The 109,491-nt window shown below is 37.7% G+C and overlaps 2 protein-coding genes across 3 annotated transcripts; both read right to left on the bottom strand.

The window, feature by feature from the left end:
* Positions 1-4,676: 4,676 nt before the first annotated feature.
* Positions 4,677-33,472, bottom strand: LOC116782024 (macrophage mannose receptor 1-like). The gene is made up of 30 exons (XM_032678030.1): positions 33,122-33,472; positions 31,048-31,446; positions 29,618-29,791; positions 28,644-28,808; positions 28,229-28,345; positions 27,097-27,240; positions 25,779-25,961; positions 25,436-25,590; positions 24,500-24,613; positions 23,681-23,796; positions 22,808-22,956; positions 22,182-22,384; positions 21,672-21,793; positions 20,859-20,946; positions 20,017-20,161; positions 19,525-19,560; positions 19,267-19,436; positions 18,349-18,416; positions 17,583-17,683; positions 16,720-16,862; positions 15,082-15,196; positions 13,711-13,859; positions 12,440-12,542; positions 11,398-11,630; positions 9,730-9,895; positions 8,553-8,705; positions 8,202-8,318; positions 7,318-7,485; positions 6,635-6,676; positions 4,677-6,226 (listed from the first exon to the last, which is right to left on the bottom strand). Exons 1-30 carry the CDS (start codon positions 33,180-33,182, stop codon positions 5,988-5,990), a joined length of 4,338 nt encoding a protein of 1,445 aa, XP_032533921.1. The 5' UTR covers positions 33,183-33,472; the 3' UTR covers positions 4,677-5,987.
* A 4,730-nt stretch (positions 33,473-38,202) lies between these two features.
* On the bottom strand, positions 38,203-94,131 carry MRC1 (mannose receptor C-type 1). Of its 2 annotated transcripts, none has more exons than XM_032705463.1 (30): positions 93,530-94,131; positions 89,368-89,769; positions 87,834-88,007; positions 83,952-84,113; positions 81,017-81,130; positions 78,518-78,664; positions 73,856-74,038; positions 69,891-70,048; positions 66,070-66,183; positions 64,605-64,720; positions 63,130-63,278; positions 61,375-61,574; positions 60,773-60,897; positions 59,560-59,647; positions 58,508-58,652; positions 57,080-57,121; positions 56,793-56,956; positions 55,590-55,657; positions 54,222-54,322; positions 53,538-53,680; positions 52,703-52,817; positions 50,816-50,985; positions 48,783-48,885; positions 47,691-47,920; positions 45,995-46,160; positions 45,518-45,670; positions 44,528-44,644; positions 42,476-42,643; positions 39,159-39,218; positions 38,203-38,781 (listed from the first exon to the last, which is right to left on the bottom strand). In XM_032705463.1, exons 1-30 carry the CDS (start codon positions 93,588-93,590, stop codon positions 38,531-38,533), a joined length of 4,389 nt encoding a protein of 1,462 aa, XP_032561354.1. In that variant the 5' UTR covers positions 93,591-94,131; the 3' UTR covers positions 38,203-38,530. The 2 variants fall into 2 exon arrangements, with proteins under 2 accessions (XP_032561354.1, XP_032561364.1); XM_032705473.1 differs by having other exon boundaries at positions 89,655-89,769; positions 93,530-94,129.
* Positions 94,132-109,491: the final 15,360 nt, after the last annotated feature.

Here is a 109,491-nt window from a genome sequence, read left to right as displayed (position 1 = left end):
CCTCAAAAATATATAATCTTTCAAAGGTTGCTCAGGACTTTTTCCAGATGGGTTTTGAGTATTTCCACAACCAAGACTGACATTTCCACAGAAAAATGTATCTATGTTGACACACTAAGTCTGAGAGCAGGTGGAAACCGTTTACAAAATTCACTCTGACATTGAACTATCAAACATCATATGAATAACTGAGGAAAAAAACACCTTATGAATATTTGAAGTTATGAGAAAATGTTAAACTTCTGGAATTTGAATGATACTGGCATTAAGTGCAATTTTGATCGAACTATAGAAGTGCACAAGAAGCAATGGAAAATTCTTAAAGGAAGAAAATTCATAGAATGTGCTTTTCTCTTGTGGTTCTCCAGGTGAATGCAAATGGCTTTCACACAGAATTCAAGGATTTCCTTCCTTTTTATCTTATTTCTTGCTTCCTCATTTATTTAAAATCCCTTCCCTATTTTGTGTCACTCTGCTATGTTTCTATATCATGGAATATCACATATTCAGTAAAGTAAATAAAATGTAGCCAGTTTTTTGGCATAACCAATTCCATTTCCTTTGTAAACCAACTAAGAATGAACAGTTTTACTGTTATGTGCACTAAATGTACCTGCCTTGACAAACAGCCAAGAAGAGAAATGGTCTCTTCTTTCCCAGACTTTCGTTATCTTTGCAACATGTGGAGATTGCATATTTCTAATTTCCCATTTTCTGTTGAAGTCTTTTTGTAAACAGATTTAACTCTAAATAGATCCTAAATTGTGTGTGCTTTTAAATACATCATTAAGTCAAAGAACACAGCAAACTGTGCCTTTGGTGGAAGCTTACTTTCAAAAAGCAGCCTAACAACCTAACACCCTAATATTTCAGAGCTACCATCTCATGTGGTAGCTCTGAAATGAAAAGTGTTATCACCAGGAGAAAAGGCTGCTGTTCCCAATGCCCAGGAATGGAAAAACATTTTCTTACAACAGGAAGTGTAGAAGAAATCTTTGGGCAAATGGGAGATGTGTAACCAAGCCTTACTACTATTCCACCTCCCTTTTGACAGATGATTCATCCCTTTCTCTCCCGCCGCTAATTACAGGCTGATATACCTTTCCTTCTGCCTGTTGCTCTTGCTTCCCATCACCCACTGAGAGTGGACCTCAAGCTGGACAGATCCAGGAGATTGAATTATCAGCCCCTTTTCTTCAAGCAGAGGGGGGTTTGTTCTCTAATAGGTTGTTTAAAAACAAATGTTTCCACTTTCCGTAGTATCTTTGCAGAGAAAGTGCTTGCCTGTAAGCTTTCTTTCAGTGGCTTCTTGGATTGCAAAACAGCCCACACAGTTCCTCTGCAGCTCTCTAGGAGAAACCTCTTCCTTTCCATTGCCCCAGAGGCTTCCCCACAGGTCCACTTTCTGTTCCTCTTAGGAAAACCCCAGGTTTCCTCCCATCCTCTGCACGCACTCCAGTAAGATGATCTGAAACATCCCCCGCACCCTGTTCACACTCACAACTCTCAAGGAAGAAACTATCTCCTCATCTTTCTAGATGGCTTTGCCCTGTGAAAGACATCGGGATTCAGGGCAAGGTGGAGAGGCAGCCTGCCTTCTTCCCCGATCCACAGCTGTGGTCTTTCCAAAGAACACAAGAGGTACCCTGGCAAATAGGAACAAACATACCAATATCTTACACCTTCCAGCCCTTCGCCATCCACACCCCCCCCCCCCCTTTCCTGGTCTGAATGGTGCAGCTGGGCTCCTGGGCCAACAGTTCACTTCGGATAGTTTTTTTCCTTCACTTTCTTATATGTAAAGTATGTTCAACCCTCTATGGCTTTCCCACAACTGGGAGTCCTATCCTCTTGCACTTCTCCCAGCAGTGTCTGCATTTCCCAGACCTCTGCCTTGCCAAGCCCAGCCTTGCCTGGCTCTCCAAGGGACAATCAGCACTTCTGGCCCAATTCAAACTCCTTCATTTCTACTTTGGCCTTTCCCTTCAACTTCCTTTATTTGGACATCTTGCACTGCATTTTTTACCATTCTCTTACCAACCTCAGTTTGTGTTTGTCACTGCACAAGCCCTTATTCCTCCAGTTGCAGAATATTATTCCCTCCTCTCTCTAGAACCTCTGTGCCATCATTAGCCTCTTCTGGTGGACCACTGCACAACTGCAAGTCGCGCATATATATTCCTGATTATCCACTATAAAGAAAAATTGTGTCAATCAGTTCTAAAAGTAGGTGTGATGAATTTCATTTAGCTGTCTAGATCAAGGGTCTGGTTAAAAAGCCAGTATAATTACTGGACTGTGTGTGTTCTCCTGAAATGAGAGTAAATATTTCCTCAAAGGAACCATAAGCACTAACCACATCCTTAAAACACAAACCAAATCCTTAAAAAGTTAACAGATAACAAATAGTTGTACACAGTAAAACCTCGTGCTCTGCAGAATGTGACAGAAGAAATCTGGATACCTCAGATAAGGACACAACTGAGAAGAGACAAAATGAACACTAACTGTTCCTCTGTCCGGATAAGGTGACATCAGGACAACTTTATGCTTATGGAGCAGTTCAAACCTTTCCTATTGACCCCGGAAAATCTGGCTCTTGCCCATTGGAATCTGGCCTGAAGATTTCATTTCACGGCTATCTATCTATTCTGTTTTTATTTATAGAACTTCCTTACATTTTGCTCCAAGTTACTCTTCACTTCCTTTTTCAGTCCCCTAATTTCAGAAACTTAAATGAGAGAAGTAAAGACTTGTAGTTCATAAACTTCTTTTTATATTACTGTTTTGCTCATTAGCCACCAGCGTGCTTGTAACAAACGTAACAAATGTGGATAGAGCCTTCCTAAGTCTTCGTTTGTGAAGTCTAGCCATGATGATATTACTATTTTGCCAGAGTACTGAAGCTAATATTTTCTTTTCTGTTTCAAGTGATTCTGAAAGTACTGAAAATATCAAGATACTCATATTAGCAAATACTTTCTCTGTAAATTGGTATTCTTTTGGAAGGCAGGAAATTCTCTGTAAAATACTACTTAATGTAAAGAAAACAAAGGCAAGAAACCAAGAAAGTAGGTCTCCACATCTTGCTTATGTGGAAAGGTATTTTGTAAATGCTATTTTATTGCATGTAAGACCAAATCCAAAAATCTATGTGGAAGTAGGACAAATTGACAAATTGTCATCCGCCCCAATTGACAAATTGTGGCCCCCACTTCTGCCTACAGCAGCTTAACCCTGAAGGTTCCTAGTCCTAGTAAAAAACTTGGTTTTGCCACTAAATTCTAGGTCTCCAAGCACCTTGATGAGCACTTGTATCTTACCTCCACATCAATAGTGTCTTTAAACTAGGTACTAGGTCTGTATTGTCTGACAAGCATTCTTGGAGCTGTTCTATTAGCTAGGATGGCAGTGGTAACCACAGCTTTCCTGCAGAAATCTAGCTATAGGGAAGGAATTTGGGACCAAAAGCCTGAAAGTAACCATAACTTTGTGAAGAAAATCCATCATACTAGGATGTACAAAAGAAAGTTTCTGGTGAATTCCCTTTTCACTGATTGGGATGAAATGCAGATCATAAGCAGAGTTTCTTAAAACAAGGTGTTCTCTTTGGTGGTTTGAGTTGGGCTTTTTTAATAAGCTGTTATTTTTCTAATAGAAAGAAGCTATTATAACAAATAGGAAATAAATATTCACATGGCACATTCACTTTTTCACTCGTAGAGTTCACTCACAGACAATCACTCAAGTTCCCTGGTTGGACCAATATTTAGAAACCAATCTCAGCTGTGCACTCACTTGCAGAGAGCTATATTGGCACTCCAGGCAATTCTCAAGACATGTCTGGAAAGTTCCTCAGGGGGTCTTACTCTTCATTACCAGACATCAGTCACTGCTGTCTTGGATGTGGTCTAAGTTACATAACCCTCTGCTGATGCTTGTGGGCACTAATAATCTTGTACAGTCCAAGCAAACTCTTGGTTCAGTTCTCACAGATGCAACAGGACTGCTAAAGCTCATCAGTCCTTGGAAACTTTCACAAACTAACTTCTCATTAGGCAACTTTCCTGTCTCAGGCCTATTGTTTTCTGGCAGCCATTTATTAATCCAAACCTATACATCCTGTAGAACCAATTCAGACAATTCAGACAGAAGGGTCCTTTTTGGAAAGTGTTACAAGGGTGGATTAAATCTTTCTAATGTGCTCATTGTTGTTAGGATGTCACCTGAAACACCTTATCTACTGTTGCACTGGTACTGTCAGAAGGAGCTATATACAACAGTGCAGGGTCTAGTAGAGAACAGCAGAAAGGATTAAGGATCTAGAAGATGTAGCCAATGAAATGAAAAGGGAAGAACTACTGTTGCTATCAGCAAATATTGAGAGGAGACAAGACAATAAGAATATATAAGAATCTGTCTCAGAAACTCCTAAAGAAGAATGACATGTAAGTCTTAAATTCCAACACTTTCATTAGACATTTATTAGGGTAAATTTTCAAATGTTAGAGATAAAGAGGCAGTGAGACACACAGTTTCACAGACTGGTAAAGACCATTTTAGAACACACTAGACTAGGAAAAATGGATGTTCATTTGTGTATGAGAATTTGAGTATTCCATCCTTCCTTACTGTTTTTCCTGTTATAAGTTGTTCTGTTTAAGAAGACACACACACTTTTACTTAGAATCAGCCTTTTAATTCCCATTTAGCAAACCAACATAGAATAAAAACTTATTTACATGTATTTCATACACACACAAAATATTTTAACTTAAACAAAATTAAAATCTGTCAAAAGATTAATATATCAAAAAGTATCAAATTAAATAAGGGCATACCCTAGACTAAGAGTTTTGAGTCATATGGTTGTTTACATTTGCCATAAAATACACTGGGAAAGTTAAAAAAAACCCCTCTATGTAAGCCTATTTTTAGGGTTTATGAAGTCAGAGAATATACCAGCAGACAAGTATGACATGTAATGCCATCAGTTCCATCATGATGGAAGTCTGGAATGATATTCAAAGATTTAAAACAGACTTGGACAGGGAAAATCTGATTAGAAATTAGAAAAGACTGTCTAATGGTAAGTTTCATTAGGTCATTTTGAAAAAATGACCTAAAAAGGAATGAAATCCTCACTGGTTTTGGAGATATCAAGAATATATTTTTATGCAGTTTTTCAGGTGTGAATTAAATATAAATTCTCCTGCCTATTTCCATCCTTTTGCAACATCCTTTGAGATCCCTATTTGACTGTTTAAATGATAAAGCATTACTACTCACAATACATTCCAACCTCTTATAATAGTTGATCTTTCATTGTGTATGTTACAGAATTATAGCAGAAGAAATACAATTTCCATTTGCCTTCCTATGAGTCATATACAGAGGAGCAAATTATGTTAATTCAGATATTATGGGCAAGACAAAGGGTTTCTGTGGTACCTCATTAGCAAAAAAAAGACACGGATCCACAGTGCTGGAGCAGGCTGCCTGGCTGAGCCAGGGAGCTGGTCCTGCTTCAAACAGGGATCTGCCCCAGCTGACCTTGGAGGTTGGTCCAGCCTGTGTAATTCTGCCAGTCTCCACTGGAGATTGAGGAGGCATTTTTCAGGATATCTGGATATACTTTTTGGAGCATGCTAAGGTGCATATTCTCGAATTGTCTGTGATGAGCATGGTTCTTGTGCCTAAAGATGATACTGGACCCATGCAGAGACTTGAGCTGCCTGAGTGTTCACTTACAGAACACAGCTGCAGGTCTGTATGTAAGCTCAACAATCCTCCCAGGTACTACAGTTTGTGAGCAGATCTCTGGATCTGCCTTGCAAGATTGCTTGTTCCTGCTAGTACAGAAAGCAAGGAGCACCCTGTGCAAAATTAGCTAGAATTTCCATAAGAGAGAATTGCTTTGCCTTAAGAAGTCTCATATGCTAGCATTTTAATTCTTTTCAAAATCAGGCCCAAGATTATCCAGCCTATTAAACTGTTGCCCGCTCATTTTCTTCAATATTGGTCACAAGACAATTTGATTCAAGAGTTCCAGGGTCACCACGGTATATGGCATTTTCAAAACTTGCTGTAAACATTTGTTGACCACGTCTTTTTTTATAGAAATAATACAGTGTAAGGCCAGTTCCAGCTAGCAGAAGGACGATCAGTATAAAAATTATCCCACCTAAACCATTTGTTGATGAAGCAGCAGCTTCTTTTTTTGATGCTGTGAAAGACAAAACAGAACAATCACTACAAATGCCCAGAGACTGCTATTGCATATAACAAATATCTCCCTAAGTAACCAAGTGAAAGTAAAAGTACTGAGCAATCATAACAGCAGTTAAAATTAATGCATGTTACAGATGGGCAATGCAAAACTGAGCTTAATCTCTTTTATGTTCCCTTTAAAAGGAGCGTTATATTGTACTACATATACCATTTTTCATTTAAAAAAAGTAAGATATCCAGTTTGAGGGAAGAGCTCTCATTTTAAACAGATTTAAAATAAAATAATCTGTAACAGATGGTTATTTAAATGAAACATTTCTGGAGGTAATTTTACTTACAAGTAATAAATGCCTATGAACTTACTGAAATTTCTGTTTAGTGGGCTTGTAAGAAACCAACTTACCGTTATTGAGAGGTGAATCATCGGTTGGCTCAGCTTCAGCAACTTTAAAATTAAAAAGTATATATATCATACAGTTTGAAAGCAACTGTTCAAAGATTAAATTAATACTACATACATAATTTTTGCTTTATGTTCCTATCAAATCTTAGATAATTATAGAATCATATAATGGTTTGGGTTGGAAGGGACCTTAAAGATCATCTGCTTCTAACCCCCTGCCATGACCAGGGACACCTTCCACTAGACCAGGTTGCTCAAAGCCCCATACAATCTAGTCTTGAACACTTCCAGGGATGAGGCAGCCATAGCTTCTCTAGACAACCTGTTCCACTGTCTCACCACCCTCACAGTAAATAATTTTTTTCCTAATATCCAATCTAAACCTACTCAATTTCATTTTGAAGCCATTTCCCCTTGTCTTGTCACTACATGCCCTTGGAAAAAGTCTCTCTCCAGCTCTCTCATGAGCCCCCTTTAGCTAGTGGAAAGTGCTATAAGGCCTCGCTGGAGCCTTCTCTTCTCCAAATTAAACAATTCCAACTCTACAAGGCTGTCCTCCTAAGGACGGTGCTCCAGCCCTCTGATCACCTTCATAGTTCTCCTCTGGACCCTGCTGAGTAGGTCCATGTCTTTCTTATGCTGCAGGCCTCAGAGCTGAACATAGCACATGGACATGAACTTACTTTTAGGGATTTTGCAAATAAAGTTCTGGTCAACAGAGCAGTAATAGGTCCTCCAGGTTCCACTTGAGACATCCATATCAACACAGTGTTCATCAAAAACTGCTGTAGGCTCTCCTTTCTCCCAGTTGACATATTCTACTGCACTTCTGTCCAACCATATCCATTCTCCTAAAATGAAAAGTACTGCCTAGTGAGTGAATTAAGTGAGGAAAAAATAAGTCTGCTGGGCACAATGACATCAGGCACAGAATTTTTTAGTTGATTAAACTGGCATCACAGAGGGCTTATTTCTCACTCTTTTAACAGTCAGAGCTTTTCAGGTGGGAATGTACCAAATATAAATGCTCAAAAAGTTAACTCCGTTAGCCTTCAGCGCCGTGGTTGTCAGAGATGTAAGGAAAACATGCTCAGGCTACTTGAGGACCTTTAGCTGAAGCCTGTGCCCAGAACTGTGCCTGGGAGCCTCAAGGAAAGCAGAATACCCGCGTAAGCCAGTCTCAGCAGTGCAAGCACACAGAAGGTCCAAATGTATCTAAGATCAACATTTTCTTAAAAGACTGCAGTGGTTAAATGTCAAGTACTTTGAGTTAAAAAAGGAATAGGAAACATTTTAATCAACTAGTGCAGTGCAAAGCTAGAACTTTCTACAGACTGAAATATATTCTAATTTCAGCAAAGATACAGAAAGCGTAGACCTCTTTATGATTTATGTTTTAGATATCTTAGCAGAAAAGCTATTAAACGTTTATTAGTTGATTTTTATCTGATTATTTATTTAATATTTATCATATTGGCACTATTATATAGTATGTTAGCGCTAATCAGTATTCATCCTTTTTGTTTAGTATTTATTTTCATCTCAGTATGTATGGTGAAATAATTACCGTCAATATTTTTGAACAATCCTATCCAAAACTTTCTGACGTCGCTTGCAAGTGGAGACAAATAAAGTAAGAGAAAGTTCATTTCAGCTGAATCTTCTATGGAAACCAGAGAAGCACCTAAAAATATCGATTAAATATTACATATAATTTCAGCAAGATTTTTCATTATAAAGTAATTATGTCAGTAAACAATGTTTAGTGATCAGCATTTTCATACAGTAGAAATGCTTGATAATAAATTTAAATTAGGTGTAGCTTACAACTGATGTACTCATACACACATCTGTGTGTACTGGATTAAAAAGTCAAACACACAATCTGTAAAATATCCTAAGAAAAAAGGCTACTTACCCATTTGAATACACATCATGGAAGCATCAGGCCAGCTTTCCTCAGAAGAGGTGTGAACATAGTAACAATGACCACGGAAGGGAATCCAAGATCTACCATGCTTTGGTTCAGGGCACTTCCCAGGAAGCTGTGGTGGCTCAGTAGGGATTAACTCTATTAAGAAGACCCACAGGTTTCAGTGGAGTCTTAAAAGCCAAGGGAAATACGTACTCCTACACCACACACCAGCCCTATAATTTTACATTGATTCCAGGAAAAGGAATATTCTGTAGACTTAACAAATGATAAAAAATTCATCTGAACATGGCAAACTAGTAATAAACTATGCTGGTTAGAGCTGGTTCTCCAATCTGCTAAAGAAAGCTTACACCAGTCTAACTGCAACTGTCTTCAGCAAGACAATTTTTTCTTGAAATTTGTGAAACAGAATGAGGAATGAGTCATAAACATAAAGAATCTCAACACCATCACCACAAGTCAGTGGTTTGTGTCTAGACAATGTGTAGAAATGACGGTCAGAGAAGCTGTCTGTACCTGTCCTTGTACATCATACATCCTAAACAATATAAAAGCAGAATTTATAACCTGATTATAGAATTTATAACCTGTATCACCTGATTAAAGCCAAAGCAGAGACTAAATGAATACAAACTTTGCTGTAAAGTATGATGCAAAGATCATAAATTTAATATATAATTTAAAACATATTTGAAAATTACATGCAATATTTGAGTGAAGTATTTGAGCAGCAGCAACAAACAAATTAATTGATTCAGCTGCTACACTGACAGAAGTTTCTCAACTCATATTATTTCAAAAGATACTTTTAAGCGTAAAAGTATATTATTAATGTATTTATAGTTAGGCTAAACTTGATCAATTCTGTTCTTGACAAACAGTTCTTGACAAAGGATGCATAAAAAAATGATGGCATGTGGTATGAAATATTGCAATTGTCTTTATGATGTGCACATGTTGACTGGCCTGTCAAATGAAATGCCTGCAAATCACTCAAGACAGACTGGATCTGAGAGTTCTTCCTTTAAAAAGTAATAGTTTTTCACAAGGCATACACTATCTATTACAATCTTTGCATACGTAGCAAAGTTAAATTCAAATAAAGCCATTAATTTAAATTCCAGCCTCCCAAATCACATTTCTGCTATTCAGAACTTACCATTGGATTGTTTACAGAGAGATGAAAATGTTTCATTGCAAGATGCTGTCTTCCAAAACCCATCCAAATCTAAATAGACACAGGCTGTGTTTTTATTTGGTTCTCCACTGGCCCAGTTAAGATACCTGCTCCTCCTTCTATCTGACCATACGTATTGGCCACCATTCTAAAAGCAAATGTGAATAAAGATTATGTCACATATAAGAATTAGAAGGAAAGAATACTAAGATTATACTTGAATGTATGTATAAATTGGGAAAAATCATGGTTTCTTGCACAAAATTAATTCATCCTCTGTCATGAATACATAACAAACTGGTCCAGACTCCACTCTCCACAGCAGTTAGGGCAGTAGTCCTACAGATGTTTATTTAGCATGCAAACCTACGTTATTCAATTCACACCGTCTGTCTCATGCACTAAATGGGCAAAGGGCCTCATGGTAACAAATGTGAATGTATAGCTGAAGGTTTTATCAAATGAGTCCACATTTACACACAAATCAAATAAAGATTGCAGAGAAACTATTGTCAGCACTCCTCTAACACAGGCTTCTCTATATATTTAGGAAGCAAATAGAAAAAGCAGAAGTTTCACTGGACAGAGAAAAACTGCTGAGGCTTTCCATGGGGCAGGCACCACAGAACCCTGCCACCCATGTTAACAGGGCCTGTAATATGTTTCTGGGTCTTGCAAGGACCAGCTACTACAGATGAGACAAGCGCTATTTTGTCAGTGATTTTCACCACTATTTGCAGAGGATGACTGACATTAGTCACATCCATGGCTTCTGTCACTCCATCCTGTGCAACCTAGCTCCATCCTCCTGTGATCTTTGGAGGCAGGCTCCCATCCTGCTCTTTGTGCCATTTCCTTTCTTGTCTCCTTTCCTTTGAAACCCTTGGCTATCTGTCATTCCAGATTCCTCCCTAATCCTGGTTTCACAGTGACTGCTCCCACTGAGGTGTGGCTCTGGTTCCTCTCACCTTAACACCTGTGCCCTCTCTCAGTACTGTGTCTCATGAAGATCTTCCTCTACCTCTCTCTATTGATTTCCCCACAACTTCAGTTCCAGAAATATCCAGCTACATCATATTTATCCATGTTCTTTTTTACATGCCTCTGTTAGCAGCTTCCCATTTCAGACTTTTCCACTCTTAGCTGAGTTTGTCAGCAGCTTTACACAAGGCACTGACTTCAGCTCCAGAAGCCAGCCTAAGGTTTCCCCATCGTCAGAGCTCTGCTCCTCCCAGCTCTTTCCCCTATTGCCCAGCACAAGCTCTTGTGAATTTAAACAAAAACTTAAAATAAATTCACAAAGAAAGGACTATTTTTAACCCAGTTTTTTCTGTGGTATGCTCAATGATGTACCTTCAGAAATGACAACACCCCCCCATATGAGTATGTGGTAGACCATAGTGTAGGAAGTGGGAAGTCCACAGCTATTTCACCACTGAAGCCACTGTCTGCAGCAGCTACATCCTTGGTGACCTTCAAGCGTGGGTTGTGGCAGTTTTCGCTTACACTGTGGACAAACGCTTAAACATGTAAATGCCCTGAAGTGAAGTCAGTATCCCCCAAAAGGTTTTGACTTCTGCCACACATTTTTGGATCTGACCAATAACTCATCTAAGATAGTGGTATGACTGTCGCATTTGGTAGACTCACTGTGTTGCTGTTAAGGCCAATCCACACAGGCTGCCCATGTTTTACTATTTGTAACCACACGTAAGATTCAGCATAAGGATCCAAGACACTGGCGAGTTCTGCGGACTGGTCCCTGCACTCCTTCTCTGCTTTTTCCCAGCTCATTTTTTCCTTGACGACTGCATAGCGGTCATCACCAAAATTGTTAAAGCCAAGCACCGGAACTGTGGGTTGGGAGTTGTGAACTTTGGGGTCTGTAACAAGCAAAAAAAACCAAAAGAAAAGTCAAACTTTATATTGCCTCAGACATAGAACACTGAGAAAAAATCTAGTGTCCTGGAGTAGTCAAGCAATTAAGAGAGACTGCAATAACAAATCAAGATATGCCCAAACTATTGCTGCAGTGATGAATGCCACATTTTCATGTACTGTGACAAAATTTTCTAATACTTGTCAGAATGACTTTTTAGCATAAATATCTGTATCATCTCCAGGAACACACCTTGTAAGCACCAGACCTACCCAAAGCATATTGTGCCAATGTAGGGCATTAATGGGAACAACTCCTTCACTTTTTCCATTATATACTAGCACTGGTTGTATTTCTGATAAGGAACAGGGTATGATAAGTACACTGTGAGCAAGCAGAGGGATATAACTGCTGCTACTGAAATTGCCTGAGAAAGAATGTAAGGGAAATTAAGCAGGGCAGTTTCAGAAAATAAAGAGGTTGCAGTGCTTTGAAGTATAATAGTAGAATTCCAGATTTGAATAATTTACCCATATAAAGACAAAGCACTTGCTCATATGATTGTCAAAAGTAGTAAAACACATGATGATCCATAGATTTTTTTAATTTACAGGTCTAGCCCTTTAAAATAGGATAGGTTAGATTCTCTCAAAAAAAAGCGTGACCATTTTATTAAAATGGTCCATAGTGCATGTGATACTGTCATTCATTTCAGTTAAGCCAGGGTGGAATTACAGGAAAGTCACTTTTAACATGAGTTTGAAATAACCACAATAAATCAGCTGTACTAGAAAGTGGTGAAAGGAAACTCACCTGAATTTTTCTGACATATGTAACTTTTGCTTGTTTTACATCCTTCATCCTTCCATTTCCCTGCCTGTTCAATAGGGTTCTTCATCAAAAAGACACAATCATCCTACAAGAAAAATGAGATTAACCAGAAAACCATGTGGACAGGTAGGACAGATTCAGGACTCACAGACTCACCTATCATATACAGGTACATAGAAATGAATAATATGAAGGTCAGATATATGTACATATGGACTCACACAAACAATGGTCAGGCACAGTAATATGACAATAAGCATTTGCAATTCAGTCCTAGAAAATTTTGCACTTGGATGACAAAGGGAGTTGCAAAGCACAGTACAGGGGCAGGAAGAAGTGTCTGGAACTATCTGTGTGTACATACCCTCTATGCATGACTGTGGATGTGTGTGCGTGAGTGCAGGTGTGGACCACAGATTTGCTGTTGTGTTCCTGGAGGTTACGGGAATCTCTCCTCAGCACTGAAGCTTGCCTGGAGAGCTGAATTCCTCTTCTTGCCCCAGTTCAGCACTGGTCCAAAGTGGTCACCGCAGTGTTGGAGAGGTGGTTTGTCAGAAACAACATTTTGTAGGGGACACCTCCTGAAACCCTTTCCACTGTACTGTGGACCTTCCTCATTTTCCACTCACAGCATGGGAAGCCGCTGCTTGGCTTTCTGCAGCAGGAGACAGCAGCTTTTCCCACCTCACATTGGTATAGCCTCATGCTATCTCCAAACCCCCTCAGGTCACACTAGCCCAGGTCTTGTCTGCAAGTGAAAGAAGTTGTATGTGGAACAACTTCTGGAGGGAAATGGTCACAGCCTTCTGCAGAAATTCAGCAATGCAGCCTTCTGTATGTGTGAGATGGCGAAGTCGTGGAGATCCTAAAACCCAGCTCAAGCCTGATGGCAGTAGTTATCTGAGTATTTTCATCAAATCTAAATAATGTTCACTGCATCCCAAAATTATATAGTTTATGCTATTATTTATTTGAATCTCTTCATGAGTCACAGTAAAGTGAGGGAAATGCCTCACTTGTCTGTGCTTTGCATAAGACTTCCAAACCTTTGTCTGGACTCATACAGAACCATGACAAAACACAGAAGTTGAAAAAAAAGTATGTAGATATCTCACATAGTCACTCTGCTTTTAAAAAGCAACAAGATTACTGGAAGTCTTCATAAAGGAAAAAAAACCCAAACAGAAAATACCATCATACATTTTAGCCATCTACCAAAGTTATAATGTGTAAGTGATAAAATTGATGTTTACCATACTATAGTAACTCCGTGAACCTTTTGCCCAATTTGTATAGTCTACTGGACTTCCCTCTGTCCACAAGTACATGTGCTCCTGATTTATGTCATTCAGTCCAATCCAAGCATCAGTAGCAGCTTCTTTTAAGAGGGACATAAGGAAAGCTGAAGGAAAAAAAAAAAAGAAATATTATGTAAGAGAGGGAATTGAACCTTCCCCAACACTGGAGACTTTAGAGTGCTTGGAATCAGGATGATGAGTTTTCATTTTCTCTTTATAATAAGGCAGTAGTCCTATGATAAAAATAAAATTAATAGATGAACATTCATCTGATATTAAAATCAGAAAAGGTCTTTACAAACTCAATGATATGCAAATTTTTAATAAAATGGTAATTTATGTGTGCACTCTTCCATATTGTTCATCATCTGAGGAAGCATGGAAAATGTTTTAATGTATTACAGAAATTAACATGAGCACATAAACTTTGGCACATAGAAAATGAGTCTACAGAGTCTGCATTCCCTTTTCTTCTTTGGCAACTTCTTTGCTAACCTGGCTTAATAATTTCATTTCTAAATAGGCATAACACAAATAAAACTACTTGATAGCCATGTATGTACGAACTGTGATCTCAGCTTTGTGAAATACCAGATGCTGTTTCTCTTAGCTCCTGCTTAAACTGACTCTCCACTAAGATAATGTCCTTCCTTTGCTACAGAAAAAAAAGTATAAACCACTATCACTGATGGAGGGAGCTGGGAGACGATTTGTGTGTTGGCCTCATAACCTGAGGCAGCGCAAATCCTGAAGTAACATGAGGCCTCATAAAAAGCCTGCAAGATGATGAACAACAAGACCAGCAGGCTGAAGTCCAGCAGAGCAAGAGGATCGGGGCAAGCTGGGACTCTGGCACTGGAATCTTCTGCTGCCTGAGGATGTGTTCACCACTGACATCCACACTACTTAGCTCAGCAGCTGGGTGCACAGTGATTTGGTTTTGGATATTACTCCCTTTGTGTGCTTTTTTACATAGAATCATAGAATGGCCTGGGTTGGAAGGGACCTCACAGATTATCTGCTTCCTTAAAACGAAAGAAAATGTGGAGATTTTATTATACTACTAGCCTCTAATATAATATTTTAATATTTGAATATTTGAACAGTACCTCCCATATTTACCCCAAAACTCTGATTTTCAAAGTTAATCAAGACACTAAAACCTATGCAAGAATTTTTTTCCAAAGACTCAATTAATTTCTCATTCAATATATTAATATGGAATAAATAATAGCATATATTGCAGAAGCTATAACATCTGTTTTACTCTTTTTATCAGAAATTACATGGTGTCTCATCCAGTATCAAAACATTGGTACTTTATACCTTGCTCTTCTTTTTTTGATATAGTAGCCAGGTTTCCTCCAAAATCAATGCAATTGTTCCGTGCAGCGTGCCAGGTCAATGTATCATTTTCATCAAGACCGAAGACTTTAAAACACTGAAAAAGAGAAGTGTGCCAGTTCTGTAATTGGATGGTGTTTTAATTTCTGGTGAAAGCACCTCTGTTTGTAACAAACAAGATAAGCTGAATATTTTAAGTAAAAAGGGAGTTTAACTGATTTAAGAGTACTTTCTATCTTGTCTTTAGGTTTTAGTGACAGAGAAGATCTGTACTAGAAAATTAGCATAAAGCCCAATATTTTAGCATACTCTTAGAAGAAAGTATATGTCAGTCTATTGATCTCAGCAAAAATTGCATTAAGTTTATGAGCATAGTTCTAAAGTGTAAATTTTTGAGAGACATGCTGAAGAAGACAAGGATAAGATATGTTTTCGAATCAAAATATCTCAGCTCTTGTTGCCCTGTTTGTCAAATTAGGTTTGGTTCTCCCAGAATAATCACAGAAAGATAATGATTTTGATATTATTAAGAAAACTATGAATTTACTATTTCTTGTAATATGATCTTATGAGATTTAACTCAGACATCATCAGACAGCTTTGTAAAAGTCAAGCAACGTAAATGTGCTAACTAAAGCATGTAACTGAAAAGTTAAGCAGCCAATTTGGGGAAAAGCTGAGCAAAAAAGGAAGGTAGAGACACGATGGCCGGAAGCAGTGTATAAACACTTTGGGAGGAGTCAAGGGAGGAGCCTTTGGAAGCTCCTCTTCCAGGATGTGAGGAAGAGAGAGACATTTTGAGAGAGAACCTTGAAATTGAATATGCAGAGTTTGTGACTTTTCCCCAGGACCGAGGGAGGGAAGGAAAAAGGAGACAACAGCCAGTGGATCTCAAACAAAGTATCTCTATCAAACTGAAATATTTTAGCTCAACCAAAGGAAAGACAAACAGAGCTAGACAAAGTAATGCAATTCAGAATTATCTTCATTGTTAGGTGTATTCTAGTACTAGTATTGTAGTGTCCGACATTGTTTTATACCTTTTATAGCTTCATTGATAAAAATCTATGGATGTTTAATATGTACAGTCTCTTATCCTGAAGTTTTGCCTTTTAGAAGGTTAAGAGTGATTGTACATAATAAAGTGCAGTGAATCTTATAACTGCATTACTTAAAAAGCTTAACAGGTGTTTGGTTATAGAAAAAAAAAAAGATAAATTTGCTCAAGGGAAGATGTCGTAGTGGAGAGCCAGTGCATAGTAGGCAAGGTATAAGTAGGTGTCCAGGCAATATGTGAGAGCCAGATAATCTCAGCAGAGCAAACAAGAACATACAACAGCTCCATACAGGGAAGGTTGTTCAGCCATCTTTGGCAACACAAAACACTAGCAAAAATGTAAGATGAAGCTTTCTTCTTGTGTGTCTCATGACCTCCCTAATAACTGCTGTGAACCCAGTAGAGGCTGTAATCTGTGGTTTAGGATTTGTATTTTAAAGTCTCTAAATACACACGAACAGAAGATTCTTTGTGACAACTGAAAACCCTGCTACAACTGAAAAACTGATTGTTTTTTATTCTGCTTCTTTTAAAATACAATATACTGACATTTCATACTGCACCTTGTTATCAAAGAGAAGCCAGTCTTCCAGACACCCACCCTTTGGTGGTGGTGAAGTGGGAGCAACAGCTGGACGAACAGTGTCATTAAGCCTTTCACAGATGAATAATTCAACACTACCACAGTTGAGATCATTCCATGTACCTGAAAGCAAATTAGAATTTAAAAAAAAAGACAAAATGCAACTGAGACTGAGATAAAAAGTGTGCAACTGAGACTGAGATAAAAAGTGTCCTTTCCTAGAGAAAATCTATTATGGGAAGTAGAACTGATTACATTATTTGTATTTCTCTCCCCCAGAAATAATAATATATAATTCTTATGTCTCTTTCTTAGAAATGCTCAGGTTTCCAGCAAAATTTAGAATATGAATCATTTGTCTAAACCCAGAGATACTTCAATATTGCAAAACCATAGCATCGTCAAAGGAGAGATTTAGTTTAAATGATTAATTCTCTAAGATCTGTAAGATCTCTATCATCAGCCTGCTGGTACAAGGCACTCAGTCCTTGTTATCTTACTACCCAAGCTTCTCACAGCTCTATAGTTGTCTGAGTATCTTTTGAGGAAAAACAATACTGAGTCTGCAAATGACCTGATGCTTAACTGATTTGTTCACATTGAAATTTTCTGACAAAATTAGGAATCAAATCACAGATGCAATCCAATGTGTTAGCTACATAGAATTCAATTTTTAAAAAGTGCATAAATGAAAGAAGAGAATACAATTTATTTTCCTTTGCTTTTTGAATACTCTAGGCAAAATCAGCATGCTCAGTACTATAACTCACCCAGCCTTGTCTGTGCAGCCCTCCCAAGCCTATGTCACACCCCTCAGATTGAATGTTGCTACAGTATACTCACCTGTGTGGGTATACATGACCACACAGTTTTCATCATTATTTGCAAAATTGGGTTCATTTGGAGACCAGGCAACATAGTTCACTGGGGTTCCATCCATCCACCTGAAAGAAGTAATTTGAGGAAATAATAATTCTTAGTTGAATTAGTTAATATTTCTTTGCAAAGGAAGTATTTGAGCTTTGTATTCTAAGTTTCCTGTATCCTAGCTTACAGACACATGTTGTTCTCTGCTAAAATAAAACCAGGACCTTTCACCGGAATTATTAAAAAATATCTTTATATCAACTACCTACCTGTCTAGGTCCAACTAATCATCTTAACTGGTGGTTCCAGCCTTTCTTTGTCTCTGAACACTGATAGTGTGCAGGAAATGCACCAGTCTAGCACTGGACCTGGCTTTATCTGGAGCACAGAAACAGGTAACTGAGCCTATTTTAGCAATTTCCTGGATATAAAAGCAATAATATAAGATCTTGTAGGGTAACAAAGAGTCTTGAACCAGGTACTGAGAAGCACTAAAAAACATTTTGTTAAGCAAAAGAAATCTTTAATATTATAAACCTATTAGTTACTTGGGGTGGGTTTTTTTTCACTTATGCAACAATAATTTCCTAGTTTGGTGATTCACAAATTTATTCTCAAAAAGTAGTCAAGGACATGGCTGTAGACAGGTTGTGTCAGTCATTGAATTTCAATAGTCTCCTAAAGCCAACCATGCCAAATACTCACATAATGAGTCTGACAAAATTAATTTGTTTTTACTTACCGGAATGTTTTGTCAAGGCTCACACTTAAGCCAATATAGAAGCTATTTCCCCAGTCTTTATAGAAAACCTAAAACAAAACAAAAAAAACCACAATTTGAATGATCTATAATAAAAGAGATTTCAAATAAAACAAACAAACTCTCAAAAAATGCTGTAGTTTCATTTGTACAATTGCATAGTATACAATGTACAGGAAATTACTGGAATTATGTGCCTGAACTGCAAAATGCAAAATTTTAAATTTTCCTCCAATTTCAAGTATATAATTTTTTTAAAAAAAGCAGAATGGGCTGAAAAAGAAATTGAGCAAAAAGCTATGTTAAGAAGGTAAGAACAATCTCTTAAGCAGGCTAATAACAATATTTTTTTAAGAGTTTTAGGGAGGCATAGTGAGAATTTGCTGAAAGGCTACGAGTAAATGGTGGGGTTTAGTCGTTAGTCATGGAGGAGGAATGAATGGAATCAAATTTGGTTTTAACACTATAAAACTATTATCAAAACAGTAAATCATCATCAGGTCATTCTCTTACCATTAGAAAATATTGTATCTTAAACCTTTTACTTAAAATATGAGATCTGTTTTGACAAAAATCTTTTATTGAATTCTGTGAAAAGAATGAGTTAGAAAGTAAAACATAATCATTAATTGCAGCTTTCAGCTAAACAGAGCAAGGTCTTTGAAAGCTGCACCCTGAGAGTATTCTTCAAAGGAAGCTGGAAATTTTTCTACATTTAGCAATTTATCAAAATAATGATTATGGTAAAGCATCTAACTAGATAAGCCCATGAAAAGATAAATGATGGCACTGATTTCTTTTATGGTGGGGACCATTTTTTAATATTTCACAAGCCATTTAAAAAAAGGTGCATCAGTTCAAGACAAAATTGTGCATATTTGAAGCAAATATGTTTCTTACATATTTCCAAAGAAAAGTTTTTTCACTTTCACTCTCAATGACAGCAAGGTCACCACCATTCTTCTTGCAAAAGTCTCTGGCTTTTTGCATAGGCATTGCTTCTTTGCTGAAATAGTATTCCTTGTGATTATATTTTACCCAGCCATCTTCACCAGCAACATATTCATAATCTGCAAATTAAAACATTAAGCAGTCTATAGTAGAAATTAACATCATTATATGTTAATTTATTTTTTTTATTGGAAATACAAGACTTACGGAATGTAGAATTAGGCTCTGGTTTCAGTGACGCTCCTGCAATATAAATCAATATCTGTATATATTATGTTTCTGGGACATCTCTCAATTAAATACACTCATACAGTAATTATCATTTTAACTCCAAGTAATAGTCATAAGGGTTATTCAGTATGCTTATTTTTGTTACAGAATTTCTCAGAGTATCTGAAAAAAAGTGCTACACTCAGCAAAATAGCATGGTAGTGCTGATCACAAGTTAAGCTACAGAAACTATGTCCAACTTTAGGCTGTTGCATTACACTTCCCCAACATACTGTACATACGTCCAAAACTTGCCTGTGTATCTCACGGATTAATTAGTAGTTTTCAACAGCTTTTACTTAAATGTATAAAATATTTCATTGTGATTGATGGCCCAGCTGCCTCTAATACATGCAGATCATGTGATCTGACCTGTAAAGGATGTTCTAATCTACTCTAAAAGTTGCTAAAGGAAAAAAGTTATCTTACCTTTTTTGATTTGGCAAATATAGTCCAGCATGTGTTCACAAAATAAATCATTCCAGTTCATATTGAGGTAGCCAGTAAACACACCACATTTTTCATTCCCATCATAATTGTTTGGTTCTCCATGTGACCATTTTTCAAAATTTACCTGGAGAAACATAGCTTTGTTACTATTTTGCTTTTAAAATGAAACAATTGTCATTTATCATCCTGTTAAAGAAGAATGTACTTCCATTTGATTTCATGGTCCATCTTATTCTTTACACCAGACCTTTTAAGAAGTTCATGACCTCTGAATAGCATAATGATTCATCTGTGTGTTTATAAGCCATGTTAGTAAGCCAAGAAGTTCTTGCCCTGTTTTTTATCAGGAAAGACAATGTTCCCCTATCGAGCTCTAAAAAGATGTTCTCTGATCCCTGGGTTGTTTATCCTGCTCAGATGTTTCAGCCCAAGACAATCCATCAGTGCTGCCATATGGACTTGGACCTTGCAGATCTTGATTTACTTAAGGCAACAAAAGCAGCAAAGTCTAGTTTGTATAGATGTAAAAAATTATTTCTTACAGCAAATGATGAATGGGAATATAGAGATTAGCACAATCAGATTTGCTTAGATTGGGTGCAATATTCCATCACTTTTGGTGTTATTCATTACTTGAAATGCCATATTGTCATCTATAGCTATGAACTACCAAAAGATTAAAACTAATTTCTAGACAAGAATCAGGTTGTAAAGACTTAAGGTCACTTGCAGCTTGTAGAGGAGGAGTTCTGAGAGCTACCTGCCAAGATATACATGAAAAAAATAGTAAAAAACTCTGGAATAATAAATTATTTACTCACTGGTGAGCCATCACTCCATGTAAATCCACTGTCAGTGTCCAAGGCACTTAAACCCATCCAGTAAGAATAATGAATATAATCTCTCTCTCTGAATGATTACAAACACAGACAATCAGATACAGCATGAAAAAGAGGAGAATGTATAGCATTACATTATTTTCAGTGTTTTAATACTTGAAATATCACTTGAGACAGTCATATAAAGTGATTGTTCAATTGTCATGTGGAGAAAAACACCCTGGCAAAGCATGTGGCAGGAAGCAGTGAAACACAGAACTTCATGGAAACGATAATAGATGTCATGAGTTTACAAATACTGAGTTAAATGAAAATATATTTTAAGGTCCTGGTTCCACCAAGTAGCTTAGGCATCCAAATTCAGACACCTCTGCACTCATAGGTTTGATTTAAACATTTATACAAGCACATCAACCGGTCAGGCTTTTCTTGATCTCCCAGGTTTTCCCCCTAATTAAGGTAGGAAACCAGCATGAAATATTCCTTTAATCATGAGTACTTTACCTACTGATCAACTACAAATTAACTAAATTCAGTTGAAACCAACTTTGATGATACTTCTCTCAGTTTGTTTATGTTCAGGCTGCTTCAATGCATGACACCACCTTCCCAGAGGCCTGTCAAGAAAACCTTTTCTCACTTCTTTTTACTTATTTCCTTCTGTCACTTTGAAGGGATATACACCATCATTGTAAAGTAGAAATTGATCACTAGAAATTGTTTATGTCTTTCGGAAAGGTAATTTGTAATTTTTTTTCTTATATTTGAATATAAGAAATATTTGCAGATACTTACAATCTAGTAATCAGGTTTTGTTCTTCTTCACTGTGGATACATGCCAAATCTCCTCCGATGGCTCTGCAAAAATCTTTTGCATCAAACCATGTTTTCATTTTCTCCCTTCCTCCCTGAAAAATCTATAAAAAGTGGTCAACTAAATACTTTGCAGAGTATTACAGATATCTAGAAACAGAAATTAGGGCTTCTGTCTTTGTTCTAGTCTTCTGGTCTAGTTTTATTCCTTAATATTTAATTGTGCAACCATAAGCCTGGAATCATCTATCAAATTTGATTATTGTGACTTTGCTTTTCTTATCACCTCAGAGCCCCTGTGCTGCAAACTTTAGATCAACACACATACAGCTTTGTCCAGCACTTCCCAGCCACACCACCTGCGGATGGCTGGAGACATGTTACCACAGGCTGCCTATCAGGTAGGCAGGGTAAAATCAACCTTCCATGGACACACAGAACATATTCTTATTTTAATTGACAAGTTTTTACATTCAGAAATTAAACACCTACTTTGAAGCAGAAGCTGCTCTGAGGAATGGATTGCCATCCCTCTGGGCACAGCAGAAGATGGGATATCGTTGGAGGAGGAGGAGGGGGAGTCACTCCCTCCACCAGCTGCTTGCAGAGAAACATATTTGTTTCTTCACAGTTCACAATATCCCACAATCCAGCTGAAGTTCCTGTTGTCATGGCCACGCAGCCTGACTCCCCTCCTTCATGAAACATAAAATTGTTAAATCTTATTGATGACTGCACGTTTTCAAAGTATATGCTGCTTACTTACGAGTAACCTGTTCCCACTCTGAAATATCAATAGCTCACGATAGCTCATGTGCATTTCTATTCAATCATAAAAAGAAATTTTAGCAAATTCCTTTGACATTATACTAGGAATCACTTAACAAAACTACCAGACAACAAAGAGCAAAGGATACCAAAAGACATATGCAGTCCCAGGTGACCTTCTGGAAGGCGTTACCACAACCCCTGATTTAATCCCCTTAGCAAAAATGGAAAGTTGCATTGTCCTTTCTGCTGCTTGATGCCAGAAGAGTTTCTAAACAATTTTTTTAGCTTTTAAATCCCCACTTTTTGGTTCCTCAGAGCAGAAACTCAGTGGCCCCCATGGTACATACCAGGCATTCCCACGTTCCAGTGAGTGAAGGTGACCGGATCTCCACTGGCCCAGCTGAACGTCCCCTGCTCCTCTATGTCTGAAAGACCAATCCAGAAGTATTTTGCTGGATTGAATCCAGTTATGGAGGTCAAAAAAGCTTGTTCATATCTGTGAAGAATAAGCATCAAAATGATGTATCACATTTTATCATAACTTGTACATTTCTTCAAAGTTCATTGTAGCAAATCTGGTAAATTTAAGGTGATTTTTCAGTATGTATGAAATGAAACAAGGGTAATCATCTTGCTTTCATAGTTCTAATTATCATAAAAAGTAATTTTTATTTTACTTTTTGTTACTGTGAATCATGTCTGGAATTTAGAGTGATTCTATTCCCCTTTTGTACTGCACAATGAACAACGCAAACCCCACAGTATTGTGTTAATGCATATATGTTACTCATTCCGTATAACTATAAAAGCTACTATGCTTTTATTCTAAAAAGGGTAAGGTTCCTGCCTGTTGAAAAAACAAACAAACAAACACTAAAACCCTAGAATCTAGAAGAAATATTTCCATGCTTATCTGTTTATTTTTAGTTCAAGAAGTTTTAAAACAATCTGTCAATCTGGGGTTGTTGGGGAGGTGATCCAGTCTTTTAATTCCTGAAGGCAACAACAGTGTGTGTAGTAGCGCTGGCCTGAATGTTTTGATGCCCTACAAGCCCCTGATCTATAGTGCAATACTTCATCAGTTCTACCATAAATTTTCCTGCAAATAAGAGTGGTGTCACACTAGACAGACACTATGAATAACTGCTGAGTAAGAAGAAATTTCTCTTCCCTTCCATCCTGGTTACACACATCAAAGGACAAGAATTATGTCTCCATACCTGTCTCTCACAGTAGCCAAGTAACCTTTGTTTTCTTCACAGATTTTTTTTGCGTCTGAAAATGTTGCTGGTAGCTGCCCCACGGAGTAACAGTAAAAGCCGTGCTTCATCCAGCCCTGTCAGTGTCAACAGCAGAGATGTACAGAGGGGCTGTCAGATTGCACAGCTTTGTGCACCTCCAAAAGCCACACCCAAACTCCAGTTATCACATCCGAAGTCAAAATTGCTCTCAGGAACCATGTGAAGAAACCAAGAGGATAATCAAACACAGCTTTTGTAACCATAACTCTTGAAAAAGGACACACAAATGGGCTTTGCGAACAGTGAGCCATGGTTGTGCCTTTGGGCTGGTAACCAAATGCAGCTCCTTGTGTAAAGCTTGCTCTGGCTTCTCATTGCGTAAGGATAGCTGTTGCAAGAGGTTACGAGCAATCTGCAAAACAGTGGACTCATACTCCTGATTCCTGTGGCAGATTGATTGAACTGAGAAGGCTGTGTGCAACCCATGACCAGTGAGTTACAGCCTGAAAAAGTGCTGACATGTTTTGCAGAGAGTTGCTTTTATGGGGGCAGTGACCAGTTCTGCAGTAGGAGAGAGATGAGTCAAGTACGCTTGTAAAGAAATAAAAAGGTCTATCTACATTTCAGTTAAATAAAGAGGTAAATTCCCTTTTAGTCTAAGAAGTATCAATACATCTGAAATTAACAGCTTTCAAGGCTCCACCAAGAACAGTCAAAATAATTTACTTCTATGTCAATTATCATCATAGCAGTGAAAGTCATATGCAGCACCTTCTGCTGCTTTTGTTTTACACTCACTTTCTGGCAGCCTGGGTAAGTAACCTCGACTTCCCCTGATTCTTCAGCCAAGGGTTTCCTTTTACAGATGTAGCCAAATTTCATTTCACAGGCACTGTTAGCCCAGGATCCATCCTGAGTATGGTAAGAATAAACAAGAGAGAAGTGAAAGCTAAAGAAAATTCAGATCCAACAAGAATATTCATCAGCCTCAGAAAGAACCCTTCTCTTTTCATGTGTGTGAGACTGTTTCAGGTCTCTTCCTTGCCTTCCTTTTTCTCCAAAATTCCCAAATAAAGACAGTGAGGGTCACATTTCCTCAGAGGTGTGAAAATGAGGGTTGGATGTATTAAAGATTCAGTGACTGATGAGAGCAGGAAGGAAACATGCTGTTCCACACTCTTCTCACCAGCATAGTATCTATTATGTTCATATAACCAGATGACAATAGCAAGGAAATGCTGGATAAACTAAACATAAAATATAAAAAAAGTCTTTTTCCACTGCATTATATGTCTTTTTATGCTGAGTATAAAACAAGAGAGATTTTCTTTAACTGATTTTGTGCCTCTATTAATATGAGCCTACAAAGTAGCTCTAAAAGCATATATTTTAGTGCTTTTAGAGGAAAAATGAAAAATTCCCTGCTTCAAGACTCTATGCTGCTATGATCAGTTATGTTAAATGTGGATGATGAGTTATTTCAACCAATTTCAGATGGAAACTGTTGCAGAGAAGACCAAGTCTCCATGCAGTGACCTGCTTCTGGTGCTCCATCATACACTCTCCTGGATTCGGTCTCGAGTCTCCCTCCACACTAAGATATCTTGAATTAAACCAAGTTCATAAATACTTTTAAAACCATAACCCTTTTTTTTTCTTTTTAATCAAGGGTGTTTTCTTTTTGGGGGGCTCAAAGGACAGAAGAAAGCATAAGAGTGGGGGAGGGATTTTTACCTCTCCCTTCATACGGATGCAGTCTGCCTTATTCCATGTGTGAGTTGGCTCTCCATGATGCCATTTGGTATAAGTCACAGGTGTGCCATCACTCCATTCAAAATACATTTGAACTCTGAAGTCGTTTAGACCAATCCACAGCTCATCATCTGACTCTGGGAACACAAAGTTAATTGTAGGTATGGGGATTTCTTAAAACAGAACAATCACAACTCACACTCCTTTTTGACTGAAGAACTTTTTTATTAAAAAAAAATTAAGATCCCGGTTATAATGATTAAATGAATGATAGCAAACAAGATAATTTCAGATTAAGAAAAAAGTGACCTGCAGGAATACTCACTGTACCCAAGCTGTGACACTGTAAAACTGTACTCTTCAATATTATGAATACTCGCCAGATCTCCTTCTTCTTTTCTACAGGAAGACTGAGCTTCTTTCCATATTTTTGGTCTTCTATAAATTCTGTAGCAATGACCTGCATAGGGTACCCATTCCCTGGGGCACTTAAAAGGCTTTAAGTCACCTAAAAAAATTGATGTCAAACAATTAATGAGCTGTTCAGTGCTTTATTTTCATCAAAAAGAAAATTACCTGTACGGACATGAATTTGAAATACTGAAGCACATACTGGCAGAGGAGAGAAGCCAAAGTCTGAGGGTTGCAAAGATTACAAAACAAATTTTTCTCTCCCAGTTGTGCTGGAAGCTACCAAAAAAACCTTTTTTACAGGATTAAATAAGTACTGAGTAATTTAGCATGCAAATTTGCAGGGCACAAATCCATGTTAAATCCCCCTCAGTGAGGCTCTGGGTACAGCCATGTTTTACACAAAATGGCCTCTTTTCCTACTCAGGAACTCAATCTTGTTGAATTTGTAGATTTTGTATATTTTTTTTTCTGGAAACAGCAGCGGGTCAGGAGCTCCTGCATAGCCCAAATCATACATAAGCTAGTCCATATGCCATACTAGACATGTCAGAAACCCCAGCTGCACAGAAATGCTACACACTTTGTTCAGCACTTCTTTCTTGGTGTGAATTCAGTATGGGCAACCACCTTCCACTGCTTGGAAAGTTCACATGATCTGCACCTACACAGTAAACTGAAGAGGGGAGGATATGTGCCCAACACTGATGTGTGATCAACCACTTGATCCAACGCTCCCTGAACATGGTTTTGAGCTGGGCAAACTTGTATTCCCCTAAACAACATTCAGGCTTGGTTTGAAGGCTAACATGGGTCAGAAATCATTCCAAGTGTGGCCAAAATGTGCGGGATATATATGGGCCATGCATCCCCCTGATTTTTTCCTGAACAGAACAAAAAGCATCAGAGACAGAAGGGGAGCATGAACTCAAGCAGAACATATCTTAGAAGTATATTTTAGAGCACAGGATATTCAACAGTATTTCATGGTCTGGATAACGTGACTAAACACCTAATCCTGCCTTCTTTAGTACTCTGGAATCTTTTCAAAATGGTGAACAACATTTGGGCATCATCTTTAAAATGAGCCAGAAAGTTAGTCTTCTCAGTATTTGACCCAGGTCATCAAGTATGATCCTTTTGTTTTAACAATACGTTGTCATTTCACATACGGCATCCTCCCAATGTTTCTCGCTGAACGCAAAAGTAGCCTTAGGTTTTGACCAACATACCTGGGGCAAGCGTGGAAGGATCCAAGGAGTTGTTTCTCTTTTGGCAGATATATCCCAGTTTCCGATCACACACCTGGTTTTCCCATTTGCCATTCCTACCTTGGAAGGTCCCACATATTTTTCCAGATTCTGCAGAGGGGTTTCCTTTAAAAAAGAGGCACAGAATCCTTCTGTTAACACTGAAAATTTTCACCTCTTAACAGGAGGGAATGTACAAGACTTTTGCAGCTGTAAAGCCACTGGAGTATTAATCTTCAGAGTAATAATTTCCAAGAGAGGTGACAAGGGAGCATCACTGGGATGGCCAAGAGGGCTGACACTTCAAATGTGAGATTTGACCCTCTTCTCTTATGTGCTGCTGAAGAAGAAATTCAGCGTATCTGAAGAACAGCAGCATATAGAAAAAAAAGTTTTATAAAAGTTCATCTAAGAATTCCTTATGGAATTATAGTATTGCAAACAACTCAAGATCCTTTACTGTTGAATACTGGACTTGAATTATGTATTTAATGCCACGAGAGTGCTCGCCCTTTGGATTTCCTTGTAGTCAGAAGTGCTATTATGAAAACAGGTAACATGACAACATGCGAGATGGTGACTTAGGTCCTGAGAAAAGAGTGGAAACTTACTAAGATAAAGTACATCAAATAAATGTCATAAACATCAACTGAGAAGAATAGAAAATATTTTATGCTGTTTCTCTTTATTTATTTTCTCTCTTCTTTACATTCTGTTTATGTCATTTGTCATGAGGTGTTTTTATTTGAATTGAATAATACTCCTGAAGAGAAAATTGTAGATGGAAAAAATAGAATGAGGTATAGATATTTATTTTCAACTGTTTTCTTGGATAAGCTATCTGCTTTTTCTGGGAAATTCAGAATTAATAACAACCTATCTCTGGTATGACTTCTATTACTGTAATATCCTACCTTTCCCATAATTCCCTGTAACTTGTGAAAATTCTATGAAACCAAAGAAATTAGCTAACAAGAATTTGGTGAAGGGGAGGGGAGGAGAGGGGAGGCGAGCAGAGGGGAGGGGAGGAAAAGGAAGAGGAAGGAGAGAGGAGGGGAGGGAAAGAGAAATTTTGGTCCAGATGCTGTTCATCATTTAATAACAGTGCAATTACCTGGAGCCCAGTTCAGGTATCTGAAAGGACTGCCCCCAGTCCACTGCCAGCCACTCTCAAGGGCACTGTAAAGACCAGTCCAGAGCTTTGCATTGATGCCCAGGTCACTAGTGAGCCCTAACAGCCAAAAGAAACAATCAGTCAAGTTACTCAGTACCTCAGATTTTGTAAGCTACTCAAGAAAACTGAAAATAATATTTAAAGCATGAGGGCAAAAGTGTCATAGGAAGTATCTATTTTTTGTAATACAGATTAGATTATTTCCATTATTTTAATATCTTTTTTGTGAGAAAAGGACAAGTTCTTTTAAGAATGTTACCTATTTTCACAAGGCAAATATAAATATTCACGTTAAAGCTGTTGGAACTGACCTACATTTTAAATAAAGCATTATTTTTATTTTTTTTTAATTTACCTAATAAATACATTTCTTCACGAAGGTCTGTGATACTTAATAATTCTGCATTCTGCTGCTGGCAACTTTTTCTTGCTTGGTGCCATGTCAAAAGTGACTCCGAGTTTATCTGATAGCGGGTTGCTGTCACAGGATTTGTTTTCCAAAGATTATTGTGGGTGGTGTCTATAAAAAATGATATCAGCAATTTGACAAGATAGTTGTATTTGCTAACTCAGGAAATAAAACCTTTTTTTCAGAATAAAACTATATAACCATATGATTTGATAATTTTTAACATACATTTTTCCTCACTTAAATTTGCTTTTTCTGTTAAATATTAATAATATATTAATCACATAAGGACTTATGTCACCTTACAAACAAGAGTCTTACCTTCAGACTCTTCTTATGCTCTCCCAGAACTCCCAACATGACAGAAATGATCATTTCCAAACAATAAGGTATGAAGTGAGGATGAAGGAGTAGAGAATTTGTACTAGGGTTATTGGAAAGCTGTGTTGGATGATTTGTAAGTATATGGAGCACTGGAGCACTGAAAGCAGGTGAAAGTCACTGCCTGTGTCCTGCACCCTTCCATTCACTACAGCTCTCCTGTTCTCTCCTCCATCCTATGATGCACTACTGTGTCGTGCTTCCCTATGTCTCGCCTTCCTCATCCATTGCACTACTTTCTGCCTTTCATTTGTCCTGACTTTCTTCTCACCTACTCCTAGGAATTTCCTCTTCCTTTTTCCATCAGCCCCAGTCACCACCCTCAGAATATTCCCCATATATAGCAGTCTTAGGAGCACTGCAGGGCAGTGAGACTGAAGAGCAGATACTTCACTTATCATTGCATACCTCACCAGTGAACTAGGCTAGACCAAATTCAGTTTGTTGTCCAATGCTACTTCCATATCCCAAGAAGATTTTAACCATGTCGGTGGAGGAAACTTTTGCTTAACACCTTTCCCGAAATTTTCATAAATTACCTTTTAGTGGACAATTTCCAAACAAGTGGTCCTTATCAAAATCTGAAGAAGTTGCACACCAGAGAGACTCTGCATCATCACTGCGAGGGATGCACTCAGCATACCATTTACCCTTGAGCTTAAAAGGGAACACACAAGGTGCACCAAAGGCATTTCCTCCCAGTGTATAGATATCTATGGAGAAAAGTATAAATCAGTACTTCGAGTTGGTATCAGATGTTCACCCGAGTGACACTCATAGGCAGCTCTCCACAGACACAGCTGAGTTGTGCAGAGCTCAACATATCAGTACTTTGTTACCCCAAACCTTTACAAGGCTGTTGTGCCAATCAGATATGACTATGACAAAGTATTCAGAATTAAAACTCTCAAACAACACTTAATTGGGCCTCAGACTAATTTCTGTCTAACTTTCTCATGTCACTGCTTTCTGGACTACTGTGTCAGAGGACCCTGTGACTCAGCTTCTCCTGTCACATACATACTTCTGTCCTTGAATGGTGTCCACATTCTTTTTTTTTTTCTTTTTCCTTGTATGGGGGAAAAGATGTTGAAAGGAGATATCACAATATTTTTATTAGTCTTTGTGAGAGGGAGTTACATCTTAAATTTGCAAGTGACTCTGCTAGGAAGTGACCCTGCCATCGCTCTGCAATCTAATTTGCTGTTATCTGTACAAAATTATGATAAACTTCATTCCTGATGGAACAGTCATAGGGTACTACAAAAATTTAATCCCTCGTTATTTAACTTCCCAACCTACCAGTGTCACAAAAAAAAAGCAGTTTGATCACTTGAACCTTGATGTCCACTCTATATAGCTCAAGATCCATAAAAATGTAGGAAATGGAGATCTGACTCTCCAGTGGTTCTTTGTCATTGTTAAGACTTATTGCATCTTAAACTACTAGGCACTGTTTCTCCTTTTGCTTTTCCTACTTGTTCTTTTTACTGGGCCTAGGAAACACTAGGTAAATGTTGTTAATGGTGGATTACGTCTATGTTAAGTAGAAATTAACTTCTTAGAGATAGCACATGATCAAATCGAGTAATAGCAACAATAAAAAGTAATACAACACAATCATCTCTTCTACAAATTGATCAGACATATTTTGAAACAGTCATAGATTTCCTATTGCTGTTGTTTTACAAACAGAATTCCCATTCTTCCTTATGATTACATCATAGGCCTTTGTAATTTTAGTCTATCATTTGAAAGAATTGCACTTAACAAGTTATGCAGAAATGTGCAGTTATGTTGGCCAAAAAGTATCCAGTTGTATTTGCCTTTCATTTCTACACCATGTTTGTACCTATCTCGTCTTCTGATATCACTGTAAGAAAATGGAGCTGTCAAGCAGGCAGCAGAACACTCTGCAGATAGGGGCAGTCAAGTTACCTCGAAATAGAGACGAATTTTCAGTACTCACCCTCATAGCGCTGAGAGCACAAGCTGTCTGCAGTTCCATAGATTTTCCACCTGCTCCCTTTGCCTGATCCTTTGGACAGCCTGATTTTCTTCCCCTTCCCTTTGCCATAGTTGAGAAATAAATCCTTGCCATAGCTTGCAACTGTCTCATTTCTACATTCCCACCACTGGAGTTCATTTGTCCTGTTACAGGATTCCAAGGTGATGGCAGCCTCATCTTCCTTCATGAACACTCCCAGGCACAGCTTGAGTGCCATGCTCAGTAGCTGTTTGGCAGAGACCCACTTGAACTTCTGAAACTCATCATGCTCATCACAGGTGGTAGTTATGACTGAGCTAGAGTTCTGGGCTTGGGCACAGAGCTTGCTATCTTCATTATAGATTGAAAATATTCCGCTACCTATAAAATAAAATGATAATGCAAACATCTGAAGAGAGCTTTCTTAGGAGATAAAGTTAGTTAATATCTATGTGACACTCTGCTACCAAAAAAAAATATATATATACTTCATGGAGAAAGAAATCAAGGGAGGTTAATCATCAGTGGAAAGGATATTCATGAAAATAGTCTTAAAATGAAAACAATACCAAAGATGAAAATACAGCTCTTTGAAGAAAAATTACTTTTCTTCATATTCCTCCTTAAAGCAGAGTGGTCTAAAAATGCATATCAAAAATGACCTTTATTAAATTTCATAACTTCTTCAAAGTTCCACCACAGCATATTAAACAGCCTTTAATTCTTTAAATAAGAGGACTTTTTGCTTTAAAGCTATTAAAAATGGTTTACATAACTCAAAATTAAACCATTTTTATATTTGGGCCAGAATGACATAGTGGTTTTCAACTCATCAAGAAAGTGGGGTATTTTTCATTTTTGGTTAATTATCTTGGAAATTTTTGGCAGCTGTGCAAAAAGTCATTTCTTCACAGAGTTTTATTTGTAAGTTTCTTGGGAGGGAACCCACAACTTGCAGCATCATCAGTTCTGGGCACAGTTAAGCTAAGTAAGTATCCTAAGTGCCATTAATAGCTACACTTGTAAATAGAAATGGGAGACTGCACAGCAGGGTTTTGTTTCTTAAGACCAGCTTCAAAAAAAGGGTCACAACTTCAGCCTCCTCCAAATCTTGACTATTTTTGCAGCTCACCTTGCACCCCTTCACTCCTTTCTAAGTGACAGGCAACATCATCCAACTCACTCTGCAGTGCCATTGAGCTTTACCCAAGATTTCTTAATGGAATACTTAAATGGGGCTTCATAACCCTTCCCATCTGGGATCTGCCAGGGAGTGTTGTTGCTCTGAAAGTCTACAGACCAGAACAAGCTAGATGGCATTTCCCCTGGCACAGCTCTCCTGCTGCAGTGGTTCTTCAGAAGGCTAGCAGAGGATGGGTTAGAGCCAGCTTGGTCTCACCCAAAAGCGTGCGCAGAAGAAATTGTCCTGTAGTGGATTAGGTTGGCATTCAAGCTGCTGCCATCCAAGCAATAGCATTGAACTCCCAGATTTCTCTAGCTGGGAGCTTCCCAGAGGAAAGGGGAAAGACACAGCATCATCTGTTTTACTGTCAGCAGTAGGAGTGTGTGAAATCTGATGGACAAAAGTTTTTAAGGTCCTTCCTAAAGCTGTCAGCTTGGAAACGAAATTTCAATATGCAGTGATCAGTATGCTGTGGTCTATATGAGATGTCTGAGAAACTTAAAGTACGCATCAGCCAGTAGTTCTGTGCATGCTGAGAGTCCATGCCCTGTACTTCTGAGCTGTTCTAGCCCCCAACAGAGTAAACCAAGATCAGCTTTTGCCTGCATTCAGCTGGCTCACTTTCAAGAATGAGCACTGCCTAGGTTATGTCCACATCTGTAGGCATATTCCTGTCACTCATACATCACCTTGAACACTGGGTTAAGGAAAGAGAATGCCTATGCAGATAACACCAAATTGCAGAGCTGAAGGAAATTATTTCAAATTATATTCTGTGACTAGATTTAAATTCACTGCCCACCAAGAGGGATATTAACAACCCATAAAGACGAACTTGAAAACCTCCACTCTCAGCAGAATATCAAGACTCACCAGACGTTTGAAGAGATGTACTAATGGACAGAAGGAAAATCAGGGTCAAGTAGACAGACATGGTCAAATATTTCAATCTTTTCTGCCCTTCACCTCGAATTGATGCTGAAGACCAAATCAGTGCCTTGCAAGAAAACCCCTCTGCACTGAAGTGGATTAACAACCCCTTTTTAAGACCCAACAGATACAGGGAAGTTCTGAGCTTCAAATAAGGAACTGCGTCATGTCACATGAGTAATTTTGAAATAATATATTAATGATAAACTTTTCTTTCTAATCTAGTTTCTCTGTTATATAAAATTTTGCCACAGAAATATGAGATCTAACAGGTAACATTTTAGTGTGGATTTTTTGAGACATAACATAAGTCAGAATCATTATTTTTATAAAAAGGTGACATTAACATCTCTTTTCCAGAAATAAATGAAAGAAGTAAAAAAGGAAAGAAAGATTTGTCTATATCAAAAAAAAAAAAAGAAAAAGAAAAAGAAAAAGCCAGAGTGCAATACAGTACTGTGAAAAATTGGCTGGGACACCATGCAAATCAAGTAACTATGACATTGGAGTCAAAGTGAACCAGAATTTCCTGTGTCTATAATTCCACAGAAAAGAGAAAAACTGTAGAAAATAGGATCTGTGCTCTTCAGGAGGCAGCTGTTCCTTCTTTGGCTCCATTTCTGACTCTATGCAGGAGTAATGTACCCAACTGACAGCAATGATTGAAGAAATTTGGAAAAGAAACCATACAATTCTAGGAAGAAGAGAACCTGAAACTGGAAAAGACTGGATTTTCAATTATTGTTAGTGAGGAAAACTAAACTGATAAGGAATACTGCCAGATTTTTGTCCTACTGGTCTCTGAAAGTTTGCACCTCCTAAACTGCATACCCTTCAGGCATTCTGACAAAATTCTGAGGTTTGCTTTGAAAAAGGTCTCTCCGTGATAGATAAAAGAGCTAGAAAAACAGGGTATAAGGAAGAGAAAAGGCTGTGGAAGCTTTGCATCCATTTTTGCTTATGGACTTCAAAGAATTTCATTTCCCCTATCTTTAGGAGAGGTTGGTGTTGATACCTTCCCCAAAATTGTATTTGCAGCAAAATTGCTGCTGTTGCAGGCAAGGAAAACCCTGGACACCCACATGAAGATGTGGGATCTTGCTTCTATTACTTTAACTCAGATGCAGATGAATGACCCACTGGGTTTAAAAAGGTACACAGGGAGTTACAGCAGAACAAAACTATAACAGGGAGAGAGAATAGTGGGAGCCAGCAGGCACAGCTAGGCAAAAGGCATTCAAAGAATGGGAATCTGAGAAAGATACTGAGACCTGAGGAAAGTGGGAGAAAAGAGAGGGCTGCTTTGAAAGCAGCAGGTGGTCAGTTACTCAGTAAGTTATAATGCACATGCAAGGATGGCTGCACTGAGTCTGAAGTCAAGCATTCTGGTACTCCCCGACACAGGAGTGCTCTACAACCTCAATTTTCCAACTTTCCTTGCTTCGTTGTTCAGGAAGTCCAGATGTGCAGATGGAAAAAAATACTCAGATTTATTATTTAGACAGGAGAAATGTGTCTTGTGGTTCTGCTGTATACAACATCTCAGGATCTCCAAAGCTACTGGGCATCAAGTAGTACAATTACAACAGGGAAAAATAAACTATTTGTGTTCTGAAGAAAGATCAGTGTTTGGTGAAGTACTGGTATTGACAATCTGTTGAGAGAAGCTGAGAAAGAATGAAACGTACTACAGGCAGCTTTATCTCAGTGTTTGCAGATTGCATCACAGCCCACAAAGTAGAAAAGAAAATCAGAGGACTGCAAAGATGCACTCCAGGATCTACCCCTTGGCAAGACAGCCTGACATTTTAGAAGTGGCAAGGAACAAAGACTGCTGGGTTTTGTGTTGAGTCAGCATTGTTCCTTTGACAATCTCTGCTCCCGGGCAGGAAGTTACATTCACAGTGTGCAAATTCACCACCTTTCTTCTGAAGTTCTAACTTTTTTGGAGAAAAGGGGAAACGAGAATTAAACATAAGGATATCAAGAAACACAGCAATGTGCAAAGAGACAAAATTTTACACACTACTGAATATTGCCATCAAGTCATTCCTCAGCTGCCACAGAAATGCATGACTGAGTCCATCCAGGTTCATAACTCATTTTCAAAAACACTTATATTAAAATCCGAAAGTAATTTTGTGATCAATTAGCCTGCTATAACCTGATATAAAGATTTCAATCTGAAATCCCCACATGTAGCAAAATCAGTTTGCAACATGATGTAAAGATTTAAAAAGAAAAACCAAACAAACATACTCTAAACTTCTTTAGAAACATTCTAGGCTAAAAAAAACCTCAGAGAGTGAGCAACCTTTCCATTTCTCTAGGCAGACTCAAAACACACTGAGAGAAACACAAAGCACCTTGCACTTTCACATTATATTTTCATGCTACATAATCAACATTTTTTTTGCTTTCCTTTACCTAAACTGCCTGATCAAACATAAGAAATATTGGCAGCATCTGATTATGCATATGAATTATTAACGATCAGTTAAAAATTTCATTTGTTTTTCTATCAATCACTTATGCTTTATCTTGTTTATCAAGGAATTATTTTCCTTGTTTTTACAGCAAGAATATTTCAGAAAAGTGAGAACCCAATTCCTTTGTCAATGTATATGGATGCAACATAGAGCCTGAAAATTCCCCTAAGTAGTGGTGTCTACTCAGGAGAAAAAATAAGAGATCACAATAAAAACACCTCGGTTCTAAGGCAATGGATTGATCCCACTAGGAATAGCAGTCAGTAGCAGAAAATGGTTGAAAGAGTTGGTGAAGGGTCAGAATATATAAAGTATCAAATTATATTGCATCCACAAATCATATCCAATAAGACACATTTCTTTTTTTCAGTCAAATAGAGCAACATAATTTCCCCATCTCAGCTACCAGGTAAAAGCCTTCCATGTAATCTTATATTAATTAGATGTTGGTTAAAGTGTTCAAGCTTGTTTGTTTCTCTACCTTCCATTCAAAAGTTTTTATAAGGGTTTCTGTGTAAAATGCTCATCTTCTGCTTACTACATGGAACTGTAGTGATTTCCTGTACTGTAAATGCCACTGCTTCCATGCTTTATCTTTTTACTGGGAAATTTGCTTCAATTCCATTGTATTGAAATAGGAGGGACAGTAAGCCATGCAGCTTAAATTTTCTCCTCTTCTGAAAATCTTTGTGGTCTTTTTCACTCACACTCTTTCTAAGTAGTTCCATCTTCACAGTAGAGCTTTTTATTTGCAATCTCCTCTATTTTTTCTCTACCTATTTGGACAGGAGAACAGGACTGACACAGCATTTCACGGAAGCAGCTATACCTACTGCCAGCTACTAACTACCTAGCATGGCATTTTTAATTCTCTTCAACTCAAAGATGATGGTGGATTTCAGACAGTATAAAGGGGTGAATGAGCTCAGAATTTTCCAGGCTCCAGTAGCTGGATTCTCTCCCTGATGCTTTTTAGCAATGTGTCTGGTAAGTATGGCAAAGAACTAGAAATGAGACATCCCCTCAAATTTTATCTTCTTTTCAACCAAACCTTTGCATATATACATGGAATAAAATGTTACCTGGAAGAATGTTACCTGCACTGGTGTGCAGTCCCAGAACAGGACTAAACTTCTTTTGGGTAGAGACTGCATTTTTTGCTCAACAGCCAGCACAGGGAGGTTGGCATTCTAGTCAGGGTCTCTCAGCCTTTCATTCTCCCTTTCACATATCATTCTACCTGGCACTACCTCCCCATATAACTGAAACAACATTACCCTTAACATTATTAATCAGTCAGGAGCTTTCTGGCACACAAGCCACATCAGATAGTGTGAAGAACCATGAGAGGTACCATGCTCCTTGAGAAGACATGCTTAAAAAACTGTGCATTGAAAATGGAAACAGCAATAGGAACAGATCAAGGAAGTAACCAGGAGAAAGGGAGCAGAGCCAGAGAAAAGGAGTTCCAAGACAAATTGTCCCATCTTACCTACACATGTATGTAACTTGAGATTTTTTACTTAATCACTCAACTCACATTTTTGTTTTAGCTTTAAGCAGATAATCCTGGGAAAGATTCAGGAAAATATGGTTAATATAATACTTGGTCACAAGTTTTGGTGGAATGTCTCCACAGTGGTATCTTCTTTTTCACTTTTTCCTCTTACAGTGTCTTATACAGACAAAACTATAAAATGAAAAACTATTTAAAAATGAAAGCTAGTTGGTCTTTATTTCACAGAACAAAACCTGAAGCCACAAAATCAAACCTTGCAAACCTTTGTAGGCAAGTGAGGAATCATGCATGATTAACATTTTACAGGATTTACAAAAATTAAGAATATAAACTCCACTCTGGGGAATCTCAAGACTTCCATAAATAGTAGCTGACCTAGCCATTTTTGAGTAAATAAAATCAGTAGTAACTATTACATAAGTAAAGCTAAATTGTTCTTGACTTGCTTGTTCTTGCAGCACACACCCCATAAACCTACACTGCTTGAGAAGACATAGGAGAGCAGTACCAAATACCATCACCACAACAGCTACCCAGTGCTCCAAGAAACCCTGAGAATACATATAGGCAACATTCTTCCCCCTCCTCAGTAACTGTTGTGCTCATTAGAAGGAATTTTTGCCATGACCTTCATCACCTGTCACCAGCAAAACCCACTTATGGGCAGCCAAAACTCAGGCAGTTAACATCAACCACACTTTTCCGTTCCAGAGGCCTGCCCCCAGATTTTACCTGATTAAATCCTAGAATACATAAACTACGAGAACTACATACGTAGTTCTCTGTGTTGTGTGAAACTGTAGGAACTGAAATATCATAAAGGGTTTTTTTCCCCGCATAGTTCAAAGAGGATGTGCCCAAATACAGACTTGCCATCTAGTAACTATGCCTGTAGTTAAATCCTTAGGAATACCTGAAGATGGTAGAATTAGAGAAATAGAGAGGTGTTTGCTGAACAGCACTGAGCATCTGCTCATTAGCATAGTTTGAAATAAATCTGATGCAAAAATTTCAAATCTTGTCAGCATTCCTCAACCAGAAGTTTTACTTCCTTTATTGCATCCATTTGTATTGTTCCATTTAATAATTAGTCAACATTATCTCTTTTCTTAAGACAGACACTCACCAGTGTGATCATCAAATCCTGAGATATGAAATCTTACGCCTTATACAATATCTAAAAGAAAGTAATTCCTTACATGGCATCATACACACACTAAAACAGGCTACTACAGCAATTGCACATGAGAAATACCTTTGGCTTAATTCTAATTGCATAATTTAAGTAAAACAAGGCACATTTTATTTTATTACATTACATTTTATATTACACATTACATTACATTACAGTGTTGCATGTTCATTTTGTTCTATGTTAGTCACAAGATCCTTTGTGTCACCAGTTCCAGGAAATCTATCACTATTAAAATACAAATTGTTCTCAAAGCTGTCATTTGTTGGCAAGCAATTCTTTCTTCTTTTGTAGAAGAGATAGCCTGCAAGGCCACTTCCAGCTAGGAGGAGGAGAACAGCAATAACTACAGCGCCTGTTTTACCATGGTTCAGGGTAAGAGCCTTCTTATCTGTTGTCATTGCTGAAAACAAATACAAAGAAATCAAGAGGATGATACATACTCTTTATCTGATTACTGGAAACAATTTCTTTAGAATGCATGACATTTTAAGCAAAAGCATTTCGTTTCAAAATAAAAAGAGACAAAGACAGCAGCATAAAATAAATTGATTTTAAGTTGCCAATATCTCATGTTTTATCACAAATTACTATTTTTTAAATCTGCATTTCCCACCAAATGGAATATATTGTATAGTAGTATATACCACTAGGAAACAATATACTTCTAGGAATCAAGTATATCAGAAAACGTAAAAGACATAATACAGGATAGGATTTGTTCTGTTCGTGATTTTACGTGGGACTAGTTTTTGTCTACTTGAATGATAATATTCTTACCCATTGTAGGTATTTCTGCTGCTGACATTTCAGTTGCTGGCAGCATTTCAGTTGCTGGCACTTGAAAATATTGAAAAAGCATTATCTTTTTATATTATTAGGTTATTTATTTCTACATTATTTTTTTTTCTATATTTGAAACATACTAAAAATAATGTTCAGATAAATATATAGTAATACAAGGCACTAAATACTTAAAACACTTTGGGTTACTTCACACGAAGTTATATAAACCTAAGGCCTAGCACAATGGTCTAGTGTATTCTGGTCTCATATGTAGTTATTTACGTGTACTAGCAGAAAAGAAGAAACATCAAAAACTCCATGGAGACTGATCCAGACATCAGGGTAAAACCACAAGAAAATCTATACAGCATCTTCAGGATAAACATGGTCAAATACAATCCTCAACATAATTACAAATTCTTGCAGTATTTGTGACCTAAACATAGCAAGTGTAACAAATTTGGTTTGCCAAGAGACCTAAATGGCTCCACCTACATAGACATTTGAAATCACTCATGAACTTCAGTGTCCTAGCAGACAACTAAACATCCAAAGTAAAATGTTTGCAGCTCATTTAAAATTTCATTTTCTGGACCAAAAAAATCTGGCTTGCTGGGAAAACTGAACCACTGTTTAAAATTAAGATATGCATTTTCCCATGTGGGCATAAAATTAGTCTATAGCTAAATGTTCAATCAATGCATCATGTTTCATTCTGAAAAAGGTGAGCTCAGGAATTGAAATTATTTTTACCACTGAAATCTTCTCTGCAGTGCTGCCCAGTGACTGAACAGAGGCAGTGGGCATCAACTGAAACACAGGATGTGCCCTCTGAACATCAGGAAATGCCTTTTCATAACAAGGGTGACTGAACACTGGCGCAGACTGCCCAGGGAGGCTGTGAATTTCTATCCTTGGGTATATTCAAAACCCATCTGAACATAGTCCTGAGCCACTGGCTTTAGGTGTCCCTCTTTGAGAAGGGGGTTGGACCAGATGACCTCCAGAAGTCCCTTCCAGCCTTAGCTGTTTTGTGGTTCTGAGATTTTGTGAAGATACCTTATGTCCAAAAGCACAGTGTAAAAACAGTCTCAGAAATGCAAGAAGGAATAGGAGGGAAAAACTGACGTTAGGTAAACTTCGGTTGCATTGCTTCATTTGATTGGACAATTTTTGGAATATAATAACATAGACACTTCTTCCTTGTTCTTCACCAAGAACTGTTGATTGACCAAGTTTGGTACAGCACTGCTAATGTACAGTATGCACATTGTTCTTGAATTTGATATGAGGTGACTGCTTGCTAAACCTACCTACATGTTAAACAAGCAGCATATTAAGGGATATGAATCTGCCATTCCCAAAAAATGAGAGTGAGATATCATGAACACAACAAAGAATCATAGAATGGTTTAGGTTGGAAAGGACCTTGGAGATCTAGTTCTAAACCTCCTGCCATGGACAGGAACACCTTTCATTAGGCAAGGTTACTCAAAGCCCCATCCAAACCGGCCTTGAACGCTTCCAGGGATGGGGCATCCACAACTTATCTAGACAGCCTGTTCCAGTGTCTCACCACCCTCAAAGTGAAGAATTTCTTCCTAATATCTGATGTAAAGCCATTATCCCTTGTCCTGTTGATACAGACCCTTGTAAAAGTCCCTCTCCAGTTCTCTTGTGGACCCCCTTTGGGTACTGGGAAGTGCTATAAGGTCTCCCCAGAGCCTTCTCTTCTCCAGGCTGAATAACTCCTCACTTACAAATAAAAACAGATAGTTTATGGAATAAACCTGCTACAGAATTTCAAATTACTCTGGTAAAAATTATCTCAAGACATGGAACAGAAAATAGCATCTATTCAATGGGAATACTTCAGTCCTTATTTTGTGCTTCAGTCTCTTCAGAAAACAGCAAACATAACCAGCCACAGCAAGGGCAGCTCAGTAAAACCATGCTTCTAACATCCCATAGTCTATAGTTATTAAATAATTTGTTTAAATTCTGCAAAGATAACATTGTCACAGTTCTGCAAAACTGTGCCAAGAAAAGCTGCATATATGTGACAATGTAGGACTAGATTGTGGCCTGTTCTTGAGTGAATGACTATATAGTCCTTGCAGTGACACTGGCATTTGGCTGAATCCATGACATTCCAGATAGTAAGCTAGACTAGTTGAAGCTAATTCTAGAAAAAAATAACTAGCTTTCATCTGCTTCAGTATGAAATGGCTCAGTATCAAAACTGGTAAATGCCAGTACCAGCACAAACAGATGAATTAAATGGTGAAAAAGGAATAGTGGCCATTGATTTTAACACTGGTTACCTACATCTATGAATATTCTGGATAGAGAAAGAAAATAAAGTGCCTGGGTTTTGTCAATCACAGTGCAAAAAGACAGATAAGTAGACTCTGAATGGGTGGTTATATCGGATAGTTTGCAGTATTTCCTGTAGAAGATATAGTCATCATTACAAGCATTTGAGTAAGTAAGAATAATTTTAGCACATTTGTAGAAAGGATAGCAGAATTTCTCTCAATTTTAGTACTGTAGAGGAAGTGGGTGTATTTCAGCTACTACATGCATTTCACTCTTCCCAATAAACATTGATAAGAGATTTTGATATTGCAATATATGCTGAAAGGAACTATTATGATGCCTTTTAGGAACACAGATGCGCTAGCTGTCAAATTTGCACATTCAGTTATTTCAGGACATTTTCAGTTTAGCACTCAAACTACGTTGCTTGCTTTGTGTTCTCCTGTTGTGAAAAGACGAATGAATGAAAAGCAGAGACAAAAGACCCCAAACTGTTAATTAATTCGCAGTTCATAATTATTCAATTCACAGAAACAGTACTTCATACTCAGAAAATGCATACATATGAGAGTGCATGCCAGAGGGAAATAAGCAAAATGTACTTCCTGAGTGGAGCAGAGGGGATATCCTGAGGAATGTATTTTCATATAGATGAAACAAATTTGTGTATGCAAGGCACAGTACTTACACTGTGATTACTCAACCATTAGCCATAAAGAACATGCAAACTCATTAAGTGCATACACTAGGTACAGTTAAAATACAAATGCGTTCCTTTAAAAGTAATTCTAGAGGGACTTGAGCACTGGTCAGAACTTCAACTTACTGACAGAAGTTACTCTTTTTTTTGGCATGCAAATGTGCATCATTTGGCACTTAAAAAAACTCAAACCAGCCATCTAAAATGCATTGTGTGTAATGACCATGTATTAATACTAATGTACAAGGACCATACTCCATACATAAAACAAATTCATAAATGCAGTACTTACTTTTTGGCTTTTTACAAACATAGCCTTTGTAGGAAGAGCAATAGATATTATTCCAGTACCCCGAGTCTGCGTACATTTCTACACAGTGCTCGTTTTCTTGAGGAGAAGGTTCTCCTACATTCCAGTTGACAAAATTCACTGCAGTGTTGTCTAGCCACAGCCATTCTCCTAATTAAAAAATATGGGGAAAAAAGATAATATCAATTTCCATATTGACATCTTCACATTCTCCACATTTATTGCCTTCCTAAGAAGTTTACCTGTTGCTACTATTGGAGACAAGCCACTAGACCATTTACATTCTTGTTCTGACACATGTTGCCGCTAAGTTTTTATGCAAATTTTTTGAAAATAGCAGACTAATCTGTCTTATGATGTTACAAAGGCAAAGCAGTTTAAAGAAGTATCTCCCACAATTGATTGCAATGGTGTGAAGTAAATTATTTACTCAGTTTATAGAAACAACTGATATCAAAATATAACTTCACCAGAATTTTCTTTATTTCAGTAATTTGTAGGGAAGTTTTGTGTTACTCTTTTCAAAACCTACACTGAAATCTTTCTACGCCCAATTTTATTCCATTTTCTTTTCAGTTTCTGCTCCTTCCTACAAGCTTTACACATACAATTTTCCTTTTTATAGATCTGCCTCAAAAATCTTGTGATCAGCTATGCTGGGACTTTCTGTCTCTTCCTTCCTGTTCCTTTTTTCTTTCTTTCTTTTAATAGGGATATTTATTTAGAATAAATGTGCCCCTTGTGACTCCGAGTTGTACTCATGCAAATTCTTAGACTCAGCATGAAAGCTGTATTCTGTTTTCTTACAAGATTCTACATATTTTGTGTTTATTTGTTTGTTTTTAAGTTCCTGCCACTCTTTGTGTCATAATATGACATCTAGATACAATCTGGATACACACACGAAGATATGAAATTTAGTTATGCAGTTATGCTGAAATCACTCTAATCATTATCTAGTGATATAATGCAGAGCTAAAGCAGCTCTTGTGTTTATGATTACTCTAAGAACTGTATTGTTCCACACAGCTCTAGAAGCACTTTAAAAAACCTGTTTTGTGTCAATTAACCACGTGAGTTAACCCCAGCTTTTCTTTGTGTGTTATGCTATAAATCACTACTTTCAAATTCTTTCTTCTACTGAAAACTTCCACTTTTCCTGGTTAAGATTCATTTAATGTAACTGAATACTTGTCTTCTCCCTAAGCAGTTTGTCATTGAAGTGCTTGAGTAGACAGTTGTTAAAATCCCCTCCAAAACTCAAGAAAACCCCACCTCAAGTCACCTGAACTATTCTGCAGCCCTACCTCTGACAGTTATACTGGAAATTTTAACCTGAACATTGCAAGACAGAAGCAACTTTAAGTCTACCATAAAGACAGAAATATCTATTTAATTGAATACTAATTGTATTAATGAAAATGCAATAATCAGTAAATGTAAGGTTTAATTAAAACAGCCTGTTTTCTATTCTGTCTTGCTTTGCCTTCCCTAAAGAGAGGCAGAAAATAGAAAAACTTGTGATACACAATTCCAAAGACCTGAACATTTCCATCTTTGAAGTGAAGCTGTTCTGAGGGCCAGCTGTAACTAAAGTGAGAGACTAGTCATTCCAGGATGGCGATTCCAAAGACTAGAGGTGAAGTTAGCTCCATTATTCTGTAGCTCAAAAAATGAAGTACCTCAATGAAAAGCACATGAGTCCAGGGCCTCTTCATGTTTGAGAGGAACTATGGCTCGACTCCCAGTATGGTCCTGTCTGTACTCTGCTATATGCTCCTTTGTGCCTTACTTTGTTATGAATTACTTTTCTTCCTCTAAAATGAAGTTTCGGTGCCTGGTCTTTCTGTTCTATATTATTGGTTACCACTTGACTGAAATGGACCAGCTTCTCCTGTGAGGATAATATATTACCTTTTCTAATTTCACTGTTTAAATATTACAGAAGTATAATCTGAAATTTTCAACACTTATGTCAAAAAGCTTGTGGCAATTATTCACTAAACAAAAAGATGTCAAAATGAAAGAAATTACCATCCACATTTCTGTACATTCCTGTCCAAAACGTTGAAGTTTTCCCTTCAAGGGGTTCAATACTGTAGGTCAGAAAGTTGGCTTCAGCTGAATCTTCAACTGAGACCAAAGAGGCACCTGGGAGACACAGGGGAAGAAAAATCTCTTAGAGATATCAGTTTCACAGTGAAAAGGATTCTTATTGTCCTGTCAATATATGAGCTCATGAGAACCCAGGAATGAACCTGAGTACCAGCAGAGAGAGGGAGAGTCTTCTTATCCAGATCTATGTGCCTATATTTGACATGGGTTTCACTGGCAGGTTTATTATCTGCAAAGGCCTAGGGTGCAATTCATCTGATTTATGTCAAGATATACTTCCAGTGAAGATAAATCTATATTCTGTTCCACTGGCAAAGTGAACAAGATCTTTGCATAATCTAATGGAAGGTCAGACACCAAAGTCACGTTGCCACCAATGCTATGGGCAACAATGCTACAGACATATGAAGCCCAGCATAATGAAATTTGCATCCCTTTACCAGAGAAAAAGGTTGAGAGAATGAAACTGTATAACAACCCTAGTTCACTAATAGAGAACTCTCTCCAGCCTAGAGAGCTATAGCTTTCATTACAGTGGCATAAAACTGAAATAATCAAGAGGGAAATTAGATCAAGAATAAAAAAAGATATAAAATTCCATTAAAATAAGCACTAGTGACTGCTGTGAATGAGGCTGTCTACCTCCTATCAGGGTCAAAGTACGAATTTTCCACTTTCATGATCTCCACTCCAGGCCACAAAGTTCCTCATGTGCCTGGTCCCATACACGTGTCTTTGGCAGACCACTATTTTCCATTACCTCCCAAATTAAGGCAATAATTGGATGCAACTTTCTTCTCCAACACTTGGACCATCCTTGAAATCACAAAAACCACATATCACATGTTCAGCTTCCCATAGATAGAAAAAACAAGTCAGAAAGATGTGCTGGTTAAGGAGGATACTCACCTAGTCGAAGACATTCTAAAGATGCCTGGGCCCAGTTTCTTGTAGATGAAGATTCAATGTAGTAGCAATGACCTCGGAAAGGGACCCAAGACCTGTGTCCTTCTGATTCAGGGCATTTTCCTGGAAGTTGAGGGGGCTCGGTGGGAGCTTGGACTGTTTAAAAAAAGTTTAAAAAACATATGACTAGTCCCTAACATTCATTGCCTCTTGACTTTTGAGGGGTTTTATTGGCATGCTTACTCAATAGAATGACAGGACATTATCTTTGAAAATTATATCTAGCATTATTGTTGGCAAGTGATAGCTATTCACAGTCCCACTAGGCCTTTCTTAGTATGTGTTTGCCCTCATTTTAGGGTAGTCTGCCCCATTCAATCTAAGTACATTTTAATGATTTCTATTTGACTCTTGAAATAAAACCCGCCATACCTGAAGAGATACTGATTGCAATTGCAAAGATCAGATTGAAGTTCTTACCGTCAGATTTTTTGCAAATAGAGAAGTAACTTTCATTGCAGAATCCTGTCTTCCAGGCTCCAGAAATGTCTAGATAGACACAGCCTATTTTCTGCTTTGGCTCCCCTTCAGCCCATTTGGTATACTTCATTCTCCAGTTATCAATCCACTCATAACTCCCGTCGGTCTAAGAACAAAACACATTAACTGGAATGATTAAACTCTAAGCATTAACCATTCTTTCATCAGTCAAATGTCTGTCTATGTAGTACCTTGTGCCAGAAGATTGGGGGTTTTTTTAGAAATCAAGAACAAATACTAATGGCTCCATCTTTGAAACTTTTGTTGTGACAAGTAGCTATTCATTGAGAAATATAGCAGTGCAACAAACGCTTTTCAGCAAAAGGAAATGCAGAGTAGGTGACACTGAGTTGATTCTGAACTTTTAACGTGGAACTAATAAGAATTTAATTTAAAATAATTTGTTGGAGCGAAATTCGAATTACTAGTTTATGCACTATCTGTTTCCCCGCAAATTTCAAGACATAGATTATTTTAACTTGAAGTGCATTTGAAACTGTAATCATTTTCCACCAATGCTGGTAAATTCAGTGATTCATCCTGTTGATTAATGTTAGGGGAATCTTTTGGGTTTTAGGAAGTGGTGTGTTATGCTCAATCATTTGTTTTTTTCATGTACTCAGCCAAATGGAGTGAGTGTGAGACAAGTGTCTGTGCCAAGAACAAAAAACGTTGCATTTTAACATGCAGGAAGTATCAAAATATCGAACAACTGGGAGAGGGGAGACAAACAAAATTAAACTAAGTAAACCAATTAATTATTTTGCTAACTATCCTCAAAAATGTTTAAATAGTCATAGTAAGAGCACCTTATTATATTTCTGAAAATTAGGTATTTTATTTAGAATAAATGTTTTCCTGTGTACATCTTAAAACATGTGGATTTTATATCAAATAGACCATATATGCAAAGAGATATTTCAAGATCATAGCCTAAAATATCTTATTTCGAAGTGCACATAGTGGAATATTACAGAAATAGCGTGGAAAGCATGTGTAATATATACAATTTAATCATATTAATAGAAGAGGCTGGTGAGGCCACCCCTGGAGTACTGTGTCCAGTTCTGGGCCCCTCAGTTCAGGAAGGATATTGAGGTGCTGGAGCAGGTCCAGAGAAGAGCAACAAGGTTGGTGAAGGGACTCGAGCACAAGTCCTTTGAGGAGAGGCTGAGGGAGCTGGGGTTGTTCAGCCTGGAGAAGAGGAGGCTCAGGGGAGACCTCATCACTCTCTAAAACTCCCTGAAAGGAGGTTGTAGCCAGGTGGGGGTTGGTCTCTTCTCCCAGGCAGCTATCAGTAAGACAAGATGGCATGGGCTTAAGCTGTGCCAGGGGAGGTTTAGGTTGGATATTAGGAAGAAATTCTTTACAGAGAGGGTAATCAGACATTGGAATGGGCTGTCCAGGGAAGTGGTGGATTCTCTGTCCCTGGAGGTTTTTAAGATGAGAGTGGATGTGGCACTTAGTGCCGTGGTATAGTAATCACGGCAGAAATGGATCAAGGGTTGGACTTGATGATCTCAGAGGTCCCTTCCAACCCAGTTGATTCTATGATTCTATGATTCTATGAATTCTGATCTATAATACACAAAAGTATTTTGGACCAATATGTAAACAATTAGTTTAATGTTCTTACCACATTACTGTTTAGACCAATCCACATAGGCACCCCATATTTTAATATCTTCAGCCACAGGAACGAATTACTGTAGGGGTCTAAGATGCTAGAAAGGTCAAACTGATCATGTTTGCAGTTTTTCTGAGCATCTTCCCATGTCATTTTGGTAAGGATGAAGATATAACTGCTGTTACCATAACGGACAAGGTTGGATGGAGATGAACTTGTAGAAGGCAGAAAGTCAGCATCTGTAAAATAAAGGATAAAAAAAGACCCATATACTTGTTCAAAAGGGGATTATGATTTTGAGTGGTTTCAAATAAAATTAAACAAAGACCTTTCTTGATTTCATATTCCCTGACTTATAATCAGCATGGATTAGATGCACTGTTCTTTAAGCCACCAATAGTAGTAAAAATCAATTACAAAGCTGTAGAAAGGAAAAGAGCTGCTTAAAGCAACCACTTATAAGCAGTAAAGGAGCATTCTATACAGTTCTCAAGAACAGGATTGCTGAAATTATTCACAATTAGTTCATAATTTCTTTAAAAAGTATTTTTCATCAAATGAAAGGTTTTGCAGAAACTGTGTTGTTTCCCAGATATTTTTTTTATGCCCAAGAAATTAAAAACTTCACAATAGACCAGTTCTTAAAAATCAATCATATACTTAGAGGTTTTCAGTGCTTTATGGTCTCTTTTTTTGGAGGTGATTTCACTCAACTTCAGTGCAGATGAGTTACGGTGTCACTCCAGACAGTTCATGCTACATGTACAAACAAGTATTTTCCAAAACATGTTTTGAAAGCCAGTATATTCAGAAAATGACAAAATCATGGAACAAAAGTCATACCAAGGGTCATACTAAACATGAAGATGCAGATACAAATTCCAGCTCAGGAAGATAGCAACACAGCAGTTACTGGGAAGGGTCAGGTGAGAGTAATGACTAACTGGACCTCTGACACATATGACCCTCGTGTTCCTGCCTGAAGAACAACTTGTGCATTTATCTTTATTGGAAGTGAAATTATGTTGAAATTCAGACAGCTAAGCAATTCCTTGAAAAAAACACGAGGCGTGACTGTGTTTTAACTAAAGTGACAAGTACCTGCATCAATTTGGCATATATATCCTCTGCTGTTATCACAACTCAGATCAGCCCACTTTCCTGCTTCCTTAATAGGATTGTTTCTCATGACAACACAATCAGCCTCGAAGCAAAAAGATATAAAATCAGTTACAAATAGCTAGAAAAAGCAAATACAAAACTTTTGTCTCCTTTTTACATCTTCAGACACAAATAAGACTGTAATTTTATTTTCATATCTTTGTAACATGTAAGAACATAAGTTTTATGATGTGGAAGTTCTATTCCTCTTACACTTCACAGATTGCTTAATGTTGCTTTCTCTTGCACAACATTGGGGTGAGTAAGCAGACCAGAGAAACTGCAGTATTCTCAATCTCCAGGCATATAGCATGGAGAGGAGTCACAGATAATTTAAAGAGAAATGAGATCAATTATTATAGAAAAGACTGATTAACTTTGCCCCAGAAAAAAACTTGGACCCTCAATGAACAATGCATCATTTCAGACATATCAGCCTCTTCGAATTTATTGTTGCAAGCTGTAATAGTACACACAGCAGTTAGGATGGCTCCTGCCCAAAGGCAGCCATTTAATTGTCAGTACCATCCTCACAAGGATATTGCAACTTCAGAACCTCAGAACCAAGCTTAGCACGTATTAAACAAATACTGATGAATGCAAAAGCCTGCATGGGTACAATGAAGCATACATATGGTTTTGTGCAATGAAGCATACATATTTATTCTATTTACTTGTTTGCTTTTTTCTGTCCAGGAGGAGATGCACAGATAAATACTTCACTTGCAAGTGAAAAGCATTGAGATTTAAATCTTTCAAACTGAACAGTTGCATAGTATTTTGTTAACTATAATAACATTTTGTGCTAAGATCAAGCAAACTTAAAAATAAATCTGAAATTTATAAAATAGGGACTTAATAAGATTTCATGTAAGACTTCATAGAAATCCTACTGCTTTACATAAAAAGAGAAAAACATACATTTTTCTTTTCAGAAGTGACATTTTAAAGATATTTTCTTTTAAACTCCAAATTTTCCCTGATTTTCTCCTTCCCTTAGAGATCAGAAGTTCATAGGTGATACTTTCAAAAACAAGAAAAAGGACATTATACATCAAAATAAGATTTCTACATTGAAAATTGTAGACAACAGAAATAGAGCTAGTACTGTAATGTTCTGTAGTTCCAGAGTAGAGAACTATCTAAACATGTAAGATCAGAGATAGGAATTCTGTGACCTATCAGATCAGTTTGTTTGACAGGGAAATAGGGGAAGTGACTTTCTACTGGTTTTGTTTTTCTTTTTTTTCTTGTAACAACTGAATGGCTGTCTTTTTATAGACTCGTGCCCTTCCTGCAAATGTGACTGACAGAATGTGCCTATTTGCTTCTATGTAAGACACCCCTCTTTGAGAGAAAAGTCTGTAAATGCTGCCTTGCAAGTTACACACCTGCTGATAAACCTGCAAAGTTCAGGCACAACTGTAGCCTTCATGGACACAGAGAATTGAAAACTGAAGCAAGTCTTGTATAAGCACTCCACAGATCCTGTCACCACCTGATACAGCAACTTCACAAGGGCTCAAAACCACTCACTCTGCTTGGATTTATGTCTGACGTATAAAAGTATGAAAGTAGTGAGACAAGCAGGAGCATGTTTGAAATCACAAAAAATGCATAACAGTAATCTGAAGCAAGATGGATGTTGGTCTCTTCTCTCCAGTAACAAGTGATAGGACAAGAGGAAATGGCCTCAAGTTGTGCAAAGGGATTGGCACAACTAGATTGGATATTAGGAAAAATTTCATTGTCAAAGCAGTTGTCAAGCACTGGAACAGGCTGCCCAGGGAAAAGGGGTTGAGTCACCATCCCTGGAGATATTTAAAAGATGTGTATATGTGGCACTTAAAGGCATGGTTTGGTGGTGCTGGGTTAACAGTTGGACTCAATGATCTTAGCAGTTTTACAAATCTAAGTGATTCTGTGATTCTGTAAAACCAAATTTCAGTGAACAATTTGTAATTGTTATTTACCTGGCCGTCATATGAGTATGAATTGCTGTGTCCTGATGGGAAGCCTTTGGCCCAGTTTGTAAAGTAAACTCCTGTTCCATCTGTCCAGAGGAACCTCATTTCATGATTTATATCATTTAATCCAATCCATGTATCCATATCAAAGTCTTTCATATGAAAGGTGAGGAAAGCTAGAGTAGAAAAAAAAGGCAAAGAAAAAGAGGAATCATTTTAATGAAGGACAATTTAAATATTTGGCCTCAGTGAGATCAGTGATATTGAATGCGTTTTCTGAAATACACAACATGTCATTGTTCTCAACACAAGAAGGTAAGATGAAAAGGAGGTGTCTTTTGAGTTCGATGAACAGGAAAACAGATATATAACTGTGGCTTTGGGCAAAATACTTCAGCTAAGTACCTAAACCAGTACTGGGACGAATCCCAAAAGCATGACAGAAGTGTTTTTTATAATGTTACAAGGCACTTTTGAATCCTGTTCCCACAACTGACTTAGAAATATACAGCCATGGGGATCACATACATTTGTTATAGTCCCATCTGAGTGGTTGCCGCGCAATGACACCAAACAGCGCCACTGAGCACCTCCATTTGTGTATCTGCCCAAGTAGTGCTGTTCTAGAACAGCAAGGGTGTTTCCTCCCTCCCTGGATGCCTGGGCAATAGCCTGCACTGCCTTAGCAGGGAACCGAATCACAAGTGACAGGCTTCAGATGAGTCCCAACAAAACAAGCAAATCAATTACCACAGCTTTGCACAGTCCAGGAGGGTGCTTATGTGTCTTAGCTTACATGGCTAGCTCACAAATAGAGCAGGCTAGGTCAGCTGGCATTCAGCAACCCACTAATCCACAACACATCAAACATTTTGATAAAGTGAATATACCATGGCTTATGCCAACTGCTACAGTCATTGCTATGAGGTTTTTTCCCTCTGCAAAGAATAGATGAATTTCTATCTGCTCTGTTAATCGTTCACCTTCCCTCAGTATTTTTAAATGTATGCAACTTACTCTTCCAGGAATGAAGCCTGTAGATTTCTTTGCCATTGCTGTTCTGTCAGAAACTGTATGAGGAACTCAAGCCTTTATGCCTTCACTTCCAACAGTGACAATAGTTTTGTGCTAATATCTTTATTGCTTATTTCTCTTTTACATAGAATTCAGGTCCTGTGCATGAACTAAGCACCCGAAATCTGTACTGCTGAAATTATTTTGGATAATAATTTAAATATGTTTGAAAAATGAAAGTTTGATTCTTCTCATCTTCACAAGTGGAAAACATAACTAGTACTAAGTTCATGACAGCCATTTAAATTTAAACTGTTTAATTGCTCAGATTACAACACAGACTTGCACACACAACACTAGCTCCTCTAGTGAAAAGAGTGGCACATCTATGTCCTGAGTTCTGGGTAGGTGTATGAGCAGTCAAACCTGTTCCAAGTGCCCAGAGACAAATCCTGATCTAAAGGTGTTCTGCTTGATTTAATAGAAAAGCCATGCAGGGAGTTAATGTCACCTAGTGAAACCACAGTGTTTGCAATGGAAATTACTAAGTCTAGTTAGCATCACGTGTAAGCAGAAAAAAACTCACTACTTTCACTGTCAGGACAATACACATACACATGTATGTATGTGTGTAGAATATATATGTGTGTATGTATATATATATATGTGTGTGTGTGTATATATATATAAAAGCCAACATTAAAATTTGATAGATTCAGATGAAGACTTCATTGCAAATTTCTAAAAATTATATGTTTTGGAACAGAAGTCAGGTGTGCAATCATTATTTAGACCAGTTCATATTCACTCAAATACAACAGCCAACCTATAAAGATTAAATATCATCTCATTTAGTTGCTACAAAACTGTACACAGTACCTTGCACTTGTTCATTAGGGACAGTGGCCAGGTTTCCTCCTAAATTCATGCAAGCTGTTCGTGCAGCATGCCAAGTGACACGTTCCTCTTCTGTAGATCCAAATATCTTGTAACACTAAAATATGAACAAATTCTTTATATATTATCTTTATTATAATATCACTCACAATTGAAACCACTGCCTTAAACAAAGCAGGACGGAGAAAAAGCAGTAAAGAAATCCATTTATCTGAAAAAACATATTTAACTTAAAATGAGCTTTTTGTGCTGGTCCTGGTTCTTTATAAAATTAGAGGTCTCAATAAAGTCTTTTGCTCAACAAGACACACGCTAGATTTGACCTGAAATCCCCAGAAAATAAGTAAAACTTGACTTTTTTTATAAACAGTCAGCTAATAGTGCTGTTATGCATGACTGATATTAGTCTGCCTGATTATTAATTTGACTCTACAAAGCATAGCATGTAAGTAAAGGTAAGGAAGACAAAATTTAGTCAATAAAAAGCATTATCATTTGATTAAAACCCATCAAGATCAAGGCATCAATATGTCAGGAATTCTAACTAAACTCTTTAGGAAATGCACATCAAAACATTTGAAGAGCTGACTAGAGAATATCTTTTATCGACTGCAATTGAATATCCTTCATTAGAAGCATCAAAAAAGCATCTTTCCTGCAAAACAGTGGGCAAAGAAAGAAAAGCATGTGTCAACCAGCTCTCTGCAAATATTAATAATATTTTACTCTAATAAGAAACAATATCATTAAATAATTCCCTTCTTTTCTATTTAATGTTTTGCCAAACATCCAGCATGCACTCTATTTGTTATGGTACCTTATTATGAAAGGAAAGCCAAGTTGGATGACATCCTCTTGGAGTTGAAAATGTTGTTGGAGGAACAGTTGAATTAATGGAACTGTTATGCCTTTCACATATGTAGGGATGTGGATAACCACAGTTTATATCATTCCAATATCCTGAGTGCAAGATAAATGGGGAACTGTATGACACCACATAGCTGCTTAAATGGAAATCAATTTCACTGATTCTCACACAAAGTGCTTTTAGTTGAAAGATAAGATCAAATCTGAATCTCTCAGTTTATTATCATTTGATATTAGTGTCTAGGAAAAATATGTCACTTTATACCCACTGTAATTACAGAATGTTAAAAGCTTTGCAGAATCAGGTACTAGAAATAAAAATTTTATAGTGGCCCATTAGATCAATTTTAATAAAAAATTAGGTCAATTTTAATAAAAATATATTTTAAATAAAAATTATCACAAAATCAATCACAACTGCAGACCTCTATCAGAGCTTCTCCATGCCAGGCTTAAGGCAAGCACAAGAGTGCAAGACTAATAAGTCCTGAAAGTAATACTATGGTGTGCTGCTATAACTTATTGCAGAAGAGCAAAAAAAAAGTGGGGGGAAGGGGGGCCTCTCAAATGAAAAAAATTTGTTGTGACACAAACACACAAATAATGAAATTCATAAAAAACATACAAAACTCACCTAAATTCTTGTACATAACTACACAGTTTTCATCATTATTTGCAAAGTTAGGCTCATGTGGTGCCCATGCCAAATAATTCACTGGAGTGCCATCCATCCAGCTTAAGAAAAACAATCCAACAAAACGCTTCTTTAACATACAAACAGAATTTCTCCCATGCTACAAAAACTAATTTTGCAATATGCTTAATATAGCTGTTCACAGTTTAAAGTGTACAAGGTTTTCTGACCAACTTGCCTCTTTGCTAATCGCACGAAACCCGCTCTCTGCACAAAGACATGGGTGTGTGTGTTTGCTCATTCTGCATTTAAGCAATATGCTGATGCTGTTACAACTGATAGGACAATGCTCAAAATAACCACCTGGGCCAATACCATTTCAGCATGAGAAAGCCCAGATGCTCACCATATCTCCCAAGGCATACATTCCCTGTGCCCATTGCAGAGATAAAAGTTACTATTTGTAACACCTGTGAAATGTTTGACCATTCCCCCATGCAGGGCAAAAGGGCATGACAAACCACCTGTGGGGAAATTCTTGTGACAATGTCCTCACCTCAAGGTAAAATACAAACACTGACAAAGCTGTACATCCGTGCAGATTAAGCAATGAAGAACAAAATCATAGCCAGGTAAATTATTAGGAGACATATTTCTATTGGTCTGCAAGTGACAGAAGTGCCCAGGTTCATCTTTCAGGCACATACACAAGCTACTTAAAAGAATATTCACATGAGGGCCCCTACAAAACCAATAGAAAGGCAGAGATTCCTCATTTTTAAAGGGTCACCTGGCTCACCTAACATCCTAATTATCCTCTGGAGGTTCCTCATTGTCACTGTGGACTATAAGGAGAACCAAAAACTACTAGGCATCTATCCAGGCATTTCAAAACACAGGCTGAACTGAATCCAGGCCTGAATAAACATCACGTGTAAAAATCAAAGTGGTGCTGCACACTGACATTCAGAAAGGCTTGCTGAAAACCTACTGACCGTCACAGTGCAACAGCTATCTTTGTTCTAGAAAAAGTATATAATTTGCATTTGTTCCTTTATTACAGTCTGTTGTCAACAGTTAAGGATGGGTGAAAGGAACATTTTTAGCTCCTAGAAGTCTTATATATGTACAGTTGGGGCATCTATTGATATTTTCAATATAAATCACAGAATAAAGGAAAGAAATTCCTGAATAAAAATTCAAAATACATTAACTGCTGTGTAATTTTTCTGCTAGCTTTGGGTGAACTCTGTTTAGGAAACACGCAGCGTTTCTCCTGGATAATCTAGAGCTAAATTAACATGGAATTAAACCTCTTGAGAATACAATAATTTTTAAATTAAGATTCAAAACTTAGATCATACCTACCTTGTACGTTGGTCAATACTCAGTTGTAAACCAATGAAATATGCATCTTTTCTGCTATTTCTCAATAGCTAGAATGCAAAGATTAAAATTGTATAAATGTCCTCTTTTGTGACAGAAATCTATTATGTTAATAATTAGTAACATACCTCTAACTTACAAAGGATATAAACTTCTATATTCTCTAGCTACAACATTTAAGTTAAAGCAGCTCAGCTGACAGTCCACAGTCAGACTTCACCATAGGCCAAAAGGTGTGGTCATTGTATCAAACACTTCTCACAGTTTTACTTGAAAGCCGCTGAAATCAGCGTGTCTTGCAACGTTTCTGCAGTGGAAATCATCTGACAAATTTCTTCCAAGGGATAAGCCTTCCTAAATTTGGATATGAATTGATATAGATCCTTGTGTCATCTTGCTGTCACTCTTCAGTGAGCTCTGCAAATGTTCTATGTAGCTCGAATATGACTTTTAAGCACATTTCTGATTAAAAAGAAGGTAGCTCAGGACAGTATAATAGGCAACCAACCCCAGAGATATAGGAAATACAGTTTCAAAGCTCTTTCTCATACCATAATCAGTGCCTCGTTTTGTTCTTTCTATACAATTATATTCTCCGAACAAGAAGGTGGTGGCAAAGGAGCAAACTTGAGGGCCAAAAAGAGGCTGCTGGACAGACTAAATCCCAGACACACAGACAAGACCTAAAGTCAATGTTCTGAGTGCTGAATGTCAGTCAGTTGCTGGTTTGATTCAGTACTTACAATATCTTGTGTTTATCTGTTGATAAACTTTACCCCTAACTAACTCACCCACCTTATAGAATCATAGCTCACCAGGGCAATACTTTTTGCTGAAATGAAGCCACAGATCCCTTAAAAGTAAGCATTAGTGTTTACCTCAGCACATTAAGAGCTGCAGTAGACATAAGGTGGTGTAATCACTACACTGAATACGGAAAGCAGATGATGATGATTTGTTTAATGCTTACTGTGATCATTTCTATAAAAAAAAAACCAAACCAAAACTGTCCTCATCTCAGCTATGAAAAATTTGACTTGAGTTTGTTCTTCATACTAATCTGGTTTGGTGTTACCGAAATTTCACTATCAAAACTTGTAGGGAGAACACCATGGTGAAAAGGATTTCTGCCCATGCTCACTTTTTTTTGGTGGTTTATTTCATAGTATTAATGATTTTTCTTACATATCGCCAGAGGAACTTTCTTTCGCTTTCAGTCTCAATGACAGCGAGGTCTCCAAAGCTCTTTTTGCAGAACTCCCGACCTTTTTCCATAGGAACAATATCAATGCTGAAGTAGTATTGTTTATCTTCATGTAAAATCCATCCATCCTCAGTAGTCTGGTATGCTGTAAGATAATTGCCAAGCTAACTATATTGTTCCTGAGATACAAGACATACTCCTTAGTAAAATTTTTAAAGTACTTTTAAACATACACACACACACAAATAGCAATACCAGTAACACCTACTGAGTGAAGGAGGTTCTGTTGGTTCAGGCTTTACGCTTGCCCCTATAAGAAAAAAATATTTATTATGATTGTATAATTTCTGCTGTAAGAGAAAATACGTACTATGACAGATAGGCATGTTTCAATACATTTAATTGATTTTTATGGTTAGCAATGCATTTAACATCCTTAAGACAGTTGTATCTCCTGATTCTTGTATCTCCCTCTCTCTCCTTTCCCAAGGTCACCAATGAATTGTGGCTTAAACCAGAGGCAGCAGGAATGCAGGCTGGGTTATCATCTGATGTGGTGCCCTAGCTACTACGGAGTGAGGTTCTTTCCATTTTTCTCTTGTCGAGAGTAACTTCTACCTGGATCTAAAAAATTTCCCTAGACAATATCTCACTGGAAAAGATCCCAAGAAATTAACTGGTCTTTTCTGAAAAGACAGCTTCAGGCCAAAGAATTCCACTATTTGTTCTTGCTGTGGCTTCGTGGAGCTGGCTTCCGGGATGGTAACTTTAGCATCTCAGGAAAACGGTTTGTAATACAGGAAATCTCTGTGGGTTTTGGTTTACCAATTTATTTTGTGCTAAAATATAATCTCACAGATAATGACATTTAATAAGAAACCCTCTGCCTAAGAAATTCCTTTACCAATATAAAGTAGAGCTGGTGCCTTATTGTCAATAATCTAATGGAGCATCTTTATTTTGCCCCCCCCTTCCCAACACAGGAATGCAGTAAAACATTTAAATGTGCACTTTCTAAAGTGCTCAAACTTAGGTAGATGCACTGCTAGGGCAACTCAAGATTTCCTTGAATTATAAACTTTGTCTTGATGTCTTCACTAAATAAAAAGCATCCAAACTCACATCTCAAGAGAATTTAGCAATTAAATATATATATATATACGTAAATAAATAAAGTATCTCGAAACCAGGCTCCATGCTGCAACTGCACACTTTTAGCTGAAAAAAACAGCACTTGAGCCAAGTAAAGGAAGGAGTTTTCACACATAAAATATTGAGTATGTGAAGTGATTTGCAAACTATTTTCTAAAAACTTGAAACTCAACTAAGAAAAAAAATTCCATAATAGGATTTGTTGGAGAAGGCATGAACTTCTCTAAATGAAATATCAAATATGAATGTGAATATTCAAAGTAACATTCCTTATTTTTGGAGTATCATGTTACTCTTTCTGAAATCATAGAGAAAATTCAGAGAGCAGTCCCTGCAGGCACCAAAGGCTCTCCATCTTTAAATGCCTCAAAGACATGAAAATCCTTATACCACTTTGATATTTCACATTCCACAGAAGAGAATTCTTATATAGAGAATTTATAAGAGAACCTTATGAAAATTTCTTTGAAGATTTTTATTTCTTAAAGTTAGGGGGAAAAAATCAACTGAGAATCTCTTTTTATTACACAGAAGTAAACTGTACCTTTTCTTATCTGGCAAATCCATCCATACAGATAATCGCAGTGCCTGTCATTCCAACGCATGCTGGAATCACCACTGATCTCTGTACAAAGTTCAATTCCCTGATAATTATTGGGTTCTCCAAAGCCCCAGTTTTCATACCTCACCTATGACAGAAAAAGTTCTGTGAAGATTATGTTATATGGAAATAAAATAATAGACAGAGGAGACAGCATCAAACCACAGACCTACAACTTGTTCCTACTGTCAGTTTAAAGATAGGCAAGAGGAAATCAGTCTCCCTGTGCAAATGCTAACATTTCAAACTTTTTTTGAGGTTGCAACTGGACTGCAGCTTAGATAACAGTTGTTTCTGTTCTCACTTGGAAGAATATTGACATTTTTTTGGGGACCTAAATTCTGTAAAATTTATTTAATAACAATGATGGGGCACGCTATATGTAGATATTAAATTAACTAAATATGTATTAAGAATAAAATAATAAGATAGTATTCAGACACGACAAAAATGTTAGCATTTTTCTCGGAAGAGTATTACTGCTCTTCTAATTCTCTATGTAAAATCCAATTCCAGTTTTCTGTATTGTAAATTTCCATCAATGTCTCTTGACCAGCCCTGCATGAAGTACACCCACATCTCCAAAATCACTTTAGTTTCAACAGTTTTGTATCTTAGTTTAAAGTGCAATAAGTCACACTGGCATTAAAAAACTGTGTTAAGCTTCGTGGATTGTAGGTTATTTCAGATAATTAGCAAAGAAAAGAAATACTAAAGATGGACTATTCTACTCAAAAAATCCTTGCATTTATAAGAACATCCTTTTAGTTTACGTATATTTAGTTTTCTTGTTGATTCAATGCATATTTTCTTATCAAAAATTTTAGCCAAAAAAATCAAGCCATGAAATTGCTATTCAGTAGCTTTCCTAAAGAGAGCACAATACAGTAGAGGGTCATGATTAAGCATAAAATTACGCAGAAATGTATATACCACACACAACTGAGAAGCTTAGGGAATGCAAAATAACAGCTGTGGAAAATTAAATTACTCACTGGAGATCCATCACTCCAAGCAAAACCATCATCAGGATTCAAGTAATATAAACCTATCCAGAAAGTCTGGTGGTAATAATTATTTTTCCTTAAAAAAAAACACATCATAGTAATAAATGTCCCATTTTTAAGAAGTTTAAGCATAAACACAATACTTATCAGGGCATTACAGTATTTTTAATAATCTATAATTTGCAACAGTTAAGAGAGCTTCTCTAAAAATAGTCCTTAAGGCTGTTAGAAACAATAACAACCAGGGTGAAAATACATTAAAATGCAACTACTTCTAGAAGTTATTTTTATACATTTACTCAGACAGATTGAAATATGGATCAAGAAAATTATCAGATCCAACCCAACTCCTGTAAATAAGGTGGCTTAATACTTTTTCACAATGGTTTATTTCCTACTGTTGCTCCATTGATCAACTCTCCATTTTCTCTGTAAAGGCGCTTAAGAGTTTTCAAACACTAAGTTACTTGTTGCAGCTGAATCACATTTAAAAAATAGCACCTAGAGCTAATTCTTGTCTGCAAGCAGACACACTTTACTGATTTATCTGAATATACTGAGTCAATTTGTGATAATGAAACATCTGAGACTTCTTCCTTACTCTAAGTACAAAGCTGGGATTCTGGAATGGTCACAGCATTTTGCAGGGCCACCACTTTTCAGGCTTGCTTCCATTAGTCAGGGATGTACAAAATCATTGAGCCTGGTCTGTTCAGATCATACTGCAAGTGTTAGCTTTTTAGGAGGATTTAATCTCATTCAGAAATCTCACACCCGCTTTTTGTAGTTTAGGGTCTTATTAACCCTATTTGCATTCCCTATGTAGGAAAAAAAATTATTTGAAGTTGCTTCTGCTTCCTGATTAGTTCATAAAAATGACCAGAAATCTACATATTGTCCATATTTATATTATGACTACTACCATATTTGTACACTTATTTACATGAAAACAACTGGTATCTGTGTTAATTTTATAATTAACTCTGCAGTTTTATTAATAATTTTATTTCAGATGATAAATTTTGCCTCAAATAGATGTCTTCTCAATCTCATTTCAGCATTAGCTTTTGAGGTGATTGTCACTAGTCATACAAGTCCCGGTATTTCATCAGCTCTGCTTTTTTGCTATGCATTTGATACAGATACAGATAATGAATCCAGACTGGCTTATACTGAAGTAAAAACATATACAGATACTCACACAATAGAAAGCCGTATCACATACTGCTCTTCTTTACCATTAATGGTGGCCAGATCTCCTCCTAGAGCTCGACAAAACTCTTGTGATTCAAGCCATGTTTTTCTTTGCTCTGCTCTTAGAAAAGGCTAAAGAGAGCATTTTGCAGTCAGACAAAATAGACCATATAGATCAAAAGATCAAGCAATATCAGCTACACAAAAAGAATTGATTTACAATTACCTTGTTCTGTGGGGATTACAGAAACTTTGAATATAGGGTTTAGGAGTGTTCAACTTTGTGAAACACAGGCTTAGAATGACTGTCTTTAAGCCAAGTTAGCAAACTGCATTGCTGAGAGGAATATCTGCTGCAAGACAACAACTAGGAGAAAGGTACTTTTAATCTTAAAAGAATGGAAAAATAAGAACAGAAGTTCAAATCTGAAGTTAGGTCTTTAACAGAATAAACAAAAACATGAACACTTCAGTAGAAAGGAAGAAGGCTTCTACATGTAATCTGTAAATAAGGTTACAAAACAATAGGACATACGTATACCAATTTTTATTGCACGTATGTGCAGCAAATAGAAACTACCTTAACGAAGAAGTAATCAACACACTTACTTTGAAACAAAAGCTAATGCGATTGTTTGTGTCCCAACCTTCTGGACATCGGGGAATAGGAGTTGTTGTAGGAACAGGGGGTGGCGTCACTCCTTCTGCCCACACTTTACATAGGAACTTTGCCTTTTCTTCACATTTTATTACATCCCATAATCCACCTGCGATTCCAGTCCTCATAGCAACGCAACCTGGTTTTCTTCCTGGTTGTAAACAAGAATACACAACACTAACATTTAGGTGGTCATAAGAATTTAGAAAATTTCATATTCTGTTCTGAAAGACGTAAAGTCTTTGTACAGAGTTAAAAATGTTTTTTATTTTAGAACAGGTCCACAGGAGGGTCACAAAAATCATCAGAGGGCTAGAACACCTCTCCTATGAGGAGAGGTTTAAGGAGTGGGGTTGTTCAGCCTAGAGAAGAAAAGGCTCCAGGGAGACATTACCATGGTTCCTCAGTATCTAATGGGGGTTTATAAGATGAAGAGAAACTTTTTACCAGAGCCTGTAGTGACAGAACAAGGGGCAACGATTTTAAAATGAAAGAGGGTAGGTTTAGATTGGCCATAATGAAGGAATTTTTTATTATGAATGTGGTGAGACACTGGAATATTTTGCCCAGAGCTGTGGATGCCCCATCCCTGGAAGTATCAAGGCCAGGTTGAACAAGGCTTTGAGCAACCTGGTCTAGTGGAAGGTGTCCCTGACAAGGAGTGGGGACTAGGTGATCTTTAAATGTTCCTTCCAACACAAACCATTCTATGACTCTAATTAATAAAGAAAAAAAATGGCAAAAAAATATGTAATTCAACCATGTCTGAGATACAGGATTGTACCTCACATCAAATCACCTCCAGGGGCTGACTCTAGAAACCCCTGAGATTAGCTCAGTTGGTTAGAGCATGGTGTTAATAACACAAAGTTTGTGGGTTTGATCGCTGTGTGGGCCATTCACTTAAGAGCCAAACTTGACAATCCTGGTGGGCCCCTTCCAACTCAGAATATTCTGTGAAACCTGTGAAACACCATAACCTTAGATCCAACAAATTCTCCCCTAAAACTGAAGATGTGGTTAGAGCTAGTTTCTCAAATTTGTCTGATTTGATCTATGATTTTCAAAAATGAACTTGCTGTATATAAGCTTTACAGCTCAGACAGACACATTCAAGTTAGCAGTTAGGCACCGAAATTAAACAGAATCAGTAGATCTCCTGAAAGGCAAATGCAACATGCCAGAACTTTGGACGCTAACAACCATCACCCTTCTGATGTGATCACGTCAGAGATTAAATGCTCTCTCATCCCTATATTTCAATCCTCTTGTATTTCCCTACAGTCCCATTTTCTCTAGGACCAGAGATACTTCATGCATGCTGTTATCTCACACACCTCAGAATATTCAGTGAGCAAATGTTCTATGAGATATGGCTGAACAGGCAGGATTTGTAAGCAGGGTGAAATATGCATGCAGAGCTTGTTTTTCCTGAGTAGTACAGACACAGACTTTCCCAGAACAGTTGCAAATGAGAAACCTGATTTCAATTAAAAGTTTCTTCCCAAGCTCATATTAAAAACTCATTTCAGCACCAAGCAGGAACTTGGCAACAACATTGGATTCTTGGAGAAAGCAACCGGACATATTTGAAAACAATTATTCATTATGCCAGCAAGAGGGCTAAGAATGAAGTAAAAAAATTCAAATAGTGAGCAATGTGTTACGGGCACAGGACTCATTAAACAATATAGAGCCATACCTACCAGGCATTTCAGAATTCCAGTGTGTAAATAAGACAGATTCACCATTAGTCCACTTGAATGTTCCTTTTTCTTCTACATCTGAAAGTCCAATCCAAAAGTATCTTTCTGTTCTCAGCCCAACCAGGCTAGTCAGATAGGCTTGCTCATATCTGTTAAAAAGAAAACAATCGTTAAATTGATTTTATTAAGTTTATTTTTAGAAGTTGTGAAAGGCTTGTTTTTTCTCAGGATTACTTCTGTACCTTTTTGAAAGCATAGCTTGGATGGATTTACTTGAGCAAAGCGTATAACAAAAACATTACACAGTAGATATTTTGTCAGCTTCAATACCAATGTTCTGCCTTCTCTTTGGATGTCCAGTGAAGAATGTGGTATAATAATGGACTGACATGAAATTAGTGGGAAAGAAGAAACCTGACATGACTTATGTGTTATGACTTATGTATTTTTTGAGTTTCTAGTTTCTAGTACTCTTGTATTTTAACAACTTCTTGCTTCAGGCAAATCCATAACTGGAAAAGGAATCTTGGCATTAATGAAGAAAGTAGAGTAGTATGATACTAAATTATCAAACTAAGGAACACCGTAAATTAAATCCAATAATCACACAAGAAAGGTTACATTTGGGCAACAAACCTATGGAGAGGTAAAGCCTGTCATAATTCATTATGGTGCTTAAACAAACAACTCTTAAGAAATCAAAGCAAATGAAAGTCTCTCCTTAACAAGGTGTAGTCTGAAAACCACATTACTGTCAAACCATTTTTATGGAAGCTGCAGTGCTACCTACATTTAGAGAATTGTCATTCGTGACAGCTGGAGCTTTCACACTAGAACATACTTATTTAGACTATATAGAAACAAATAAGGGAATGCGTGAAGCATCAAGTCATCTGCAAGCAAAATAAGCTCTTGCTTAACCCTTTCATTTTTCCAGTATTCCACACTCAATAATATGCACCAATTGTTCAGAAATTCAGCACATACTGAGCCCTGGCCAAATTGTGATGAATTTTCAGGTACCAGGCACTTCTATCATCGTTTGGTTTCTCATTTAATTGTTAAAATTAGTTCAATTTTGAGAAGACCAGATAGTTAAAAATTATATCCTCTTGCTCATTTGAACTACCTTTTGAACGGAATTCAAAGCCATGTCTCTTCATTTAATAATCAAAATTGGATTCTGTATCACTCAAGTAAGCCACTGCAATTAAGGAAGTAGAAAACATAATTCTATTTTTTTCCTTGACATTACCATCTGCATCAATGCTGATTTCACAGCTATGACCTACTTGACTATAAACTGGATTTCTGGATTTGAATATACATGCAAAAACTGTGAGAAGTTCTGTATCTACAGATAGCTGTCCTCTTAAACTAGATTTTTGTCCAGATCAGTCTTTATTTTGATATGCAGGTGATGCTAGATGTTGAATTCTCATGTGATCCCCTCATACAAATAGTCTTTTACATACCTGTCTTCAATAGTTACTAAAAAAGCCTGATGCCTTCCACAGGTTTGATTTGCTTGAGAAAATGATACAAATGTATTTCCAATGAAGTAACAATAAAAACCATGTCTTTTCCAGCCCTGTCAAAATAAATGTGAAGTGATCACGCACGCTGCAGTGAAAGCAAAGGAAAGGGGAAAGGAAACAAAGAAATGAAACCAACAAAGTTAAAAACTGATTCATACCACTGTTAGCTAACCACTAGACAAAGGAAAAATGGAACTGAAAAAATCAGAGTGGAAACAGTCAGGATCAAAGCTTTTTAAAATTTTGTTTCAAACAAGTTTTCACATCTAATGAATCAGTACATTCCACTCACAAAGGCATGAGAGGCGTGGCTGTGCACCTTTCGTGCTCAGTGTAGGATTGTAACTAGCACACAGGCATTGCGCAATCATAAGCATAGTCTTGAGAAGCAAATTTCAGCTTGGTTTTTCAGAAAGAGAATGACACCTCAAACAAGTTTTTTTATTGTTAACTAACATTAACACTCTCTCCTAATGTTTTGTCATTCAAATGTCATTTACTCAGGAACATGCTTTTAGAAAAGGAATTTGCTGTGACCAGCCACGATTCACACAAATATTCTTCTGATGGTTTTCAGCTTCTCACTCATGAGAGACTTTTTTCTAAGAGTATGGACATAGTTCTGTAGGCAAGGATAACATCCATAAGCATTAGGAACCCTTTATTTTCTCCAACATTTGAATATTTGTAAGGATTCCAGGTACTCTTTTACAAATACTGGGAATAATTCGTCAAAGACTTCCTCTGCAACTATATAAAACAGAATTGGGAGAAAGGGCAATTTCTTCAAGGAAGACAAAAACTCAGTAATATTTCCTATTACATAACAAATTACAGTACCTTTTTTAGAATTACTGAGTGTTATGTCACCAAAAGGCAAGCATTGCCAAGTAAACAATAGATCTGTTGGCAGTTCAGAAGGAGCACAAGAGATTCATTTTACTTGGGAACTGCTAACAAATTCTCCGAAGTAGAGAGCACTGCCAGAGACCACAGTAAAGCCTTGAGAACAGTATCTAGACAAGGACACTCTTCCTGCTGTGAATAATTTTATAGAAAATTGTAGGCAGAGCTGAAGAGCAACTGCTGGTACAGGAAAACTCCTTAGGAAAGCTTGAATGCCAACCAAGGAATAATGGTCTGGTGCAGGGACAACAGGTTGGAGATTTGGCTTAAGTTCTGGAAAATGAAAAGGAGTATCAAGAGCCAAATGACAGTCATTGACTAGGTTTAGTCATATGTATCACCTAAGCCATCTGCCAAAAAAATGAGAAGACAAACTCTTAGGATGATGACTACACAGAACCCATTTTTCCTGTTTTATCTGTCACCTAGGTGACAGTTTCTCCTCTTTATCATTCCTAGCAGCATATTCAAATCAGGTAGCTTTTTCTTCACTTACTCTCTGGCAGCCCATGTCAATGATTTCCTCTTCTGAAGGACCATCTGACATAGGTTTCCTCTTACAGATGTAGCCAATTTTTTTTTCACAAGAATAGTCTGCCCAAAATCCATCCTGTATGTAAGAACAGAACACCACAGTCAAGTGACATTTACTCTTTAAAAAAGGTGCTTTATGCTTTTAAGTATTTAGTTCTTTTGATACCTTTAAAAAAAGCAAAAACTACATTTAAGTTCAGTTCTTAATTTCAACCTCATTTCAATCTCACTTCTGGAGCTGACTCACCACTGACTTACATCTTTTTTATTATTTACCCCTTTGAAAAGTGAACCCTTGAAGGTGACAGCAATATACCATCTTTACAAAGACTACTGATTCAATAAGCATGCAGGAAGAAAGGGAGATATCATCTCTCTCCATAGAAATACAGCTGCAATAGAAAAAAAAAACAAAACCAAAAAAACCAGAAGACTACATTCCTTAGCTAATACTTACATAAAACTGCAGATGTAAAAAGTTTTTGTCAAAGTTAGAATTAACATTGTTACTCCTCGCAGTAGAAACTCTCAGAAGAAAAAAATGGCATTCAGTGCGAGCTGTACAAAAACTAAGAAACCTCACATTGTGTTCCTAGTATGTTTTACATATATTTTGATTGAACAGAGGAACTAAGGTACTGGGAGAGGAAGAGAAACCTGTGTGCAAAAGACTCTTTCCCCTGTGCCTTAAAGACTTCACTTTTGTAAAGGTAAAATCATAGCAGTTGGTCGCAATTTCTTACCCCCCTGCCCCCCCCCCAAAATGTAAAATGATCATCATGGTAACACAGAGACACTTGTGCCACAATATACTAAGTCCTCAAGAGCCTCAACAAACCCCACTTGTGGTAAAAACCCTCCCAAAGCTCAACACTACTGCCTACAACGACAACAACAAAGCCTTGGATGTTCAGATGGTGCTTGTGTCTGTCCTGTGCTGACTGTAAGGTAAGTCCATTGGTGGTCATCTCATCATCCCCCACCATGTCTTTCTGTTTCATTAGGTAGTAGGAACTTCAAATAACCTCCCAAAACTCTGACCTTCTCAGACTGAGAGAAATCAGAAAAACTTTCAAAACCTTTAGGCCTCTTCAACAGAGGAGAATCTACTCTGAAGTTTGGAGTCTCTAATTGCAGCAATATCCTTTGCTGCCTTTCCATAACTGCATCTTCAGTGGGAAATCCATGCAGTAATTTCTAGATACTTCTTACCAGGTCTTATGAGCCTTTTGCAAATATATCTCTGTTCCCTTACTTCCTCATCAACTAAACCCAAACACTTCCTTTAAAAAGAAGGTGGTGTCATAGACAGGGGCAGGCTTTGTTCCATAAAAATAAGTGATGGTTTCAGATTGCTTCAGCCAAAGAGTCATCAATCAAAAGATATCAGGAATGGAACATATGTACTTAGATAGAAAAACCTCAACAAAAAACAGGGAAGGTCAACTTATAGTTATGCATTGTTTGGTCAGCTGACAGCTGATTCCAAGAGATAATGACCTAATACAACTTCCATGGAATTTCTTAAGCCAAAACCTACGTCATGGTTTCTGTATTCTTTTGAGTGCTGATGCAAGTGAAAGGATGACAGCTCTTCTAAAGCAGCAGAATGGAAGAGCAGGCTGCTACTTTTATTTATAGCTACAGCCACAAATATATCTATTGTTGGTAGAATTAAAAGGGCCTCTGAGGTTTTGATACAAGTCTTAATATACATTCAGTGCTGCAGGACCCCAAGATCCTTCAATAGTGACTGGTACTGTGTTAGGCAAAGGAAGAGAAGGCTTGGTCTAACAGAGGATAGAGTCCTGCCTTCCCAAAGTCAAGGTCCAGCATCCTGAACCTGTATTTTCAGGTGGTTGTTGATCATAATATTAAGCATGTCAGCCTGCCATCAAGAAACTCTGCTTCTGAGCAATGGTCCTGGGTTATCTGGTTGCACTTTTAGCACTTTTAGTACGGCACATGGGATATGACCAGTAAGCTCAAATTTTAACACTTTGAGACCCTGGTCACTGAATTAATTAATTAATGCCTCTAACTTTCTCTCATACTTCCTGTACCAATACTTTCATGTATAATATCATAAACCCTAAAGTTCACACCAACAGTTGAAGGTAGCTAAAGGGCACAGGATGGTAGATGAGACAAAACCTCAAGTAGGTACTCCTAGCTATTCACTGCCCACATGTACCAAGGCCAGCTACCTTACAAACCTCCCATGTCTGAGCAAGTTCCCCAGCCTTGACGAGTATAGAAGTCCTTGGAGCAACTACCATTTACAACCTTAGTTCACTGACCCTCATAGTTGAGCACTCAGCTTCTTTTCATAGTGTGACTCTACTCTGTTAGACAAAACATCTACTACATTCTCAACCACCACTGCCATAGCACAAACAACAGAGCACAAAAATCCTCCCACCCTTAAAAGACTGTTAGTTCAATTACCATGTGCACCATGGCCTGGTTGTCATGGAAAAAATATACATTTATGCTCTTCTTGCCAGAGCACCCCCACTAATACAATGGAGAAGAATTGTTAACAGATTCTAATTTTAGTCATGCTTCTGATCAGTACAAAATTTTTTCACTAAAATATGTATCAAATTCTAGCATTCGAGACATCATAGCGCACGTGAAGTTACTTCTCCCTGCTAAATTCATATAGTAATAAAACTGTAGATCTGAACTTTGGTCCAGTCAGAGAACACCTCACAAATACAGATAGCTCTGCTCAATTTTTGGAGATTAATATGCTGTACCCTACACAGGCTTGCTTCTTCCATGGATACTACTGCGGTTTTGCCCTCCCAAGGTTGCTGTTCTAGTTCTCTTCCTCATTCCTTCCTGGAACTGATGGTGTGGTCCCTTTTTCTTCTAGTCCTGTGCCTGTTACCTCTTCTATGTCTCCTGCAACTTCCTCTTGTCTTCAATTTATAAGTGCACTCACCAAAAGTGTAGCAAGAGAACAGCTGTCAAGTTTCAATTTTTCAAAATAAGAAAATACCTTTGGTATGAGTATATACTTTTTCCCCTCCTGATAAAATAGGTAAACCTGAATGAGGTGTTAAGTTCAATATTTTTAATTATCACAAAAAGGAAAAATGCCATTTTGTAACATCAGGCAGACTGAGTTTTATACCATGTATTATCTCAGTTTCTGTAATGTCCCTAGGTCATCGATCATTCACGGATACAGTCACTCAGGAAAGGCCTTCACTAATGCCACTGCTAACTACTCTTCTCACAGTTCTTCACATCCAGTGCAGGTACAAGCGTAACAACTAAACCACCTAGATCCAAGATTTATGACTTTGCCTAAAAAAAAATTAAACAAGGGTTTCTGTGTTCTTCTAAAGACAGGTTTTTTTAGCATCAACAATGTTAGTGTCATTTTTTAAGGTAAATCTCATATTCAGCCAAAGGAGAAAAAATCCAAACATATCCAAAATACCTTTGTAGCTTCCTGAAGAAAATCATTTACATGTTCATGTACTTCACAGTGTAATTAAAAGTTTCTTTAAAAAGCCCACATACACAAACTGAAATCCAGAAATAGGGATCTTGGGGGAATTTGCCACCACCTGCCTGCTTCTCACAGAAGGCAATGAAATTTTCTGTCAACCTTGAACAAGGATCCTTTTTTGAAAAAGTAACACCTTTAAGACTCTAAAATAGCTGCTTCAAGCAGTAATATTCCTATTTTTGTACACTTACATAGGAAAAAGCCCAGATGATAAATGAAACTATAAGCCAATTAAGCAAATAACTATATGACTTTACCTTTCCCTTCATAATGACACAGTCCTCTTGCCTCTGGTTTGCATGAGTGGGTTCTCCATGAAGCCACTTGGTGTAGGTGACAGGTGTCCCATCACTCCATTCAAAGTACATCTGAACCTTGAGGTCATTCAACCCAATCCACAGCTCATCAGCTGGTTCTAAAACATACAATTAACAAGGCTGATGACAGTTCTTCTTTATGATATGAACTTTCACCTTCATGGAAGAGAAAATAATGTATTCTCAGGAAGTTTAAAAGGTAGTCACAGGAATTTAAGGCTCTTAGTTTCATAAAGATGTCAAACTGTTCCTCATATACTTACTCCAGTCATCAGCAAAGACCACTCGCCAGAGTGGCAGGACAATAACAGTTTTTAACTTTGCATAAAACAACCAAAATACTCTCTTTGTTGAATTATATGGCAACACAACTAGGTTAATTTTTTTTTCCAACTGAAAAATCTTGTAACAAGATATGAATAAACACCTAAATAAAATTTTACCTCCCTTTTTCCTCCTGCTTCTAGTGTAGTGAAGAAAGAAGAGTCCTATTTTCTAATGCTCAGACACCCAGCATTGTCTTTTAGAGCTGACAATCAGAGTACTTGCAAATATTCCTATTATGTGTTCCTATATCTTATCTCATTTCAGAGCAAAATGAAATTCATGTAGTTGTTGCACTTTTTTCACTTTACAGTTAAAGGAGTTAGCTGCTGTTTTTTGTCCAGAAGGAAAGTGCAGGACTGATCAAGAATGTTATTTCACAGTAGCTGTTTCTTAGAGGTTTATTTGTCTGTGTTTAAAATCCTCCTCTCTAACATATTGCTACTGTAATGTTCATACCTAGTTTTGTTCTGAATAAACTATTTGAATAAGGAGGATTAAAAATCGGACAATTATAATCGGTCTGAACTCCATCATCATCAAAGGGTATTCCTGTCTAGAAAAGATTTTATTCAGCACAATTGGCACTTTTTAAAATATCATTTTATTATTTATTTGTAGTCTGTTATCCAGCTTATACTAAAGGCAGCAGCTGTTTCCTTTTGTTCACAGCACTATGATTTGGACCACACTGAGCAACTACATGCACAGTCCTTTCCCTAGATAGCAGTCCTTCCAAGAAAAATATTAATTACTTGGTTGCTAGAACTTATTATTATAAGTATTTTTCATAAAGGATATGGAGACTACTTCTTAAGAGTTTTTTCCATTGCTTGTGACCTTGCATTTCTACAACTCATCTACAGCACTTGGAGTTTTTTCCTATTCGGTTTGTTATCAAAGTTCTTGCATTCTTGCATACATCTTCCTCTAATGCACTCTATCCAGACTGACCACAATCAACCTGACAACGAAATCAGCCACAAAAATTAAAAACAGAAGCCCACTCAAAAGTCATCAGTTGCAGGAGCAGGTCTCTCAATGGAACTGCAATCACTTCTTTTCTGTTGCTGCTGTCCCTAGCAACAGAAGTGTCAGTAAAAAAGGTAAAAGTCATTGTCCCCAAGGCAATCCTTTCTGATTAACACATTTCAGATTGAGGTTTCCCTAGATACCCCCATAACCTAAAACTGTCCTTTGATTTCTCCCATCTGCTAGTTCTGGAACATGAAGACTTCCCATTTTGATGAACCAAGCTGATGCAAAAATCACCCTCCCACCTTGTCACTTTAAGGACAGAGTCAACTCTCCTTTCTCTTTCTCTCCCTTGCCTCTCCTGTCTTTATTATATCTAAGTATGATCAGCATTCATAGCTCATCCATAATGTTCTTACCATCTATCATACAGTAAGGAACACTCAGATTCACAGGACATCAGGCTCCATTTTCAAACAAGCCCCTTTGTCTCTTCTTCCAGACTGCTCTTCATGTTCAGAAGTCCCCCAAAATTAAATCTTAGTACCCCCTTTAAACTCTCCTCTGCTAACACAACTGAAAATTGTTCCAATTCCACTGTCCACCATGCTCTCAGTCCCTCCTTGGCTACTGCCATCCAAGTTCTCTAATTTATTTTTTGTTTAGTTATCTCTTAAAATCTTTCTGTCTGTATTTATTGAGCACTTAGCACAGCAGAGGCCTCATCAATGCCCAGAACTCCTACTGTGGTGGGCTCACACCAGGTAATACAAACAATACACAGCATTCTTTAACGAAATAACTACATCAAAGTCATCTGAATAAGTCATGCAAATCTGTGGTGTCTTTTCCTACAAAGCACTAGAAGAACTGCTGGTTTTTTGCAATCATCTCTACAGCTGGCTGGCTAAACACCAAGATTCTTTTTTTCCAGCCATTTGTAAAGCTGCTTCCCATTCTCAGTCATGCACTTCGCCACATTGTGCCATATCACATGCTGGACTTCCGTGTAAACATCCAGAATGCACTTCTTTATTCTTCATGTTCCTCTCTAAAGTTCTCCTTTGTGGGTGATGACAACAAAAGCTCAGCTACCATGACAATACTCATCTCACTGTACCCATTCTTCCTTTGTTTTATGATGGGACTGTGAACTGTTTGGCACAAAGATAGATTTCTGTTCTTTCTGTACAGCACTTATTGCAGCAGAGTTCTGATGCAGACAAGATTTTCCAGGCACTGCATTATGTGGTGTTCTCCTCTCACTGGTGAACAAGGGTAATCTGATACAGTCATAAACTACTGTAAAAGGCTTCTTTAGTTGTTCCAGTTTTACTCCTCTGAAAAGAATGCTTTCAAAATAGTCTGTTGCAGCTAGTGTGCCATATGTGAGAAGCCTGGTTTCCTTCAGGACTATTTGCCTTTCAGAAACACCTACTTCTACAAAAGCAGTGCAGCATAGTCAGTTCAGGAAAGGTCTTTGTAGAAGGCATTAAACTATGAAATAACCTACTACCAAGATGTAATGTGAAAATACAACTAACTTCTTTCAAATGTCCTAATGTCTCATTAAGAGGCCACACCTTTCCTAATAATTTCTTTTGAAAGAAAGTTTCATGTTGTTCATGAAAGAACAACAAAGCACTCTTTCAGGAATATGAAGCTAAGCACAAGTTGCCATGGAGTTGGCTACGATACAAAGGTAAAGCATATCAGCTATTTTATGATTGTCACTCCAAGACTGCTGTCACACTGGAGCTCAAAGCAGATTGTTGCACCTTCAGCGAAAGATAAACTAAGTCACTCTTACCTGGCACTAAAAGCACACATAGGATCAGTTATTGCAGAGAAGCATACAAAGGCGTGAACAGGCTCCTCCCATCAAAAACCAGTAACTGACCCTACATGCAAAAGCAGGTTCATGTGAAGCAATAGCAACCATTAAACTGTCTCTGTGTCAGCATGGTTGCATTTTCCCTAATGAACACATGGCATCTGCAGTCTAACTTGCCTTGCAACAGCTCGAATGTGTGCTCAGAAAGCAAGCACCTAAGTACTATATTTAAAGTGGGGCACATCTGAAAACATGTGCTGGGACACAGAGCTTCCATTCTCAGAAGAAACACAAGCAGTGTGACTTGAAAACTAAGGACATGGCAGTGCTGGTAATAGGACCCTCTTCTTCCCAAACTGTCTTTGACCAGGAGACTTTGCTTCCCCTCATTTATTTTTGCAGATCAATAGTAAAAATCCTTTCAGCTTCTGAAAAAGTTGAAATTTTTTTTAATCTGTACAAAGAGAGGCAGAACCAGGCACTAAGAAATAGGCATTTGGGGATTATGCAGTTCACATCGTTGACCACAGCTTTTCTGTGATTGTAAAGTCTGTTTGGGTTTTGTGCTCTTATTGTGTGTTTTTTCTTACAATGATTTTTTAAACTTAACTCCTTCTGCACCCTGTGATCAGGACAATTATTTTTTTTGAACAGTTGCTTCATTTTAATAACAGGTAAGACATATTCAAAACACTTTCTTTACTTAGTATAAATATATATATATATTTTTGTGTGTGTTTGTGTGTGTATGTTATTATGAAAAAATACTCACGGTACCCAAGCTGAGAAATAACAAAGCTGTATTCTTCAACATTATGGATGCTCGCCAGATCTCCATCCTCTTTCCTGCAAGATGTTAAGGCATCTTTCCATATTTTGGGGTCCCTATGAATTATGTAACAGTTACCAGCATATGACATCCATTGATCAGGACACCTAATAGGCACATTAGTCTCTGAAAAGAAAAATTGCCATGAAGGATTTCAGAATTCTATTCTTAACGCAAGACTAAACATCATGTAAGGAAATATTTAACAAAAAAAATTTATCATATATTTTATTCATGAACAACAGCAGAGACAACAAATATGTGCAGGGATAATAATCTGCATGGATAATTAAAAGTTGAAAGTTCCAGATTGTTTTTAAAGAATGCTACAGTTGCAAACAAGTGCTTGTAACTTGCAAAAAGATAGTTAGAACCGTTTTGACTTTTATATGCATGCCTATATACATACTAAAATGTAAGGTCTGAAGAGCAGTGCTTTATAATTTTCCTACACTCATGTCACCATCTCTCTTCAACCTCTGTGCTGTAAGTTATCTGTTAAGAACCTGGTTTTACAATGCATATTTTTGAGGGTAATTTTTTTCCCCAAAACTAATGCATTTTAATGATTAGCCCCATTTGCTAGACTAGGAAACAAGAAATAACTAATTCTGCAGAATCACAAGAGAACCCAAATAAGAATACTACTTTTAGAAATCCTTTACAGAAGCTTCATTGAGAAAATTATACTGTCAAAGTAAATTATTTATGCTTAAAATTTGCTTTTAGAAGTTCAGCAGAACAGCACTAGAGTATTGCCAACAAGCACATGCTCTTCAGTAAACAATTCAGCCTTAGGAGGAATGCCACCAGAACATATAATAAACAGAGTATTGCTGTTGTAGAAACAAATTCTGAATCTTGCATCTCTTTATTTATAATCAGCAGATGGGTTTAGCAAACACCAACATATAGAGTAGAACAAGGACAGCAGATTTTCAAAAATTCTGCTGTCCAAAAACTTATGTCAGAAGGAGAAGCAATGTGTTTGTGTATAATAGGGGGGGTATATTCTGTAGAAATATTTAAATAGGCATCCAAAGTCATGACCAGTCAGGTCTAGGTTACACTTACATGTCCTGTTCCAACTGGAACATGATGATGATTAATAGATACTTAGCGTCACAACACACATTTCTAATAGAAACTCTGTCTGCTGTTTCACACCTGCCTCTAAAAAAATGCTGGTATGTTCTCACAAAATTTAAGTAAAACCAAACTTTTTGTCCCCCAGGACAAGGGGCTCAGAGCTCTAGTCAGAGCCCTCAATTCTGCCAAAAGAGAGAAAGAACTGGAACAGAGCGCGAAGGTACCCCAGAAAAACGAACTGGATGTATACGGTGATGTCGGGAAAAACAAGAGAGCACAGAGGTGGCAAATGCTGCTGTAGAGGTTAGTCTACCTAATTAGGTTAGCTGCCTAATTTGTCCTATACCTGGTCTCAGCTCTGAGTATAAGCATTTTATAGCGCTTCGCTATAAGTCAGAGAGTATGCACCTCCAACACACTCGGCACACCCTTCTGCAACCGGCAAACGCTGGATAGAACAAAAATCAGTGCTTCAGACATGGCTACAGAGAGTCACAGAGGTATTTATTCCTCAGGGATTCCAGAGTGTCTCTTTTTCAAGTCAGTGGAGACTCCAAGAGTATTCCTGTAAACACCAAAGCAGCTATGGAAGGGTAGGAAAAATCTTTTCTTGTAGACCCAGTAACACCAGGGAATTGGTTGCAGGCCACAAAACAAGAAAAGCAGTTGATGGTCTCGTTTCTTCGGTGTAAGTCTTATAGAATTACATTGCTGGGGATTTCTTAGTAAGAGAAACTCTTCAGTTCTCCATTTCCGCTACTCAGCAAAAATTAACTTTGTTCTTCCCCATTCTACTTTTAAAGAAAATACATGACATCTCAAAGTCATACAGTCTACTTTTTCATCCTAATGCAAACAAGTATTACTTCCTGAACCTCATTTGACTTAAGCAAAAGAAGGAATGCAAACTACAACAAATAAGATGTAACAAATTAAATCACATTAATGTGTAAAAAATATTATTCCAAATGTCAAGCTGATGAATTTACTGGTCCATAAGTGTAGAATGGTTATTCCTCAAATAGAGAGCAAATACTTTTGTAAAGTACAAGCTCGACTTTCTGAGGTTTGAAAATCTCAGTGATTGACCTGAGTGACTAAGGGTGAAAGCACCAGCTGAAGTTTGTCTCATGATTCAGACATTCAAACTTCTTTCTCAGACCCATCCTCTGTGGTCTGATAAGAGAGAGCTCACACAGGAGTCACAAAAGTAACAGTAAGAGAATTTATTTCCACTAATTGAATGTTTAATTAAACATTTGGAAACAGTATTTTAAGATCAGTACACCTTGTTGGCTTGGAATGAAATCTATTTTGGCAGTCACATGATGGAAGTAGACAGACAGAAAGCCTTTCCTTAGAAAATAAAGTTTAAAAATAAGCACATTTTGCAGCTGAAATTACCATTTAATAGTATTAATACTATTATTAGTTCCTATCAATATATTTTTTTGTGTTACAGGGCAAATGCTCTGTAGCCCTAAGACTCTATATCACTTTGATGTATAAAATGATGTGGCCCCCTGCTGGAAAAAACACTTTTGCTGCAAAGTAAAAAAAAAAAAAAAAAAAAAAGCCCTGAAGCTGTTCACTTTGTGAAAATACTTCTATAATGAAAAAAAATGTTCTGTAAAAATTTTTCTCGATTTTTTTTCTAACATAAGCAAAATTATATTCTGTTGTAAAGTGTTTCTTTGTCCCACAGACCTCATATTGTAACTTCTGTTAGACTCAATTGTAGCTTCTAGGGTTAAAATTTCAAAGGATTGCCTCTGTGTTTATTGTCAAGTGAATAACTAAGCATGTGTGAATTTGCAATTAATTCATTTCCTGACTCAGGAGTCCTAGTCAGGAAAATATAACCTGACATGGGTTTTCCTTTATGCTTTTAGAAATTAAGGGCACTTAACATCTTGCATGATCCCATGCTTACTCCTTTTATGACTTCCCCCCATGGGACATTCTGGAAAATATTTTATGAAGTGGTTAATCTGTCACCATGTTTACTCAGCAATTTCTGTTCAACTGAAAATTTCTGTCTCTTCCTCCAAATTACTGGTAAACTGTAGGGCAGACAGGGGGGAGAATCAAAAGCCAGTGTAAAAGAAAGTAATGGCCATTAGACCCCCTCTAAAACTAAATTTAAATCTAAATAACATAGCAGCCAGTATTGAATTGATAGCATATTTATAGGCATCAGTGTTTAAGAACTGATGTATGAAACCTGAAAAGACAAGCAGTAACAAATTGAATGACCTAATACAACCTATATAAATTGAACTATTTGAGTATCACCTGTATACAAATACTATACTGAACTTTACACCTTAATTTCAAAAATAATAAATATGCATTGAAGTCTTTCTCAGTTAAGGCAAAAAATATGCTTAATTTCAATACTGAAGTATTAATTTAATTAAATATTAAATAGTTATTTCAATATTTAATTAACAAGACACTAGCTCAATCTTGTTGGTTTTTCTCTTAGCAATAAAGTAAAACAAATTAGGCCAAATCCTCTTTCCTAATTGTTTTTGACTGGACTGATTCTATATTGGCAAAAGCAGGAAAAATGTTAAAAAAACCCAACTCTTTTTAAGCCAAATGTCAAATACTGATTTTGCAAAACATCTGTTTTGCCAGCAATGATGCATATTAATAAATGAACTGGAAATCTAGTAGCAGTTTAGCTTTCTGCTTCTAAAACCTAGCAAAATAATATCAGTGGATTTAAGAGAGACAGGTATGTCCCAGAAAAAGAAAGAAACTTGTAAAGAGAAGAAAGAAGGAGTGATGAAACCAAAAATAAGCTACAAGGTGTCTATAGTACACAAAGAGATAATAAGGAAACAGGGATAAATAAATCTTATCCCTGTTCTCTCTTTCTTACGTACATTAGGCATGTGTCAGAATTATGTTTCTTCTGAAAAACTGTCTGTACATAAACCATTTAAATAATTTCATAAAGAATTTAAAAAAAATTATATGTGTAAATAAATATTTCTATATAAATGTTTCTCTCTATATCTATTTATAAGATACATAAATATATTAAAAACATCTAACTCTCAAAAGAATTTTAAAGAATTCCTCTAGTCCACTACTGGCTTGCACTGACAAACTTACTCACTTTCATAAATAGTAAAAATTAGAGGAAGAAGAAATGGATTTGTTTCATTGTGTACATTTGGCTTCAGATAGTTTCACTGCCTTTAAAACTATTATTTTTTTTTAATGTATACACAAAACCTGACAGTTCTGCTTCATTTTGGAAAAGAGAATTCCACAGTTTTGCAATTTAGAACTCAAGACTTCTGAAGAAAGATTATTACCCAGGAAATAGGGAGGTCACAGTGAAAAGAAAGTACAGGCTGTTCACTTTTACAGAAAATTTTGATCAAACCACAGTCCACAGAGTCCTTTGCTTAGTTTACCACATGCAAAAACACCTATTCAGATTACAGATAAAAAACACTGGTCATTAATTATTTGTTGATAGTTTATTATCAAACCTACCTGTAGGAATAATGAAAGACTCTAAAGTAGCATTTCCTCGTTTACAAATATAGCCAAGTTTCCGATCACATTCCCAGTTCTCCCACTTAGCACCTTTGCCAGGATTTAATGCACCACAGATTCTTCCAGGTTCTAGAGAAGGATGGCCTTAAAAAAAAAAAAAAAAACCCAAAACAAACAAACACAAATCTCAATAACAACAACAAAGTATAAGCAAAACACAGTTACCCTCCCAACTCTCACATTTATTCTGGTCCATGCTTTAAGTATAAGATACATTAACATACAGGCAATTGTGATTCTCCAGAGTCCTTTAGACCGAAGGGGGAAGTTCATTCCCTTAAGAGATTTTTTCAGAGCGACCACAAGCTGCAAATTCACATTTTAACAGCTTCTTCACATGTCTAAAGCCTTGATGGAAGGTATTACTGTGCATGGATTTATTTTCTTTGGGTCTTTTTCCATGGAGAATGCCTAAACTCCAGAGAACAGTCTTTAGGTGAAAAAACTGTTCAGTAAGCTAGTCATATTATGCACTTGGTATAAGAAAAATAATAAGTAATTTTTTATGTGAACTTCTTGTCCACTAATGTGAACTTCTTGTCCACTTGTCTAAACAATTTGACAATGGTAGGATATTTGGATATTTTCAGTTGAAGATTAGCATTAGCACTAACACAAACATCTCAAAGAAAAGTAGAACCTGTAGAACAGAATAAATTTCTGCAATAAATCGGATAAACTTTTCAAGATCTGACCTAATATTATTAAACGTAACATGTTTTTTCTTTAATTTCTGAACACTTGCCACTATACTACATAAAAAAAGATCAGAACAACTCAGAAATAAACACAGTAAAACAATATTTTTAGTGTGGAAGATTGTTCACTGAAAATTTTGTTATATCATTATAATTTCATTACCTTAGATTACAGTTAGTCTTATATTTGCAGTCATGTTATACCTTCTTCCCACAGGAGAAAAAGATATGCTTACTTCCAAAATACAAATTTAAATTGTTTTCATGCACAAAAGAAGTTCATCTGTTGGCATGGTAGCTCTCCCAGATTTCTAAGCAGAATAATTTTAATTTAAACATTGATTACATTTCCCGGTTTTTTCCTGTTATTTATTTAGGGCTAGTGAGATGGAAAAATATGAAGTTTCCATATATTACATTAAAGTTCTTGAATATCCAGCGTAACAGGATGAGACAGAGGTAGGCTATATAGACCAATGTAAATTCATGAAGGAGATAGCAGAAATATAAAACAGGATATATGAATATAAGAGTAGAGTATTATCTCAGAATGAAATTAGGGAACATAAAAAATTAAAGACAAATTGAGTCCATTTTTGCTGCACCAAAACCCATCTGATTCTTTACAGGACAGCTGAGAGTCTGCAGTTTTAACAGCCATGAACAGCTCCCCTTGCTGCTTCAGCTCCATCTCACAGTCAGTTGTCCCCCACTCCTCATTACGCACAGATTATCAGTGCATTTGGATGACAGACCTACAAATACCTCCACAGCAACTTGCAGTTCAGCCCATCTGTTTGCCGTGCGTGCTCACCCCAGTGGAGAGCTATTTATAAAGTAGTTGAATTCACTCCTCAAAGCTTACCTACTCAGGAAGTTTGTCCACCTAGAATGTGCTTTTGGCCTTTCCTGCGCAAGGAAGGCACTGGGCGATACAATGCAGTGTGCATTTATAGTTACTGATAGTTAAATACATGTGATGAAGATAAAGAGAATTTATACTGCATAACTTCGGACTGCTGCTTTTAATCAGTCTCCAAAAGCTTCCTGAATAGCCAGCGCAAAGGAACATGGCAAGAGTCCTCCAAAAAGACACCTTAACACAGACACTCTGAACACCAAACCAGAGATACAGCTCTTCTTCATTGTGTGAGCAGATAGTAAAGCTCATCTGAACTCTGTAATAATGGCATTAGAGTTCAGCATTGCAGCTACAGGTCTGAAGTACCTTGCCTTCCTTCAAATTAGACTCATCTAACATGTTTGGTTTGATATGTGTTAGTGCTGGAGGTAGGTTAATCCCAAATGAAAACGAAAATCTATTCTTTAAGCAAATAACCAAAACAAATTGGAAAAGAATTTAAAGAAAACCAACCAACCAACCAAAAACCACTACTGATCAGTCTAGTCTCATGAATGAAGACATCTCTAGCACCAGATTTGTTCGGTATTTGTACAGAAATACAGTAAATTAAGAAGATATACAAATGAAGTGTCAATAGGTGACTTTTAAAATTTTCCTCTGGATTATGAGGATGACATTTCCATTATGAACAACAAATTAAGCCCAGTGCACATCCCTAGAATAAGGGCCATTACTCACAGTGTTTATACTCACAGTCAGGATCTTTCAACATCAAAACAAGCTCAATAATTACAGGGGAATAGAGTGCTAGAAAAGAAATATGGTACAAAATGGCCAAATTTTTAAACCGAGTAACAACATACTTAACCTTACCTGGAACCCAATTTAAGTATCGAAAAGGAGCACCACCAACCCATTGCCATCCACTGTTGAAATTCAAACTGTTAAGACCAAACCAGAGAGCTGAACTCAGTGTGAGAGTCAAACCTAAGTAACAGAGACAGAGAGAGATACTGGAAGTCCACAGCAGGAGTAAACACTTTCTCAATATTTGAGAGCTGAATTTTAGTTAAACCATCTGCTTCTACTCTTCTCCAGTACAAGTTTTAACAACTTTTACCATTTTAGTCAAGGTGGCTTTGCCAAATCTGTAAAACATGTCAGCTTACAAGGGTCACTTTTGTTTTAGAGTTTTCACATTTTGAAGTTTGGAGAATTTTATTACGACAGAAAACAAAATAACTCTTCTACATGTTCCTTTCAAAATTAATGATCACAAACATGAAAAAATTTTTTCCAGAATTATAGAATATTAAATTGATAACATTGCACAAAAGGTCACAAAACCAAAAATGAGTTTTTTAAAATGAAATGTGAAGTTTCCCAGTGTGTATTTTCTCTCCCATAAAATTAGCAAGTGTGAGTTTCAAATGTACGAAATACTGCAAAAAACCTGTTCTCATTTTATCAAAAAACATTAAAATGCAATCATTGCAAATATCATCCTTTTAACAGCATATCTTGTGTACTTTTCAGACTGATCTCATTTCAGTTCTAGACAGTAATAAGTAACAAGTCAGGCTTCAAAAACCAGTTCAAACTTTTTGCTGTAGTTTTGAAAAGCATATAGAAATATCATGGTTATGTATGGCCCTGCTGAATTCTCTAGCATTATTGATAGTCATTATTATTCAATTGTCTATCTCCGTCTTTCATCTAAGACTTGGAAGCCCAATTGGTGGACTGCTGGCGGCATCATGCCAAGATGTTGCAATTCTTAGTTGTCTTTGACACTATGATTGTGGGCAGCACTTGAAGCCTGGTAAACTTATAAGGAGAGGTAGTTAAGTACCAGAAAGCACTGGAATGTCATACTAAAGCCTGGTTTGGTGCCAACACATTAACATGTTCTAGTAGTTCTGTACAAATAAGTTGTGGTTAAGACAATCAAGAACTGAGCATGACAGGAAATCCTGCTACTACCAGGGTAGTTGCATAATGAAAAACTAATCTCCACATACATTTGGCAGCCATATCTATTAGTTTGCACTTAAAACACACCTACTATTAACGCACTCCTGTGTTAGTGCCAGTTTGTTCCCTTGAGAGTTAATTTCAACAATTTCATCACACTCAGTTAAAAAAAAAGACCCACGTTTTGACCAAATCCTTAAATTTAAAAGAAAAGTTTAGACAGAACAGACTGTTCATAGCAATAAAAGCACATTTATCATTCCTCCAAATTGGAGAAATATGGATTTTGTTGATGGAATTGGCTGGATGTTTGCATCCAAAAAGTTACTGTCAGTGGCCGACTGTCCAGATGGAAAATAGTAACAACTGATCTGTATGGGGACAGATATTATTGAATATCTTCATCAGTCACATAGACAGTGGGATTGGGTGCACCCTTGGCAAGTCTGCAGATGACACCAAGCTGAGTGGTGCATTTGATTCACTTGAGGGAATGGGTGGCAACCAGAGTGTGTCCGACAGGCTTGAGGAGTGAGCACATGTGAACTTCAATTTCAACAAGGCCAAGCACCTGGTCCTCTACCTGGGTCATAAAAATTCACAACATCAATATGAACTAAGGAGAACAGCCCTGCAGAGAAGGACTTGGGACTACTGGTGGATGAAAAGCTGAACATGATCCTACAATGTGCACTCACAGCCCAGAAGGAGGCACGAAAATTCATCAGAGGGCTGGAACATCCCTGTGAAGAATGGCTGAGAGGACTGGGACTGTTCTGCTGGGAGAAGAGAAGGCTCTGGAGAGACCTTATCAAAGCCTTTCGATATATAAAAATTAGAGGAAGACTTTTAATCAGGGTGTGTAGTGACAGGACAAGGGAAAATGGTTTAAAAATGAAAGAGAATAGATTTACATGGGACATAATGAAGAAACTTTTTACAATTAGGATGGTGAGGCACTGGAAGAGATTACCCAGGGGAACTGTTGATCCCAATCACTAGAAGTGTTCAAGCTCAGGTTAGAGGGGGCTTTGAGCAGCCTAGTCTAATACATGATGTCCCATTCCATGGCAGGGATGCTGGACTAGATGTTCTTGAACTGGTCCTTCAAACCCAAATCATTCTCTAATCCTCTGACATAAATTTACAGAGAAGAACATGGCATAGAATGGTTGGGTTTTTTCAACTGATGTAATATATTCAAAATATTTTATACTCTATTTAATAGATTAATTAGTAGGCTATTTTATGTGTGTGCAGAGGTAATAAAGAGGAGACTCATTGTGAAATGTAAATATATTCAAGTACAAATTCAGAATTTTCTCACAGGACAAGTTGGGAAATTACTTCAGAAAACACTGAAGAAGATTGAAACTAGACGAGACTATTTGTGAGTCCTTGTGTTTATTAGTTCTTTTTCCTTTCTTTTCATATTTTAGCACATACTGATGATGCAATGCCTTTAGCGAGATAGTCCAAAAGTGCTGATTAGTACACACAACAAAAAGAATGCAAAAAGGATACAGTCTTGGTATGTGCATTTTTGGTTCACAAACTATTTTGCATTTTTCTGCATTCCAACATTCATTCTTTATGGCTTGCATTACTTAATTATTGTATTTTTTTATGTTACTGTAAGTTTATGGTAATATTTAATCAAGACAAAATAAATATTTTCTGTCCTATATTCCCAGCTGAATCATTCAAGATAACAGTTTATAGCTACTAATTACCAGAATTGAACAAACATAAATTTTCAAGATGGAACACACTATATGTGGCACTGTTGCAATAATACACTTCTTTAAAAAACTGCTGGATAATATTACCCTACCTGTCAAGTATGTTTGTTCATGTAATTCTGTGATGCTTAATAACTCTGCCTTCTGTTGTCGACAGCTTTTTCTTGCCTGGTGCCATGTCAGAGCTGCGTCAGAGTTTACCTGGTACTGGACATTTGTTAAAGAATCTGTGTTCCACAAACTCATGCTATTAACTGTAGGGAGAAAAAGAAATGCTGTAACTCACCATGAAGATGAAGCCTCCTGATACAATACAGGAAAAATTGCATAGCAAAAATACGCAAAACATAAACACTGCCATAGACAACTGATTTGAAAGGAATCCTGAGGCTCTCTCAGCTGTTAGTAGACCCAGAGCTAAACCATGGCAGCAATGTTGGGCAGGACACAGGGAATGAAACAAGGTCACCATTTTCTCTGCTATAACAAAGCTGCTGCTTAAGGTAAACAAGTGGCTGACATCATGCTAAAATAATTGATTTGTCAATGTGGAGAAAAAGACTGATGCTTGATAAAGTGTATTTCAAGCCAGCCACTTTTCTGAGAAAAGAAACCCCAATCTTTTTTTACTAATTTGGGGTACTATGTAACATGGCTATGGATTTTCTTACTGTGATAGAGATGATCAGACCAAGCACTGAATGCAAAGCTGACATTATCAGCATCCATTTCACACGTCTCTGCAATTCCTGATTTCTTATGCATGTGCCTGACATACCATGACTTTCTTCTCTGCCACGTAGCCTGATGGTGACCTCCCTGAATACTTGCACTTGGCACATTCGGTAAAGCCAAAGCAGTGAAAGCTTTTAGATGAAAGTCATCCAAAAGGGCCCAACACTATACTTGGCCCCAGAAGGTACCACACTCCTTACACTGCTGCGGTCTCTCTTGGCTCATCTCAATTGAATCTCCACAACCAAGCAACAGAAAAGAGCATGACCTTGCTCTGCCAAAAATGGAATCTACAGGAGGCCTGAACACTGAGCTAAATATCACATAAAGAGAATAATGTTGCATGACAAAAGCAGCAGAGGTCACTGTATGTCTGACGACAATGAGAAAACAACTGAAATTCCTGCAGCCTCTATCAGTTTCTCGAGTTGCAATCTGTGAAAAATTTGAGAGAAAGAGGTCTTTTCCTTTTCTGATTCAGAGTGCTCAGAAAACTTAAGTGTGCAAGTAGAGGGAAACAGTACAATAAACAAAATTCAAGACAAAGGATTATATATGTTAAATGTCAGCAGGTCAGTAACCAGTTCCACTTTTTCCTGTATTAAATCCGATAGTCTATAGGTAATATGAAGTGCTTCTTTTAAATTATCTTTCTTAAGGAAAAAATCAAATATAACCTACTGTAGTAATGACATTTCACTAAAAATGGAAACTTTCATCCTATTATCACTATCCACAAACCAACTCCAGTCTAAAATATTTTATGACTACCAAAATCAGAACTTCTTTGCCACATTATATTCTACAAGACCATAAATCCCTGTGCACAAGCACAAGCCTGGAACAAAATTAATATTGCAAAAATAGTAAAATCTATAAATCAATAAAGAAAACTGGCTCTGACTTGATAGAAAGGGCTTTATAAATCCTGTACTATTATTACAGAGGAAGAGGTAAACAAGTCTTGGGCATTTATTCAACTTTCCAACTCACTCACCCAATCTCATAATTTACAGCTGATTTTCATATGGTGCTCTCCTGTAGAACTTTTGTATTTCATAAAAATAAAACTAATTTCCGAACCTTGGAAAATTCATTTTTAAGCCGTTTGAGTTTTGAGACTTCAAATACCTTTGTAGAGCAGGGTTTTGGAAAATCCTTATGCTATTTTTTAAAGTTTAGTACCCCCAGAGAAACCAAAAGATTAATCACTTTTCTGAAATAATGTAGTTTAGCATCTAAGTTAAATTAATGTTAAACCACACCTGTCCTTAGTACATAAGCAGAAAATTAGTAAAAAAAAACCTAACTCTACCCCTACACAGATAAATTCAGCATGCATTTTTACTCTGGACTTTTTGTTTCTGCCCTAGTCATCTGCAAGTTTTATGCATCAGACTTTCTAAATCCTTCAATAGATACTAGCTCTCTAATCTGTCAAGAAAGAGGCCTCAATGGACTTTTGTCCACTGGAATACAGCTCTAGGGACACATTGACTCACGCTCCTGATGATCTTACACTGTGCAACCTGTTTTCTTCCCCAACACCTACTTCGTAGTGCAACACACAGCTCAAAAAAAACATAGTGTAACCTATAAAGAAGCGGCATTTCCTAGGGTACTAAAAATTGTTTGCTGTAACAACATTTCTCAGTTCCTTTCTCTGGGATTTAAGTTTCTACTGCCACTGTATCAGCACCTCTTTCTAAATCCTCAAATAGTGGGTCATACTTACTATTATGTCACTTCGATCAAATTTCTACTCCTCTATTGAGTATAATAAGTGTTATAACTATGGTCTTATGCCCTCTTCATTTTGGAGAACACTTAGCTGGTTTAGTTCACAGTGAAAAGTGACTGGTTCAGTCACAGTAATATCTCTGTAAGTCCAGACCCTAATATGAACAGCTGGAATGGTTTGCATCACGTTTTCATATTGGCCCCTTTGCTCCCCTGGACAGTTTACCAAACAATAAACACTTTAATCTTATTAAATAAAATTTAACATACACAGAGTTAAACATTCTACTTCTAAAGACATTCTTGAAAGTTATTAACTTATTACTCATATCTCACTCATTCCTCTTTCATAGGGATAATTCAAACTTCTGTTACCATGGCCTGTCTCTCATTAAAATATATGACTCAAACATGAATATTTTATAGTCAGTACTGAGGAATCAGGAAGGAAACATGCAAGCAATCAGCATAAAGCAGCTTTTTCCAAAAACAATCACAGCCTTCAGAATGGATTTCCTTGAATTATGCCAAAGAATTAAACAAAAGTTTAATGATGCCTCCTATTCGCTGTACTCAAATAATGCTAGACAGGTAGCATTCTTAAGTCAATCTTGCTTTATTAATGGGATTGATATTCCCAACATATTTTTATTATCTTGAAAATAATACTGGCATAGGAAAAAAGGTGTAATATTTATTTATCTGAGTTGTTGACTGCAACATTCACGGAAATCAGGCAAGCACACTAATACTTCATCATCAAACCGCTTAAGATCAACCCAAACTGTCTTCTTCACATGAAAGGAAAGGCACATTTTTCCCTTTAGCTCTGACTCAGTCAGCTGGAGCTTTACAGCAAAACACAATAATAAAGAAGAAGGGAAGGAGAAGTACTACCCTTGCATGACAGAAGAAGCAGCTTGTGGGCAAAATGTGTATTACATATTTTACAGAAGTTCAGAGAAACTTCATTTAAATTTAAAAGAATTCAAATAGATGCAGGCATAAATTACTCCAATTTACTGAAAGTATAATCAACATTTCTAAGTTCTGTATATTCATAATACTGCATTTTAAACTCTAAATATACTCAAACCAGAGAATTTAGATTAATAAATACTTCTAATTGAGTTAAAACAGAGAACTACAACATAGCAAACAGTTTTGGGAAACACTGGGATGTAGTAAAAAGTTCATGTGAGCTCCTTCATGTCTAAAAGACAGCTCATCATACAAAGTAATTTTCATTTTCAATTATGCTGTATTCTATCTTCCAGTTCCACTTCACAAATTTCTACATGGCCATTGGCGTATACTATACATGCTAATGTAACATTTTTATATCTAATTAACTTTCTATTGAAGTAAATTATGTATGTACAAATTCCAGCATATGATTAACACACTTCCACCTGGATGTAATTGGTCAATGTTTTTTTATGCTGGGCCCTATATTTGCATATTTAGGTAGTTCCTAAAAGGATAGCATAAAAGCTTACATTTCATTGGGCAAAATCCATACTTCTTGTCGACATCATAGTCTGAAGTGGTTCCACACCAGAACCAGCCATCTGACCTGCCAGCATCTGTGCAGTCAGCATACCATTTACCACCGTACTTAAAAGGGAATACACAAGGTGCTCCATTGTCATTTCCTTTCACCGTGTAGGTATCTAAGGAGACACAACAATTTAAAAATGTATAAACATTAATAAGCATGGGGAAATATATAAATTTATCTTTATGATCCTATTATAGAATGTTATAGCAAGGATAGCTTGATAGCTTAGCATACAAACTATACTAGAAATGAGACAAATTTTTGTTGCTTAAGGAGACCATAACTAACTGAGTCAAGACATGCTAAAGTTTACATGCATAACAATCAAAAGTATAAAATCCACGCAGTTAGGCAATTTTCTTTTTAAATGCAAACAACTTTAGACTCTTTTGTCAATAACCCACTCAATTGCTGATCATTTTAGACAGGGACATGTACATATAAACTTGAAAGATACATGCCATGGAGTGACACCACTATACTGTGTCCAAATAAGATTTCCATTTGCATCTAAAGATAATTTTTATTTCATCAGAAATCTGACTCAATGAAACTTATCAAAGTAACTAAAGCAGCTTTCTGTGTGTGCACGTATAATATACACACATTGATGGGAGGACATACAGAGGAACAGTACTTGAAGGGACTGCTAGAGAGGTGACATACCAAGGTCACTGTCTCACAGAGCTGCTAGAAAACAAAGGAGGAAGGAATAACAGGACATCATTCTGTCTCCTCCTGCCTCCTTTCACATAATTTGCTTTGCTAGTGTTCTTCTATTCTGACTTTAGGCCAGGGACTAGTATTGTAATCGGCCATGGTGCAAACCACAGAAACTGCATCCATACCTCCCTTTTTGACCATTTCTGTTTATCAAAGAATACTAAATGGGAAGTCAAACATGTTCCCAGATACTTATCATGAATATATGCATATGTGTATTATACATAACTTTTTCAAATTTATATAAAATATCTTATTTCTTTGTCTAACATTTCAGCACCAATTTGAGACTCCCTTCAAAGACTAGGAAGACATCTTCAGTATATTGGAGCTAAAGAGTTAACTAATTCCTCACAGTATACTTAATATTTGCTTCCCAAAGAAAAAAAACTATAACCAGCAGACTATACACTTACACTACACCTTTTTGTGCATGTGCAAATAGTAAAAGCCATCATCAACTGTGGTGTAATAGATATACACTTTTTGAACAACCATAGAATTTTTTCTCCTCTCCAAATGAATCCCTACCATGCATGGATAATCATCTATCAGAACTTTGACAAGTTTGACAAAGAAGCAAAATGAACTCCTCAAAAAACACACACTCAAGTATTGCTGATTTCACCAGAAGTCACACTCACTGATCATTAATGAGAGGAAGGAAATTCTCATACACTTATAAATATTTTAATTAGCTACACATAAAAATAAGTTTGACATACAGAAATTAATTTACAGAACTTTACCTTCATAGCCTCGAGAACACAGATCATCTGTGGTTCCGTAGACTTTCCACCTACTCCATAAACCAGATCCCTTGTACAGCATAATATTCCTTTCCTGTCTGTTTCCATAGTTGAAAAACAAATCTTCCCCTTGGATTGCAAAGAGAGTCTCATTTCTGCATTCCCATCGCTGAAGTTCACTAGCCTTGTCACAAGGATACAGAGTGATCGGAACCCAGTCTTTCTTCGAAGGCACTCCCAAGCACAATTTGAATGCTATGCTCATAAGCTGGTGATCTGAGACCCACCTGAATTTTTGTGACTCATTTTCTTGAACACAAGGAGCAACAGTCACTGAATTAGAACTTTGAGCCAGTACACAGCGCTTGTGTTCTTCATTATATATTAAGAAGGTGCTGGTATCTGTAAGGCAAATAACAGTGGAATTATTTGGGTTGAAGTAATCTAACCTACTACCTAAGCGGAATACAAATCTGGATACTGCTCTTGGTGTTAAAATCTCATCACCTGTTCAGCAAAAGAAGATACAGCATTCCTGTGGCCTACACCTGTTAAAGTGACAGTACAATGCAACTAATTCAGATGTGAGGACATTCCAACAATTTTGTGTCAATGAAAGCATCTCCATGCAAAAGTGCAAGGCAGCAGAGGTGCAAGATCAAGTGTCTCCTGTAGGTTTAAAGTATGGATTAAACTGAAGAGAGAAAACACACTCTATTATTAGTCCAAGCTGCACCCATGGGAGTTACTGAAACAAGGGAGTACGCACACTGTAGACTGCAGATCCTGACTCTAAACACTCCAGCAACACTGGCTCCCTGATCCTGGTTCCGAGGCATGAGGAGACAACAGTCACTAAGTTCTTCAGGCTCCATTTCCTCACAGTGGGGAGCTCTGTTCTCAAAAGCCCTGCTAAAATCCTTAAAGCGTTAATTGCAGAGAAGGATATGTTTTTAAGTTTTATATAAAAGTTGCTTGTAGAGCTTATTTATTTTTCACTCCACTTCAGTCACCAATGACTTCTTTCTTACATCTCTCCATTATGAATGATATACCAACAACAGTGGGATTTACCATCACCACATACGTCTCTTCATGATTTATGAAAATGTACAAAGCTCTTCGTAGGTGCCCAGGTTATTTTTCCCTTTTCATAAATAGTGTTTCACAGCATGCATTATCATGTATTCAAAGTTTATTTCAAAATTTTAGCCACTTGAAAAGTTCTTCTCATGTGTTACACTTGGGTGTGCTATGGAGTGTAACATTTCTGAGCTGTTCTTGCCCAAAGACTGAGAATTTTACCTCTCTGATCCCCCTAAGATCTGATACTAGAACTCATAGAGTAACAGGATGCACAAGGTCTTAAAGCTATATTTTAGCAGGGATATGAGCTAGGAAAGAGAAATATTAATTTGTGTGACTCTGGAGACTGAAACTAATTAAAATGTTATTTCTTTACTGTATGATTACCAAATTAAACAAATTCTATAATGAAGAAATATTTAAGGGGAAAAGAGGTTAACCACCGAAAATTTTCCTCTCTCTTTGCTGAGGCTCCAATGTGGAAATGATCAGACTTTTCTGCAGAAGAACAACCTGGGAACAAATAATCTCTCTCTCAGAGAAAGAGCTGACCTAGAGTTATCTCATCCATAGTTCAGCTTCCTTCTCCTGTCCTTTGGCTTCCAACTCACTGGGAAGTAATGTAAAACTGATGAGTACTGGAGACAAAAGTTGTTGTCTTTTGCCAATCTGTTTTACTCAAAGACAATACAAGGAAATGTACAATTATCACTGCTGGTGACAACTTTTTTTTTATTCAGCTTTTCTACTAGCATTTGGTACAATGTTATTGTAAACTGATATATGCAATGCTTGCAACTCTCCTTTTCCTGACATCATATTTAAAGTTTCTGGATAACAGAGATATCAGACACTTTTTCAGGTGTGGAAAACACTGCCTGATTTTTCAAACTGCTAAAATTGTATTTCTGGCCTATAATAACATTCCTTACTTTATGCTACTTTTGGTGTTGAAGAGAGCATGCTGTGTACATGAAAAAGTTACTCCAAAATCAAAAGTCTGTATTGCTGTACACAAGCATGAAAGGGTGTAGAGTTTTGGCTTCAGAAACAAGGTTAGAAAGCTAAACAAAGAGGTCTGACCAGTGGGGGCAGACAGGGGGACAAAATTTTGGCTGTTCTGACCGCATCTTTACAAAGCATTAGCAGTGTGTAAATGTAACACATCTGCTTATACAAGGGCACCAGTGCACATTCCCAGTGCAGGGAATAGTACGTATGTAAGCAGCTAAAAGACCAACACAGCCAATCAGGCATTGAAAATAAGTTGACATCAAAACAAGAGAACAGAACGAGATAGCAGGATACAGGAGCAACCATGGCTAAAGCTGTAGCTGCAAGATTTCTTTTCCCTTAATGTTGCTCTTGTCTCTTCCATGACCATGAAGTAGATTTCTGTCATGGTCCTGTATTGCTCTAGTTTACAGCTGTATTTCTGTGTCTGTTCTGCCTGCTTGGTCACCAAAGGGGATTCCCATACAACAGTTTCCATGCGAGTATTAGATAGTACAGAAGAAACAGGACAGGTATTTGTGCAGTACTTTCTATGCCCTACCAACTCCTCTCTGTAAACACTTGATTCCATTCCTGTCAACATGATTAATTGTATCTGTAAAATAGGCTGAGCAGAATTACACATATAATAACCATTAGCTGTGTTTCAGTGTTCTGTAGCAGCATTTATTACAGAGCTCCATAACAGGTACCAGCTGTAGCTGGCACACTTTATGGTCCATCTCAGTGCACCGTGAATACCAAAGTATTGGTACTTTGAACTGATTATACCCATTTCTAACAGTAATTGATATGTTGAAAGTTACTCCTAGAAGGAAGTTCTTTAAAATGCTTAAGAACATGCCAGGCATAGGAGACAATTTACTTCACCATTATAAACCATTCAGCATCTTTTTCCTCAAATCTCTGGAGTAGATCCTAATAGAGTTTTCCTCGAAGGCTTTGATTTTTTTCTTCACCCAGATCACTGTGACTATTTGACTGTCTCTGGGCCCAGCTCATATCTTAAGAATTGTGCCAAGTACAGTAAAATCCTACTGGTCAGTATCATTTCCACAGCAGAAATTTCCAAACTAGCTTCACACACTGCAGCATTTGCAAACTATCACAGATTATGCAGGTGTAAATCAAGAAGTAACTTGTGAAGCCACTGAAGTGCTACCAGTGCTAAACACTAGTGGAGAGCACCAGAAGAGCACACCAAATACTAGAAGCAAGAGAGGGGGGAGCAAGGACACAGCAAGTAGATTGGATAACTGTCTTCTCTACAAAGACTCCTGCTTACCAGATGGCCTACAATGATTGCTGCTAATTACACAAGGCAAGAAAGGTTACAAGGCAGCGTTATAAAGTTTTGCTTCAGCAGACCTCAATCTGGAGAGCAGAGAATGCTGAGAGGTTTTCAAGAAGGACAGATGAAAAAATTTCACTGAAAAATAACTGTGCACTGGAAATAGTGATAAATCTCAGATCAAGTGGATGCAAATTTCAGGTACCACCAAGCAACACAGCTTTCCCCTGTTTTCACACCTCTATCCATACCAGCACCTCAGCTACCTTAACACCCCTCCACGAAATCCATCTGCCAAAAGCACGTCCCTGGGTCCACTGAAGAACAAAGGACTGGAGGACAAGCTGAGCCCCACCACCAGGCACTTCTGCAGACCTTGGTGGTGAGGGGGTCTCTGAGGGAAAGCTGGGTGATGTTATTAATTCAAACAGGGACTGATCAGAGTGGTAGGGGAAACCAAGGCACCGCCAGGGACAGCCCTGTTTGGTACCCACAATGTCATGGGCATCCAAAAGTTCTCCCTACAGGGCAGTTTCACCCACCGGATACCTCGGAATGCGAGGGAGGAGGGGAAGGTCCCAAGGGGAGACAACCACCTCCATCAGCCGATCGCCCACAGTACCGAGGGGGTTAAAATGGTCATGGGCTTCACCTGCGCGGATACTCCCTCCTTAAACCCCCCGCCAGCCCAGGTCAAGTTGGGCTTTATGTCCGCAGTGACTCCTCGTTTTTCGTCTCATCTCATCCCGCACAGCCCCTGCGGGCACTTACCCAGTAGCGGAAAAACCCGGGGTAGAAGTCCGAGGAGAAGCAGGAGCAGGGAGGGAGCCATCGCGGCGGCTCCGCCCGCGGCTCTACGGCACTGGGACGAGCTGGGACGAGAGGGCTTCCCGCCGGGCAGGTCCGCCGCACTTGTGAAGGGATGGTGGATCGGGGAAAGCTCTGGGCTCCAAATGATAAGGAAATATCCTGTCACATGGGGCGTTTTGAAATAACAGGAATTCGCTGTTCAAACTTTGCTTTCCTAAGCTGATTTTTTTTTTTCTCTTAGCGGAGGGAAGAGCCTCCTTCCAGGCACATGCAGGTGATAAAGCGGTGATAACTGAGAGGAGGGCTGCTTTTTTTGTTGTTGTCGTTGTGTTTGGAGTTGTTTGGTTTTTTTTTTCTTTTATCCTCTTTGCGACCCTGTCAGCGTTGAACGTGGGTCAGTGGTTTGTTTCCCAAGAAAATTAGGTAACCCCGCGCCGAGGAAAGAGGACATCTCTCTCCTTTCTTTCTGAGGTGAACCCAAATCTCAAAGAAAATCCCCGCTCGAACGACCGGGTATGCTCCCGGGAGCGAGAACTGCAGAAGTAGCAGAGACCTACTTTTGGGAGCCCGAGATCTGTGCTGCACCCCCGTCCCCATCACTCCTCCTCCAGGCGCGAGCAGGTCGCTCCGATGGGAGTAGAGAGCGGGTGGCGGCCGGGGCGCAGCCGGGTCTGGGCTGCCAAAGAGGAGCAGGGGGGACACGTGGGCTTAAAATCCCTAAGAGGCATTCTCTGAGCTCCAATAAATGAACTTCAACCAATTTGATTGTTTATGTATTTATTCTACTGCCTCTATCTGCTGTTAACAGGACTTAAATCTTTTTCTGAATCAGTGTGAGAAAAACAGAACCTTGCCTGCTAGCTGGGTTTTCAGAAGCTGAAGCACCTGCATGGAATTAAATGATCTCTCCAAAAAGGTTCCTTTAGAGCACAATCTTCCTTGAGGTTTTTATGGCTTCTTGCTGTGCTGGGTAGGAGACCTTCCCTGTGTGCATTTTTGTGGAGAGTGCCACGTTATTCATTAGAGGCCATTATCAATATATGGTGTGAAGGGTCCCAAGTGGATTGAAAACATCAGTCTTACTGTTGTTTTACACAGAGAGGCTTTTGTAACATGAGACTTACTGAGTATTGTGATAGGGTATACATGAAACTCAGGGGGCACCTTATTGCTCTCTAAAACTACCCGAAAGGAGGTTGTAGTGAGGTGGAGGTTGGTCTCTTCTCCTAGGTAACAAGTCACAGGACAAGAGGAAATGGCTTTAAGCTACACTAGGGAACGTTTAGATTGGATATTGGAGAAAATGTCTTCACTGAAAGGTAGTCAAGCACTGTAACAGACTGCCCAGTGAAGTGGTGGAATTACCATCTCTCGAAGTGTTTAAAAATGTGTAGATATGGTATTTATGTGGTTTAGTGGTGGGCTTGGCAGTACTATGTTAGTGGTTGGACTCGATGATCTTAGAGGTTTTTTTCCAACCTTAAAGTTTCTCTGAATTTGCAAAGCATCAAACCTGCCATGTGTATGAAGCATACTGTGAAATGGTTCTCCCTCTGTACTGTCGTGCACTCAGAAATCTCTGGTAAGTATTGAAAATCTACAAAAGCCTCCCTGCTGGAAGTTCTGGGTGGTGAAGCACAGCACGCCCAGGGAAACACCAATATGAGATTAGTATGGAAAGAGGTGGGGCAGAGTGAAAAGGTCCTTTGACACTATTATAAGAGAAGAAGACACAACAGAGATGAAGACTGAACTCATTTAAGTCAATGAAACTCCTGTAAGCATTGGAAAGGATTCCAGCCAGGCACTGAACTGGAATGAGGGGAGGGAAGAGGACATGGTTCATAATTTTTCTGGACAGCTGTAGACCCATGCAAAGGTCAGGAACAGCCTGGCCCAAGGACAGGGGCTGGGAAGTATTTCAGCCATAATCAGCAATGTTCTGTATTGTTACGCTGATGAATAATCATCTGGGAAACCTAATCTCTGAGACACTGTGAGAAGTTCAGTGAGAAAGTAAAACTGCCACAAAAATTTTTACATTAAACCCCTATGGCTATGTGCAGCAAAGGAGGCTGCACGTAACTGAAGCACATACATGTATCACACAAATAGGCAGAAAAATGGAATTAAATATATGTATAGTTATATCCATTGGTTTATCAGTGGCTGTACTTGGAATGAACGATACTCTGAAGTGACTGAAGGAACTGTATTGGGCCATTCTCGGAGATTCTCAAAACTGAACTGGACAAGGATCTGAGCAACCTGATCTAAATTTCAAGTTAGATCTGCTTTGGAGAGGAGGTCATGCTAGATGAATTCCTGAGGTCCCTTCCAACCAAAATGAGACTTCAGGAGAGTAACTTCCAAGAGAAATATTCCGGACTCCCTTCATGATCTGAAAACTGCCTTTTTTCTCATTTTCCCCTGCTCTCACTGGCAATACTGGCAATACTGCCAGTTCAAAGACATTCTGACATAGACATGTGATACACATATGTGTGTCTGTATGTGTATATACATATACACATGCCCTCTGTGTGTATATGCTGGTACATATACCAGCAGCACTGGTCTTGATGAGCTTATTCGCATAGGCTCTGTGTCTCATCTGGATCATACTCCTCAATAATTATGTCTGGATCTGGTTTCCTCTTTGGGAATCATCATGTAAATACATGAATCATATATTCTGATCTGATGTAGTCAAAGAGAAAGATTTTCTCTCCTTTGAGACAAAAGCATTCAGCAAAGTCTCAGGCAATAGTGATTTGTAGGAAAATAGTTACCGGAAGCCCAATCTGCTAAACAACTAATGACAGGGTACATATCCTAGATAGACATATGTTTTCATCTCTCCCCGTGGGTAGGAAGCCAGCTGCCATTTACACTTGGAATAGGAAGGCCTAAATTCCTCTGAGACAGGTCAGACTCTCTTCTTCTAGCACATCCAATACTTGCAACTGGTGACTCTTCCTCGCAAAATACCTTGAAATCCTGAAGTCACAGTAGCCCTTGAATTTGATAGTCAACGGGAAGATGGAAAGTTCAGTCTAAACGAAGTCATATTCAGAACTGAATCATAATATGTCTACTTTGTTTATGTTGAAGAAAAACAACTGGATTATTATCCATACTTTCACATTTGCACCCAAGATGTTTTTTTTGGTGTTTCATTTGGGAACCTGTATCTCTCAGATAGTCTTCAGTAGTTTTCCCTACATTTCTAATGTTTGCATGGGTGCTGTAGTGGATTACCTGCAATGGAAGCTTTTGAACATTACAGCATTTCATTAGTCATCCTAAAGTATTTAAATAACATTCTCACACTATTTAATGATTTTGGAGACATAGCTTCCTAGAAGATTGTGTTATTGTAAAGAGCTGACTTCAGTTAGATCCTGTACTGGTTTTGGCTGGGATGGAGTTAATTTTCTTTGTAGCAGCTCAGACGGTGCTATGTTTTGGATTTATGACCAAAACAGCTTTGATAACACAGGGGTGTCTTAGTTATTGATGAACAGGTTTTTCACAGCCTCAAGGCCTTTTCTGCTTCTCATGCTGCCCCATCAGCAAGATGGCTGGGGTGGGCAAGAAGCTGGGAGGGCACACAGCCAGGACAGTTGATACCAATGGACCAAAGGGATATTCCACACTGTATGATGTCACGCTCAGCCATGAAAGTTGGGGGGAGGTGGAGGAAGGGGAGACATTCAGAGTTATGGTGTCTGTCTTCTCAAAGCCCTAATTTCCTTGGAAAGTAGCTGAACACCTCTGTGCCACTGGGAAGTAATGAGTGAATTCCTTGTTTTGCTTTCCCTATTAAACTGTTCTTATCTTAACCTATGAGTTTTTTCACTTTTACCCTTCTTCGCTCTACCCCATCCCACTGCAGGGGAATGAGCAAGCAGCTGTGTAAGGTTGAGCTGCCAGCTGAGGTTAAACTACAAAAGACACAGACTAAAACATTATTTATTAAAATCATTTCAAGAACTTTACTATTCTATACATTCTAACTAATATATAGGAGTGAGAGAATTTAGCTTCACTTGAACCAGAATCTTTCAGGGTCAAAAGGAGTTAAAAGATAAGAGGAAAATCACAGAAAATGGACAGAAATCTTGAATTTTCTCTAAGAATTTTCAGTGACAAAGTAAATGAACTATCAAATTAAGGAAAAATTAAGGCACTGTTGTGTATGAACTAAAAGAGCCAAGACACAAACCTGTGAATTCTGAATGCTGATCAACAGTCACCATAGCTGATTTCAAATGTAGCTAAAGCTGAATCAAACACATTTCCTTCATACAGGAGTAAGTAGAAAGAAGGGTTATGAAAATGTTCAGTACTTTTTCATCTCATCTCTTACTTTGCAATCATGTTGTTGATTTCTGCAAACATTAGAAATGAGACAACTAATAGGAACAGTGAACAATACAGCACATAAGTAGGATCCAGTTCAGCACTGGTTTTACAATATCATTATCTCAACAAGAAATTTCGACCACTGATGAGAATGTAGTAATGTAGTAATTCACAACCAAGAAATTAGATTAATTGTTCTGTAACTACTTTAGATCCACCAAAGGAAAATCTCGTCTAAATACACAAATGTGTTCAGCCCCTACACATTTCCTAAGACAACAGTATAGTCATCCTAACGTCCCTTTGCTGTCAGTGGATGGAAATAGAGGAGAAATTTGGATCTCATACCCTTCCAGGAACAGCTCAGATGTTTGATCTTACCTAACTTGTGCCTGGGCCTGCATTCCTGAAGAGGATATATATGTCATTGTGCTAAGTAGAGCAATAGAATAAATATTAAATCAAAATAAATTTTTTTTCCTCAAGGCAGCATCTCAAGCCTTTATTGTGAATCCCTACATGCTCTCTTCTTTTTTTAAAAAAACCCTCTTTTAATTACATGAAATCCATGCTACAAACGCCCTGCAGCCAGGAGGCAGGAAGGGGAAGTCACTGTTAGAAGCATTGGATGATCTTGACAGTCCATTCCCTTTTCTCTCTCATTCTGTAAGAATAAATCACTCTTAAGTAATAACTGTGGGAGTTTTGCTTTAATTACAGTGTTCTACATGCCAAAGAGCTGTACACAACCAGAGCAGCGGGACCCACAGCTCTGTTATCTGCACAAGAGACAATTACACAGCTCTGGACTGCCATTTCTCATTCATCTAGGTGACATAAGTCTTTTGATAAGCCTACTTCTCTACTAACAAAATGAATACACACCTTTAATCCCCCTCATAACTTTACGAGTACACCAACGGTCTCTAAGCTTCTCCGTGCATAATAATCCCACAGAATCCCACAGAATCATCAAGATTGGAAGAGACCTTCAAGATCATTGAGTCCAACCATCAACCTAGCAGCAGAGTAATGACCCCTAAACCATATCCCCAAGTGCCACATCCAGATGCTTCTTGAGCACTTCCAGAGATGGTGACTTGATCACCTCTGGGCCAATTTATTCCAATGCCTAACTGTTGTTTCAGGAAAAAAAAAAAAATTAAGGCCATTTCCTCTTGCTCTTTCACTTGAGACAAGGCAGAAGAGACCAACTCCCACCTTGCTACAACTTCCTTTTAGGTAGCTGTAAAGAACAGTAAGGTCCTCCCTGAGCCTCCTCTTCTCCAGACTAAACAACCCCATCTCCCTCAGCCTCTCCTCATAGGATGTGTTTTGTAGACCTTCACCAGTTTCATTGCCTTTCTCTGGACACGCTCCAGCACCTCAATGTCTTTCCTGAAGTGAATGGCCCAGAACCAGACACAGGATTTGAGGTGAGGCCTCACTAGTGCCAAGTACAGCAGGACAATCAATTAACTGTGTGGATATTATTGTAGAGTCAAAGGTCAGCAAAATTTGGAACTCAGTGGGAGTCAAGCAGAGCACACTTGAAATTAACGTAATGCCATGACCTACTTATAACAGTTACTACCTTTGAGCTGTACAATCATTCCCAGTTATTTATCATGGTTAAAAAGAGATGCAGGAGAAATATGGAAGTTCACGGATTAAACTGTTTAATAAAGGATAAAGAGATTTTCTTACAAGGAAATAGTTATTTTTAGAAACAAAAGGCAAAAGTATGACAGGAAAAAGTATAAATGATACAGAGCTGATTTGTATTTTCTATTTGGCATATCACAATGCAAGCACAAAAAAAAATCAGTTTAATTCAAAACAACTGTCTTCATATCCATTGTCTTTATCAACTCAAAATATAGTCATGACATAAGCACAGAGGTCCTTCAAGAACTATCATCCTTTGTGAAAAAAATAATCCAGTAGAAAAAAGCACTTAAGAAGAAACTTTCAAGGAGGAGGTTAGGGGCTTGATCAGGTAGAGAGTTTGGAGAGAAAAGGGTTATTTAAGGGTTTGCTTGCTAGTTTGTTTTAACTTTACTTCAAATAATGAAATTTTGGATGAAATCATAGGCCACACTCCTTAATCACAGATTTGATCCTGTCTCACTAGAATTGAAATACTATGGCACTTCTATAAGTATTAAAAGGATACCTAGGGAATCTTTAAATCATTCTTTTGGCAACTATTCTGTTGAGTAGTAGTTGAGAAATGTTGCAATACTCTTCATTATAAGTCTGCATCAATGATCAGTATGCCACTAAGTCATGACTATTCATTCATGATGGCTACAGTAGCAAAATATCACACATATGTGGCATACGAGCTTTATTTAAAGAAAATAAACAGATCTCAGTGCAATCTTCCAAAGAACTATGAAATTAAACAATAATAGGAGTTTTAAAAGCATGTATTTTTAAAACAAATTATACTATCCCTAATGTCAGTCAGATTACTCCTAGCCTCAATTTTATGAAGCGTTACCCATAATATAGGGTTTATCCATTGGCAGAATATTAGATTTTTGAATGGAATTACACCTGATTTCACTAAAGACACTGAGAATTGCAGTATATGATTTAACATTTAAAGCTTCTGTATTATTCAAAAATTCCTTAAGCCTGTGCTGTCTGCATTTTTTTCCATCATTTTTGCAGAATATAAAATTTTTTTTAAAAATATTATAAAATCTTTTTCTTCAGAAGCCTCAGTAAAACTGAAATATTATGAAGTATTATGTAAACTAAACAGTCACTGAGTACCTGTTATTACAGTTTCAATATAGTAGGGGGGAAATTGAATTTTTTTTCACAGAAAATGTTTACATTTCATTCTAATATTTCCTTCAGAATAGAACAAAATTTCCTCAGTTCTGAGCATCCCTCTCAGTGACTTCCCCTTAGGTCAGCACCAGCACCACGAGATGGCCCCCTGTCCACTACAGCTCACCCTCCATTTTGCTCATAGACGTGTTGGGTTTGTCTCTCCTGAGAATGACCAAGACTGACAATGATGTTTTTATTTGACATTGTTTAATCAACAAATAATGTCATTTTGTTTAGTCCAAAACTGTTTGTGTATTCTGATGTGGTTCACCAAATTTGTTTAGAAAGTGTGTGTGCCATGCTGGATTCACAAGATGGGGTGACTCATTAGATCACAGCAGGCTGCATCAGATCTGGGCACAGGTACAGTGACAGATGCCTCCCACAGTGGATTTCAGATCTGCAGCATGTGTTCTGTCATCCAGGAATATCGCCAGTCCTGGTGAACACCCACAGTTGTCCATAAAGCCAGTCCTAGGTAGCTAACATAGGTAGCTAACCCCATGTTTCACTTACCCTTAAAATAACATAGTTACTACCTCCCTCAACTTACTAGAGGAGTAAGTGGAATTATATGCATATTGAGTATTGAATATAGTGAAATTTGTGAGTCAAAAAGTAGTGAAGAGTGTCTCAAAACTATTCTACCCTCCAGCCTATTTCCAGTGAAATTAAAACCATCTAACAATTCTATATGTTGTAGCCAGAAGAGGTATAGGTGAAGGAGGATGACCTGTGAGATAGGAACAGAGGGAGGGAAGCTGGTACTACCTGGTGTGTGGGAGGGAGCAGACCTGCTAGGAGGAGAGGAGGGGCTGGGATATTTGTGAATACTGCTGTGGGAAGGCACGTGCTGAAACATGAATTTGGGACTGGTGTAAAGGATACCTTGGGGCTTAATCCTTCCCTGGATCCCAGGAGCCTCCTGGAGTTGCAGTAATGAGCCTTTTCATTTTTTCCTCCATCTGCTCATCTGTAGCTGAACTTCAGGCCAGTGCAGCTTCAAGAGATAAACAGCTCACCACCAGCTCTCAATGCAGTGTCTCCTGCACAATGTCTTAGTGGGAGAAAGATAAAGAGAAGAGAGAAGTTTAAATTACCCTCTTCCTCTTCTGAACTTTTGATAGCTTAGAAGGAGTGAGTCTGAGCCTGTAGATCATAATTTCCGGGAAATTCAACAGCCTTGCCTTGAATGTTGGGAAGTCTGGCAAGAGGTCCAAAGGTAATAACAAATGTAGCAACATGTTAAATACATGAAAAGCACTACACCACTCCAAAGAACCTGCCACCTCAAAACCTGCTTGGTGAGACAGTAGTGAAATGGCTCAGGCCAGAAGTACCCTCATGTAAGGGACTCAGATGCTGGTTTTTAGCATGTTGGTGGTGTGTGGCACAGTCACCAGGAGCCTCATTTCTCCAGTGTAAGGCGTGTTGATACAGAGTACTGAGTAGGTCAATCCATACTTGTAAGATGATGACCACTCATAAGTGAAATAGTAATGTTACTCATGGCAGAACTTGTTTGCAGACCAAGGGATAAAGTGCAATCACGAAAGCTTTCCTCAGAACAGTAGGGACCCACATTCCAACAACTTTTTGAAAACCATGTAAAAGACCAAAATGGTAGCAGCAGCACCAGGGTCCTAGCTGAAAATGTCCTGTCCTGTATAACCATTCAGGTATGAGGCTGAGTAGCCTCATACAACTCTCCCCTTCTCTCCTGTAAAATAGTCCTGTACCTCATCCCTGACCAAACAGCTGTACCAGGAGAGTTTGATCTCCTGTTTTCATACAGGTATAGGTTGTTTATGGGTGACCTGGACTCACTTTTGTTGGTATTTCCATAGATGGACATTTCTCATGTAAGTCACAGTAAAAAAAATAAAAAATAAACCCAAACCAAAACCCCGACAAACAAAAAATTCAAAACACACAGGGGAAAGAATATCAAGTAAAAGACAAAGGTACCTAGAGAAAAGGAATAATAATCCCAAATCAGACAGAATTTGAGATTAGTTATTTGCCTTTCCCAGTGCCTTGGCTAACAGCAAGAGATCAGCCACAGTTGTAGCTGAATTATTTTGATGCCTCATTTCAGTGGGAGTTAGGCATCATAATAACTTTAAAAATATGAAACCTAGCCATTCTTTTAATCCTAAATGTGAAGTCTCAAAGCTGATTAAACAGCAGTTAAATCAGGAAAAAGAATCAAATGGAAATAGTTACTCAGATAGGTTAAAAATAGTTTTGTGATAGGGTAGGGTTTTGCCTTTTTTTGAGACTCTTTTTGTCAAGACCAATATCTTTTTTACAGTTTGCAATCTCCACTGTTTCACAGAAGAAACTTCTAAATATTTCAAAGCACTTCTGTCATTTCAAGTAGTATGAGAGCCCTTAGATAAAACCAACTGATTTTTCATTTACTAGTATCTGGGAGTGTTATCTGCATTTAAACACAAATCAGGTTACCTCCACAAGCAATCCCAGAAATTAGATTTCTGCAGCATTCAGTACAAGAGATCCTCATGGTCTGTTTCTGAAGGTACAGCAGCAACTGTGCCATTTGTTATTCCCACCAGTACAGTGTGTAGCTGCTCAGGCAGCCCCCTTATGGCAGCCTGCCAAGCAGTCCAGACAGCAACAAGACGACAACTTTGTCCTCTCTTTATTTCATACTGACATTGTCATCTTATCTAAGTTTTCTGTAGAGTAATGGGTTTGAAACCATGAACAACTCAGAATATCTGTATTTTCTGAGAACAGCTTCCTTCTGCAGTATCAAAACATGACATTTGCTTTTTCTTCCTAAAATAAAAATACTCACTTCAGCTCTGTGCTGCATGGAAGATTTTAATGATCTATTCTTCTTAGGAGTCCTGGCAGCTTTTCCTGCCTGTTATCTTTGACCAGAAGTGAGCTGATCTATCAGTTTTCACAGGAAACCAAATCAGCAAATGTCACACAGGCAGCGAAGCAGGATATAGCAAACCATGCTCCATATATACATCCCATGCTTCCTTTACACTCTTAAAGCTGAGACCCAAGCAGCAAACGTAGGTAAAGAAAGCTGAAGTGCTTCATAAATCTTAAAACCTGATTTTCCCTACAAACTGGTCAGTCCAAATGTAAGCAACTGAAAATCAACATTAAAGTGCTCAGGATATCGCGTGCCATAGGAGTCACAACACTGCCCAAAAAGGCTTGCCTATACATATCCTTAATTTTTTTCTGTTTTAATAATTCTCCTGAGGGAGGTATTTAACTACTGCACCCAAAGCAGAAAACTTCTGTAAATCTCTTGTAGTTACAGAACATACCATAACTGATTTCACTCAGAGCCCTGGCTTATTTCACATTTTTTATAACATGAAGAGGTTACTTCTAACACTTAAAATACTGCTTGGTTTTACGGACCATTGAAGGGTTTCTATGGTCCAGTCTTCTCTACAAAAAGCATGTGTGTCCTTCCAGAAATGAGCTTTATTATTAAAGATTCATTTTTTTGCACAAAGTCTTCTTCCTTCTTTGTCTTTCCTAATTGCATCACTGATCTCAATCTCACTTTCAATTCCTTGAGACCCTGCCCCACATGGCATACCCAAACAGAGTGAAGCCATATTTTACATATTTGGCAGTGAAGCACTAAGAAAAGGGATTAAATACGTTTCATGATGATCTCTTGCTTGTCATTGCTATTTTAAAGTAAAACATTACCCAAAAATATTGACTACTATATTCTATGTTTTGCCACAGATACCTTCAACAGCTGCCCCTTCTGTTCGGTTCTGCAAGACAAATAGGTATTACAAATAAAAAAGGCCAAATACCTGTAGTGAGCTATGGATAACAACTCTGGTCTAGCTGAGGAATTCAGACAAAGTATTTCTGAGTAGTTATGACAGATTGGATCTGCAGACAAGATCCATTTAAAGGCACAACGTTCCTTACAGTTTTGCATTGGAAGTCACAATCAGTGAAAGATCAAAGAATCAAAAAAGAAAAGATTACTATTCATGCAAAGTATATGCCAGAAATGACATCTGTATCAATGCCTGAACACAGCATCCTCCTATCAAAGAAGGCAAAGATCCTTCCTTACCAATCTTCTCAAATGAAACACAAACTCTTTAGGCTTGCACTGCTGTTACTGATCTTATGCAGAACTTCTTCTTAATAGAAATTAATGTAAGACTATTGTACCTCAGGGATCAAGTCCTTTGTTTTCCAAGTGATAATCTACAACTGTGTGCCCCCAATGGAAATAGAAAAAACCCAGACAATCCTGATATTCCAGTAAACTCAGTGCACAAGGCAGGCTGAAATACTCCACGAATATGTAGACAGTGCTACAGCTGTCACATAGGATTCCAGAGCTTAAGAGGGAAACATGAAAGGGAGTTTTTTGCAGACTTTGTTGATAAGAAAGGTTCTTAAGCCCACTGGATTTACTGTTCCAGAACATGCAGTAGGGCTGCTGATAAAAACCAGTCTGGCAATAATGAACCAGAAGCTCATATTCCTTAATATATGAGTAGAACATTAAAAAAAATAAAATTGCATATATAGGAGGTCAACACTGTTTTTATGTGACAGCTACCTATATGTGAAACTGTATTGCAACTGTAATAGCAACAGTTCTTAATAACAACAGTTCTGCTATGAGTAAGGACACAGAAAAGTAACTCTGCAGGCACTCACCAGCCAGCGCCTAAGACCTTCCAGTCCCTCAAATAGGATGAGCAAGTGTGCAGTGCTTCATTCAGTCCAGAGCACTCTGGTGTCATCCCTTTACATACCAGTAGCCCAATATATGGATGACCCTGTGAGCACAGGTATTTGGATTTGTTGGAACACATCTAGGGAATGTGTGGCATTTATTCTGCTTTTCATAAAAACAAGCAAACAAACAAAACCCCAAACCCAAAAACATTAACTGAAAATAGTTTTGATCAGAGATGCTACTTATTTGGTTAAAACTCTGACTCAAGCGTCTTCCAGAAAAAAAGGAGATTATAAACTTAATATAGTCAGCACTGGCATTACATAGGCAAGACAAAAGGGTATAAGGCGTTCAACTGACATTATTATGCAAAATTTCAATACGTAACAGGGACATTATCACTGTCACAACACACTGATTCCACATATGCTCAAACTGTTTAAGCAAGACTTGGAGGAGGAGAAACTGCAAAATACCCATAAGAGTTCTGAAGCATTTTAAAAACTAAACCAAGTAAACCAGTCAGAAACAAATGAAGTGACCATAAATGCAATGAAAGCAAGAAGATTCCTAACAGATCACAGGGGGATTTTTCAGCAAACCTCTAATAGTGAACTGTTATTTCCAAATACTGAGAACCAGTACTGAGCAAACCATTATTTCCAAAAACTGACTGCAGCTTGAAAGACTTGCTGGGAATTGAGACCAGTCAATTGAGGTTTATCTGGATAGAAATAAAAGGAAAAGGCAACCATAGGAAGGATTAGGAAGTAGGAAGACAGAAAAATAGAAGAAAAACACCAAGATCACCATGCTTTTGTGTGCAATAGTTATTGATTTATTTGTAAAAGAGACAATAAATATGGGAGAGGGGAAACACTCACTTTTCCCACCCAATACTAAAGAAAAAATATAGGATGGTGCAAGAGGCTTGTTAAATAGTGTATTTTGAAGACCAGGATGGGCACTCCCAACATGATTACAAATGTGCTACACTTGTACCCATTGCTGACTCCATATTTTATGAATGTGATTCTCTTTTAGCTGGGAGTTGCCCTAATATAAACTCTATTAAAAAAAATTATCATTACAATTATGCAAAATATTTTTCTATTACTATGAGGAGGGAACAGATTAATAACACAAATGCCATGATAAAAATAGAGAAGCATTGGAATTTTCATAAGTGGAAACTCTTACAAGGTCTATTGCCAATTCCACTTCTTAATAGGGTCAGCTAATTAGGCACATTTCCGTCAGAATATTGTGTTCAACACAGTACAATACTTTAAAACAACAACTTCCAAAGGAAAGCATTTACTTTTAAACACTTAAATCTATTCTATTTGCTCTACTTAAATGGTGCAATTACAGTAATTAGAATAGCCTCCTCCTCAGTAAAGTATGAGAAAGAGGCAAAAAACTGATTATGAGATTTTGGTTGTTAATCTCTAGATCAGTTCCATAACCGAATATTTTTTCCAGCAGTTCATTTTCAAAGATGAGAACAGTCCCGGCAGCATTGACTGACTGATTTATTGTTGGAAGACCTTAGAGTCTTCATTTATCTGTGTTGTAAAAATTGTAGCCCTTCAGTAATGCTTAAAAAGTTATCATTTCTAAGTACTTGGAATTTGGGCGCTCACAGTAATTCACTGTGGAATAAAGAAAACACTGTTTTCAAAGCAGTCTATGGTGTTCTGGAAGTACATCCCTATTTGTCGCAGATTTAGAAAGTTTTTTTTCAGGAAGTTGCAGAAATGACTTATGCTCTTGAAGGACATGCTTTCACTCTGAAAGATATAAATTAATACCTGAAAAACCTAGACAGACTTTGATAAATTTGAGGTTGAAATAGACTGCTCTTATGCTATTAACAATCCTCTTTCACCCACATTCTCCTTCACTCCGTCCCATCCATCCATCCACCTGTCCATGCATCCATCCATCCCTCCATCATATGAAGTCCTCAGTGATAAAGCAGAATTCGAAGAATGTGCAGCCTCTAGCAGAAACAAACAAGACTACAAAAGCTGTCAAGTGCATGGTCTAGCTGGAATGAAAGCTGAATCATCTCTTGGATTGTATAGACATAATCAGATTCTGCATCAAAAGCAGCATGGGCAGGCTGTCAAGGGAAGTGATTCTGCCCCTCTTCTCTGCCCTAGTGAGACCCCACCTGGAGCAGTGCATCCAGCTCTGGGGTCCCCAGCACAGGAAGGACACTGACCTGTTGGATCGAGTCCAGAGAAGAACCACCAAGTTGATCAGAGGAATGGAGCACCTTTTCTGCAAGGGAAGGCTGAGATAATTGGGATTGTTCAGCCTGAAAAAGAGGTGGCTTTGGGGTGACCTAATTGCAGCCTTCCAGCACCTGAAGGGAGTCTACAAGAAAGATGGAGAGAGACTACTTACAAGAGCACATAGTGATAGGACAAGAGGGAGTGGCTTCAAACTGAGAGTAAGTTTAGATTGGATATGAGAAAGAAATTCTTTACTGTGAGGGTGGTGTGGCACTGGAACAGGTTGTACAGGGAAGTTGTGGATGCCCCATCCCTGGAAGTGTTCAAGGCCAGGCTGAATGGCTCTCTGACCAAACCGGTATAGGGAAAGGTGTCCCTGTCCATGGCAGGGGGTTTGGAAGTAGATGATCTTTAAAATTCCTTCCAATCCAGGCCATTCTATGTTTCTATGATTTTTAAAAGCAAATCACGCAAAAAAGTTTACAATGGACTTGCCACACATACTACAGTAACTGTGTATCTGAATCCTGCAATGAATAAAATTAGCAAGTAGGATGCAGCTATCACTGTGTATCATTGAACCATTTGGAACCAAAATTTGCTCCACAAGAACAGAGAGGTGCTCCCTTCCTGGGTTGATACCTGGCCAATTTCCTTGTGATATTTTACCACTGATGAACAGAAAATAAAGTGAATCAGAAAACAATGATCCAAAGTTAATGGCAAGGTGCTATGTAAAGAATACCCTCTAGGACAAAGGGACACTGCAGAAACATGAAAAATACAAAGCCCAATTATAGGAGTTGTGTGACCAAACCAGAGATGAAGGAGACAGTACTTCAGAGGTTACCAATTGGGACTGTCTGCATTTCAGAAAACAAGGTAAAAGGCTCCATAAGACACCTGTTTTATTGTGGAAGGACAATTTGCAGGATGGGAATGTCCAAAGATAGATAGACAGATATAGAAAATTAATTAGATTTATGATTAACTAACCATTAGTACTTGTGGGCAAGCTTACTCTAAGGACCGAGTATGAGAAAGCACATGAAAGGAGATAACCTTTAAGAAATACATATACTACATGGAACTGACTGAATATATAGAGAGGAGAGCTGGTACTTGTACTCTTTGCATTGCTGCTGCAGTACAGGATCCCACTGAATGCTGCTCAGGTCAGTACTGTTTACAGATATACAATTAGCTGCTTGCTACCTACCATCTGTCCTGAATAAAGAAATCTGAGGAGCAAATATGGTGTCAATTTGAGCCCCATGGATGGACAAATTCAAGGGATTCTAGTTCTTGGAAGAGGTAGTTAGGAACTCACTTAAGCAACTAGGATGAATAGCTGCCCCCTGAAGTGATCAGAGGGACTCTGAAACCTTGGAAGGAACAGCCACCATTTACAGGAAACCTTGATTATCCAGAAGATAAGAAGTGCTCAAGAGTAGAAAGCACATCTGTTTTGAGAGAACAAGCTTACTAAAATAAACTGCTTAATTAAAATTCCCTACTTTATAGATAAGTGAGTAGGATGATTTTTTAAAATTACGAATGCTATATCCTACCTGTCATTATCCACACAATCAGATAATGTAAATCCTGATTCCACAGAAGCTGCAAGAAATTTGTTATGAAGTGAGATTGTGAACTCCATTAAAACAAAAAATTCTTCACTATTTGTTTTTCCTCACCACACCAGGAGGAAGGAGAGCCCTCTGAACAAACACACCCCTAACAAG

This window comes from Chiroxiphia lanceolata, chromosome 1 (assembly GCF_009829145.1).
Source record: "Chiroxiphia lanceolata isolate bChiLan1 chromosome 1, bChiLan1.pri, whole genome shotgun sequence".
In the NCBI taxonomy this organism is placed as follows: domain Eukaryota; kingdom Metazoa; phylum Chordata; class Aves; order Passeriformes; family Pipridae; genus Chiroxiphia; species Chiroxiphia lanceolata.
Note: the sequence above shows the minus strand (reverse complement) of the source record. Positions and strands in the feature narration are given on the sequence as shown.

Coding starts and splice junctions, on each gene's coding strand:
- MRC1 (XM_032705463.1), bottom strand. CDS start 93,590: ATGGCTCCCTCCCTGCTCCTGCTTCTCCTCGGACTTCTACCCCGGGTT. Junction 89,770..93,529: donor CCGGGTTTTTCCGCTACTGG/GTAAGTGCCCGC, acceptor TTTGCCTTACAG/ATACCAGCACCTTCTTAATA. Junction 48,886..50,815: donor CATACTCATATGACGGCCAG/GTAAATAACAAT, acceptor TTTTGCTTCGAG/GCTGATTGTGTTGTCATGAG.
- LOC116782024 (XM_032678030.1), bottom strand. CDS start 33,182: ATGTCTGTCTACTTGACCCTGATTTTCCTTCTGTCCATTAGTACATCT. Junction 25,962..27,096: donor TCCTTCCACGCTTGCCCCAG/GTATGTTGGTCA, acceptor CAATTTTTTTAG/GTGACTTAAAGCCTTTTAAG. Junction 9,896..11,397: donor TTGGCCTTAACAGCAACACA/GTGAGTCTACCA, acceptor ATTTGCTTTTAG/AATGGTGGCCAATACGTATG.